The sequence below is a fragment of the Pollachius pollachius genome (genome assembly GCF_949987615.1).
Source record: "Pollachius pollachius genome assembly, chromosome: 7".
NCBI lineage: Eukaryota > Metazoa > Chordata > Actinopteri > Gadiformes > Gadidae > Pollachius > Pollachius pollachius.
Genome location: NC_136940.1, coordinates 20,929,727 through 21,071,890, shown reverse-complemented (window position 1 = coordinate 21,071,890; position 142,164 = coordinate 20,929,727). Strand labels below are relative to the sequence as shown.

The window sequence follows — 142,164 nt, the reverse complement described above, 5'->3', positions numbered from 1 at the left end:
GCATTTTATCCAATCAAACCGAGTTCGATTGCATTACGCCCACGCTAATTATGTGAGTGACGTTTGGAGTGAAGTGTTTAGATAATACATTTTCCGACAAGGGCCCATAAACACATGGCTTGAGAACAATGTAAAGCCCAAGGGGGTAATAAACGCAAAGCAGATGAGTCATCACAAGTAGACTGGGGATACAAAATAACAACTTTGAATACACTTGAATGAGCCAAGTCTCAAAAGTCGAATGCATAACTTAATATAACAAAACATAACACACCAAAATAAGTCTGCAGAATAGTAGACCGGGTCAATAGCACGACCACAACACGGTATGTTAATGTTTTGGAATGATGATGCCCCATTGGTTTGACCCCTACCATTACACACTGACTCATAATGGGCTGTTAATACGAAGTAAACCGATATGAGAGGATCCCGCCCCAAAAGCGTGTGGGAGCTGGACTGCTCAGAGTGGGGACGACCAGTCATCGAGAGTAAAGCACACTGACAACTTATGACTGAACACACTCCACTCAACTCCCCGAGGTTATTCGACTACTTGGACGTTGATATTGACATTGGTCGAAACTTTTTGAGGACAAAAGGAAAAAGGTTGGGGATCGCGATTGTTCAGCGGATACGTTTGGTGTTCAAAACGCGTAAAGGCAGAAAGATATTGGGGTAAACATTGCTTCATATTGGCGGGATGTAAGTTTCACCAAAGTAACGCAGGTAAGAACAACTGTAACAGTCATGTGAAATGCGTTGTGTGTGTGTGTGTGTGTGTGTGTGTGTGTGTGTGTGTGTGTGTGTGTGTGTGTGTGTGTGTGTGTGTCGTCGATCTCTCGCTGCTTCAGGATGCGATGAAGAACTTTTTCCATAATGTGCTTGGCCCAATGCCTATAGGCTCCTTCAGCTGCACAACATCCCAAAAACACAATTCTCAGAAAAGTATACCTCTGGCAGGAGTTTGTTCATTTGAAACGATGAAGAGTAAGATAAAAATAGACGAGATATCATATCGTAGGCTAATATAACGAGCAGCCTATTTTTATATAAGTAAAATTATGTCTTATGTGGACGATCATAAACCCATTATATATTTTTTTAAACAAAGTTTATTTACAATATATATTTTTATTTAACATCGGAAATCTCAAAAAAACAACGGAAACCATAACAGTAGCTTATAAGATGATGTCCCATCAAGAAATAGCAGAAATTAATGTTTAACTTGACTATGTTTTGGAAATCTAACGAATAGCCTATGATAGGTGGTGCTCACCTTCTCAACTTCGCGGTGTTGTCATCAGGCGGTCATTCAGAAGGCTGTGAGATGCTCCTATCATCACTACCCCGACCCCCCAGGCGACCCTAGCGGGTTCACGGCTCAGTGACGCCCTCTGCTGGCTGACTGCGGAAGCTCAGCCGAAGGGATGGGGAACACCCTGGAGGACGGCATGAACGCCGTCATCGTCCGCCACTACAACCACTCGGGCAAGTGGGACCGGCCGCGCGCCGGCGGCGCCTGCAAGATGGCCGTGCTGCTGCTCATCTGCGTGCTGATCGTGCTGGAGAACGTGACGGTGCTGCTGGCGCTGTGGCGGAACAAGCGCTTCCACAGCCGCATGTACTTCCTCATCGGCAACCTGGCGCTGTCCGACCTGCTGGCCGGCGTGGCCTACGTGGTCAACATCTTCACCTCGGGCCGCAACACCTTCTTCCTGAGCCCCGCCCAGTGGTTGGCGAGGGAGGGCAGCATGTTCGTGGCGCTGAGCGCGTCCACCTTCAGCCTGCTGGCCATCGGCATCGAGAGGCACATGACCATGGTGCGCCTGCGGCCGTGCGAGGCAGCGGGGCGGGGCCGGCTGCTCGGCCTGCTGGGGGCCTGCTGGGCCGTGTCGGTGCTGCTCAGCGCCCTTCCCAGCCTGGGCTGGAACTGCCTGGACCACCTGGCGGCGTGCTCCACCGTGCTGCCGCTGTACGCCAAGAGCTACGTGGCCTTCTGCATCACCGTGTTCAGCGCCCTGCTGGTGGCCATCGTCATCCTGTACATCCGCATCTACCGGCTGGTGACGTCCAGCGGCCGGCGGGTCGGCAGCCGGCCGTCGGAGCGCTCGCTGGCGCTGCTGCGCACGGTGGTGATCGTGCTGGGCGTGTTCGTGGTGTGCTGGGCGCCGCTGTTCCTGCTGCTGCTGCTGGACGTGGGCTGCAGCCCCGAGCGCTGCCCGCTGCTCTACCAGGTGGACTGGTTCATCGCCCTGGCCGTGCTCAACTCGGCGCTCAACCCGCTCATCTACACGCTGTCCAGCCGCGAGATGAGGTCCGCCTTCTTCCGGCTGCTCTGCTGCTGCCAGGGGGCCCTGGAGGGCGGCGGCGGCGGCGGCGGCGGCGGCGGCGGCGGCATGGCCCCGGGCGGGGGCCACGCCCAGCTGTCGCCCGGCACCGTCATCCCCACCGCCGAGCACAGTAAGTCCAGTTTGGGCGGGGTGGGGGTGGGCGGGGGCGGCGGGCTCTGCAAGTCCACTCCGAGTAGAGGACTCAAGGGCCCCGCGGCTCCCCCGAGCGGCGAGGGGAAGCGCGCGGGGGACGGCCCCGCCCCCCACTCGGGGCCCGGGGTCCTGCTGTCGGCCGTCCTGGTCAAGGCGGGGGCCCTGCCCTCCCTCAGCAAGTTCTGAGCGGAGAAGGGGCGGACGGAGGAGAGGGGTTTGGGACGGAAGCAATCGATGGAGGAGCGGAAAGGCTGATCGCTGATGATGATGAGGATGATGATGATGATGATGTTGATGTTGGGGAGGGAACAGTTGGATGAGAGCCAACAGGGGGATTATATAAAGCCACTAGGATCTGCAAATCGATCAAAACGTATTGAGGTTTTTGTTGTTTTTGTTGTTATGAGACTTGAACGCGATGAACTGCCCTCTGACCTTTGAAGCCTGAGCATATCCATGTATGATAAGAGCGGACCTATGCGTGTCTTTCTGCCAAGAAGTGGTGTAGCAATGGCCTACTTCATGTACAGTATGTGAAAACATGAAGGAAAACCTTAAATAATTGAATATAGCTTCATTTGAAAGTGTATAAATGTGTTACTGTGTGTCTGTCAAAATGGTTGATGTAAAGAAGCACATTTGTAAGCAATGTTTAATGCATTTGCTCTGCATCACCTGCATCTTATCAAATTACCCTGTAAACTATTTATTTTCCATGAAAAACCTTAGACCCTTCGGTAACTGGAAGGAAACTATATATATTTTTGCGTTGTGTGCATTAAACCAACATGGTACATGGATATTAATATTGACTTTGGCTTCATTGGATTTGGACTGTGAGAAACACACATCTCACCGTACAAGCACACTGCAAAACACACACTAGCAGCCCCTCACACTAACCACTAGTGAGTAGAAGCGAGTCGTGAGTGGATTTTGAGTTATTTCACCAGCGGTAGACTGTAAATGACATTAGCTGTGGATGATGAAGTTTCTAATAAAGTTACATGCCAGGCAAAATAAAAACATGTATTCTGTTTTTATGAGATTCTTCCCACGTGTGTCATCACTTTACCTCCTCTCATATTGAGTCAATGACGTGTTTCTGTCATAAAACTCTGTGCAGCAGTGTTGTTCATACATGGTATACGGTGCCTTACATATCATAAATAATATCTTAAACTTTAACCTTTCTCTTTGTCACCAGTTTTTTAACGACGACTACACAATGTAGAAATGGCAAACAGTGTTTACACATTCATATGTTTAAACAATAAAGGGGGAATGACATCATATCCTGTGTCAATTTTATGCCTAAATATGCCACTAATTATACTTGTAGATCCTATTGGTACACTTCTTACACAAACCATCATAAACTCCTTGTGCCTGTTAACTGTGTCTTCACCCTTATATATTACACACAATAATACAACATATTCTTATTCACAAAACGGCTTCTCTCACACTAGCATTTTCTAGTTGAAGCTCATAAGCTGTGATATTATGTAGCAATCCATTCTTTATAGTCATGTGAAACTAAGAAATACACCATAAACATATGACATGCCTACCCATTGCATGCACAAACAAAAAATACATAAATGGCTTGCTGACCTCACTCCTCTGTTTACACAAACCCAGATTTGTGTAAACGATTTCAATGAAAATAATGACTTTATTAATGCCAAAGTATCATAACGAGAGCCTGAACCACTTCCTGTGATTGTCGACAGAAACTGGCGACAGTGGGGAAATGAAGGAAGTAATTTTCCTCCATTGTCCTGCGTGACAAAAAGTACCACAATCACACTGATGATACAATCGTTCTCATATCCAAGAGAGGAGAGAATTATCTTACGATTTCATCAGTATTGAACGAAGATCAAATATGAATAAAAAATATTAGTCTGAGATTTTCTTGGCCAATGCAGAGACTTCGCCACAGTCTGTCTGCTTTGTAGCGCGTGGTGCCAGACTACGAATATCCCACCTTGGGGAGCTCATGAATATTAACCAGATAGCAAAGGGCAGGTGAGGTGATTTCCTCATTCCAAAAGCAACCTCCACCAGCATCCTCTGTTGGCCCAACTTCAAGAAAAAGCCGACGCCGCTTTTCCGATGGAGACATCGTGAGTGAGCAGACAGACCTATCTCCGGCTGGGTTTCAATTGGGTTCCAATCCCCAATGCAACACAGCGGCAGAAGGATAAGATAGAGGCTAACTGACATTTCCGAGCTCACCTCGGCTTGAAGAACGTGTGTGTTCTCAACGCGTGGGCCTTTGGTGATATGGGACTGCCAGAGTCGGAAACCCTGTGCAACATTTCCAGCTCAAAAGGTCACTGAAGTCTTCCTGCCGGAAACGCTCTCATCCGTGAACCAGCGGAGTGTGTTTTCCAGGCCTCGTGCCATGAGGGATGCTGTGAAAGGACTGAAGTCATCTGAAAGGACATAACTAATTCCCATAAAGTAAAACCAACTGACCTTTTCCACAACTCTGACTCAAAATGTCTGTCACCCAGATCTTCCAAGATGATGTGGGTAACAACATAACCCTTCTCATGTTTGCGTCATGAAATATCCACAAAAGTTTCTAAACAAAAACAGGAAAATGAATGAGGCTATTGAATTTTGAATACAGCTATTCTGAGGGGTATTCCACAAAGCCGCTTTTTTCACATAACCGGGTTAGTTAACCCAGGGTTTGCGGTAACCCTCTGTTTTCCGTTCCAAAATGAACACGGTATGTTAGTTACTATAGAAACATATGCTCTGAATCAAACCTGGTCAGAGCAGGTTTTGCGCAGGTTAAGTTTGGAACATAACCCGGTTTTGGGTATTCAAACCCGCGTTCACCGCAGATTTCATGTGTTCACAATGGCATGCCCTTTTGATGAGAGGCCTGTTGATATCGGAGTGCAAATTATTCGTTCAATCCACAGGGAGCGATTAATAAGACCACGGCTCGACATCTTGGCATAAGTGTGTCTTGCACTGAAGCGGTTCGTGCGCGACTTCATCCGCTTCCCTGGACACAAACTCACGAGGGTCATAAAAATGGAGTTCCACCAACTTGCAGGTCAGCATTATCTATTTTAAGTGTTCCCAAATGGCACAGAAATTATCCTTGTTGACTTTTAATCTGAGTGTTATATTTCAGGATTTCCAAATGTAATTGGGTGCATTGATGGCACACAAGTGCCCATAACGGCCCCACCTATAAATGAGGCTGATTATGTGAACAGGAAAGGCTATCACAGTATAAATGCTAAGATAGGTATACGCAGCCTATATTGTTCATTTCAAATATCTCCATGGTTTGTTAATCGCTGTCGATCTTGATTTTTTTTTTACCATCACTAGATGATATGGGATGCTTCCCACATGATCACGAATGTAGAGGCAAAATGGCCCGGTCCACGATGCCCCGTGTTGATTGAGCTAAATCATAACTGGTGCGGTGGAACCGACAGCTCTGGGTTAGTCGGCACAGGGTCAATCAACCTAGACTTCTGCGTTAACTCTGTGTTTGTTAATCCTCCTGTGAAAACCCTGCGTTTGTTAATAGTTTGTGGAATACCCCTCAGAGTTATTTGAAGCATACAACAAGATCACCACATTCATCAAAATCACCAGTTTGGATAACAATATGAGTTGCTCTATTTTTATCTGTGATTGTCATCCATGTCCCATTGGCTCATTCCGTTGAGGGCACTTCTTACCAACCGTCGCACACAGCCTGTGTGTGTATTAACTGGGTCAAACACCTTCATAAATCATGTTAACTAAACAGGCGTCGCCAGCTACTTTGAGGACTTAGACACGGTGGATTTGAGTCGTTTGTTGCCGACGAAACCAATTTGCATATGACTAATGTGAACACAACGGAGGACAAGGGAATTGCACCACCCCCTTGTCACTGCAATCCTGATCCTGGCCTTTCTGGTGAGCGAGCATCTGTGTGTGTTTTGTGTGTGTGGTTTGTGTGTGTGTGTGGTTTGTGTGTGTGTGTGTGTGTGTGTGTGTGTGTGTGTGTGTGTGTGTGTGGGCCTATAGGGGGAAGTAGGGAAACACACACCCCAGAGCCGAGCCTCCTATTCCTGGGTAGAGATAGAGGTCATGTGTGTGTGATTGTGTGTGTGTGTGTGTGTGTGTGTGTGTGTGTGTGTGTGTGTGTGTGTGTGTGTGTGTGTGTGTGTGTGTGTGTGTGGGGGGGGGGGGGGGGGGGGGGGGGGGGCTTCCGGGCTTCAGACCCCGATCTATTCTTTGTAAAGGTGAGGAGCAGCGTTTCCAGTCATGGTGGATCAGGCATGAATCAGCTCACGTGTTTGTATGTGTATATGCACGTGCCTTGATGGTGGCCTGTGTGAGGGCGGGGGGGTGGGGGGGCGACGACGACGACGACACAACAGCTCCATCTGCTGTGGAGCGGCTCTGTGAACCTGCAGCTCGCTGTGCCGGTGTGAGGCGCCGCTGTCATTCCTCAGGACCGTTTGAAGCCAGCTCAGAGGTGGAGAGGAGCCAGCCGGTGTGCCGCTGAGAGGCCTCCTTTTGAAGGCTGCCGCTTCCGCTGCTGTGGCGCACGCACACACACACACACACACACACGTGCACGCACACACACGCACGCACACGCACGCACACACAAACACAGCCCCGCACACAATACATTGGTAGATCATCCTCCTGTCTCAAGCAAGGTCCCCTCCCTCCATCTAACACACACACACACACACACACACACACACACACACACACACACACACGCACAATACCCATCTGTTGTGTGAGCATCTTCCTCCCCTACCACCAATCCTGCCGGCTCCTCAATGCACGACAGAGTCATTACACGGAGAACAATACAGACGGGAGACCCAGGGGGCTCTGGTGACAAGCAGCCCAGGATCAAGGGGCTTTCTTTGGGGAGCAGCTGCGGAGGGGCAGGCCTAGCTGGGGCTAGGGTCAGAGGTCACCTGGTAGCAGGATATTAAAGGGGAGCTGCCTCCGGATCGGGGTTTCAGAGCAGTGGTCCCCTGTGGGGATGGAGCAAAGATTGTCCTGGCGCCCACTGTACAAGAGACGAGTGAAAATAAGCGCCTTGACCCAAATCTTTCACACCAAATCCCTGCCCCCCCCCAAGGCAAATAGGGGTGCCATTCTACCACTGCAGATAGGTGGCAGGAGTGGATAAGCAGTTATCCCTCTGCCAATACTCCCCCTCTGTAGCCCCCTTTCCAACACACACACACACACTTGACATGGGCCCCACGCCTCCAGAAGACTCTCCCCCTCCCCCCATCAACACCTCAAACTACTCTAGCACTTACATGTAAGTCCCCCCTCCTCTGCCCCCCTCCCCACACCCGATTCGTCTCTCTTATGACACCCCCACCCTACCCCAAACACCACCACCACCCCTGCAGCTGCTTCCTATACAAGCCATCTCTGATTGCAACCTCTCCTCCTGTCACACACACACACACACACACATGCACACACACACACACACGCACACACACGCGCTTGGCCCGGGCTCCATAACCACCACGCCTGACACCACTGCAGGGATTAGCGTGTCTAGGATGGGGGGGCTGTGTGGATGTGGGAGGGCGGCGTGGGTCTGGGTCGAGGCATGCGTGTCCTCCACTTGTGGAAGGGATCAGGGCCCACAGCTGGCCCTTTCCCTGCTTGGGCGTGCATGCGGCCTGGACTGGTTTGTTTGTCGTTGTGGGACGAGGATGCCAGGAAAGGGTGGCGACACCCTTACCAAGGGCGTCAAGTGTTAATCTACTTAGACATGGGACACAGTCAAAACAAAAAAACTGGAGAAATAAACCAAACAATAGACACACGTCATATGCTGATTTGAAATATCGCAACTAGGAAAATAGTGGTATTATGTGTCGTTGGCAGACATAGCGCTATCGTTATGACAACCTTAAATGTCATGAACTTTAAAGAAAATGCCAGTAGTAATTATTGCTAGAAACCGTGGAGCAGATGTCCCATTTCCCTCTTCTTCTACTAATCCATAAGGATATCAATTATTGTCTACCTTTTCCACTGTGGGCCCAGTAATATGTAAAAATATGCTTTTTATTTCAACGAGCTGCATGCATGCGTGTGTGTGTGTGTGTGTGTGTGTGTGTGTGTGTGTGTGTGTGTGTGTGTGTGTGTGTGTGTGTGCCTGTGCATTTGTTCACAAGATGAATGTGTGGTAATTTGCATATCAGGGGAATCAGTGGTGCACTCAAGCCTGTGTGTGTGTGTGTGTGTGTGTGTGCGTGTGTCTGACAGGTGTGTGTGTGCCTGACATTTTGCCTGGCTCCGCAGTGATCACAGGTGTTCCCTCCTTCAAGCTTGTCTGATAGATTATCAGCCGCTGTCGGCCCGTAACCACGGACACACACCACAGCCTTCACATTACACACAACCTGATCCCGATCAGACAGCTGCACACACACACACACACACACACACACACACGGGGGGGGGGGGGGCAAACACACACACACACACACACAAACACACACACACACACGGGGCAAACACACACACACACGTGTTCGAACACACACACACACACACGTCAAACACACACTAAAACGCACCCCACTCTGGCATGCTGCCGTTGCAGCATTTGTTTCGGCCAACACTCTATACCCTCATGAATCTTATATCCTATCCATTTCAGTTTCATACACTGACGTGCCACGCTCTATGAAGGCAAAGAAGAAACACTCAGAGCCCAGAGGAGCAGCCGTCGCAGGTGGGAGCCAGACAAAGCCAGCCTGGGACTGTGTGCCTCCTTGTTTTTATTTGATTGTGCGTTTCTATGCTGCCACCGGCATTATTCATGTCCACCCCAGGGAACCTTGTTTGGGGAATAGGGAGTACGGCTTCGCTCTCACTTTCATTCTTTCTCTTTCTTTTACTTACAGAGCTCCCCGCTATCCCTCACACATGCTGGCTGGCGCCGACAGACGCACACACATGTGCAAGCGCACGCACGAGAGCGCACGCACGCACGCATGCACGCGCGCACACGCACACACACACACACACACACACACACACACACACACGTGCTGGCGCACAGATGCACACACGTGCAAGCTCACACACACACACACACACACACACACACACAAACATGCACACACACACACACACACACCAGATTTTTGGTTTCTTTTTCAAGGGGAGACGGGGACGGGGGGGTAGGTGAAAATTGCACCTCCAGCTCACCGTCCTCTCACCAGTCTATTTCTTTCTACCCTCTCGCCGTTGTCTCTAAATGTTTCCTCCTCGTCTCTTCTCCGCAGTGCAGAGTGGGAGAGAGAAAGTGAGCACGAGAGACAGAGAGAGAGCTAGTGCGAGACAAACACGAGAGAGTCAGAGAGCCAGAGAGAGAGAGAGAGCACGAAAGACAGAGAGAGAGCGAGTGTGAGAAAGAGCACAAGAGAGAGCGAGAGTGCCCAAGAGAGAGAGAGAGAACGAGGGTGTGCTAGAGAGAGAGAGCACGATAGAGAGAGCACGAGAGAGCATGAGGGAGCACGAGAAAGAGAACGAGCTTGAGAGAGAGAGAGAGAGAGAGAGGGAGCGCAAGAGAAATAGTCAGAGAGCGAAAGTGTGAGCGTGAGAGCGAGAGACCACATGAGAGAGAGCAAGAGAGAGAGAGAGCAGGAGATACCCAGCTCCTCTCTCTCTCTCTCAGTCACATGGGTAATCAGCCACCGATATATAATTTGGCAGCGTAATGAAAGCAATCCCAGTGCCTTTCAATGTAGCGCACCCCAAATAATGAGGCCGTTCCAAACCCTCTCAGCTTACCCCGATCCCCCCCCCCCCACCCCCCGTGTCTCACTCTTTTTCTCTCCCTCCCACAACCCTGCTGTTAAGGGCTGGAGGAAAGCCGGCATTTGAGAGACAAAGTGAAAGGGAGAGGTGTGTGTGATTCTGTGGGCCTACGCATTGGAGTACATGAATTAGGCGTTTTTTTTTTATTTATTCCAAACCTTTGTTCTCCGTTCAGCCCATCAGGGCGGTCCGGCATTTAGTATTTATCATAGTAAACGAGAACAGATGCATCAGAAATCCCCAGAGCCATAACGGCACAAAGACATAGAAATTGGGAATAGATAAAAGCACTTTATTGTTTTATCCAAAGATGAACTGCTCTAAACAAAACAAGGACCCAGCAATCCGCTTTTTCTTTTCTTTTAGTACCGAAGAACGAGCAAACAACACAGTTTAGACACACAACTCAGGCATATTAATATATCGGATAAATTAACCGGAACATTACCTTATATATTTTGGCATAACTTAAGTCGGCGGCTTGAAAACATAATTTGTGAAAGGGGACGAGCTGTGAGACACCCCCCCCTCCCCCACCATCCATGGAAAGGACGCAGCATCATCCAATTCATAGAACACCCCTCGGTTCAACAAAACCCCCAATGTCAAGGAGTGGGACTAGCGTGTAATCAATTGGGCGCTCCAAAGTTCGGGATCTAAAGACACTTTCAAAAGAAATCGTAAAACACTGGCCAACATTCAGAGGGTTTCTAAGAGTTCCTCGGTGGAGGATAAATCGGTGTTTCCAGATCAGCACCTCTTCACTGGGGTCCCCCGGTCTCATGGAGTACTTCCCGGGGCCCCCGGGGGTCAGTGAGGGTAAGGTGGCCTCAGTGGCACGCGGCCTCTTCCCAGACCAGCGAGCGAAACCGGGGTGAAAGGCGACTAGTAAACGGGTCGGGTCGGAGGAGGTACGGTCAATGCGGTCAACGCATGTACGAGCACTGGAGTGGGAGGACCTCAGCGAGGGCACCCAATCAGGGGACGGCTGAAGCAGGTCCTCAACGTTGAGCAGCACGTCAACATCTAAACAAATTTTTACCATCTGTGGGCACGTTCCAAAGAGCTGTGCCAAGGGAGGGAGTTTTTGGTTGAATAATTAACAATGGCGAATTTTGGCCGCTTTCTTTTTGAAAAAACACGTATTCAGCCAATAGTTTTATGTCCCATTTGGAAATCAGCCTTCAATATTTGAAATGGATAACTGAGTTCCACAGGCTCCATAAATGTGCTCCACAACAAGCGATGGGAACACTATGGGGGCTCTGCAAATCTCGATGCTGTTGAATACATTTATTTGTGGCTCCCTTCGAGGCCCAACATCAGATGCTCTTCAAAAGGGAATCAAAACATTTCACGATCCACAACCTTTACAAAACTCTTTTCCTCGTTTATTTCTGTTGGGTACATTGGATGCGAACGGATAAAGCAGCGAGCCTATAGGAAGAAGTCCCTCTACTTTCCGCATCATTAGAAAGTTGAGCGAAGACAGCGAAATGGACCTTAACGTTCCGGTATTGTATTGCATGGGAATTGATTTCCCTGGACACTGGAGACACTTGGCACTGGTACAACCGCAGTGTGGGAGTTGGGAGTGAGGCTGGAAGGAGGGCACTGGCAAGACCCCGTCCATGCGTTAAGAGGACACAACGAAAGTGGGCCGGTCTGAAAGAGAGCCAGGCTGATGAGGGTTCCCCCCCCCCCCCCCTCCACGACTGGCCCCATATCCAAGACATTCAAATTGTCAATCGAGTTCAGGTCAGATTCGTCCAATCGCGAACCGAGTGACCCCCCCAGAGGTGCAGGATGAGTTCTGGTGATGAGTGCCGGGCAATCAAAGCGTCTGCACTAGCACGGGGAACAGCAGGGACAGGTGTTCCGCTCCCCTGATGGGCAGTTTGTGCGTGGTGTAGTAGTGGATGACCTCGGGGATGCTGTCGAAGGGCGGGCTGTTCTGGCCCAACACGTACTTGCCGTCCTTGTACTGGGAGAGCTTCATGTGCATGAAGCCTTGGCAGCTCCTGCGGGACCGAAAACAAAAAGGAGAAGAAGAGAGGTGGGTGAGGATTACGACCGGGAAGGAAGAGGAGTTATGGGATGAGCGAGGAGACACGGAGAAGAAGAAGAAAGGATGGGGAAGAGAAGAGGGAGGGCAGGGAGGCTGAATAAAAAAAGAAAGCGAGGCGCTCAAAACAATCATGATTCATGGCGCACTTCTTCCCCGCGTGTGATTATACAGTGCGATAGACAGCGCTGGATTTACGGACTACTTCCCTTGCACTTTTATGGCACGTTATCATGCAGGATTTAACGCTGTGTCACAATTTATAGCACAAAGAAGGGTGTTTAAAACACACTGCAGGGAACGACGCTGGATGAATCAGATAATGGAAAATGAGAAGAGACAAAGGCAGTTATACTGGTAGAGAGCGGGAGGTGAAGCATGGGAGCGTGCCGGAGCGAGAGAGAGAGCAAGAGCGCGAGAGACACACACACACACACACACACACACACACACACACAGGGGGGCGGTTACAGAGAGTGGAAGAGAGAGAGGGGATTGAGAGCGAAGAGCAAGAGGGTGTGAGAGAAAGAGAGAGAGAGAGAGAGAGAGAGAGAGAGATAGAGAGCCCAGAGAGAGCAAAAGAGAGAAAGACAGAGAGAGAGAGAGACCAGGGAGAGAGAGCCCAGAGAGAGAGCCCAGAGAGAGAGAGACCAGAGAGAGAGAGCCCAGAGAGAGAGAGAGAGAAAGACAGAGAGAGAGAGAGCCCAGAGAGAGAGCGCCCAGAGAGAGATGGACCGAGAGAGGAACAGTGGTAGAAAGAATGTCTCAGCCATTAAAAAGCTGAAGTTATTCAGTCTAATTATAGAAGCAGGGGGTAGGACTCCTAGAGAGAGAGAGATGGGCGCCTATCCCCTCGTCTAGTCATTAGTCTGGTAAACCAAATAAAACAATGAGCGAGACAGCAGCCCTCCAGGGCAGCAGAGACGCCCCGACACCCGGGTACTTTGTCTTCCTGTTTTCCGCGCACCCACTGCGCGCCGCAGACACGCGACCCCGGCCGCGTTCCCGTTCAGAGCTCCCTTGATGCGCTCAGAGAACCCCCCCCCCCCCCCGCTCCCACTTGTTTCAGGAGAATGTTTTGATCACTCGAGTCTCCCCCAACGCGTATAAATATTCGAGTCGGTTAGACGCGTGTGTCTGATGTGTGGATTCTTTACCCCGCCGCCAAATCACTTATTCCGTCGCATTCATTCATTTGTGTTTATAAAGAAAACAATAAGCCGCCATGACTCCATGGCACGCTCTACAAGAGCCCCTTCGGGGGAATTGTCCTGTTTTAAAAAACATAACTACTGCAAGCACATGTATTAACTACTCATGAGACGATGAACACAATGTAGCGTCTCCCATCGCAGCATTTGGAAATATCAGCCAAAACGAAATCAATTGCCGACTTGAAAAAACACACAGGAGTCATTTACCGTAATCTACTCTGGCCATGATGATGCCGTGGCCCAGTGACCGGCCTCCATCAACCCGCTCGCTCTCTCGGGAAATAATGGCCATTAGCCGCTTAGCACGATGGCTAATGATATCTAAGAAGGAACAGGCTCAGGGAAACATGACCAGTGATTACATTAGCATTATATTAGTCGTTATCATTGGGACGGGATAGTGTGGTGGAACTGGCTCGAATTTATGAGGTCCCAGCCAAAAAGGTTCAGGGTTTGAACCCCGATTTCCACAACCCCGGGAAGAACCCCTGAACCATCCCTGCTCCCTGATGAAAACATCATGTATGTCAACAAATGCCTGTAATTCACTTAGTATAAAGCAACAGCTAAACTATTAAATAGTGGTAATACTAGATAGTTGTTAATGTGAAAGGAGCTTCAAATCCAAAAACGCTGTATGAATGTACGATGGCCTTGATAACGTCATTTTTCAGGCACTCACAATAAATTAGATTTAACACAGTCAGATAATCACCTATCTTTTGAAACAATTTGTCTGAACACCTCATACCTGATCTGACAACATGTGTATTCAAACTGTATCGGGCGATGTGTGTATAAAATTGTCTGGTAGACAGAGAGTAGACGAAGGGAGAAGGGGGGTTGTAAATGCCCCATCACTATTAATGTGACTGACTCGGACAATGCTTACTGAGTCGAAGTATATGTATACGGTGTGTTTGGACGCTTTATACTACAGCTTTAACATCACATTCACACCTGCCTTAGAGGGAGACGCCATGCTGGCTGGCTCGTAGCACGAGGATGAGAATCAGCTTGTTAACGAGAGTTCACACACCTCTCCCTCCTCGCTCACACACACACACACACACGCACACACACACGCACACACACGCATTGGCTGGGCAAACCAGGGCCACTCGCTGTGACCTTGCGGCCAGAATAGAACGAGTGCACGTTTGTGTCCATGCGTGCTTCACACTGTCACCCTATCCATGTCGATGAGTAATGCATGAGCTTGTTTGTATGTCAGCACATCATGGTGACATTCACTGGCTTCTCTCTCTCTCTCTCTCTCTCACCTTCTCTCTCCTCCTCCGTCTCTTTCTCTCTACCCCTTTCTCTCTTCGCCGCCCCCCACTCTCTCTCCATGTCCCTCTCTCTCGCCATGTTTTTTCCTCTCCTCCTCTTTCTCTCCATCTTTCTCTCCCTCTCTCTCCCCCCCCCATACATTGGCTCCCTTCCCCATCGTCTGTTCCCCCCCACCACAGACCAGAAGGTCATTCATATTCATTAGTGATTAGGGGGAGGCTGATGGGTGCTCTGAAGTGTGCTCTACCTGCCTGATTGCCACTTAGAGATGGCCCACCGGGGCCCGGGAAAAAGGCCACGGTGGAGGAGGGGCCGACGGTAAGGTGAGTATGGGGGGAGGCTACGGATCACGCTGGTAATTACTAGCGAGGAGCAGATCTGATGAGGACAGCAGTATTGGTCGATTGGTCGGAATTGAGTTGAACCGAGGAGGGAGAGAGTTGGAACCTCGACGATATTAAATGCGGTAGAAGTTCAGGAATAGGGAGAGCGGGAGGAAGCCAGAGAGAGAGAGAGAGTGATTTTATTTTTTGCAGAATAAGAGCACAGAAAGACAGATGAATAAGTGCGGTGAATGAGATGCTAGCTCAGTAGTACACCCACACATGCACACAAACACACACACACACACACACACACACACACACACACACGGAGCACAACATCTGTATTCAATCAGACTGGCAAGAGGAAGAGATTCAGGTGATGCCCAACCACCTGACCCCAATACATGGCAGTAATGGAGATAGGGCTCTGTGTGCGTGCGTGCGTGCGTGCGTGCGTGCGTGCGTGCGTGCGTGCGTGCGTGCGTGCGTGCGTGCGTGCGTGCGTGTGTGTGTGCATGCCCTACCGTAGTGAGAGAGAATACTCTGCGCGGCTGGTCTGGCTGTTCCTCACCAGGTAGCTGCACTCCTTACACAGAGTCAGCAGAGACTCTGCCTCGGACCGGGTCAGAGCTCCGTGGTACCATCTGAACGGGACACACACACACACGGTCACTAAACAGTCCTGTCAGAGCCTGATGGAGACAAAACACACACACACGGTCACTAAACAGTCCTGTCAGAGCCTGATGGAGACAAAACACACACACACGGTCACTAAACAGTCCATTCAGAGCCTGATGGAGACAAAACACACACACAAACGCACACACGGTCGACAATGGCAGTTTACTAAAGGTTTCGGCCCTTGACCCACTTTTCAGATCTGATTGAAATTCTCACCGCCCCGACTTCTGAAGTTCGTGTGCGTCTGCCTGCCACACACACCGTTTCAATCCCATCAACATCTGCCGATGACGTATTCATCACCCAGTGCACGAATGCGCATTGCGACACACTCATTTGTGTGCTGGTGGATGCTAATCGCTACTCTGTTTGGCATTCGCAGAACCTTTCAAACATTTACAATTATTACATTGAATTTCTATATTTTAGTGTCAATGACAATGTATGCCCCCAGTCTATGAATCACTCACACCTGTTCCTCGTTTGGTCCCTGATCACCTTTGTCGTTACACTGCCCCCCCCCCATGTTTAAATGTCCAATTTTCAATACACCTTTTACATTTTTTTCATATAGTCCACTTATTTTGCCTCCGTCTATTTAAATATACGTCCTTCTGTTGCTATGCAGTCCATTGGGGCATCAATGACATTATTACATTTTCTCAGAGTGACACCACAAATGAGGATGAGGACATAACAAAGCTTACATCCCATTTCATTTATTTAGCAGACGCTTTTGTCCAAAGCGACTTAAAATAAGTGCATTCAACAATAAAGCTATAACCTAAAAAGTGTGAGAGTCATTTGAATATATAAAAAATCTTAAAATAAGCAAAGCATCTGCTTTTTAGGGCTACAATATAGAAACAAGGGATTTAGAAGGATTCCAGCAAATTGAAACATTTTGATAGGATTATACTTTATATACAATATCAATCATATTTGTATTTGCATGGCACGGAGGGGATTTGGTAGCATATCTATAATGAGTAGCTGTACTTATTGAGTATGATTGCACAGCACTTTAATCAAGGTCTCGAAGAAAAGACGCACATTTCCAACAAATGTCTCCGGTCCCGTTAGCTAAACACTGACATTTAACAGCGTTAGTGATGGGCTTTCCTTTCCTCGGGCAAATCAGCCCATGATTATATAAGCAATAATAACAGAGAACCCCTTCTCTAAAACTGCATCCCGTTTAAAGGGAACTAACCATTGAACTATAAACTACATGAAAGCCTGATAATTACATGTGTTTCAATGTTATCCATAGTGCTAAAAAGCCAACACACAGGGCTTTACAACACAAGGTCTCGTTTACCATCAGAAACCCCATTACACTGTAGTTTATAGGCAGGGTAGCCGGGGTTAGTGGAGTCTATGCTTTAGGATGAGGACACATTGTTTTGTTGAGCTCTGAAGTCGAGTGCTTCAATCAGACACAAACAGCCCCTCAGGGACAATTGAAGATTAATGAGGCAGAATAAGGAACTACTACGAAACCGCGCACGTGTTTGTGTGTGTGTTTACGCGTTTATCTGTGTTTGTTGTGCGTGAGCATGTGTGCGTACTGCTGCACCTTGTTCTTAGAGGTCGGGGAATTGGGCACATTTGCATTTCATTAGCGAAATTGCTCTTAATGTGTGCGGATGCGCCACATTAATTACAACATTTCAAATTACACGCGCCGTCTTAATTAGTTCTCAACCTGACCATTGGTGATTCCACAAGCACTGCCGAGCGCACGTTTAGCTGCAGGCGAGAGCAGAGCTCCTCCAGTCAACAGCCTCCATCGTGTCAGCGGTATCGTTAGCGTTTCCCCCTGCCGCCCGCCACCACAACCCGGGCCTACAACACATACACCTGTTTTTCCAGTGGCAGGCCGGGGTCCACTCGCTCCCCCACCATGGTGTGGCTCTCCTGGGGCATGCGGAACTTGAGCCCCCCGCCTGCCAGCGGGCTGTGCCTGGGCCCCGGGGGCCGCAACCGATCCGTCGGCGGTGGGGAGCGGTCCCACTCGGCACCGTCGAACTGAACTGTAAAAGGGGGGGAGAGAGAGAGAGAGAGAGAGAGAGAGAGAGAGAGAGAGAGGTTGAAGAGAGAGAGAGAGAGAGAGAGAGAGAGAGAGAGAGAGAGAGAGGTTGAAGAGAGAGAGAGAGAGAGAGAGAGAGAGAGAGAGAGAGAGAGAGAGAGAGAGAGAGAGAGAGAGAGAGCGAGGGTGGGATTGAAAGACAAACAGAGAAAGAGTGAGTCATGTTATTTGTGTAGAGCATCATCACAGCAACAGAAAGGGATTAATGGTCAGTAGATCCAGAAATGAGATCCTCCCCACGTCACAGCGGCCCCCTGCAGCGCTGCAGTGAGACCGGACAGAAGTCGGCGCAGAGCGGCCGCGGCCCGGGCCCTGGCGGCCAACCAACAAACAATCTGCATCATCGTCATAATCAGCGTTGTTGTGAACGCCCGGGGCACACGCATCCATCGACGTTACGTGGGAAGAGAGGCGAGCCGACAGATTCCGTGCAGCCAACCATTTCCTGTGTGTGTGCTCGGAGGCACGAGCGTCGCCATTGGTCGATAAGACCGCCAAGCAGACCGTAAGCAGTTGGGGGTTGGGGAGGGGGGGGGGGGGGGCTTGTTGTAGGCTTGTTGTTTTCATTTCAACTGACATCGCTCCTCAATGTTGAACCTTGACTGGAAGACGTACAAACCCAAGAGGGGATTCAACCCCGCAAACCACTCCTGATGCACACATCTGCCGTGGAGGAAAAGGAGGAGTTTGTGTGTGTGTGTGTGTGTGTGTGTGTGTGTGTGTGTGTGTGTGTGTGTGTGTGTGTTTCTACCATTGTGAAAAAAGACAAAAGGGGTGTCAGGCATCAACGAGCCGCGACCATGGAGGGGGGGGGGCGGGGGCGTAACTGGGGGTCCGCCCGGATCAGCCAGGGTCAGAGGCAGGTCACTGGACGTAAAGGTGTGGGACAATGAAGGGGAGGAGGACAGGGGGTGAAACATGGGGCTGGTGACTCAGGGTGTGTGGGGTCACCTCGCTCTCTGATGGAGAAGTGGTCATACTATGGACGGCCCCCCTCCCCCTGCCGTCTCTAACGCAGGAGCAGGGAAGACATAATGAGAGAGAGAGAGAGAGAGAGAGAGAGAGAGAGACAGAGAGAGAGAGAGAGACAGAGCGACAGAGAGAGAGAGAGACAGAGAGACAGAGAGAGAGAGAGACAGAGAGACAGAGCGACAGAGAGAGAGAGAGACAGAGACACAGAGAGACAGGCAGACAGACAGACAGACAGACAGACAGACAGACAGACAGACAGACAGACAGACAGACAGACAGACAGACAGACAGACAGCTATTTGAGAATATTTCTCAAACTGGATTTAATTATTCATTCAGATGTTCAAGCTCAATAGTTTGACCTCTTTTTGTCGCTACATTAAGGAAAGATGAGAGCGCAATTGTTTTCTAAGGTTTCCAATAGGACGAATAAACAGAAACATTGCGGCAGCGACCTCGTCTGTGTTTGCGTATGTGCGTCTCCGTGTGTGAGTGTTTGTGAATGTGTGGGTCTTTGTGTGTGTGTGTGTGTGTGTCTCTGTGTGTGTGTGTTTGCGTATGTGTGCGTCTCTGTGTGCGTGTTTTTCACTTGTGTGCATCTCCATGCGTGTTTGTGTCTCTGTGTGTGTGTGTGTGTCTTTGTGTGTGTGTGTGTCCGTGTGTGTGTCTCCGTGTCTGTGTGTTTGCGTATGTGTGTCTTCCGGTGTGTGCGTGTTTGTTCATCTCCGTCTGTGTGTGTGTGTGTGTGTTTGAGTGTGAGGCTGAGCTTGAGTGCAGCGCAGGAAACGCCGACAAAGAGTTCTCTTGAAAGGCCCTCATGAAATACATCTCCCGTCATAAAACACATTTCTAAAAGGCACCGCACGGCCCGTCTCCCCGCCGATAATAACGCCATAAACACACGGCCGACGCGGAGAGGTCCCGGCCACCGCCCAATAGCGCGAGAGGAGGAGAGGTGGAGACGGCGAGCAGCAGTCAGAAGCAGCAGAGGTTAGAAGCTACATTATTGATGCTCCTTTTTGAACTCATCCACAAAAAGAGTCGCAGTCGGAGTCGGGGGTGGAGGGGTGAGGGGGGGGGACGCGACGAATGTCTGCCCAGTGCCGCGGCCCACGGGGCTGCATGGCACGCCGTGACCAGTGAGGGCCGGGGATGTAGCGTCTCATTCCCGCACCACCACCCTCCCGCATCGCCCCCTGGAGGAGGGGATGGAGGCAGTGCGGTGCGGATGTAGCGTCCCGACTACCTTGGACAGGAGAGAGAGGTGGAGAGGGCTGGGGGCGGGTGGAGGGTAGAGCCGGGCTCGGGTGTAGCAGAACCTTCTCAGGGCAGGCGGTGAGTGAGAGTGGTGGTGGGGTCGGTCGAGGCGACGGCGGTGACAGTGTGTGACAAGAGGAACCCAGAAATAGCCCATTATCTGCCAGGACACGCTACCTCACTCCACCCTGTCGTTATCATGGCCTCGCTGGATCACTTGTGCACACGCATGTGCACACGCACACACACACACACTTGCATATGCATTATGCAAGTTGCCTCTGTTTTACACCTCCCAACCACCACCACCCCTCCACGTGCGCACACACACACACACACACACTGAACACACACACACACACACACACACACACACACACACACACTGAACACACACACACACACACACACACACACACAAAGAGGAGATTACAAAACAAATACAGCGCAGGGATTGGGACTGACGGGGGGGTGACGTCTTCATGAGCTGACAAATCCAAAGACCCCCGAGGTCGGGGGACATCAAAGGCCCCCCTGAATGGGCATTTTAAGAGAGACCCAGGCTGAACATACATGCCTCCCTCCCTCCCCGGTTAATTATTGAGCAGGCAGACACACTTCGCCACTTTCTCCGGCTCCCTGTGAATTATTGATACACGGCTCGTCACAATGGGCCCATCTGGAGCGGGCCGCACCTCCGCCAGAGCCAGGATTAAAATGTGGCTTGGCACCCCCGCTTTGGAGACACGCAAAGGCAAGCTCACGCAGAGGGAGACACACTCGCACACACAAACAGACGCACACACATGCGCACACACACACACAAACACACACACGCGCACACAAACACACACACACACACACACACACACACGTTTGTGTAATTGGGGGTGTGTGCAGTGGCCTTGAACACCATTGTGGCTCACCTACCTGGCAGCCCGCCTGGCAGCGCAAACACGCCAAACTCCCAGGCCAAGCCCAGACGGACTCACCACAACAAGGGGACAGTTGCGAATGTAAACCTCCCCCCTTTAAAATAAAGAGAGGCGGAATGCAAACAGATCTTCAGATCACCGCTCTCAGAATCGAGAAAAAAAACTGCTATTTACGTTTCTTCGGGGCAGTGGGAACATTTCTCAAAAGAACACCCAAGCCCTGGTTTAGTTCTCGTGTTTTGGTGTCTGCTCTATTGGGCGGGGATTCCACATATTGTATTCAGGATCCAAGGTCGTCTCTCTGAGCCTACTGCACTGTATGGGGGGTCCTGTCTAGCTCAACGGTGAGAGCGTGGCCTTAGGGCCAGCAGCGTTAGGGGTTCCACACCCATTGAGGCCAACGATGCATGAGTTAGCAAGTGCTAGTCTGTAATAGTCATTTTGTTGGATGGTTTAGGTGAATGCATCCACCAGGCCACTTGTAAGCAGGGTTTGGTGTGTATGCTTTAAACCATCATGTGTATAGATGTGTCTGTCTCTGTATTTAGCAGAGGTTTGATTCTTTAAAAATGGTTCTGTCAGGTGCATGAAAACTACATAAAATTATCAAGCTTCTCTTCCCGCCATACACACACACACACACACACACACACACACACACACACACACACACAGACAGACAGACAGACAGACAGACAGACACACACACACGTTTGCGCTACTGAGTGAGCCAAAATAATCAATTTCATCAACAAATCTGTTGAGGAATTTCTTTTCCACAAAAGATAAGAGCAGGTGTTGGCAAGAACACAACGATGGGAAAACGTCCCAGAGAATTTTGTTTTCACCGTTTCGATGACTACTCAATGTGTGCTTGGATCCCAGACTGTATGCAAAACCATGGGGTTTTTGAGAAGCTTTAGGAGACAGCACCGTTCTGAACACGCTTGTCTGGTGCAATTTGCTTGACCGTTTTTTGTTGCTAAACTAAAAAGATGACGTGTGTGTGTGTGTGCGTGTATGCACATTCGTTTTGTATTTGTGTCCGGGGTTCCACCTCCTGGGTGCGCTGCCGTGACCTATATCTGTGGCTGGTGGATAATTAACCCTGAACAAGCATCCCTGGACAGGCTTAACACAGGACCCACAGGGACTGAAGCACTCAACTATTAGGGCTCTTACACACATCTGTGCTCCTCGTTTGGAAAAAAGAATGAAACTGACTCTCTCTCACACAGACACACACACACACACACACACACACGCACACACGCACACACGCGGGCCCACACCCACGCCCATATGTCCCTCGACCACAAAGGAACATCTGCCTTCTATTTGTGCGTAATGGACACCTGTGGATGCTCAGCGTTTGGGGGCTGGGGCCCTTCTGCTTTTGCCGTCAGCAGAACGCGATGTGGCACTCGCTCGGAACGTCTGAGGGGCGCCACGTCGATGACGAAGCGGATTCACCTTCTTCCCGGTTTGAAAATGTCAACTCGCTGCAAAACAGATGAAAAATAATAAAAATAACATCTAGTTTCCATCTGCATGGCTCACTCTGGAAAAACATGTGAGAGAAATTGGGTCACATGTAACCGTGCTTAATCCTATGCATTGGGGTTTTCAACACCTGTTCACAATTACCGATAATTACCAGACTGAAAGGGTGTGAGCGACAATGCTGCTTTTCTCTGCCTATTGATTCCACATCAACTGGACTGACAGATAGCTAACCGTGGTTCCAATGGAGTCCGTTGGACAGCCTTGTCTGAAAGAAGACGAGGAAGAGGAGGAGGAGGAGCCTATATCCGACATTAAGATGGCTTCATTAGAGCCATTCACGAAGGCATCTGCCTCTGTAAGAGCCCTGGCAGTCAGGTCTGCTCTCTGCAACACAAAGACCTTATGCTGAGCAAAACGGGCTCTCCGAGGGTGGACAATTAGCACCTTATGCCACCGTCAGCACGGGAGAAAAGCCCCAATATAGAAATCCCCTATTCATCTATAGAATCGAATGCCACTGTGAATTCACCCTGTGGAACTATGATTTTCTTTTTGGGCTGAAACAAGAGATTTCACAATGTTGCATCCGGATCTATTTTCATTTCCTCTTGCGCATGCACACATTTTGGTATTCTGTTTTTGTCTTTCAACCTGTCACACCGATCACTGTCTGTCTTTCTTTTGGGACGCTATGTGTTCATTTACTATTCAATAACCCAATTCCCTTGTGGTGTGCCTGCCACTCTCTATCTCTCTCTCTCTCTCTCTTGAGAGGGGAGAGAGATCGAGATAGGGAGAGAAAGAGAGAGAGTGGCTCTCTCTTTCTCTCCCTATCTCGATCTCTCTCTCTCCCACCTCGCCCTCTCCGTCTCCCGCCACCCGTCCCTTACTGTAAGTGGGGCATTAGCTCCCTTTCCATTCCCGCTCTCACTGCCTCCTGTGCCTGCCCTCACACCCGCCCCCCCTCCCTCCCTCACCCCTCCACCCACCATTTCTATCCCCCCTCCCCCTGCATCTCTCCTCCCCCCTTTACAATGTGTGTGTGTGTGTGTGTGTGTGTGTGTTTGTGTGTGTGTGTGTGAGTGTGAGTGGGAGAGGGAATCACAGAGGACAAGACTTTTCATTAACGCCCGTAACGCTTCAACGCTGAAGGAGCAAGAGGAGCGGGCAATCGGGGAAGAGAGAGAGGAAGGAAATACAAAGGAGCGAGCGAGAGAGAGGGGAAGGCGATCAACAGAGATAGGTGGATCTGAGAGAGAGAGAGAGAGAGACGGGGGGGGGGGGGGAACAGTCCTTCTCTAGTGTCAGTCAATTGATGGAGAGGCCAGGATGAAGGCCCTGGGGTCTGCCTCAAGTGCTGACTCCAAACAGGGATCTCCTCTTTTTGGTCCTTACACTACCCACACGTCCGTTACCATGCCAACACATGTCTTGGCTTAAAACACACACACACTCCCCCACAAACACCCACACTGATGGAGAAGTAACCATCCGTACACACGCAAACATACGTGTTGTTTGCTGATAACAGAGGCACATACATGGGTCGTCCCTGTAGGGCACAGCTTAACACTTAACTATTCACTTAATATACAAACATTACTTACAAGGAGCAAACCATTAATGAACCTCATTTAAATTACCCTCACAGCATTTCAGTCTGCAAGTGAATGTCACTGGGGTGGTGGGGGGCGGGGGTATTTTGCTCAAGGGCAACTAGGTAAGCCAAGGTGAGCTTTTGTTTTCCTCCTCTCAAACCTCCTTCTTCTTCTGTTGTTGTGTTGATTGTCTTCCAAATTCCCCCGATGACGCCGGAAGAAACGCTTAGTCTCTCTCAGGCAAGCCATTATTAAAAACCTCCAAGATCCCCCCTCCGACCACCACCACGCCCCCCACACTCATCATCTGTTCATTAGACAGGGCCATCAGCTCACTAATGAGACGTTGGCTTTAATTAGCTCACTGATTGGTGTAGAACGGCTGGCGGGCCGATCTCTCTCGGCCGAACTGTCCACTTACTTCAAGGAATCACTGGCTGCTGTCATTAAGGCTGTCACCCTGAAATACATACTCTACTGTAATCTAAAATACTCTACTGTACTCTGAAATACGTAATCTACTGTACCCTGTATTACGTATTCTACCCTACCCTGAAATACTCTACTGTACCCTGAAATACATACTCTACTATACCCTGTAATACGTACTTTACCATAGCCTGTAATACGTACTCTACCGTAGCCTGAAATACTCTACTGTACCCTGAAATACGTACTTTACCATACCCTGTAATATGTACTCTACTGTAGCCTGAAATACTCTACTGTACCCTGAAATACATACTCTATTTTACCTTGCTATATGTACCCTACTGTACTCTGCAATACGTACTTTACTGTAGTCTGTAATACGTACTCTACTGTACTCTGTAATACATACTCTAGAGTACCTTGTAACATGTACCCTACTGTAGAAACAACACGTCCTTTACTGTACCCGGAACATCGAAGGCTCCTGATGATGTCAAAGAAAGAAGGCATCACTGGAGCCGTGAGAATCCCTGGCGGCTCAACAGGCTAACACCCAACCCTCAGGCCGCCCCCCCGGTCCACGTGACTGACAGGGGGCAGCCGCTGGGCCCGCGGGATTAGCATTCAGGTGGGGATAAGACCATGAAAATTTGAAGTCAGGATTTGCCATGGACCATTAGACGCTCAATGCCACACACACGGTGTATATATATCAACACCCCAGATGTGCTGTTTCAAACCAGCACCCTCGCACCCCATTGATGCCAAGCTGCACGCAAGTATCTCACTCCCCCCCACCACCACACACGAGGGGACAAGAGGATGACAACCCAGGCTTGAAGCACTGGTGGTGGGGAGAGGTGTGAGCGTGTGTGCGTGTGCGTGTGTGCGCGCATACAGCAGCGCGTGACTCTGTATGTGTTTGGGCGATGATGAGGCGAGGAATGAATGCTTGCTGGCGGATCACTTAATGCCCCTCCCCCCTCATGCCCCGCCCCCTACCACCCCCTGTGGCGGGATCTCTGAGCAAGCGTGTCACATCAGCAGGGAGGAAAGGCCGCGGGGGGGGGGGCTCTGTTTCTGTTGCTCTGTGTGTGTGTGTGTGTGTGTGTGTGTGTGTGTGTGTGTGTGTGTGTGTGTGTGTGTGTATATGTTTGTTTGTGCGTCTGTGTGTGCACGAGTTTGAGTGTGTGCGTGCAAGTGTGAGTGTAGGTGAATGTGTGCGAGTGTAAGTGTGTGTGTGTGTGTGTGTGAGTGTCCGTGCTTGTGTTGCCGGGTGACGGATTGCCCCCTCACGACAATGGCCCTGGCTTCCCTCCGGTACTCCTGTACCCTCCTCCTCCTCCTCCTCCTCCTCCTCCTCCTCCTCCTCCTCCTCACATCTCTGCAGCACGGGAAGCATTCATTCTCAGGGCCCGCCTCCAACCACACTCTGCACAACCACAAACATCCACTGAGCGGCCGTCAGATCGACCGTAACCTTGGACGCCCCCCTCTGCCTACCCCCGCTCTCTCTGTCCGACCATCTCCTATCCTTCTCAATCAATGCTCCCTCTCTGTCTCTCTGTCTTTCTCTCTCTCTGTCTGTCACTCTCTGTCTGTCACTCTCTGTCTTTCTCTTTCTTTCTCTCTCTCTCTCTCGCTTTCTTTTTCTCATTGATTTTTCACTTTTTAGTCCTCAGAATAAATGGGATTCAACCTTGTTGTCCTTGTACTGGTAGGTTACAACAAACATGCAGTCAGCATACGGCCAGATGCAAAGCAGTGTAAAGTATATTCCTCCCATTCATTTGAATACATCTCTCTCTCTCCGTTCCTCTCTGTGTGCTGTGACTGTCTCTCGCTCTAAGGCCGGGAAGGGCAACAGTGAGTCGGTTGAGAGGTTCAGGGGAGGGGTATGGATTAAAACTGGAGAATGGAAAACCGTGTGTGTGTGTGTGTGTTTACACTCGGGTGCGTTTGGTCTGCTGAAGCAGGCAGCCATTGCTGCTCAGAGCGCAGGAATACAACGAAAAGTCACGCACACAACAGCGTTTCCCTCCTCCAGTGGCATCGCTCACCCTCTGAACATCTGCATGAACAACTGGTGAAAAACAAAGAAAGAAAAAATGCAGGGGGGGAGGAGTTGGTCAGCGGGGGAGAGAGATAAATCAGCACGAAGGATTTTCAGCCGATGAAAGAGGGAATGGGGTTTCCGATTTATCCAATGCTCCAGTCCTTTTTGGGAATCAGCGAGATGTTTTCCAATAGGTCCTGATGTCCCCTTCATGCTTCCATGGTTAATGGGATTGCAGTGCGGACATGGTGCGCATGTAGATTATTTACGCCCTCCGCTTAAATGTGTGTGTGCGTTTGTGTGTGTGTGTATGTGAGTGTTTATGTATGTATGAGAGTGTTTATGTGTGTGTGTACTGTGTAGTGTGGATAAGGTGCACATACATGTGTGTGAGCCTCACCACGCACACAGGGACACACAGATACATGCGCACAGGCACATACACACAGATGGATTCGCACAAGTATGACACAAGCGAAGGCACAAACACACACACACGCACACGGTTGTGAATGCGAGGTAATGCCGTTGTGTACTCTGGCAATTGTGCTGACCATGAGTCTCCTATTAGTACTGAATCAGTCACGCACATGTAAGCATGTAATTAACGGAGGGGAGGGGGGAAGCCCAGTGGAGTGGGAGGAGGGAGGGACGGGGGGGGGTTGGAGTGTGTGTGAGACAGGGTGATTTATTGTGCTTTCACCTTGACCTCCATGACTCGAGTCTGCAGCTCAATTAAGCCAGCTTGCCCCCTTGCCATACTTCTCACTGATCCACTCCTCCCTCGCCCCATCATTCCGTCTCTCTCTCTCTCTCTCCTCCTCACGGACACTCTCTTTCCTTCAGATCTTCCGTCTTCAGCCCGTCCGCCCGTCAGTCAGTCTTTCTGTCTGTGTCTGTGTTTCATTGCCCCCCTTACCCTCTTTCACGGCAACTGAATCACCATGACATTTAATTCGACATGATGTTGCCGCATATGATCTGAATTCTAGGAATTAATTAAATCCTGTGCCTCTCTCTCCTTCGTTCTCCCTTATTCTCATCCAGCGTCTCTCCTGTCCTACAAAAACTGTGCGCTGAACATGAACACATTCAAATAGGGGTTTCAGGTCGGTAGGATTTTGATGAGCAGCCCATTAATTCGGTCTATATTCTCTCTCTCTCTCTCACTCTTTTTTTTCCCACTCGCCCTGGACTTTTGACCATCCTCTATGATAAGCACACTGCGAACATGAACACAAACACTGAAAGAAGGATCCGTGTCAGCATGATTTTGATGAGCACCTCACAGACGGCAAAGGTTTGCCGCCTGCCATTGTGTCAGTATTGGTGCTCACAAAGGGAAATCAATGGCCATCAGAGGTGTGATCGTGTGTGTGTGATCGCGTGTGTGTGTGTATGCGTGCATGTATGCATGTGTGTGTGTGTTTGTGTGTATGTGTGTGCGCGCCACCAAGAGCCAACCGAGACAAAAGCGCAGCAGCAGGAACGAAAGAAAGATAGAGAGGTGTTGATTGAGCGACGCTGACATTCAAGGGCGCAGCAGCCACGGCTGAAGTAAAGGTGATGCTCCGCGGAGGAGATGGACAGATTTCACTGAAGGTCACTTTGTAAATCTTCAAAGGCCTGACATTTTTTAAAAAGCTGCATTCGTTAATACTCAGGGTGAATGCTTAAATGATAACCAGGAACGCCTCGCCAATGTCCTTTAGCAAAAAAGGGCAATAACACTTCTGGACCTAGGGGACTGCAGTTGGTGGAAATAAAAACGCGGGATCAAACCGGGATCTCGACGTGTAGTCAAATCAAACACTAGAGCCAGGATATTTGCAGGGGCAAGTGTGAGGGACTACCAGCCGCAAGGTTCCGGGGTTCGATTCCGTATGTCTGCAGTCTACCTGTAGTGCGAGGGGCTCAAACCAACCCGCTCCCTCGAGGCATGCATCGGCTTCCCCTGCGAGGTGCCTGGGGGCAAAGCTTCCTTCGAGGGCCTAATGACTGAAACAGTGGCGGTGAAATAACAGTTGCGCCGTTTCCTTGAGTGACAGAACAGGGGGGGGGCGGGGCTTCACTTCTCATTCCTCCGTACCTGCCAGTGCTTTGGAGATGTTGTCCTTCTTCCACTCCCAGGGCTGGTCGTACTCGTCGGCGGGCCTCTCGTCGTCCTGGGGCAGCCTGCTGCCCTCGCGGACCTCCTCGGGGGACTCCCCGTAGCGCTGGCCCAGGCTGGGGCCCCGGCCCCGCTCATCGGGGTGCTCCAAGGAGCCCAGGCGCCGGCCCCGCTCGTCCTCGTACGGGGTGTCGTAGAGCTGCACTCCCCCTCGGACCCTTCCTCCTCCTCCTCCTCCTCCTCCTCCCGTCCCACGCTGCAGCTCTGAGGAGACACGCGCGCACACACACACACACACACACACACACACACACAGACACACACACTGTTAATTGCTTCGTTTGCCGTCGACGGCGTGTTGAGCAGAACTCTGCACGCAAAGCGAGGTCGGAGGCATTAATATTTGAACAGCGTGATGGAGCACCCCTTGATGAGAGACCCAAAATGATGTGTACCGTCAAAATAACAACAAATAATCAGGAAGACGCGTGTTGCGCGCCGGGCATGAGCAGACCGCGCTGACGGAGAGCAATGATGTTTGCGCAGCTTGCCGCCAGAGCACGCGCCCGTACGGAGGGGCACAACCGGGCCGGGAGAAGCGCGGTGGAAGCACTCCCCCCCCCCCCCCCCCCTCTCCCCCCCACCCCAAGCCCTGCGGCCGCCCCGCCGGCATCCCAGCGCATCCATATTACCTTGTTCCCCAATCTCATCACCTTCCCGCCATGCCCCAGTTTCTATTTCCACCCTGTTTCCCCAACACCGGAGACAAACAGTCTGCTGGAGTTAATTGCGGCTTCCAGACACAAAGGCTGCGTCGGATAATTGACAAACCGGCTAACGATCGCGTCCCTGACACTACAGCTGCTGACTTCTGCTGCAGCAGCAATCGGATCAGCAGCTTCGATTGGGAAACCACAATATAAATATATATATGCCTGTATTTTCCGAAGGTGATGAGGAGAGGTCCCTTTAGAACAAAGAAAGATACAGAAGAAAACATGGGATCCAGGTTTGTGTGTTTGGTTACCACCACCATGGTCCTAGCTATGGTGCCCTCCTGGCTAGGCGACCGGCCCCCCGCTAGACGGGGGCTAGGTGACTGGTTGAAAGGCAGAGTCAAAGTTTAACCTTCATCCGGCGCACACATCTGTCTCCATGGCGACAGAGTGGAAGCCCTGGGGAAAGACCCTTGCGGTGATGTGAGGGAGGAGGGAAACATAAAGAAAGAGAGAGAGAGAGAGAGAGAGAGAGAGAGAGAGAGAGAGACAGCTGGGGGGGAATAAGTAGAAAATAGGGGAGGGGACGATGGAGAGATCGGAAAGAAAGAAAGAAAGAAAAATGGTAATGGAAGCGTGCTGGGGAGGGAGGAGGAGCAGAGGAGGGAGATTGGAAAACAAACAGAGAGCGGGAGGGAGGGAGAGAGGGAGGGAGGGACGGGGAGCGATGCCCCGGGAGAGCTGGAGGGAGGGGACATGGCGGGGGGGCGCGGCTGTGTGGCTGTCTGTGTTTGATGTTAAGCCGTTCAGACAGAGGCACGCCGCGGCTGAACGATGCTCTACCTGCGCCCTCGGAGTGTCAGAGGCAGCCCGCGCAGGGGAAGGCAGGGAGAGGGAGATTGAAACACAGCCAGGCTTACTGATTACACACTGGAGATAGACAGACAATGAGATGGTGATGTGATAGGAAAGTGGTTGATTAGAAACAGGGGGAGACCAGGGGGGATGGGGGGGGGGGGGGAGAGAGGCTGTTTAGGCATGCAGAAGAAATGGAAGAACAACATGATCTGCAGTCCGTCCACGGGAATCCCACATGAACCCGGGGACTGCGGAGGACGCGGATCGGAGGAAGAAGCAAGGTGTCTAGCTCACAAGAGGTTTTTGTTGATATTTCTTTGGAGAGGTGTCAAAGTACGCAACAAAAAATAAAACACACAATAAAATGCATTCATACAAACCGAGCCACAATTGTCTTTTCAGACGAATGGGCGACTCCCCGTAATGAGAGACGAAGGAAGGATGAACAGACAGACAAACGGAGGAAGACACACAGACGGCGGCCCTTGTGTACAAATGGGCTGTGACCACACAGCCCATTTGCTGAGCAAATGAGAAAAAACATTCGCCAGTCTCTGCAGCCTACCTCCCCGTCAATATCCGACTGAACACAAAAAGACCATCACATAAAAACAGCGGCTCTTGGGCAAGGGGGGTTTTTTTTAATCGTAGATCTAGCGGAGGAGATGGGAAAAGAAAGATGACCCACTTCACCTCTGACTAAGAACTCTGCTTGACCGGAGGGACGTCTCAGCAAGCAGTAGCCAGCGAGAGAGAGGAGACCGGACATGTACACTTAGCCGATAGACGAACTAGAGAGGGCAGCGTGGCTACCCCTCAGGGCAGTGGAAGATACACGTGATGGAGATGGTGGCTGGAAGGTGCTGGAGGATAGGGGGGGGGGGGGGAGATGGTGCAGGGTGAGGGGTGATGGTGGTGGAGGGTGGAGCGTTCTTTCTCACTAAATGACTGAAACAGTTAGGGAATTTTAGGGAGAGAGGGAGAGGAGTGTGTGTGTCTGGGAGAGAGGGAGAGAGAGAGACAGCGAGAGAGGGCGACTGCGAGAGAGAAAGGGCGATTGAGGGAGCGAGAGAAAGAGAGAGGGAGACGTTAGGATAACAAAGACAAATGGAAAACGATAGATGGCTACCAGAGCGTGGAGAAACACTGGAGGAGGACATGGGAGGGGAGTCGGATAGAGATGTCTTCAAACGTCTGGAATGGGGAAACTCAAGAGCACGCCAAGAGCTAACCAAATAAATACAGCACGCAGATTGCGCTGTTGTGTAGGCCCCCTTCTCAGCCAATACTACAAAGAAGTTTGTTTAAAAAAACCCGTTTACAGGGTAAACTGGTTTTTGTGTGAATTGTGTGAACCCTGCCGACGATAACAGCACCAGCCAGTGTATACAAAGGCTTTTTAAAAGACTTAAAAAACGTTACAATAAAGAAAATACACCCCCTAGGCTCACTCTTCTTAAACATCATTATTCACCTTCTCTACCCTTCGCACCCTAAGTACCTACACCAGCCAAAAATATACTTCATGAATAATTTACTCATAAAATATATTCAACACCGCTTCCCCTTCAGCTGATTAGAAGTTCACATTTTTTGCACGGGCGGGCTTAACATTTGAACCAATAATATCACAGAAAGCTTGTGTAGCCGGCTAGTGTACGCATTGTCCATTTGAACCATCCAATTTGAACCATGAAAGGAAAGGAAGAGTTCAATATGATGTTTAAGCACATGGAAACATAAATGGACTGCGCTTTTATCCAAGGCGCTTTACAATATTGCCTTACATTCACACACCGACAGCGGTGTCACCCATGAAAATCGTCAGCCAGTGTGTTCGGAGCGGTTGAGATAAGGTGCCTTGCTCAGGGACACCTCGACAATCCACACAGGAGGAGCCGGGGATTGAACCAGCAATCTTCCGGTTACCAGCCAAACCGCTCTACTCCCTGAGCTACTGCTGCCCCCGAAACATCTCATCACCTGCTGCGTAAAACCCGCTGTACGATCCACCTAAAAACACCATGGCGTAGCATGCCTCCGAACCACAGGGATATTATGGGATGGCCGGGGGAGGAACCGACCTGTGAGGACGCGCTGGGCCTCGTACGGCTCCATGTAGCCGTTGTTCTCACAGGGCGTCAAGGGCCCCAGGTCCGGCTCCGTCCTCAGGTCCGACCGGGCGTCAAACGGGTCCGAGTAGTCCGTCTCGCGGGCCAGCGGAGCGGACGGCACCACCTGGGTGACGAGAAGATGGGTCATTTGGTAAATGGACTGACTTTTACCAAAAGCGCTTTACAATATTGCCTAATATTCCCCCATTTACGCACACATTCAGACGCCGACGGCGCAGTCAGCCATGCAAGGCGACAGCCAGCTCGTCGGGAGCAGTGAGGCTAGGTGCCTTGCTCAGGAACACCTCGACACTGTAGCTAGGAGGAGCCGGGGATCGAACGTGCGGTTACCAGCCAAACCGCTCTACCTCCTGTGCAACCCCCGTAATTTAATATATACATGATACCCAGAGATACAGGGGGAAGGCAGACTAATACTCCATCCCGCCATTACCTTAGGAGACATGTCTTGTATCGTCTTGTGTCTTGACCTTTATCAGAATAAAAGCTATAACTTCAGTAGCAGAACTTAATAATGACCAAATGCCACTTGCATCAGAATTATGTTTGAACAGCCGAGGACTGTGCATGATGCAATGCATTGTTTTCTATATACAATATCTGCCCAAAAACTAGTTGACAATCCCCTGTGACAACCGCCTCAGGCGACCCTACCTACTGTCACGTGATCGTGATGCGTTGCCCGGGAAAATGTTGCTATTTTTACGGCATAACCCCCACTTTCTGCTGTACATCGTCCCGCACAAAGACAATAGGCTAACCAAATACCGCAATAGTGCTAACCCAAGCCTTACTTGGGAGGCTATATTCTGCTACACAGGCTAATTCTCCCTCTCAGGACGTCATATTTCACCCTCTGGAAGCTGGGAGGAAGTGGCCCAGTAAGGAGATGACGAGGTCCCAGGCGGGACTGCAGACAGAAGATAAAGTGTGTGTGTGTGGGGCTAGGGGAGGGGGGATGTTGCTGGTTATTGGAGAGTATTTGTTCCTCCATTCGTGCACAGGTGGAATCTCAGTGGTCAACTGGCTCAGTGACAACCACGCACAGACAGCAATATGGACGGACGCGCCAACACACACACATCCATGCAAACACACATACACATCCATGCAAACACACACACATCCATGCAAACACACACACACACACACACACACACACACACACACACACACACACACACACACACACACACACACACACACACACACACACACACCCGCCTGCAGGCCACACACTCCCATCCTTATCTTATTCTCCACCTCTCTCTTTTTATTCTCCGCTTATCATTCCATTTTCCTAACCTCTTTGTCCCTTCTCTTTATTCCCCCTCCCTACTGCCTGCCCTCCCCTTTTCAGTTTTTCACGCACTCTTTATCTAACTTTGTTCATCGCTCAGGCCTAGCCACACGTTGCCCTGCGATCCCAGGGAAGACAAGCGCACACACACGCCGCACAACATTACATCGTAATCCCCCAGTCGATTGTGTAACTGGTTATCGATGCGCCGGAATCTGCAATGTTAATTACAGTGCGGATGTTCTTCCCACGGACCCTGGGAAATTAATGAAGGCTACATAAAAATGGAGTAAAAACCAAAGAGCTATTGACCTGCCGTAAGACCTTCACTCCTCCACCACACAGACACACTTCAGATCTGCTGTTCTGAATGAAAGAGAAAAGAACCACCACTCAATGGAAAAAGGCTCAAAAGGAGAAATATAACACCCGACTCACGATATATTTGCAAGTTGAATGAGTGTATGGAGTATTAAAGCACTATTTTATTATAGTTGGCTCTCTCTCTCACTGTCGTTCGCTCTAGTTCTCACCCTCTCTCTCACTCTCTTTCTGTCTACCTGTCATTTTCTCTCTGACTCATCACCTGTTTCCTGCCACAGCATCGACTGCATGTTATAGATATAAATACGCTCTGACGTCCCACTGGCGCCGAAGGAACGGGGTCATCAATTATTCTGGCTTTGCGGGCCCCTGAGGTCTACCAATACGTTACACAGGTGGCATCTTGTGCTGAAACAGGGGTCTCTCTCTCTCTCTCTCTCCTTTCATAATTTATGAGAAGACATGGGACCATGTCACCCCCCCCCCCCGCTGACTCAATGATCCGTCGACGCCATCAATAAAACTCATATTTAGCCATTAGGGATAATGTAGGACAAGGGTTACATCAGCAGGAGGGCTTTCGGATGCACAGCAAATTATGGAAATGAAGAAGTGTGTGACACACACGCACGCACCCGCGCGTGCGCACACACACACACACGCACGCACACACACACACACACACACACACACACACACACACACACACACACACACACACACACACACACACACACACACACACACACACACACACACACACACACACACACACACACACACACTTACGGGGAAATGACTTGCCAACAGAGATGTGGATCAATAAAGCTGAGTGATGCAGAGAGGTGATCTCTTAGTGAGAGAGGGAACCACTGAAGTGATCTCTCTCTACACCTTTGAGAGGATTGCCCCGTTATGTTGGAACCCCACAGAGAGAGAGAGAGAGAGAAAAAGAGAGGACCGGACTCTTACGGGCTCCTGCTGGTCCTCTAAGGAGATGGCACTGAGGAGGATCTTGGTGCGCCCCAGGTCCTGGGAGTCCACCTTGATCAGTCTGTGTTTGGGCGACTTCATGTCCAGGTTCGGGCACTTCATGGGCGACCCGTACACAGGGGTGGACGGCGCGTCGGGGGGTCCCGGGTCGCACCTGGACCGGTTCTCTGCGTCCTCGTAGGGGTCTTCGAAGTCCATGTTCTTCTGGAGCCGGTAGGCTCTGAGGATCTCGCTCTCTGTGTAGTCCGGCGTAGGAGGCTGGGGAGGGACCCTCCTGCTCCCAAAGCTCAGGTAGTCCTTCAGCCACTTGGCCATGGCCGGCCTGGGGCTTCTTAGACGGCACACTGGGAGGTTATGTGGGGCAAGGCTCAGGGGGGGTCTGAGGAGAAGAGAGAGCCGACGGTGTTAGAATGACTTCTAATTCGTCTGAGAGGTTCAGATTGGATTTATTCCCTGTGAATTAACGTGTGCGCTTTCTGAAGACGAATTTCCCCCCTGCTAAACAAGGAATCACATACTGTCATGCTTGTAGAGACGCTCTACAAAGAGCCGTAATAACGAACAGCATTTGCAGCTGGCGTTCACATGTATTGTTTTAACAAAGAAGTAATAACAGCGTCTACCGTCTGGACTATGCCCCTGGAGCTGCAATTACATTTCACACCCACATAATAAACCAAGGAAATCACTCACTGATTAAGTGTTAATCAATTGATAAAGAAAAAACACATTGAAGCCTAGCCACTTTAGATATAGTCGCGTGTCTGTTTTTTTAGACTTGGCTCATGGCGCATAATAAATAAAACACCTTTAAATGTGAAACAGGACAAAAGTAGGCCTATAACAATTTGCCAAAATGATACACGTCTTTCCATTTTAAGTTATAATTTGAGATTTGGAAAGCTCACTCACAGCATTGCAATTTAAAAACGACAACAACTGATGATGTTGCGGGACCAACACACTATTTACCACTCACCTTCTTCACCGCTGCTCCTACCACTTTCGATGCGAGCTTTTCATGTTGCGCTCCTTCATGTTGACAGCAAAACCCATGCAAACAAAGTCAAAAGAAAAACCCTCAAGCCGTACCGCTTAAATTACATTTAAGTGGTAATTCCAAAAATAAAACGCGGCAAGGGCTTATTTGGCGACGCGTTGAGGAGATGACCACTGGAAACCAACGGAGTTTGGCTGTCTGAGAATCGAGCGAAGGCAAACGGACGAGTGCGAGGCGACGCGGATCCTAGTGGAACCCAACCACGCGTTGAGGGGGAGGGGCTTAACTCTCAGACGCCATATCGTACCCTGGTAGGCTGCACTATAGGCTGCATTTCAGCTACCATTCATTAATTGAACACACATCTAGATCATGAGCCACACATCCATAGAGCTGCATAACATTCTTTGAATAAAATAAATTGCCTTCATGTTATGATTCCTAAATACGATGTGAAGGAGCGAATGGACCTAACTAGTTAGCTCAGCTCATATTCCACCAACCCAAACCCACCTGTTAATTATTTACCCATACACCATGCTTAATCTAGAAGATCTCTATGTCCTATGACACATTGGATTAATCTTTTATCATATTCCACAGAAGCGTCCCATTTCGGCGCGGATGATTTATCTTGTATTTGGGGGTCTGATTCCAGAGGGTCCCTGGCTGTAGATACCCAAAATATCATCACCCGTTGGACATTGCAGTTTGGGATGATGGGTCACAAGAAATATTGGAGCAGGCACAAACACAAAACCATGAAGGCGCTAACCACCACACATGGACCCAATGACAACAAGCACTGAAGCCCAACCATACTGACTAAAAGATTTTAAAAAAAAATTGGGCAGAAGGTGTCTCATCCGCTCTTTCAGAGATCACCCATTATCAAGGGCTGAGGGGCCTATATTGGATTGCGCGCTACAGTGGTTGAGGCTGTTAAAGGACCGTAAATGCCCCCTTTTCTCCACGACAGCCATGAGCTCACCCTCTCCCGGGGGCGGGAGATTGGATGAGGTCATCACGATAGAATTCCTCTCTCTCTCTCTCCGCGGCTCCAGATCTCTACGACCGCAGACGTCATCAGCAGCTCTCCCACAGCGGCTCCACAGACGGTCAGGCCTGCCTGCCCTGGATTTTCCGAAACATGAGATTTATTAGATTACATGGATTGATGTTGATGCAAATATAAACACCGTGGATGTTGTGGATTGAACAATAGGGAAGTCTACCTGGAAATGAATGTTTTTCAAAATGAATTTGCATTTTTTTCCCCCCAAACATTATAGTTGGAGAAAAAAGGCTTTTCATCCCTTAAGGCATATATTTAATATGCTTGGTTCCCACCTCACATATTTTACACTTATCTTTCGCATGCACACACACGCACGCGCAGACACACACTCACACACGCACACACGCACACACACACACACACACACACACACACACACACACACACAGACACACACACACACACACACACACACACACACACACACACACACACACGCCGACAGGTCCCTCAACGGTTTAACAGCACCCCTTGTTTGTAGCCAGACCAAGGCTATCTTTCATCTCCGTCTTACCATTATGTCTAACAGTTTCTAAAATAATAAATTGCAAGGGAAAGAAATACTGGATATAATGAGGAAGTTCGCAGAAAGAAGAAGAAAACCCAAATTAAACTAGTCAGTAAGGCAGGTAGAGGGGTAGACAGGCTACATCATTACTGTCACATTGGAAGTGGGAAGAAAGATTCTGTGTGAAGCCTAATTTCTTCAAAGGCAGCTGAAAACACGACTGTGGGATAATTTAGGGGATTCATAAGAATATCTAATTATATTAAACAAGCTAAATATAGATCTTGTTTTTGTGACTTTTGTAGTTACAATGTTTGGTTTTCCCTTTTAACCTACATACATTTTCGGATTTTTATGTACCACAAAAAAGTTAGGTTATTCAGCTCAAATAACATATAGCCTTTAAATTCGTTAATGACCTTTGATGTTCAAAAGTATATTGGAAAATGTCACATATTTCAATCGCCTATCTACCGTGTCATTACCGCCCCCTTTTGGTGGGACGCAAGTACTGCGTCCATTTGATAAAAAACACGGACATCCTATTTTGTGTCTTCAGGATAGGATGATAATACAGTAATTTACCGGTAGTTGCGGTAGACGTCATTTTCCATAAATGAAGAACAATCTATTTTAGTAACATTGACATTTGTAGTCTTCCAGGTTCTAACGTGTCGATTGGTGGTACCTACTTTAAAATGTGTGGTGATTGGTTTAAACATCCTAAAAACAATCCCATTCCCACTACCTCCTGTATTGCTGAGTCGAGCGAGAAAGGATGCTAATGGTCCATACAGGCTACGGGTGTTGATATCAACTTTATCATACGATATTATTATTTGAAGAGTTGACAAGAGTCAATATAGTCAAAATCTACGTTCGATTAATTGTCAGTGTCATTCATATTCACCAGTCCAACTCAGATCCGGCGTTTTGTGCAGTGCTTATTGGTTGCTCTACCCGGGGGGCGGGTGTATTTCGACCCCTTCATGGACAACTGTGAAGTGCCAATCTATGATCAGCTCATGGGACAGAAGAACCACTTACCAGGGACACATCTTTGAAAGGTAGGCCTACTTAATCCTATTGTATAATACATAGTGCATACATTGTGCTGTGCTGGCAACACATTCATGAGCCTACCTCTGTGAAATTGGGAATAGGCAAGTATGCTTTTGATATTGACTGCAGTAAAAGGAGTAGAGACACCACGTTGGATCCATGAGAGAGAATCTCCCTACATGTTAACCACAATATGGCTTGTAATTACACTGTACCTTGTGTTCATGGCAAATAAAGTGTATATTTTAAACAGCCACAAATACACATAGCCTACTGTTAACGGTACAGCTGAAGTTCTGCAATTAGTACTCATTGTGTATATATATATAATTCAAAAATATATTTGTTCCATCTCCTCCTTTCCAGTCTTCCTCCATCGAGAAACCACAATGAAGAGTCTGAAGGCAAAGTTTAAAAAGAATGAGGTAATAAAACATTTCAGCAAGAAAACACGAAGGCATTAGTCAGAATGCTACGCTTTTACATAATATGCTCATTCATGGGTCGACAGGTGCGCATGTGTGTGTCTGTGTGTGTGAGAGAGTGTGTTTGTGTGTAGGTGAATAATTAAAGGCTACCTGAGAGCTACCTGGTTTTTCTAGAACCAGTCCGCAGCTAGCCCTGCAATCCGGCTGTTGCTCTGACACACAATCCCATTGCCCATCTCTCTCTCTCTCTTCCCCCCCCCCCCCCACACACACACACACGCACACACCCCTTTGCCTTTCAAGAGCAGAAACTAAACAACAGTGGGTTTTTTGTATTTATGATATTTTATATCAAAAACATAGTTTTTACAAAGTCTTAACAAACCAAACTATCTTTTGGACAAAATATACGACCACCATACCTTTAACCAACTAGCTTGCCTTAGCAGCCTGGTCTCAATGCCTGGAGTCTGGTTCTCCAGCGAGCAGACAGTGTTCCTGCACAGTTCAAACTGTAATCCTCACTGCGTTGGTCTGAACGAGTGATGGCCACAAACCCTGGGGGGTAGGAACAAACTAGCTCTCCTAATGTGAGCCATTAACCTGATAGCCACCCACGATGATGTGCAACTGTATATGTATACAGACTAAACACTAGCCAGACAGTCAGATGCAGACAGATGTGGTTACATGTACACTACACACGTGGCCACTATAGCTGTAGCTTTGTTTCTTTCTTTAGGTTTATCATTCCCTTGTTATGATGTCCGTCCCATGCGAGTATGACTCCCTCCCCACCCAGTACAGCATCAACACTGCACAGTGTCCCCTCCTCCTAGTCCCTGTCCAGTAGTGCAGAACAGAGAATGGTCAGCCAGTTTCTCCTCTTTCTGCTGATTCCACCACATCCTGGCAGGCCTTCAGTTCCGCGGCAGCGGTGCGCGATAGCATGGTGCTCTGACTGACACAGAACTCACACATCCTAACGCAGAGCAGAGAATTACAGCTGCGAAGGAGAAGAATCCTTTGTTAGGAGCACAAGCATGGCGACGGAGGGAGTGTGTGTCTGTGGTTTGTGTGTGCGTGTGTGTGTGTGTATGTGAGCTAGGCGGAGGGACAGACGGTGTCCTTGCTAGCCGGAGGACATACCGTGACAGCACTGCAGAGGGAGGGATTGTGAAGAACAGATAGCAGCATGCTGGTTTGTTTACAATGGCGTCTGTTTAACAGGGGTATATTCTTCCAAACAGAGTATAAGTTTAACATGTAGGCCAGTTTATGTACGCGTGAGTCCAGGTTTTTGGGGTCTCTTGTGTTGTGGAGTGGACAATGTTCCAGGATACATGTTAGTTTGGATCGCCCTCAACTTCTGTGGATGTGTGGTGGAAGCTTACAGTAACAGTACACTTAGCGATAACCGCATGGCTTTGTTTATGTGTGACCTTGTAACCAGGAAGTGGTGGTCTTATAGTGTCTGTGTACAGCATAAAGCTAAGTGAGGCGATAATTGTGCACATGCAGTATCTATGCTGTGTTTATATGTAACTCTGTGGCTGTTTATGCGAGTGTGTCTGTGTGTTTAGTGTAGCAGGGGGGACACACAGATAGTGTGTGTGAGGCCCTGATAGTAAGTCATGGAGCCTCAGGAGCCGTTGTTTAGCGTGATGAAGCGCTTCTGTCCATGTCTCAGTCTCCTGCCACTCACAGTAGGTATCGCCTCTCTTAATGTGTACACTTCTCCTGCTTTTCCCTTCTCTCTCTCTTGCACTTCCACACTAATGTCTCTCGTTCAGTCTCTTGTTCACTTCCCCTTTCTGTCTCTCGGTCTCTTTTACACTCTGCCTATGTATAGAAAAGGCAAACCGTGCAGGTTTTAAGTGTATTTGTGAATGTTTGTGAAACATTCCTTTGGTGTAAAATATATAAGTGTGAGTGGAATGTATGTGTACTAGTAGGAGTGTTGTTGTCGATTAGTTAAGCTGTAATGAGTGAAGTCTTTCACTCATTACAGAGCTTTATGCTCTTTTTAATACATACTTTGTTACTTTTTCTTGGATTTCATTGATGCTGCCTTGGCATGCAGTGTCTCCTGAAGAAAACCAGAGTCTGTTTCCCTCTGGTGTGAGAGGGCAAGGTCATGACCCTTCTATTCTCCTGTGTGGTGTCTGCCATCTCTGCCCCCCCCCCCCCCCCCCCCCCCCCCCCCCGCAGAGCCAGGACTGGAGCCGGAGTGACGAGAGACTGCTGCAGGCCGTGGAGCAGAAGGAAGCAGACAAGGTCTCTGCTCTCATCGTGAAGAAGAACCTCTGCCCCACCAAGCTGGACGCAGAGGGCAAATCAGCGTGAGTTCATAACTGCTCTTTCATCGTATTTCATCCGTTTATTTTATTTTTACATGATGGAATGATCTAGTCTGGTCACCAGGGACAATATGCACTCGAAGTCTCTTTACAAAATTGTGGACAAAAATGTTTGGTACATCACTCTGTTGCTCCACAACCTTGTGTTAAATAACAGCATATTTCTTTAGTCGTCGTGATATTACCCTCATAATCATGATCATAAAAAAACATATTTATGAATAATTCAAATATAATGCTCTACCCAATTTGGCTGGTTTATGGATGTTATAAACCCTCTTCTTGACCAATGCCTGGCCAGCTTCCACCTGTGTGCGTCTAAGGGTCGTCTGGACTGTCTGGAGGTGATCATCTCTCACGGAGCAGACTTGAAAACAACAGACGGAGCAGGTGGGCCTCATAGCTTAATGCACCTCTTCAATCATTCTGATGTCAAAGTGTTTTATGTGTCAAATGCACCGTATAATGCAGGTTCTTTCTGAACAATAAAATTATTTGGACTTGGCAACGTAGATAAATATTAAGGTGAGTGCTGCATGCAGCGCTCAACTATTGTTCTTCATAAGTTTTATTCTATTTTTTTTTCCTCTTTATTATTCTCTACAAACTTTGGGACCTATCTCCTTCCTCAATTTTTCACCTAGAGACTCCATTCAATTTTTAAAATGTTCAGAATAGCTTGGAATCGCGTGCTTTTTTCAGATTTTTGAAATATTTTATACTTTTTAAGATATTCTCCTTTTAAAATACTATCTTTTTTTAACATGGGAGTCAATGGGAGGACGGCGGAGCTGGTTCTTCAACTGTTTCAGACGTAACTACATCAATTTTCAACCGTTTATCTTCGTAGTATTTAACAAATCAACACACTTGTATCTTCAATAATATCTTTACGGAATTTCGATATCATTAAAACTTTCTTCAGGATCACAGTTTTAGTTTCATACCGGCTTCGTTTTCAGCTGTTTTCATTGAAGACGTCTGCCCATTCTGACACTCCTACTGGATAGATGAGCAACGTTTACTTCAGTCCACTGGGTAGGCTGGTAGACTGATCTATCCAGCACAGATCTAGGCGGACACACCCACTAGGGATGTCATATGGGGCATATTTTCTGGGTTGTTGTTGCCACGCCAGGGTGTTGTTCTCCGGGTCTGCAGCTGGGCTCCACTCGATTTTCGAAACGGCTTGTAAAGCTAATCACACTCACACCTGGTGGCATAATATGTCCCCTTTAAGACATCGTAACTCAATCATTTTTCAACCGTTTACCTTCGTTCTAACCATTTAATAAATCTAGATTTTCGATATCATTTAAACTTTCTTCAGAATCAGTTTTAGTTTCATACCGGCTTCGTTTTCAGTTGGTGTCATTGATTTACGTTGACGCTGGAGCGTGAGGACGTTCAGCAGTGTTGCCAGACGGGCAGTTTTTCCCGCCAGATTGGGCTACTTTTGGAGGACTTTCAGACAGTGTTGCCAGATTGGGCTGTTTTCCCCGCTCTATTGGGCTACTTTTAATCACGCACCTGCTCGCTATTCTTTTAAAGAAACTCACACAATTTAACGTTTCTTTATGTCTTAATCTATGTGGCTTTATTAAAAAATAGTTTCAACCTCACTTTGCACTACAGCACTCACCGCATTTTTGGCAGGAAATGCATTTTAAGTTTCAATTAATATATTTATTTTACGGAGTCATCAATAAGTGCAAACAAATAGCAAAGAAAATGGCAGTAATAACTGAAATACACATAACAGTGAAAGTTAACACTAGCAGCAGTGGTTGAGACTGTAAGGATGGGCACTATAGACACATGAACAAAAGTATGAACTCTTGTAAATATAAAGTGCAAGAGTGCCGATGAATATGACAATTTCAATGTGGTGATAAACATTGAGCGTCTGTGGGAAGTGAATAGTGCATACATTGTGTGGTCTGCCTCAGATGTGTGGTTTCCTGCTTGTTTCATTGGCTGTCCTCTGTTCCCAGGCTTCAGTGCTCTCCATTTAGCAGCCAAAAATGGTCAGCCTGAGTGTTTGAAGAGACTTTTACAGGTAAGACACAGGGAGGTTCAGTGGTCAGAGACTTATTCATTACTTTACAAACTACATTATATGTCTACTTTGTGGCTGTGGCCTGCTATTCCATCAATGCTGTGCATGCTGGTGTCGTAATCCAAAAATCATTACTTTCTCCCATAAGGAGAATAGTTAATCTTAAAAACTACATGAAGTAGAGTACAATCAACACAAAAACCAAAAATATAAAATAGTTAAGCCAAACTGAAAACAAAACTGGTATTTTCCCTGACAGGAGAGATTATCTGTGGACTATACGGATAGCATCGGTCGAACAGCTTTGCATCATGCTGGTAAATTGTATTTATATTGATTTCCCTAATTCAACGCTTATAAGAAAAGGTGATTCCTTTTTCTTTTTGATTTTATTCATGTTTGGAAGTGAGGCTATACAAGGTGGGCTGAATATATCTGCCATTTCCTTTGTCCCTTTGCAGCCGTCAGTGGCTGCTGGTCCTGTGCTGAGACCTTATGGGACTTCAAAGCCAATCTGGACTCCCAGGATGAGGTATGCTTGCTCACAACATGGTTATTGTGTGTCGTTTTAAATGGCTTCATGGAAAAACTGCATTGCCCTTTGTTGGGTTCGATATTACTCGAAAGCTTGCTTGACTGAGGTCAGCGTCACCTGTGAGTCCAGTGGCTCAGGAGAGAGAACAGGTTGACTGGCGCTGGTTCGATTCCCAGCTTCCCAGTGTCAAAGTGTGCCTGAGCAAGACACCTACGTAACCCTAACTACTGCTGACGTGGATGTTCCCTTGAATGGTTGACAACGCCATCGATGTTTGAATGTTGTACGAATGGGTGAATGTTAGGCAATATTGTAAAGCGCTTCGAGTGGCCACTGGTTAGGAAAGCGCTAGTTACATTAACATTAAGGCATTTAGCCGATGCTCTTATCCAATGAGACTTACAATAAGGCCATTTGTCAGAAGAAACCTTTTAAACACAGTATGTATACAATACAGTATGTCAACAAAGCATTTGCGCTGTTGTCTCCCTAGTGGTATAAGTGGTGTAATGCTCCATGGTTTATGATCCTGCCTGGGTTATGTTTCATCATCCTCCTATCAGGAAGGAGCCACTCCTCTGATCTTAGCAGCCCAGATGAGCAGAGTGGAGCTGTGTGCCTTTCTGATGGAGCGGGGAGCCAACTCAAACATCCAGGATAACCAGGGAAGGTAGTCGCCATTTTCCTTTTTATGCTTGTTTACTTTGTGTGTTATAGCCACACACGCATACACATCACTTTAAAATCTCTGGACTATGCCATGACCCAGCTGCTCGCCAGAATATTAGTTTTGCGAATAGGGTTTTTGAATTATTGATACATGTAATTAAAACCGACTTTGTTGTAAAGCAAATTTGTTTGCTGCCATATATAAAATCAAAATGAACTTGCCTAAAGACATGCCTTAAAAGTCACAAAGATTTAAAGGACACAAGAAATTCCCCCAGCAATCCTTCTGACCAGAGCCCTGCTGAAGAGGTTTCCCGGCCAGAACTCTGAGCTTGTCTTCAAGTCTGAGGACTTCCACTGTGTGGGAATCCATCCTCTTTGTGGATCCCAGAAGCCCTGCCGCTAAAATAACTTGAGAGTCGTTTTTCAAGTAAATGTAGATCTTTTTAATTAGTGTAAATAAATAATCCGCTCACTAAATCCACCCCTTTTTCAACCATTTGTGAACTCCACACCCTTGCGGTACACAACTCTCACTCAGAGGAACTGATTGTCTTGATGTTGGGCACCCTGTGTCTTGTCTCTGAACGTTTCTGTCCCAGGTCGGCCCTGATGCTGGCCTGTGAGAGCGACAGCGTGGAGACGGTGGCGGCTCTGCTGAGGGGCGGGGCCAACACACAGCTCATCGACGCCCTGGGACACGACGCCGCCCACTATGGCGTAACCACGGGCAACCAGCGCATCACACACCTACTGCAGAACGGAGCTCCTCCAGGTACATATATTTTTGGCTTACCTTTCACAAATATTAACAAAATATAAAATTCTCCCCCCCTCTCAATGGAAATTAACTGGTGCCTTTGAGGCAGTAGGAACCTATTTTAATCAGGCAGATCTAGGTGACGGCCTAAGGCTGTTGCAATCAGCACTTTGAACATCTTTGAAGGTCTTTTCATTCCCTGTGCAAACTTCCTTTTTGCCCTTACTGCATAATCTATTCCACGTAGTTACATAATTAATATTCATAAGTCCAACGATGACTGTGTTAATGAGAGGAGCATATTCAGGTGCACGCAATCGACACTCTTAATCTCAGATCCCCCCTGTGGTTCAGACCCCTTTGTGTCTGCCAGTCAGGCCCAGAATTGGGTCTGGTGTCTGACGTTCTGCTGTTCTGGAGTCTGTGTCTGTGGCCTCAGTGCCTCCCCCCACCTGCCCAGGAAGTGACTGTAATCTCAGGAAGTAGATCAAGGCAACAGCTGTGGAAGGGCTGTTGTTTAACAGAACCCCCCCCCCCCCCCCCCCCCCCCGGTCCCAAAAAAATGCCTTCTTTATCTTCAAACAGTCTTTACTGATTCATGCGACCCAGATGTGGGACCAGAAAGAGAGAGAGAGAGAGAGAGAGAGGGAGAGGGAGAGTTAAATTGGCAAAACCACAGCTAGTTTACTGCATGAGGCACAAAGGTGTGGGGGGGGGGGGGGGGGGGGGATGAAGGAGTCATATGGAAAGGAGAAGAGCTAGACCAGGTCTGTGCATGTGTGTGTGCGTATGTGCGCGTATGTGTGTGCGAGTGCATGCATGCATGTGTATGTGTGCACGTGCGTGCGTGTGTGTGTGCGCGTGTCTACTTACACTCCGTGTCCTATATAGGTTTAAGTTCTGTGCTTTTTCCTCCATGCTTGCCCAGTGACTGAGGGAGCTGGTGACGAGGTAACGCATCACCATAGCGACCACCATCACAACATGGCATCACCCATACACCGCCACAACCCCGTCACGTTGCACCGACACGCTAGCACCGTGAGGGCCAAGTTGCTACCGTTGCGTTTGCTTTGCTTTGACACTCGGCAGTTGCTCTTTCTTCGCCTTGCCATGGCCTCTTTCCCCTTTTTTGTTCGTGTTCATTTGAGCCTGACTTCTCCTCGCTTGCCCCCCCCCCCCCCATCACCAGCCCCCTGCCCTGCCTGTCGTGACAGGTGGCACCACCACCCGCAAGCGGAAAGCTCCCGCACCACCGCGATCACCTCTCCAGGTACAATCCCCCACATGAGAGAATCAGAACTCGTAGGCATGGCTTACTCACTACTGCAATGGGGGGAGACAAAAGACATGTCTCATGTGTTCTGCATTTTGGTTTTCCTCTCATTCGTTTCATTGCGATGACCCTGGATCATGTTGTGATGAGTTATGAGGGTACGTTGCTGGCCAAATTGTGTATGCATGTGCTGTTGTATTGAGACAATTGTGTTTCCCTTTCATGGACCTCCCCGAAATCCAGGGCTTGTCCCTCCCTCCAGAGTCTCAGGGTCCTCCCTCCCCCGCTCTGACCCCCGACCCCCAGCCTCGAAGCCCTTCTCCCGCCCCCCCGTCCCCAGGTACAGAGCGACCTGCTCAGGCCAACCTTGTAAGTCTCTGCCCTTGGTTTTAGCGACCATATTTGATTTGATTTGGCTTTTTTGCTTGTTTGTGTATCGATCTGTGACTTTCCGATCACCACATAGTCGGCCCTGTGGCGTGCATACACACGTGTTTGTGTGTGTGTGTGTGTGTGTGTGTGAGAGTGAGTGAGTGTGCGTGTTCACCCGACCGTGTGCGTCTCGTACCAGACAGAGGACGAGGAAGTGTTTGAGGAGATCCGGCGGCTGCGTCTGGAGAGAGGCCGGCTGCTTCAGAAGATCAAGGGCCTGGAACAGCAGCAGCAGAGCGCCATCTCTGCTGTGGAGGAGGTACTGCACCCCAAAGGCTGTCTCAGCAAACCCCCCCAACGTGACGTGGGTTGCCATTGCCATGATTAGACTGCCCGCAGACTGCAGCATTTAATAGAGTGAGGCCGTTTGGTGTGCGTGTGTGTGTGTGTGTGCGTGTGTGTGTGTGTGCGCGTGTGTATGTTCGTGTGTGCGTGCCTGTGTAGTTGTCCCAGCTGAAGGAGCAGCTGGTGCAGGCGGAGGCAGAGAGAGACATGCTCCGGGGGGAGCTGGAGGAGGCGAGGAGGGCCCACAGCTTTGGACCCAGCGACTCTGAGGACCTGGATGAAATGCTGGACTTCCCAGGTAGAGAGGTCCCACGCGGCTGTGGGAGATGTAACAGGAGGGAAGCAACTGATGTTGGTTTTGCTGTCTGCAAGTTGTGGGTTCTATGTCATCAAAGAATGTTTGAGCTTACAGAACTATTTTCAAAATGACTGAAATTATTTAAATTACATGGTTAAGAATGTGACTGGATTCTTTGATTTATATGCATATGCTAAAATACATATGTATACTATTGAACCAGAACTACACCTTTAATACAACTCCATGTATCACCATGGTGACAATCTCAATTGTTGCTTCACTCTATTGGGTATCCCGTCTGCAGAGAAGCTGCTCTCCAGGCGCTCCAGAGCGTCCCCTGCCCCAGACGAGGCCTGCTCCCTGGGCGTTGGGGCCGACTCGGCCGGCTCCTCTCCGGTCCCCAGGGAGCGAGGCTCCGTGGCCCAGCTGCACCGGCAGATCGCCGAGCTCACCTCGCAGAACTCTGAGCTCCTTCTGAAAGTCCAGGTGAGGTCACACACGCTGACCACCAACGTGTTCCTGCCATACATACACACGCACACACAAACACACACATACACACACACACATACACACGTCCCCCCACAATTTAAGTCCTTAACTCATTCTATGCCTTTTTGAGGAGGATTCATTCGTAGAGAGAGGTGTCCATAGATAGCAGAAGCTAAACAGATGAGGACGGAGGCTAACCAGCATTATGCTAAACCATTGCTTATGACCACATATATTTATGACCACATGTATTGATATTCTATTGACACCATATAGTCTATAGATTACAGACAAGTTTCAACCTGTTATCACTCAAGTCAAGTAACAATATATATCTTACATTTTTTGTCCTTCCCTAATTGAGATGTGTTAGACAAGTTTCGTGCCATTGTGTTGTGCAATTCTGCTTCTCCTCAACTCAGCCGAAATAAAGCCTATTTTGCCATGTTTCTTTTAGATGCTTGAGATGTTTGAGAAAGATGATACAGACATGCAAAGCTCCAGCCCAGACTTTGTGCCTTTGGTCCAGTATGAGACCCTGAGGAAAGAGCTGGAGTCCCTGCAGGATCGCTTATCTGAGGCCCAGGCTTCTCAAGAGGCCTCCAGCAATTCAGAAGAGTCGTAAGGCACTCTCTTACTATTTGGAAAGGCTACAATCAAAAAAATGTCTATTAAATTAGAGTTGACATTAATAAGAGGGAATACAGCGAATAGATAGATATTTTGGACCTATCTGACCAATTATAATTACCAGCATCATCTATTAGAGGTAACCTGTGCCAGTATGACAAATAGACACATCCATTAATCGATAGTGATGAAAAGCCCTCTTGCGTTGTTGTTTGTCAGGCAGGATAAGGAGGCCCAGAAGGGAGGTGCGGAGGGGGAGGGCGCCCAAGCCCTGAGGGAGAAGATGGAGGAGCTGGAGCAGCAGCTGACCTCCTCCAGGGCGGAGGTGGAGGAGCTCAAGGAGCAGATGGAGCTGGGGGTCTTCTCTGTGGAGGGGCCCACGAGCTCCACCACCGAGCAGGAGGAGGAGGAGTTGGGGGCCGGCCAGGAGGAGACGCAGCAGCTGAGAGCGAGGGTGAGGGAGCTGGAGGAGGCGCTGGCCAACAGCGGGCAGGGGGAGGGGGGCGGGGCGAGCCAGGACAGTGACACCATCCAACAGCTGAGGGCCAAAGTCGAGGAGCTCCAGGCCGCTCTGGCGGAGAGGGAGTCCTCGGGCGACAGAGGAGACGGGGAAGGGGACGAGACGGAGGCGCGGCAGCTCAGGGACACGGTGAGCCGTCTGGAGGCGGAGCTGGCGGAGAGCAGGGCGTCCGGGCGGGAGGAGAGGGCCGGCGGCGGGGACGGGGAGCTGGTGCGGCGGCTGCAGGGGCGCCTGGGCGAGCTGGAGGGCCAGCTGAGGCGCAGCGTGCCGCGCTCGGAGCTGGAGGAGGTGCAGGTGAACCTGGGCGTGCAGTGCGAGCAACTGGCCCGGGAGAGGGCCGAGGTGGCCATGAGGCTCAACACGGCGCTGCTGGAGCTGGAGAGGCTCCGGCCGTCCCCCCACCACGGGGAGGAGGAGGAGGAGGAAGAGGACGACGAGGAGCGCTCCGAGGGCTCGGAGCCGTCCATCACCTCCGGTGGGTGTCTGCTCCTTTGTCGTTGTTGGTGTTTGAAATGCAATCTGTTGCGGCCGTATGGTTTCCGTCATTGCCGTGGTAGCAAGTTTAGTACCGGTGTGGTTAAAGTGTTGTTAAAGCACTTCTGCTTCTGAAAATGCCCTTTAAGGACTACTGTTAATGTAATTGTATCGTCTATTGCCATAATCACAATATACTCATTTCTGGGGTTACGGAACTCTTTGCTTTTAGTCGGAGGAAAGCATAAAAGTGAACAAAATACTTCACAGTGACTTCCTGTCCAAGAGAGCGACTTCCTGTCAACACGATTGTGAACAGGTGAACAACATGAGTTCTGCTGTGAACCGCACTGTGACCCTGTCTGTGTGCTCCAAACCCCCCCCCCCCTATCAGAGCCGGGCCGGCGGACCCTGGCGTCGGTGCGGGAGGAGCTGGAGGTGGCGCGGCAGGAGGCTGCCCAGGCGCTGGACTGCCTGTGTGCCGAGCGCGAGGGCCGGGCCCAGGAGGCGCTGCAGGGCTCCCCGGACGCCGCGCTGGCCCTCTCCAAACACAAGGAGGCGCTGGCTGCCGTGTCGGAGCAGCTGGCCCAGAGCCTGCGGGAGCTGCAGGGGGCGAAGGGCCAGAGGGAGCGGGACGGGGAGCGCATCGCCCAGCTGGAGGGCCAGCTGCAGGGCCTGCAGGACGCCGTCCCCAAGGAGAAGCACGAGAGCGCCCAGGTCAGCCGCCCCCTCCCCCCCCTGCGCGGCTGTGGAGCTAACGCTCTAACGCGTTAAAGGTGACGTATTGTACCACCAGGTGTGCGTGTGATTGGCCATTACAAGCCGTTTGGATAATCGGCCTCCTCTGACATCGCAAGAGGGCGTGTCCGCCTAGATGTGTGCTGGATAGATCAGTCAACCGGCCGTACCCAGTGGACTGTGGCAAACGTTGCTCATCTAGCCGTCATACATCTAGGTGGACACGCCCAGATTTTCAAAACTGCTTGTAATGGCTTTTTACAATCACACCTGGTGGTATAATATCTGTCACCTTTAAGGGGATCAGTAGCACAGGTTCAGATGGTTAATGTTATTAGGCATGTGATTGAGGACATCGCTGTTATTGAGTTGAAAAAAAGCGGTGTGCTCGTTAACATGTGTAATGTCAGATGGTTGGGATGTCAACCAATCGTATTACTGCTGGTACAGGGGATATTCTAGTTGTCTCAAAGCCCAGAGGTTCTTGTTGGAAGCATCCAAAATTCTAACTGTTTCCACCCGTACACTGTAATCGCTTTGGATAAAAGTCTAAATAGTTATTGTAATGACATTACTGACGTTAGTTATTGTAATAACTATTAGTAATGACATTATTCCTTATTATTTATAATCATATTTCAGATATTTTTTATATTTAATCGACTTTGGATTCATATCTAAAGTCGGATGGCCGACGGGCTCAAAACTGGGTCAACAAGAAGTTTCACTTTCTTTCTTTTCGTATTTGTTTCAACCATCATGTCGCTGGAGGTGGGAACCTGTAAGCGAGTAATTTGTCTAACACAAACCCGGCCAGGAGCAGTAAACTGTAAAAAAAAAAAGAGTCTCAAATCAACACCTATCACCCACAGTGGACTGGCCAGTGTAGAAACAGACTAATTCAAATCCCCTTCTGAAAGCTTCATCCATTCATTAAACTAGCATTAGCAATTAGCATTAGCAAACTAGCTGTGATACAAGAGCTCAGACACCTTTCAGCTCTGCGGCGTCTCCTCCCAGAAGCTCTGCTGTAAACACAGCAGGACCGCTGGATCCCGGTTGCGAATCTTTTTTTCGTAGGAAGGTAGGGTTTTTTTCGTCTCTGATTGGTTAGAAGGGCTCTCCTCCGATTGGTTAGGTTTAGGGTTAGGGTAAGGGTTAACCGTTAACCCTAACCCTAAACCTAACCCTAACCCTAAACTCCCCCAAACAGCTGGGACTAATCAAAACACGATCTAAAGGAGAGCCCTTCTAACCAATCAGAAGCGAAAAAGGCGGTACTGAAAACAAAAAAACCTGAAAGAAAGATTCACACCCCGGTTAACTCAGTGACTCTCCGACCACCAGGCGGAGCTCCAGCGCACCCTGCTGGCCAGTGAGCAGGCTGCGTCGGCGGCGCGGGAGGCTCTGAGTGAGAAGGACATGGAGCTGAGGGAGCTGAAGGGCCAGAAGGCGGCCGAGCAGGGCCTGATCTCCAAGGAGGAGCACGAGGCCCAGCGCCTCGCCCTGCAGGCCGACATCAACTCCCTGACCGCCCGCTTCAACGAGCTCACGCGCAAGCACGAGAAGACCTGCACCGAGGTCCGTCACCCGCTGGGCTAGGGGGGGCGTGGTGTGTGTGTGTGTGTGTGTGTGTGTGTGTGTGTGTGTGTGTGTGTGTGTGTGCGCGCGTGTGTGTGTGTGTGTGTGTGTGTGTGTGTGTGTGTGTTATCTGGCTCATGTTTGTGTGGGTGTGGGTGTGTTTATGCTGTTTTGATGGAGTTTTGGTGTGCTTGCAAGTGTATGTTCATGCCTTTGTGTGTTTTTTGTTGGCCTGGGTATGTTTGTGTGTGTGTGTGTTTGTTCGTACCAGTGTGCGCGTCTGTTTGTGTGCGTGCGTGTGCCTGCCCGCATACATATGCATGTGTTCGTTTTAGGAAAGCTATTATACTTTCCATTTTCCAGTGGCATCATCCATTACCCCTCAAAGAGTCTTTCTGCACCAAGCTCCCATTTCTCCTCCTGCATTATTCATACCTGGATTACTTTCTCTATTCTATACCTTCCTGCCATTCAAAACAACCAATCTGTTTCCGACAACTGAAGCATGACAGTATTGATGTGCATTCACAATAACGTAGTGACAACATGGCCGCCAGTCCTACCCCCCACCCCTCTAAATCAAACAATAGGGTTACTGGAGAACCTCAACATTGGCCTTTGTTGATTGCACTTTAACCAGGCTTTTGTTTACATTGAAAGGCGATTCCTTCTAGGTCCAATGTGACCCCACCACCGTATTTTGAGATGCCATAGCGTTCCGTTTACTATTTCGCCGTTTCACTTGTGTTTTCTAGTCACTACGGAGCGGGTAGGGGTTATGTCATCTTGCTAATGTAATCCTTACAGCTTTGCTCTGGACAATGGGGAACCAATGTGGAACCTTTCCGGAGGAAGTCATGCTACACCCTTACCACTACGCTGTCCTGTCGCCTATCCTAGCCTTCATTAAGGTCCTTGGATTAATTAGGTGGTTGGATTAAGATGCAAGCTATCGATTAATTTAGGCGTTCACCATTAAGAAATCTACATAGATATCACCGTCTGAGCAACCAGCTGTGTTCAGGTGTCACTTACCAGTGTGTGGGCGGGTTGTTGTATTGCTGGTCCAGGTGTTCAGGTGTCAGCTACCAGTGGAGGGGTTACTGTGTCGCTGGTCCAGGAGTCAGTTACCAGTAGGGGTTGTTGTGTTGCTGGTCCAGGTGTCAGTTACCAGCGTGGGGGTTGTTCTGTTGCTGGTCCAGGTGTCAGTTACCAGCGTGGGGGTTGTTCTGTTGCTGGTCCAGGTGTCAGTTACCAGTGTGGGGGTTGTTCTGTTGCTGGTCCAGGTGTCAGTTACCAGCGTGGGGGTTGTTCTGTTGCTGGTCCAGGTGTCAGTTACCAGCGTGGGGGTTGTTCTGTTGCTGGTCCAGGTGTTCCAGGTCCAGAGGGACGCGCTGTTCAACAAGAGCGAGCGGCAGGTGGCCGAGGCCCAGCTTGCCACTGTGCAGAAACAGATGAGCGACCTGCAGGCCCAGTCCAGCCACGTCCAGGAGCTCCACAAAAACATCCAGGAGTCCCAGGGCCAGGTCAAGGAGAAGGACCGCAAGGTGGGTGGAGTTTTGGAAGGGTGGAGGTCAGAAAGGGAGGAATGGAGGGAGCAAACAATGGAATTCAATTTGATAAACGGGAACTTTTGCTCCTCGCGCAGATCACCGACTTGTCCAAGGAGGTGTTTCGCCTGAAGGAGGCGCTGGGAGCTCTGTCTCCTCCTCTAGGCATCTCCTCCTCCTCCTCCTCCTCCTCTCCCTCTAACCTCTCGCCCGCTCATCATAACAATCCCGGGCAACAGGTGGCGCTGCAGAACAGAGTGGCCATACTTACACAACAGCTCCAGGTAACAGATGAAGAACGCGTATGCAAATAGTTTGAGATTATCGGTAAACATCAAATATTTTATCCAATTGGATGAATGGAGCATGTGATGTGAAGTAGATTCAGAAGAAACTGGACCAGGAACATTTTACTGATGCATGAATACGACTTGTCTGCAGGATTGGGAGAGAAGACACAAGCAGGTGGTTGCAGTATACCGATGCCATTTACTGTCAGCTGTGCAGGTGAGTCACATGAAAAAACACACACACACACACCCCATGAAGACAAGCGATTGTATGCATGTTTTTTTTTTTTTTGAGTGCATTCACCCACACAAACACACAGACGCACACACAGAAACACACACACACACACACCAATGTGTGTGTGCTCCACAGGGGCGCATGGACGAGGACGTGCAGAGCTTACTCCTCCAGATCCTGAAGATGACACACAAGGAGCAGGGTCACTGACCCTGAACCTCCATCACCACCACCACCACCACCACCACCACCACCACCCCACACTGGAGCTTTCAATATGGGGTCCCATCTATAATCCCCCAGGAGACAACCACTAGACGACTAGATACATAGAGAAACACCCAACCAAACCCCTGTGTCCTGTATCTGCATGCCTTGGTTAAAGTAACGCACAATGCAATGATCTGAAAAACAAACCAGGACAGAGGAAATACAAGATAAGGTGAAGCAATACAATTACAAAGTGCCTTTGGGGCGAATGTATGTTGTTCCTGGTGAAAGAACTATGACATTTGATTGATTATTCGTAGATAAATAGCGAAGGTATTCATTGTGTGATAGGATAACTTTTTGTACAATGTTGTTATAATAAAAAAAACAATCAGAATAAATTCTGTCTCTCTTTTTACACTGTTGTACTAATGCTAAATGCTGAGCCAAAATATTTTCTGTCAATCGTTCTTCCAGTTTAAAGTGGTGTATATGTGTGGGAGGAAAACTAGTCTGCTGCTGAGCTGGACTGAGCTGCATTAAGAGCTTTGGACTACAGATGACGCCAAAATAAACGATGCATTTCACTTTATTGACAAAACATCACAGTTGATAATGGAAATAATCAGTGACGGAAAGCTTCCGGGGAAAACAAAATAGGTGCAAAAGAAAGGAAAATGTGTAACTTACACAATATCTCGGCTCCTTGTTTTTCTACTTAGTGGTTTTTAGGCCTGATCTGTAGTTCTGGGAACTGTAGGGCTGAAGAGTTTTAGAGAATTTATTCAAGACAGATGAATCAAAATGCAAACCCATTCAGCCTAATCTCCAGTAGAACTCAGAACTAATACAAACAGATCATTGAAACATTTTGTGAAGTCTGGACACATTCACATTTCAGACCAGAATATCAGGGTATTATGTCTTACAAAATAATTAAAATAATAGTTTTACATAGATATTTTACGAAAGCATATACAGTCTAGGACACTTGTACAATAAAACTACTATATATTAAATGTTATTCGTACTCAAAAAACCAGAGCAGCTTATATCACGTATAGGAGCTTAGTCATCCTGAACACATTCACATTGGCATGGCAACAAAAACTAGTGAAACGAAGGAAGAGTACCAAAACTAAAATATGTACACAGCTCGTTGTCACCTCCTAGTGGTAGAAGCAGGCAGCACCTGCCCGTCTCTGTAGTCATTAAGGCACTAAACATCAAAAGACTGAAGACACGTAGACATGTGCTGTGTATGAAAGCATAGCAGTGTGTTACTGTAGCATAGAGGTTCTCTCACTTGACCAAGAAACACAATCTCAGTGATCTTTCATTACAATACACAGGCGTTTCAGATTAGCCCAGATTGTACAAACAGCACAAAGTGATATCAGGGCACGTGTTGACGCAGACAGCATTCAAGGTTTAAACATCAGGTGGACAGCCTACCACAAAGGGAGATATCGGACTGGATATCCCTCCCTTTCAGCCCACATTGACTTTCCATTACCTACCACACGTACAGTATAGTAGAGTTTCCGTTGAGTAGAGTAGTGACTGGATTAGCATCTGGGTAACAATTGTCTGTATCTAGGAACTCTTGCATGAGCTGGCGATCAAAGCATGACAGAATGGGCCAACTGTTGACTCTTGACATGTACCGTATTACCAGGTGAAATTGCCCAAAATGAATTCCCACAACGTTAAAGGTTTTAAACTACCCAAATAAAATTCCAGCAATTCACAATACAAATAATAAATGTTTTGCAAAAAATGTATTCAGTTAAAATGTGTTCTCTGTTAAAAGACTGCATAATAATTGTATCCTGAGATTATGAGGGAGAAATGATAAATGGGCCATGCTGTCAGTTCATGGCTAATGTTAAAGGTGGAAAGTCTTGCATCCTCTTCATTGTATCCCTATCAATTGTGCCTTCGGAGACAGGTACGAAACAATATATATATTTCCATGAACCATACTCTTCTTTGATGTAGCTGCTGGTCAACCGCGTAGCATGACCAGACATTGGTTATGTTATAAAGTGGAATCCATCATTTTAAATTTCTTTGAGAGTTTTTCAGTGGTAATGTTAACGGCTTATGGCTCCAAGCTCCGACCCCAGACTCTTCTGCGTCACCCCCCTGACTGCAAAGAGTGTGACCCATGCTCTCTTTGCAAAGAGCTTGTCGTCGCTGAAACAGCATCGGACATCGGACATCAGTTGGCAAGCGGTCGCATGCCTGTGATTGGTCCGACTTGTGGTGTTCTCCCAAACAGAGGTAGGCTAGCTTAAAGACAGCATGCTGGAGGCTGTGGGCAACTCAAATTGTCAACAGTTGTTAACGCTACTAAGTCTGGAGGGAGAGTAGAATGTGAGAGCCATGACCCTCTCTGTTATCTTGGGACGTCCGTGGGGGAAAAGGATGGGGTTGGGTCCCCTCTCTCCTTACCGTGTTCAGCGTCTGACTTCTGAGAAGGCTGGCTTCTGAGAAGGTTGACCTCTGGATCCTGCAAGAAGAATCATTTGAAAGCTCAATTAATAATGTGACACTTATACTTCATAATCATCGTTTATGCGTCAATAACAAATGCAACATTTTCATTCCATTAAACAGTTTGACGAATCCAACAAATTGAAGCAGGAAGTGTCCCCAGACAGAGTGTCAGAGTGACAGTTTATAGACTGACTCAAACCATGGGGATCTTACTGACTCACTTAACCTGTAACACGGCCACATGCCAGGTGCCTACCGCTCAACGCAGGGCTCTCCCAACCGGCCCCCGGGGGCCCAGGGTGGGCAGGGTCACTGTTTCCTGCGGACCACCTGCTGGAGGTGAAGCTCGCTCTCCGCAGCCACAATGGGAAGCTCATACTTCAAATGGTACGAGATCAGGTGGCTGATGCTCTCGAATAACATGTCTTTGGTCCGGACCTGCATGCAGGGGGAGCATAGGGAAGGCATCAGGCGATCGGAGATGGGACCTTGCTTTTTTTGTTGTTGTTGTTGTTGTTGTTGTTGTGGTGGTTGTTGGACTGGAAATGACTGAAAGATTTCGATTTGGAACCACAGTCTCGATTGCTGTTCCTTCGTTGTATACCACTCTCACAGAGTGTTATTATGTGTTGAATCAATTATTGAAATGATATCTTTCATAATAATTATCACTCATTATCATTTCTAAAGAAACGTATAGTAATCACCCGTCAATGCAAGTTTAGTTAAGTAGGACTGATCACACACAAAGGTCGAGTGCTTTACATAGGTGGGGAACGCATAATAATACTAATGTTAATAAGTGATTCAATCATTCATTTGTCCATAGTTCAATTCCAGGTAAGAATAGTTTAACCAATAACTGACCCTGTTTATATAATTACTATAAATATATATATATATATATATATATATATATATATATATTATATATATTGTAATAATTATTATCGTATCATATTAGGGATTGGCCCTCATATGAAGCCACCCTGAGCGATTGGTGGACAGCCCACGTCCTCCCAGGCCGAGCAGCACTCACCACGCCCTCGGGGTCCACCAGAAGCAGGTGCTTGGGCAGCCCGCAGTGCATGCCCGTCAGGACGTACTGGCCCGGGTTGGTGGTGCTCTCCCGGACCAGGAAGTCCCCGTCCCGCATCAGGACCTTCTCGGCGTCCCGCCGGCTCGTGCGCCCGTGGTACCAGGACTCCCTGCGGAGCTGTTCCTCAGTGGGGGCCACGGGGGCCCGGCGGCGCGGCGGGCTGGGCCACTGGTCCTCCAGGACCACCACGCCTACTCCTCCTCCTCCTCCCGCTCCACCTCCTCCTCCGACGGACCCGGCAGCACCTCCTCCCCCGCTGGCCTCGTGGAGCTTCAGGGCGTCTTCGAAGGGTCCTGTCGCCCACCGTCCGCAACAGAGAGAGGGGTGACCGTCAGTGGACTGGACCTCCTGCACAACGGGTCGCTGAGAACCGGCGCCCACCGCAGTCGAATCCCCGTTAGCTTCTCATTTCAGCTAAGCTAGTTTCAGTTCCTTGCTAATGAGGAGGGCGAACGTGTTAGGAATGTAGAGATTCTACATTCCTAATTCTTCCTGTTTGGATGGGATTCCGCACATGTTAATTAACATTTAGGGCATTTAGCAAACGCTTTTATCCAAAGCGACTTGCATATATTTTTCAGAAAAAAGAGAAACAATAGACTGCTGTCGGTGCCAAGCACTAGATTCCTTGTATCGAATGATGATTTATGAAGTTCATATTTTGTAGTAATACTTAATATCATAACAGAATTTTTTCAATTCTCATCCAATGTGTACAGATTTATTTTCATAATAAGTTTTGCTAATTGCTAATACACAAGCTGTGTTTGTGTCTCAAGGCCTCCTCTAAAACGATTCGCACATGAATAGGACTTACGCATGTCAAATATGTCTTTCTGGGGACTGTCTGGGCCCTTGTGTCCGTTGGGCCCCTGGGTGAGAGCGTCCATGCAGTCCAGAGTCTGAGTGTTAACGTACAGGTGCTCCTCATAGTCCCTGCAGCTGGACGACTGGCCGTCGGCGCACAGGTAACCGTCTAATGTGGTACGAGAAAGCACAGAACACATTTGTATTCGAGTCCAGCCTTTTATGGTACACTGTATATTGGTGTGTGCATGTTAGTTATCGTTGGGGTGGTTTAGTCCCACACTGTGTTACTGCATGACCAAAGGGACAGAGAATGGAGTATGGAGTATTCCATACAGAGTATGGAAAGTAGGATTTAGCTTTGCTTTTCTGGCTCCCTCTGAAGTGGCTTAACTCATTTTTTTGCAGAGAATGGTGGACTATTTAAACAGTGACGGTGGTTTCACAACAAATACATTAAGGATTCGGACTTACTCCCGGAATTAAGATGATAAATGAAGGATTTATTGCAATATGTTCTTAGTGGCTGCGATACATCCATATGACCACCAGGGGGCTTACCTGAGCAATTGCTGGCTTCAGTGTCCCAATGCAGCTCGTAGCACAGCTGTCCTGCAGCGAAGGACCCGGGGTCTCTCCTCCCGGATGAGCACAGCTACAAACCAATAAACAAACAACACAGACCATGATGCATATATTTAAATCCTGTGCAAAGTGTTCCCCACCTAACGTTTCTGAAGCACTACTCATTTGAACCAAAGGCACTCGTGTTATGTTTTGTGTGTTGCAGTAAGCATTGGGAGGTCTCTCCTTATCCATCCAGAAACACAGAGGTCTGGTCTGCTGCTGTAATCATGTCTTTATCTCTCTATTACAGCTGGGTCCCATTATTCAGGATCATTCCGGACGAGCCTGGGCCTTTCAGAGTCAGAGTGTACGGTAATATGCCTCTCGATACCCATGTAAACATTACAGGGGGAGGAAGCATGTAATGTCATTAGTTGCCTTAGATGTTTTAACATTCACATCCCGTTGCTGGGTGGGTCTGTCTGACCGGTAATGCTGAATTAGACTAAATGTACACATATTCAGCCTCATTTGTTAGCCTCTAACATTAAGTATTACTGGAAAACCTCAGCAACAAGCAGATAGCATCAGCTGTAGCTAAGCATGGGATACATATTGCCAAATATGAAGTCCTTCTAAAGTCTTGATTCACAAATAAAAAGAAGACCTTTGTCATTTTACCGAGAGTGTTACTTTAAATATATGCAGTATATCATTTGTGGAGTTTATTTAATAATCAATTATTTTTCACAAACTTAAACCTAGTCTTTAATTCCGCTTTATTTTTTGCTACCATTATATGTCTGTTCATAAGGCACCTACTGGACACCAACCACCCAAATTTGATGAGGATCATAACCCCCCTTACACACACACACAGACACACACACACACACACAGACACACACACACACACGCTCACACAGTCACTATGTAAAACGCTTGGGTACCTTGAAAAATGATGACGCTATATAAATGCAATGAATTATCCTAATTATTATCAGTGCACCAGCCTCCCTGTACGATCCCGCTTCTGTGCTCCTTCTTAGGGTATACCTCCCCTCTGAGGTCTCAATGTCAGGGTAATCCTGTGGTGGGACCGTGAGCAAGGCTTGCTGCCCAAATGACATTGGGCTTGACCTGAGCCTACCTGATTGGCTGCCTTGCTCTGGGGCTGGGTGTGGATGTGACCAATGAGTGAGGTGCTGGGCCGGAGCCGGGAGTCGACCACGCCCCCCAGCGGAGGCTCCTTCCCGGGGATGCTGTTGTAGTAGTCGTGCTCAGAGGACTCGTCCTCCTCTCCCCAGGAGGGCTCCTCCAGCCGGTGGGTCCTGGTGCGGGGGGCACGGAGACAAACCCAAGGTCAATGTTGAACCACTGGTGGATATATTTTATAGGAAAAAAGTGATCGTCGGGTAAACCCTGCACTGTCTGCGTCACTATGCTACTGTCATCACGTTTAAAACTGCACTGTGAAACCTTTCGATGTAAACGTGCTCCATTAACAAAAGTTTGAAATAGAAAGTTCCTCAAGAATAACGCGCACTATCCATGAGGGAATTATTTTACACCTTAACATCCTTCATTCTGGACCACTTTTGCCCACCCCCGAAACCCCCCCTTGTGTGCAAATCACACTGCTATTTGATATATATAGGTAAGTAATATATTATATATATATATATATATATATATATATATATATATATATATATACTGTATATATATATTTAAGTCCTATAAAAGATTAAATAGCAGTCATGTTGCAAACAAAAGGGTGGTCTGAGGTCTGGGATGCTGTCCCCAAACATGTAATACATACACTGTGGTCTGTACATACATCAACACACTCTGAGGTTATCGTTGGGGCCGGGGCAGTTGAAACCCGACGCAGGCAGAATAAACAAGGGGTGGAGCCACAAGCTGCAGGATAAAAACTCTTCTAATATTTATAGCAATCGGATTGAAAGATGGATTTTGTGACAGTCGGAGATGAGGGTTCAGGTTTCCCCCACATGGGCGGCAGAGAAATCAGAGAGGTTTGTATCAGGTTTGTATCGGTGAAGGAAAATGCAACTCTGCAATTTTATTCAACTCAGCAAAAATGTTCCTCTTCCCATGGTCTGTGAATCTACAGACAAATCCTATGAAGTATGATGGGATATCATGATCGATGAATTCCTCTGTAACAGTGACTTTATATTGTATCTTAAGAAGACCAGGAGCATCCGAATCTGGAAGCAACATTCAATAAAAAGTGCCTGTGCCTCAAAATATAGAAGAGATAGAAGGATAAAGTGCTTAACATGGATCTACTACATGGTTATGGAGGAACTGTGTGGATGAAACCCATCATGTCCACAGAAGACATGGCTGTGAATGGGGGGGCGTCCTTACCTCTCCATCGAGGGGGCCATGGTTTTCGGGGGGCTGTGCAGGTACTGTTTGAACTGAAGCTCGAAGGCCTGTCCGATGGTACTGATAACACTCTGGGCTAAACCATCGGAGCACTCCAGGATGTGACACGCTGGGAGAGAGAGAGAGGGGGGAGAGACATTGGGGTCAGCGGGTTTGAATACCAAAGTTGGAAGTCTTATTAGTTGGCTGTGATGTTCAGATGAACAGTCACGTGGCTTTTACTGACATTATTTATTATCTTTTATATTTAAGGTTTGGAGACTTTTCCTTAAATCCATTTTGATGAACGATCGTAAACGTTTTTGACTTGATTTTCTATAAACAAGAAAATACTAGGAATGCTCAAAGAAATAGGGGAAACATACATTTGACTCACACATTCACACAGCAAAGTTGAAATCAAATTGCCTGAGAATGCATCAAAATCATTTACGAAAGAAATCTGGAAACCTGATATCAACAGAACAAGAAACCAGTGACAGTGAGTCACCACAGCCCGCGCCGGGGTAACATGTGATACTGTGTCACCACGACCCTATGTTGGTGTCAAACTAACTAAACAAACTAAAAACAACTGGCTGTGGGCGGCTGTTGAGCAACAAGAGAATGTTTCAGATACCTCGCTGATTGACTGGATCTTTGGCCACGTATGCAACGTAGTCCGGTGTGTCCTGCAATGCAAAAAAAGGAAACGGAAATGATTCATGAGCGGGGCCATTCAGAGCACTGTAATCACGTTAGAGCTCTCATTGATTCCTGGATCATGAGGTCCGGTCGCAGGTCACCGTGGTTCAGACCAGCGCCATCTGCCAGAGAGGCTTGGTAATAATGGAGACAACAAGACAAGAAGGGAGAGACACCGAACTCACCGTGTCTCCGCCAGAGGCAAAGGAGATGGACTGCATCGGATGGTGTGCTATCACCTGGAAACCAACAATGATAGAAACAAGAAAGGCCATTCAGTTAAAAAAAGGATTCCCTCCAAGGGAGTTTTGAGGAAAGTGTTTCAGCACACAACAAGAATGGAATATAATCACGGTACAGTTAATAATGATAACTGTTCTGGGTGCAATGATAAATGCACCCGGGACAGGGAACCCTTATTAGGGAATGTTATTCACTCTTCATGACCTTAAACAGTGGTGTCTGACCTGTCGTGTGGTGGGGATGAGCAGACTGAGGCCTTCTATGGAGATGTTGACAGCAATACTCATGCCTGCGAAGCGCAGGTTACTCTTCCCCATGATTGACAGGAGAGCTTTGTTCAGCGACTGAATAACAAATGTACAAATCGAGATAAGAGATCCGCTTTATCAACAAAATACACAATAGAAATTTGCAAAACGTTGCGAGAATTCATATAAATGATCAAGCAGAATTCCAGCACACAACAACAATTGTATTTTATTATATTTATAAAATCATCCCATATTGTCAGCAAATCTTCTAAGGCCATTAGATTCAATCATTGGTTCTACGGTGTTGATTTAACACCGAATCCTGTTGCCATTCTGTTCCCATATGCCGTTTGATCTGCACATGCCCAGAAGAGCTACCCTTTAGGACTGACCTTCTTCCTCCACGCTCCCTTACCGCCAGGCACAGCGTCGCACAGCCTGTTGATGGCTTCCCTGGTGGGGGGAGAAAGGTCAAAGGTTAGATAAACACCACAGAAACCCAACCTGCTGATCAGGAATAAGTGTACCTCCATGTGGGCGTCCATGGACGGGCAGCAGAGCTGACCAATGGCATTGGAGGGAGTTAAAGTTAGAAGTGTGTCAATGTTTACAAATGACGACATGTATCATGCCATCATCGATCCTCCGGTTTAGAAAATGTGTAACGAATATTTAAATACTGCTCCTTCACTGCATCAGGGCAGACTTGTTTTCAAATAGCGATTTGAAGAGCGATTCCAAAGGCTCAGGGCCATCGCATGTAGGATAAACATGTTGCATAAACATGTTGCATAAGCTAGCAAGGAACAGTGGGTCTCTGTTCCATCCCTGCATGCGAGGGTCATAGATCCCAGATCCACCCGAGTTGAAAGGAATGTTTTTGGAGAAGTCAACACTCAAAGAGACCGCACTCAGCTTTTGGTACAGCCAACGAGTCAATGAGTTGATTTTGAAAAACTAAAGACCTATTTCCTCAACAACACGATTCTCCTAGAATGCATCCGTCTTGTTTTGTTACTTATGTTAACCTTCTGTGCTTTTATTGGCATTTGTTGGTGCTCTGAGCACTATTTAACCCCACAGTTATAGCACTGGAGTCCAGCTGTTGGTTATTTTTGTTCAATCTGTGGGATTCGGACTCTTGGGAATAGCCACATAAAAACACCCATTGGGTCCTGAGCACTGCATTTCTGGCAGAGATCAGCAGTAAACTGTGGAGCCCTCAGGACTCAATTTTTGTCGTCCTTCCATTGTAAGGGGTGGGGTTGAGGGGGGGGCATGGAGGACACAAGAGACTTGTCAAATTCGTAAACCATGCCTGCCCTTATCAAGTGGCTCGTGAATTTTTAAGAAGCAGTCCCAGGCCCCGTCTCAATTAAAGGTCGTCACTGGGATTTAGTTTGGTTTAACACCACAGTGGATGACTCAGTGGGAGCAGACGATGCGTTGTTGCTGCTGTTGTCGTCGTTGTTGTTTAACTTTGCTAACCTGTATCCCATCCTCTGCCCCGGACTAGAATCCAAATGCTAGCCTACATCACTTCTCTTTGCCTTAATGAGCAGAGCACTCCAGAGCGACTGATGACATTATTATTACGAATGATATATAGGTTAGGCTCCCTGCTGAAGGAGGCCTACCAATAGACATACTATGGGGCTCAAGCCCAGAATCTTTCAGCTAGGAGTAAAACAGCTCCACTGCTAGTTGAGGTTGATTCTTACAATCATATGCCAATAGAAGACACACTCGGAAACAAATCACTTGTTGCCGTTGTCCAGATCTATTTCAGCAAATTTGGCTCTAAAATGTACTTCGACCAAAGTAATTTTCCCTGAGATATTTTACGAACATATCATGAACACAGAGGAACAGTTTTCCTCAGAGTTGCTGGCGTGGTGCCCTCAGCGTCAGAAGGGCTTGTGTCGTGTGATCTCCGGTTCAACGGGCCGAGTCTCGCTGCGCAGAACTCAATTTGGAGGGGAGAGAAATGAACCCCAAAATTTCCAGATTTACGAACTTATGGAGAGCAATGACCATCTCAAACCCACACCTAACCGATTCAGCTCACAGAATATCAGCCGAAAAGCACAAGCAAAATCCTTCTGATAAACCAAGCACGTCAAACCTATGTCACAAACATGTAAAAAGCTGCTTCTCGATGTTCTGGTACAAATACTACGAATTCCTAGTAAACTACAGGAATACTGACAGATACTCTATATATATATACTAATAATAAGACGTCCATCTCTCTCTCTCTCTCGTGTTGTCTTGTTGTTTTGAAGAGCTGTGTCTGTGAGTCACACCAGACATATCCGCCAACGTGCGTTCCAAAGGACCACACCGAGGCCCTCTGCTGTCATTAGCCCGACATCATCAATAATAGATCTCCATCTCTCCCCCCCCCCCCTTTTGCATCCCCCCCACCCCACCCCTTCATCCACTTAAGTCTTTGGGGGCACATGGGCTCAGATTACCACCAATCGATGAGAAGGGGAGAGAGCGAAGAGAGATAGAGAGAGAGAGAGAGAGAGAGAGAGAGAGAGAGAGAGAGAGGAGATGTTGACAGAGATAGATGAGCATGGACAGCATTCCCAAAAGGCCCGGGGATGGCAGGGTATCCGCCCTTTCATAACAATAACATCACGTGGAGTGTAGAAAAATACACTCAGAATACAGGAAGGCAGAAGTCATTTATGATTATGCACAATCATACATACACTCGAACACATTAGTGTATTGCTGAGAGTAAATCTGATTTAGGAAAGTTGGTGACATTTGAAGGCACAAATCCATTTAACATACAATCAAAGAAATATAGAAATATCCCTTGTGATGCATTCATTAACCTTTCCCAAAGATGTCAAAGACTTTCAGACAGAAAGTTAAAATCCCATTGGAGAGGGCAAGGGGGCTTGGCTCACCTCGGACCTGGCCCACACAATTGTCTGAAAGGCTAAAACCCCTTCTCCTAAATTAAGTATTCTCTGGTGGGGATGTGGGATAACAAAATCTATTTGGCTTGCAGATTGGCAGCTGAAACGGTGCTTCATCTCATCTCATATCGGATCAGATGCTGCTGATTCAGCACTATAGTCTCATAGAGAGAGGGCTGTAGCCATGCAGCTTACCTCGTCACCTGAGTCCGGGTGTTGAAGTCCAGCGAGCGCATCGATTTCAGCACCTCGATGCAGCCCATGTACTGCTCAGAGGAGCAGACATGAAACACACAAAAGAATGCTCCATCAGTATGGTTGGAACAGGGTTACATCCCACGCAGATCTCTTATTGTCATCACATTTTATTTTCATTTGTAAAATGATTGGCTTCGTCTCGTCAAATTCATGTTTTATATATTTTGTAATCATGCTTCTTCTTTGTCTTCTTTTTTGTGTTTGGTTCAGCCTTGTATTGTTGCAGTGCATTCTACCTTGATCATTTACTTGGTCTCAGTGCCAGGAATTGTGTTATTTTGTAATTCTACACCACAGGCACACACATCCACAGGCTGGCTTAAAGATTTTGTGGATAAGCCAGCAGACAATGAAGATTTATGGCAGTCCCACAGTCAATTACCAAGGTAGCAATATGCTCAGCATACCATATGCTCAGTGTAGTGCTTGGAACTCAGATTTCAAGTATCTTAGACGATATGGGCGTGTCACTGGCTGCCTGGAGTCTGGCTTAAAAAAGAAAAAGTAGTCTACATTACCTCTCCTAATCCTTTTCTGAATTTCTGATCTATAAGTTATCAACCAATGGCCTTGTCTCCCAAAAGACCCAGTGATGGGTCATTAAAGTTATATGTGAGCACATTATATACACATTATATATTATGGCTTGAAATGTGTGCAGTTTTGGTTGTACTCCAGTGAAAGGGGGGGGGGGGTCTGAATGGCTTGTGTTCTAGTGGCGAACAGGTCGGGTGCTAATGGTGCCTTGACTTGATTATCCGTGCTAAGAGCTAAGAACAAACTGTGACTTCCCAGGTCCCTGAGGATTGGGGTTTTAGTGTGTGTGTGTGTGTGTGTGTGTGTGTGTGTGTGTGTGTGTGTGTGTGTGTGTGTGTGTGTGGAGGGGGGAGGCAAACCATTTTCCACCTTTTTCAACTAATTGGATAGAAGGTAGCAGCTGACTGGGAGAAAAAACCTAAACCATAACCTTAATCCAACCGTATTTACTCTACAAATCATAACAACAACGTTTTATACATACTACTATACAAAAAAAACAGCTATTTATTAATATCAGTTTAGTACTACTGTTCCTATTTCAGTGTTACTACATCCACAGTCCTATTGATGATGTTTGATGTTCAATAAGGAGCCTTCTGTGGGTTTACCTTGAACAATTCAGTGCTATATCAAAAGCGAACTTGATACCCATCTTATACACATGTCGTTTCAAAGATCACTACGGACTTGTGGAGCAGAGTATAGAACGCCTGCAAAGTTGCTAAATAAAAACACACGCACACATTGTGTGTGTGTGTGTGTATATTTGTATGTGTGTTTGAGTGTGGGCGACCGATTGGTCTGAGATCTTAATGAGACTTTTAACCAGATTATGGGACAGGGGGAAGTCTTCAATCAGGGAGTTTCTCTCGATCTATCTCCTTCTCTGTCAATTCTCTCTCTCTCTCTCCCTCTCTCTCTCTCTCTCTTTTTTTAGTGACCCTCCAAGAAAACACATTCCCCATGAACCTTCCCCCAGGAAATTCAAGGACTCATTCCCATTAGCTTGTGTAGCCCTGCACTTATTACTGCCGGAAAAGGAAACCTCTTGTCCTGCAAAGTTTGTTATCTAATATCTGAACAGTCAGAGAGCCTCTCTGTATGTCTCTCCTAAGACGTAAGGCCGGTGCTAGAGTCAGGTGGGACTGGGGGCCCGGCAGTGCACTCCCCCTAGCTTTCTAAGTGGGTGGACGGATTTAATAATGAATGGGTGGATGTGCTAATTCGACAGGAAGTACTGCAGCATCCAGAACTTTGAACTGAATTGTTAGCCATGTGCATGTAGTGTTGCAGCGTAGGTGGTGGTGACACACTTGGGTTTATGGAATCTCCTACCCACGGGTGGCTGGTTAGGGGGGGTGTTTGGGGGAGGTGTGTGTGTGTGTGTGTGTGTGTGGAGGAGAAATGCGATTCCGCAACGGTTGGCAGATGCGGCGCAGACATTAATGGGTGGTGGAGCTGCATGGCTATAAAAGAGAGAGATAGAGAGAGCGTGAGAGATAGAGAAAGCTACAGGGCAGACATGAGCTGTCCCACGACTCCCACCTCACATCCCAGTAGAGGGGTGTGTGTGTGGGAGAGAGAGCCAGAGAGTGAGAGAGAGGGCGAGAGTGAGATTGAGAGCGAGAGAGAGAGACTTAAGGGGAAAATAAAGGGGGAGAGAGAGACAGAGAGAGAAAGTAAGAGAGAGAGAGAGAGAAAAAGCAAGAGTGAGAGAGAAAAAGAGTGCTGAAAAAAAAGGGCACGGCACAGCAGAAACCCAATCACTTGACATGCATGCATTCATCAAGTGCTCCTCCCTTTGCGGTTGTATCGCTGTGTTACACTTCAGGCCTAGTGTTAACATTATTATCATTTCTCTAACTGTAGCTTCTTGCAGGTGTTTACAATGCAGTAGATATTCAGTTTTATATCATCCACCCTTTAGTTATTAGGGTTAGGGTTGGTATCATGCTGTTATATCTATATTTAAATAGAATTACATTGATACGTCAAATCAAATGTTCACAGCTTCAGCTTCACCACAACGTTCACCAACACAAGACCTCTTGGGGGTGAACTCTACTCTAGGAGCAGCCAATGCTATTCTAAGCTAGCACCCCTCATGAGGCTAAGAGGGTTTTCCCTCAGTGCGGACGTACTAACGTACTAACCCAGCCCCTCTCACGTCCCGGTGAGCCAACCCCTATCTTCCACATCACATGATGCAAATCACTGTGATTAAATGTAATTGAATATTGGAATGAATGGTGCCTGTGTAATACCATTAAGGGAGTATGCTGGACCCTACAGCCGGTTAATCAGGAGCCATGTCGCTGGGACGGGGGGGGCTCGGGAGGACACATTGGGGGGCGGGCGCTAAGGGGAGATCATGGACAGTGACGTCGAGACATCTGCTTGGGATGCTAACCCTTTGTGAGCAAATATCGCTAAACCATTGGCCAAAAAACAATAAAGATAGCGTACTGGTCACAGAAAAACCCTAATACAGTTAGGGTTTTATACATACAAATAATTGTACGCATAATTAAATGCATCTTTCTGGCAAGAGAGTAGGGGTATGTTTTCCTTTTCTTTTACTGCCTGAAGGCAAGCAGGACATCAAACTTTCATACAAATGAAAAAGATCACAAAATATAGTGTCAAGAATTACAATTTAAAAAGCACAAAGATTAAATCTGCTAAAGGACAGTCAATCAAATGATAAGAGCTAGTATCCTATTCATTTGAATCCAGAATGTGAACAAGCTAGCAAGCAGCCCCACATAAATGCACACCGACACTCACACAAAATCCCAACCAATATGTTTGATAGATATAAGATTGATACGTCTTTTAAAACTCATTTGATTTTGAAGATTTTGACTTTCTTCAAAATAGAAAGAACTAATATCAAAAACAACAACAACAGCAATCAAAGCCTAGACATTCAGAACACAGAGACTGTTATTGTTTGCAACTTTGGTTTCCTATATAACCCTTGGTCAACAATATAGTACAAATTACCATTGTGGCCCTAGGTATAAGCATGCATTCTATTTATCCAGCCTACACACTATGCTGACACAGCCTTCCAGACAGGCTGCTCCTTGCTTTCCATCCAGATTACATTATGTATTCCTCAGGCCTGCCACATGGGCTGCATAACAAACCCGCCTGACACACCACTTGTCCTTTTGTTTTCCACCTTGATAGAGAATCGAAGGGAGTGATCAATAGTGTGTACTCCAGCCGTACCCTTGAGGTGTGCAGCCACACTAGCTCCACAATGGTGTGCTGTGTGGAGCGGTTCAGGGGACGAGTATAAAGACAAAAGGCTGACTTGGTAGACTTGTGGTTGTGACTTGAAAACTAGTCAAGTAAGTCAATACTTTTTCAAATCATAAGAGTAGAGTAGAAAGAAAAAAGGCTGACTTGGTAGACTTGTAGTTGTGACTTGAAATCTAGTCAAGTAAGTCAATACGTTTTCAAATCATAAGAGTAGAGTAGAAAGACAAATGGCTGACCTGGTAGACTTGTTGTTGTGACTTGAAAACTAGTCAAGTAAGTCAAAACGTTTTCAAATCATAAGCAATCATTTCTTCTGGCTATATGGCTACACACATACATTACACGCATTAACATAAAGCATCCAAATGAGGGGACACAGTACAATGGAAAGTAGGCTCATAAGCATGTGTGTTTGACTCACTCTGACGATATAGGAGGCCCCGGGTCCGGTTATCTTCTTGTCGGGGTGCAGCCAGCCCTGAGACGGCTTATGGAGGAAGCCTGCTTTCTGGCTAAAATCCTCTCCCTCCAGCCACATGCCCTCCACCCGGGTCCTGCGACTCATGCCCGCCCTGGAGTTGCCTCCCCCGGGGCTCCCAGTGGTCTCGGCTGTGGGGCCGAAGCCGTGGCCCCCCAAGATAGCCGAGCTGCCGGCGGATCTCTGGCCCCTGAAGGCCTGCAGGGAGCAGGGGGTGACACACACCGGGTCGCAGGAGTTCAGCACCGCGGCCAGGCTGGCCACGGGGCCTCTGGCCGGGGCCACGCCGCCGGGGCCGTGTGAAGAAGAGGAGGAGGGGCCCTGCTGGGAAGCCTTCGCTGAGTCCTTGCTGGAGCCCGAGCTGGAGTTGGAGGGGCTGCGGCTCAGCAGGGAGTTGGAGAACTTCCACTGGGGCATCCTGGGGATGAGCATGCAGAAGGTGGTGGCGGATTCCTGCTCCCCGTCCGGGCAGGGGGAGTCGGCCAGGGCCGCAGCCCCGGCCGAGGAGGAGGAGGACCTGGGGTCCAGAGGGGGGAGGGGGGGCAGAGGCAGGCTGGGGGTGGAGGAAGGGACCACCGGCGTGGCCACCACTTTGCCGCTCATGGCCAAGCTCTGCATCAGGTCGTCGGCGGAGGTCACAGAGTCGTTGCGGAAGCGGTCATACTTTGGCTTCAGCAGCATGCCCGGAGAAGCCGCCTGGATCAGGGGCCGGGGGCCAGGCGGGTGGGGCAGCTAACTGATGAAGGGATGAAGGGCAGAGTTGCAATAGAAGAAGAAGTAGAAGAAAAAGAAGAAGAAGAAGAAGAAGAAGAAATCTGCAGGGGAGGAAAAACAACAACTCCAGGGGAGAATCCTGCAGCTGCCTCAATGTTGACCACTAGCCCGGTCTCTCACCCACACACACACATGCGCGCACGCACACACATGCTTCCCACACTCGTGCTGCTGCTCCTCTCTCCGCATCTAAGACGAGTCTCCTAGCGTGGGGCGCATTGGGCTGACTCGCTCGTGTGCTCCACCACACACACACACACACACACACTCTATCTCTCTCTCTCTCTCTCTCTCCCTCTCCGGCTCCCTCATTGGATGATGTCATTGTGTTATTGCTCGCCCAGTAGCCCTGCCCTGCCCAGCTCCGAGGCAGCTCTCACACAACATTAGCACACATCTGCCACTGAGCCACGTTCAACACACACACACCCACACACGCACACACACACACGCACACACACACACACACATCAATGAAATGCACATGATCACAGAGCAGCCCTGTCCCTATCGTTTACATGTGATCAGATGAGCACCGATTAAAAAAGAACGTTGATGATAATTCAAAACCATAAAAATACACAAAATATATATTTATTCGATATAGGGGTTACCCTTTCCTTTTAACCCTTTGAGTTCTTAAATTATAGAAAATAAGTAAAACGTCCAATTCTGACACACATTAACACACACAACTATTTCATTATTTATGTGATTTTGTCAACTATGTCTTCATTATTTTTTACTATTATTTACTCACTGTATTTGTCTTGACAAAATCTTTATTTGCACGTGTGTGTGTGTGTGTGTGTGTGTGTGTGTGTGTGTGTGTGTGTGTGTGTGTGTGTGTGTGTGTGTGTGTGTGTGTGAGAAGAAATCATAACATATTTTCATGAAAAGAAAAACAAACTCGTAAATTGATCAAAAGAGTTATCTGCTGTCTGAGAACAAAAACACTAAAACATTTACCATTATCCCATCTGCCCCCCCGCCACACACACACACAGCATCTACCCACTCAGGTCATCAGAACTCCCTCCCCAGAGAGCGATCCGCCATCTTCTAGAAAGCACAAGCCATTTAGCCTCTCACTTTCACCCCCCCCCCCACATCCACCATCATTCTGTCTTATCTCACACTGGTCTCTCCCTCCCTCTCTTTTCTCTATCTCCCTCTCACCCACCCCTCACTGTCCTTCTGCACCCCAACATTGAGTGGAATAAACGTGGAATTTGTAGTACAAACACATATGCCCACATATAAACACACACACACACACACACACACACACACACACACACACACACACACACACACACACACACACACACACACACACACACACACACACACAAACACCCTCTCTCTCTTATCTGAGAAGAAAATCCAAAGAGCAGCAACACTGGAAAACATCTTTGTATTCATCTGATAATCTGCCTTAACGCAAGGTCAAATCAAGTGCACGGAAAACAGAGCACGTATTTATAGAAGTCTCCACTGCAGTGAGTTGGGTTTCTCGGAAAAAGCTAGAGAACAGACTTGTGAGGGATTTGGATTGAATAACCACCATATCTAAATAAAGAAACTTTTTGGATTATTTTTAAGAAAACTTTGAAAACGTATTTTGCAGGACATTTCGGAGCTGAAAACCTTTATATATGTAACTATACCTTGTTAAACTATACGGCAAAATATAAACTATCTTTGTTTTGCATAATACAGCAAACCAGCACAGCTTTATAAACATTCAGTGACATTTATACTATTTTCTTGCTGCCTACTGCCCAGATATGACTCTGTTAGAAATATCTGAGTTTTTTCTTTTAAAAGAAAGAAAATCATAGAAACAATGCCAAGCAAAACTAACTGAGAGTAGCAGTTTTTGTGCAGATGTTTTAATAGTGTTATAACCACAAAAACATTTGCACAATGTTTGCATGGTTTCACAGCGTTAAAAAAGATAATAATGTTCATAAACGTACAGTAAACTCACCGATAGAAGATATAAGGTGTCTCCCTAATGATGCACTGTATCATAATTTGATAAACCAGTATCGTCCATGATAAGTCATTGGCGGGATTTGAAGATATTCCTTTGCCAACGGCCAGCAGTCTGTTTCACTGTAAAATGTACTCAGCCAGGACACATACTCCCAGTGCCTCCCCAAAATATCCGACTGACAGTTGTCTGAGTTAGCCTACTAAGCACATGCCCGTTATGTCCAGTGCCCGTGGACTTAACATCTATACTACCTGTATGGCTACCTCATTTGAATGCATGTGATATACATAGCCTTTTAATAAGAAAGGTAGGCCTACATTTGACTTCAGATCAATGCTAATGGGATAATATAGCCAATCAATATTGATTTACTATAACGTTATACATATAATAATGTTGATGGTACTTCTTCGTAATTTAAGTATCAATTGTGCAAGTAACAAATGCAATGCATGTGTTCTTCTACTATCTATTTCTGATATGGAAAAACCGGTGTCAACGTCAAAGTAATTATGTTGCAGCCCTGTGCATAAATGGTTGATATATTTACAGGCTCCCTCGATTGCTTGGCATACAAGAGCAGCACAAGTCAGGCTGTGAATGCACCTCCACTCATTAGCAGCCATTAAACTGGCGAAAACTGATTACATCTCAGAACAACACATACTATTTCTGGCCAGAGAACATCAAAAGAACGCCAAGTTTGTTTACTTACGTTGTAATGATAAGTCACCTGGATGGATTCATGGACAACTTAATGTTAGTTCAATACTGTAAAATATTTTGTTTGTTTGCAAAAATATTGGAAAATACGTTGCGTTTACTTTGAGGCATATGTAGGCGTGCATGTTTTATTTCATTAGTAGCTGTATAAATAAACAATATGGGCTATTGTATTGTATGCAATGCTTAGTTGTGAAGTGGCACCGGTTTTTATTTTGCATTACAATTATTGCGGTTTATGCGTACGACTAGGAAGCGCTCATTTGTCCCCTCGCGGCTCCCGTCCCCACAGTGCGGAAGGCGGGGACGTTTCAGTTTAAATTTACACAGACCAAAACCAGCGGCAGAGGCGGATGAAGAGTTGCTATCGTAAACATCAATACAGTATCACTGCTAAGACTTGAATACCAACGCTTTCGTCAATATGTCGAAAAAGCAGATTTTCTACTCCGACAAATACACCGACGAGGAGTTTGAGTACAGGTGGGTTACTTCATATTTGTTCATAGTTGTTTTTCACTGCTCCTTACTGTTACCACGCTGACGTCAGCGTGTGGTTAGCGATCTTAAAACAAGTCCAACGCTGGCTATGCACCATTATTAAGTGTTTAAGTTAGCCTTATGCCCTATTAACATGGCGCTATAACAAAAACATACTGTCGAGTGTTGTGTGCTAGTGTTATTACTGTGCGATCGTCAATGTAAAAAGCGCCTACGTTTGTTTTGTTTTGCCACGAAGGGGAGGGTTCAATTGAATGTTTAACGTTTACCAACAAAAATCAATCCTGCCAAACCGTCGAATAGCAATAGCAGGGTTTTAAAAGGTCAAACGGTGAAATGTTTCAACGATGTGTTTCATACGGATTTCGTCTCGTTGGCAGGCATGTGATGCTTCCCAAGCAACTGTCCAAACTGGTGCCCACGTCACACCTGATGACGGAGGACGAATGGAGGGGCCTGGGCGTCCAACAGAGTCAAGGGTGGATCCACTACATGATCCACAAACCAGGTGAACAACACGTTTGGTATTACATAGTTATTACTAGGCCTGCACGATATGAGGAAAATCTGCGATGTGCGATACCATTGTTCAATATTGCGATGAGATATGACTTGCGATAAATAAACAAATATTGAAGTGTGCATATTAGCTATACAGTTCCTGTCTTTCTGCTATAATAGGTACACTGCTAACATAGACCCCAAACATTGAATAGCCTATGCCCACTGAATAAAGAAATGAAATAAATTATTTTATTTAACTTTTAATGAACAAAGTGCACAACATGAACACCCAACAAAGTTTAATTTCCCCTGCTCTATTTAAAATATTTTCTTCTAAACTGAACAAAAACATTGAACTCTTGAAATAAAAAAATATCTGGGGGAAAACAACTTAAATAATTAAATAAATACAAATTAAACATGGGCATGGCAATTTAAAATAACTAATGTCTCCCATTACAATCATCAAGGCCCTCGACTCCGCCCAACAAGGTGCAAGGATCTATAGTATGCGGGGGAAAATTGAAATAACTAAATCAAGATGGATTTGCAATGGACTGTTGCAAGGTTTTAGATTTGCTGCTACTCAACGTTTTTGGTTTTGTGGTTTGGCTAGCTTTGAATTGTTCGTGTAGTTCTTTATGGTTGTGTTGCAGGTGGTGATGGAGGTTTGTTGTGTTTCCTCTGGAAGTTGCCACAGCTGTTCGGCATGTTTTACACAGTACCTGTGTTTGTAACACGTCGTCGCTACGGAATCAAAAATAACTCCAAATTGCAGAAGTGCAGTTCTTTTTCACCACAAGGTCTTCGTCAACCACATTTTCCTCGCTATTCTCTCCTTTCTCCGCCATCGTGTTACATAGCCTCGCAGTCGCCACAAAATTAACACCAATTAATTTGAGGGTGGCTCCGGAACACATAGGACCCGGGGGAACATAGGACCCGGGGACGCTGCCGGCGCCGACGGCTAGCTGTTGCTTCATCTGATTGGCCAAATGGTGTGAATGCATGGCGCATGTATCCAGGGCTCCATCTGATAGGTCAAATGTTCGCATGCTGGGTGTGAATACATGGCGCGTGTAAATAAAATGATTTTTATTCATCGCGTTTCAGGCATCTTTTCCGATGTGTTAACCGCGCATGTTCATATCGCGATGACGATGAAAATACGATTTATCGGTCAGCCCTAGTTATTACCCAGTCATAGATGTGGACTTCATGTGGGTTCAGCCATTGTTTTTTTTTTTCCATTGCCTTCCTCAATGAGGGGTGCTATACTGACACATCGTTGCTTTGTTTGTTCTTTCCAGAGCCACACATTCTACTGTTCAGACGGGCTCTTCCACTGGAATGAGGGAGGGCTATCTCCCGTGTCTATATGTAATTATCGTTTCTCCAGGCCTTTCCTCTCTCAAGAGTGCATCTCCAAATGTTGTTTCTTTTATTTAAAAACTTGTTTTTGGATGTGAAAAAGGGGCCAGCAGGACTGAGAGCTGAAAGTTGGAGCTCAGCTGTTACGGCCAACAAGGGACAAGTTGTGCTGGGTTTGATGAGCTCAATGCTTACCGTGTGAAGGTAGAAGTTCCCCTGGATCAGTCACATTGATCTGCTTTGATGGTTTATGTTTCTTAAATGTAAGAATTTCATGTTCTGAAAGTACTTCTATGGTTCAATCTTTTATTTGTCCTTTATGCTGATGGCCTTTATGAGGATGTGTTCTTTCCGCAACTATCTCATTCTGTTCAAGAAAAAACTTGTTTTGTAGTGACCTCAATAAAAAAGTGAATTCACATACACATTTGTTAATTCATTTTTTGATGCATTTGCCGTTTACTATCATGTCTATGTTCACATCTATTCTTCCCCCTTACATGATGCAGAAGTTGGGGCTTCAGTTCAGTTCAGTCCGCCAATTGAACTACTAAAGGGGTCACAAACTCTGAGTGTCTTGTGCCCAGTGAGTAGGCCGGGGCCCGGGGTTTGTTGATGGTCACCTTCTCAGGGTTGTGTGTCCCTGGGCCCGGCTTCTTAGTCGCGTCCCTGGGTAGGCCGTGGCGCCCCAGCATGGAGAAGGCTGGCTGTCTGCGCAGATACACACTGGGGTCTGTGCAGTTGTATTTGCATGGCCCAGGGGTATTGGATAGATCTTCGGATGGGCTCCCGGTCTTGTAGAAACCAGACATGGTGTAGCTCGCGCTGGCTGCCTTGTTGGGAACCTGGGGCCCCAATAGTGATGGCAGGGAGTACTTATTTGGTGCAGGTACAGCATCCAAGGCCCGGTACTGTGTTCGGGAGCCCATGGTGTAGGAGGGGGGCTTGCGTTTGGTGTTATAGGTAGGGATCTCGGGGCTGTAGGCTCCGGGTCCAGGTGTCTGGAAGATCGTCCCTGATGAATAACACAAAGGATTAACGGGGAGAGTAAACCATATGGTGGACTTACTGTCTAACTGGCACGGGACGTGCTGTCAGTAGCACATGCTTGTTACCAAGGCGCAAGAGCTTGACGCAATCCTCTCAGGAACAATGATGAAAGGGGCAGTTAGACGTCAATGGAAAAGAGGGAATCGTATATACAGGATTTGCGGCATTGGTTTCAAATGACGCAGACAACATTTTCACGATTTAGTTTTCCTCCCTGCACATACTGTATACACTTACTTTGTGCTTTCACTCTACCCAAGATTGAGTATGCAGGGTTTCCATCTCTTCCAAAGCGAGTGATGTTAGCATCAACGTAGTATCTAGGCCCAGGGCTGGAGTCTACACAGTACACTGCATGAGGGAAGAAGAAAATAAACGACACACTCCGAATAGGCTTTGGGGTAATACATTTTTCACATAGGTGATACTGAGGGGTTACCCCTCCCTACTGGCTATACTTTGACATTACACTAAGATTACTGTCAAAGCCATGGCGGCTCAATCTATGTATTAAAAAGGGTACTTGGAATGGGAGGCACTCTATTTAAGGCAGTCAAAGTCATTATGGGAAAGTCTTTGAGATCCATTACTTTAATTATACTAAAAGAGATTGGTGTTCTCATGATGATGTACGTTGTACCCACAACAGATAGATGTGTGTGTGTGTGTGTGTGTGTGTCATTAAGAACCATAGGACTCACTGTTGTTGCTCATGCGTCCGTGGAAGGAGCAAGCAGGGCTGGTGGGTTTTGTGAAGTCGTGGCCAATGAAGCCGATGGTAGAGGGCAGTGAGTAACGTCCAGGTCCTGGTCCTAAAGAGACGGGAGGTCTCAGTCACAAACATTTACTCTCTTTCCGATCACTTTTACTATAATTGAGACGCTTATCTAATGTCAAAACTGTTTGACCACTATTTTTGATGATGCATGTAGGAGCAAATTCGGTTTTTCGATAAGATGTAATTGAAAGATATAAATACAATTTATAATTATTAGGTTAAGCTAAAATGTCATTAACCGTGCACATCTAAGTGGTATCTCAATTAGTGGGCAGGAAACCTTCAGAATAAATAACTAAATGACAGTGTTCTTTCCACTCTAACTGGCTGTGCTCTTTCACGTGTCTGAACCAGCGGGGTTTTGTGAGTGGGGATGGTAAGATTCAAAGATTCTTGTCAACAAAGAGAGAGTAACGGGCAGGCCAGCATATTTTTTCAATTAGTTAATCTGTTATAAAATGGGATGCTGATGGATCACCATCAATCAGCATTAACTAAAAACATGTCCAGGTTATTTTGAGCCTTTATGTATTAAGTGTACAAACACATTCCTCTTGCTACATGCCATTCTAAGTTACGTCATTACCCCACATTCCAAACAAAATCGAGAATGTTTATTTTGAACAAATGTCCTTCCACTCCCAATTTATAGTAGACAGCCCATCAGCCCAAAGCTAAATGGCCTCATCTCAGACGCTGTGTCAGATAAGTATGTGCTGTTCCCCACTTTCTGCAGGGAAGGCAGCACTAGGCCGTACACACCACCCAGACCAACCAGTAGAATGGCATTACATACTAACTGTTGACATGTCGAAACAGAGCATGTGGGGACCAGGAGGCATGGCTGACCTAAGATAAGAGCCTGTGGCTACCTCTGCAAGTCTATGGACAATACTACATGACTCATACATTAGTATGAGTCATGAGAAGATCATAGTGGTTTACAGGCTATAATGGTCTCATTTCAACGGTTTAAGAGTTGCAGTATGTTTTAAGTATGGTTTGTCACTCACCTCTTTCTCTGCCCGCGATGGCTGGTCTTTTTTTCTCCACTTCACCCATGACAACGACGTTACATGGACAACACAAGAATCCTTGAAGGATTTATAAAGATAATGAGCAAAGTTTCACTCTGATGTATTTACCAAAACAAAAGATGTATCCAATCACACACAATGCATATATATATGAAAATAACCAGAAGAGAATTTCAGCAGTATTAGCCTCTTTTGATCCATGTCTAGTTTTGGAATAGAGGTAGATTCACAGGTCCATTTTGAGAAGATCTCCCATAGTCAAACCTTGACTAAGCATAGCAAACCTATACTCAAAAATATATAATACAATAGGCTATATCTAAAAATAGAAAAATGAATAAGCTGTCTCCTCCAAAATGTTAGAGACCTGAGCAACAACTCAGACAAAAAGTACAGATGAGTGTTATATTGGTGTTATTCTCAAATATTCTCTCATCCAACCTCTCCAACCGCAGTAGGCCTATTCCTTTCCTTCCTGTTGGAGCAGCAGGTGTTTGAAGGACGTATAGCGATGCACCGAGCTGGCCCCCACACACGCACACACACACACACACACTGTCACCACACAGAATCACCCATGTAACGCTAGCTTCCCTCCACACAGCAATCCATGAAACCAAGATATCCCTTAGCCTCTTCTCTCTTCACTCTCTCTCACTGTGTGCTCATGACGGCATGGAGCTGGATACAACAGTTACCACAGAGACCGTCCTGGTTGGTCTACCTCATGTCTCAGCCAGCGACCCCCCGCGCTGCCGGCTCATTGTGACCGTGTTGGATCGCAGAACGCCTCCTCTATTCAAATTGGAGGGGTGAGTTACTGTCCCTGATTCAACAGAGTTCAAAGGGGTGCTAGAATTTATATTGAGATTTGTTGGCATATAGTTGTATTGCGATATTTATATTTTATTCAGACTAAGAGCACCACTTGTTGCAGGTTAAGGGTTAGCATTATGGGTGATGTTAGTAATAAGGTAAGGGTTAGTAACAGTTTTAGGGATATAAGGTTGATGAATAATTTGGCAGTGTAAATATTACACTGCACCACGACCGTGCTGTGCTAAAGAGTCCGTTGAGTGAGACGTCTTTAGCAGTGGAAGGAAACAAAACATTAAACATTAACTCGAACTGGGCTGCCATGGATGGAAACTGGAAGATCTTAACATAAGAAATATACTCAAAATCCCCCCCCCCCCCCCCACACACACACACACACACACAATAGAGGTAGTTATACAACTAATCAGTTGACTGCTGATTATCAGGCAAAGCAAAGCTGAAGATATTCTGTACTATCAGTTTTCTTTTTGTTTAACTTTCCAGGAGATTGAATTATCTGCTTCTATTCAATTCAATTGTATTTGTATAGCCCTTAATCACCCTTAGTCTCAACGGGCTTAACAGGCAAAAATATTTATGACAGCCCCCTGACCCTAGGACACAAGAGAGCAAGTATAAAACTCCCTCAATCAGCAAGGAAAAGATCTTGAGGAGGAACGCAGTGTGGGGGATCCCTCCTTCCAGGGATGGTCAGGAGTAAAATGGGGGCCATAATTGACATTAGATTCCGACCAACCAAGATGAAAGTGTTGATTTTATACAAACTTTATTCTGTTTTGTTTGAAAACAATATGTTATAGTAATAAAGAGATAACATTGATCAAATTTGGCACATTTACATTAATTAAATATTTCTTTCTTGATTATAAACTGATAATTTCACAAATTTGACAAACAAATAGCTTATGAACTGTACAATCAAACCTCTGTTTGCCCTAAAATAAGTCGACAGGTAACCAAATGTTAACAGTTTGGGTGTTTGTAGCTTGCACAATAATTTGAGTAAAAAAAAGCTTATATTACCATGAAAATAAATAGCATATTTCTATGCTGCTATTATGGGACGTTGATCAACTATCTCAATAAAATTGTGTTAAAGCTTGATTAAAAAGAAAAACTGTATATATATACACAGTATGGTTAAAGTGTATAGTAAAAATATAGATTGCAATGACAAATAAATGGCATATAAAAAAAACAGAACTGAAGCTACAAATAAATACCACAGATAGAAAACATAACTTTTTTTTGTTGCATAACCTTGGGTGTAATTACAAACATAAATACTTGATTTGTTTTTATTTATCCATTACAGTGAGTAAAAGTTTCTACAATGTCTATTGGTGAGAAGGAGACAAATGTGAATGTGACAAGGAAAAAATAAAATAGGTCTGGAGCATGGACTGTAGCAGTCCAATAGAGTCTCTCGAACTGAACCCCACACACACACACACGCACACGCACGCAGTAGCTCATACATCCATTGACAGCGATGGGCAGCCACTGAAAGAAACAGTTACATGTGAATCACACACACACACACACACACACACACACACACACACAGAAAAAAAAACAAATGTACACTCCAGAATGTTTTATTTGATACTTTTTTTTTTCACTATCAAGCTGCTGAGCTTGATAGGTTTTTGTTGTAATAGTTGTCTCTTCTCTACTCACTCGAAGATATTCACAAGAAATATACAATTTGGAGACAAGGTGACCCAGGAGTTTAGGAGGGTTTCTGTGAAGGAAAGAGAACAAGATCGATCCACATCATTGAGAAATTAGGATCAAGTTTAATTCTAAATTGTGTTTAACTCTGGTCTGTTTTCTAAGAGGGATTTTAAACAGGGTGCAGATCTCCTTATATACATACATAAAACATGGTTAAATTAGAATTGACAGATTGGTATGAATTTGTATCCTGCCGATTCTACTACCTGAAAAAATACATAATACAAAAAATACATGAGAAGTCAATACTAAATTGATCATATAATAAACGGATCGTACCATCGTTCAGGGGTGCTTTTTGTGTCCAGCGTGGTTAGCTGGGTATCTGCTGGAATGACTACCCTGTGTTCTGGAACCTTCCCCCCTGCGTCGAGCTCAAAATGGTCGTGTCCGTCCGAGTCGGCCAGGAATGGTTGAGAGTCTGGGTCATACTCGTAGGAGTAGTAAGATACCTCTGCCATAGATCCCTGCTCCTCCTCGCCTGTAGGTAGAGGAGGGAACAATAACAGTGCTGATGAATCATGAATGAGGTAAAAAAATACCTGTACAATTTTTTTTACATTAATATGAATTATTTTTATTTTTTATTTTACTGTGTTCTTTATTATACAGTATTCATTAAAGTCACATGCATATATTATATTATTCACAATATCATTATTGCCACAGATTAGGTTATGATGTGTACTATAATGGTACCATTTCTTTATACATATATTCTTTTCAGTATTTATTAATCTGTTCCTTCAAATATTATTGCATAATCATTTAAAACATTTTTATTCAGTACACCTGAACGACACTACTAGAATCGTGTCATTGAAGGACCACTAGGGGTCACTCCATCCTCAAAGTTATGCCCGTGAGCTAAAAATCTATCTTTCCAGAAGACATTCCAGGACCCTTTGCAAAACCCCTCGAGCATTTCAAGAAGTAACCCCACATTGTCAACACATACTTAAAGATTCATCTCCTGCGTCAACGTTTGGTCATACAAAAATAGAATCATTTATGCGTGGCAGCATAACTATATTGGGTTAACACATTCGGTCCAACACTGTCAGGATAGCGCGTCTGTTAACGTGTGTTGTTCTCCACTACGGGTTCAGTGGTAGGAGAGAACATGTCTGTACAGGGAATCTAATTCCAAGGCCCCCGTCTCAGCTCTGCTAATCTATTGAACGCTGTCAGCTCCTTGGCACACACACCCTCTCGGCTTTTACGCTGCAGAGTGCACTTTCCCGGGCGTATAATCAACATTATAATGGTTTACAATGACAGCATTTTACAGTATTTATTCCGTGTAATTAGCCTCTGGTTATTTCATGAGAAGGGAGGCGCGCCAAACGCGAGTGGTTAAGTGTGTGTGTGTGTGTGTGTGTGTGTGTGTGTGTGTATGTATGTGTGTGTGTGTGTGTGTGTCGTGCACGCAAACGTAAACTGTAAGCATTTCTAAGCATTCCTGTGGTGAACGTGAAGCCTCAGTTCTTGTACGGAGGAGACCTTGGCTACCGAGAGATTGCTGTGTGTTGTAGCTAGTAGCTACTGGAAATCTGTTGGAGACGAGTCAGCACAGGCTTGGCCACGCGCACACGTGCGCCCACACACACACACAATTATATAGCATGTATGCGTTACACCTCATCTACGATGCTCTCCCACAGGTCTGCGCAAGTTAATGTTTTCAATGTCGTTAATCTTCGATAATGATCTAATTTGAATGTTTTGGGGCAAGCAGAAATGTGGGCAGTGCACTCTTTCCCTCTTCATCTTAGGCACAAGAAGAGCGTGCGGGGACCCAATAGGAGTCCCTATTCTAGTACATCCAGTGTGGGGCCACTCTCTGGGGATGGGGTCAGTTCTGGCCCCCAGAACGAAGGTCAGTGAGACTGGTGACCCCCTGGGCTGGGGTTCGGCAGCACGCTGTAGGCAGAGCCCTCGGGGTCCTAGTGTGGATGAAGTACCTCCACGGTGCGCGTTGTCGCTCGTGGAGGCGCTGTGCACGGACTCACCTGTGTGTACCGGCTCAGGACCCTGCACCGGCAGCTCGCCCGCCTCTGCTTGGGGATCCTCCACCACGGCCTCCACTGGGACCACACACCCACACACACACACACACACACACACACACACACACGGATGTCACTTAGATTTTTGCTTCGCATTTTGTTTCCAATCCTTGAGAGAAACTTCTGACACGTCGCAGTATGTTTCGTCCCCCTCTAACAGAGCAACTCGCTCTTTCTCTGGGATAAGGGAGCACTATGTCCAAACTCATCAGCTTATTTTCCACCTCATTCCGGGCTGTAAATAACTCCTATAACTAGACACAAACAAACACATGGATGCGCCGGTCTAAACAAAGATTGTTCTTCTAGTCAACCAAAAAAGCATGAACCACTTGGCAGAAACTCAGCACGCGAAACCCCCACCCCCACCTCTTGAAAAAAAAAAAAAAAAAAAAAAGTTTTGTCTGAGCCTTTCCTCAATCAGTTCCACAACATGAAGGCTCCTTTGTTGTTGGCCTGTGCGTTGGAAAGGAATGTGACAAAGTTTTTCAAAGGGCTGAACAGAAGCACTCTGTAATTTGGAAGTGCCCTGTAATGTAGCAGAGTAGGGGCGAGAGTGAGGGGCGGGGGGATGGAGGGGGGGGTCTCTTCTTCTCCCACCAAACTCCCATCTACTAATCAGCACAGCAGCAGCTGGACAGCTGTTCTCACAAGCTAGATCAGTCACGCTTTGGTGCAGACGGATGCCAAAAAAAAAAGCCCAATAAACAGCGACGCACTGTATCACGCATATCATTCGCTACCATGACCCGAGTGGTTTCGGCGACAGCTACGATGCCAGGACGGGGTCCGGGTGGGAAGCCCCCCCGGGGTGGATGTGTCGGGGACGTGGCCGCAGAGAGCTCTTACTCTGAGGACACTGCGACAGCGGCACCTGCTCCATGCGTGTGCCGTTGCGGCAGGCCGCCACCTCCATCTGACACTGGTTTGGGTAACGCCGTCCGTCCGCGCCGCACACCGGCTCCCCGTCGTAGCCGCAGTCCCGGTAGCAGGTGCAGTGCTCGAAGCGCTCCTCCTCCGGGCAGCCAAACATGTTGTTGCACTGGTTCCCCGGCACAAAGCCTGAAGGAGGGGGGTGAGCGGGGCTGTTACCGGGGGTGTCATGTGTTTGGAAAAGAAAACAGTCCTTCCGCCAGTCCTGTTATTGTGTGAAGTGCTCTGTGAGAAGAACTGCTTTTTGAGGCGATGGTACCTGCCTCTGTATGAGCGAGGTTCGATGTTAGAGCGCTCACAAGGTGTTTTGCTCACCTATCGGAGCATTTCATCCCTGATTGGGTTTAGGGGAATCCATCTCGCCCTGCGGATCCCAGCTGCGGGAAACGCTAAACTGCTCAGTGGCGGAGAAACTTGGATTTTGTTTAGGTTCAAAGCCTTGCTCTCTTCCGCTCTTTTTTCCTGCTCTCCCTCACTGCCTTTGATTGACTGGTTAGTTTTCCCGACGTGCAGGCTGGAGCAAAGACCTTTGACCCACGCTCACACAGTTTACCCGCGGGCGATGGGTGTGTGCGGCGTGTCTGTGCAGCTGCCGGGGAAGTCTCACCTATCCACTGGTTGGTCGAACTCTCCACCTCATTACAAGTGGGCCCGTCGCACAGCTCCCGGGCCAGCGGACTGCTCTCGCTGACGTTGTAGAACCTCGTCGCCTCGAATGCTGGCGACATCACATGCACGCACACACACACACACACATATAATCACACGCACAAACAAACACACACACAAAGAGGCAAACACATGCACACACACACATACACACACACACAAACGCCCACACAGCACACAAACACACACACACACACAAACACACACACAGATCCAAAAAAGATATTAAAATCATAAATCATAATGATTCTGAAAGGGGGGCCTTCATACTCTGTTAATATTACAGAGCAGTACTTCAAATATTCATGGGAGGCCCACCTGGTTCATAGTAGTCATAGACTTTGACCGGAACAGGCGCTGTCTTGCCTACTATGTATTCCCGCACAGCCTGGAAGCTTACACAGGTCATACACTGGCTGGGAATCTGAGGGAAGGTGACCAACATAGGGGAGAAAACCACAAACACACACAACTAGAAACAGCTATAAAGACGTAGATACACATACATATAGTACATGCATTGTGCAATGCAACATCGTATAAAATACTATCTATACAATACATTCAAACAAACGCGTCAAATATGCACACCCGAGCAACAACCACTCTTCCTGCACTACAGGGTGAACACAGACAGCAGGACTGACCTCGTCAAAGTAGAATAGCACCTTCCTGCCATCCAACTCGTATCGCTTCAGGCCCACTCTCTTGTCCATCAGCAGCTGTTTGGGGGGGAAAACAGGTCAAAAAACAAACCCATAGAAGCATCCATTGTCTGGTCAGGCACAGACAATCACATCCGCTCTGACATGTTTTCATGCTGCAGAGGAAACCACAAGATTGAATGTTTGTGTTGGATTGGGTTTTCTCACAGTCCAAACACGTGGTGCGGGTTCCCAAATGTTATTTTGTGGTTTCCGTTCGATTCCGCTCTAAGTAGATCCATGCACTGCCTCTTGTTGTTGTCTGAATTTAGGGTCTATTGAGCACTATGTTGTCATGAGCTCATCGATGACTACAATCCCAGATGTTCTCTCAACTTTCTCCCTCCGTCTCATAATTTGGAGAGAGGGGCGTGAAAACACATACTTTGGGTGAAAGCATTCAGTGAGGATGCATATTTTCTACAGAGTCACTCAGATTTCAGGGAGAGGGGTTTGTGTGTTGTGGCGGTGGTGTGTTTGTGGTGCTTTCCGAGTCCAGTGTGGAGATGTTTAGGCCATTTTCCGGACCTGAATGGACTCTATGTTGTATGAATGGTCAACGGGGAGGCCCTTTACTGGATATAGACGTGAATGTGTGAGTCGTGTGTGTGTGTGTGTGTGTGTGTGTGTGTGTGTATGTGTGTTTGTAAATGTGTGTGTGTATGATTGTAAGTATGAGGGCATGTGTGTGCTTGTGAGTGTGTTTTCTTTTATGAGTGTGTGTGTGTGTGTGTGTGTGTCTGTGTGTGTGTGTGTACACAGGGAGGCAGTGATGTTCATTTCCCCCACTGGGAGAATTCTCATTCTGTCAAATGTGGCAGCCTTCGCACAGCAGGGGTTTATGAGGTGCTCAGCCTGGGCTGGCGCCACCAAGACACACACACACACACACACACACACACACACACACACTACAGTTCATAAGGCATTTTTTGAATGATGAGCAACTATAAAGTGTGCCATGGAGTCCTGAGCCCACAGCAGAACAGCCCCCCCCCCCAACAAACACACACACAGAAACACACAAACAATCATCACACACACAATAATAATACACACACACACACCCAGCTCATTACATGGGGTGATAAGATGTTACGGCCACGAGGGCCCACGTCTGAGTCAGTGGTCCACTCGTTAAACACGAGCGGGGTCGGGGGGGAACAACAGCCCCACATGAATGCGGACGCCAGGCCTGCTACCATAAATGGAGGAATGCGAGTGGCCGTCTGAGGGACTGTAGTAAAACAGCCAGGGAGCTAGCAGGCATGTTAGCCACCGCGACCCGGGTGTAATACACACGCATACACAAACAAACACAAGGCTGTAATCCCATTAGCCCATTGGTATGTGTTTATATGTGATTAGCAATGTCAAAATGTTTGTTTGCCATCTCCCTATACAGGCAGGCCAAGAGAGAGTGAGAGCGAGCGAGGGCAAGAGGGGGTTCTTTATGGGGGTTCTTGCCTGCAGGCTCAGCTCTCAATAACTGTGCAGTAATGAGGGGCGAGCTCCTGATGTGTGCTTGATCCCCTAGTGCTGCTTTAAAAGGTCCGGCCCCCCGTGTCACCCAGCACACCACCTCCACGGGCAGCTACATCCATCCGTTAGCTTATTAATTCATCCATTCATTCCAAACCTCCAGCCTCCCCCAGGCCGGCAACATGGCCTATTGTAGCCTTCCTCTACTTGACCTACACCTATTCTCTGGAAGCAGCATCACTGCCATGACGTTTTCAATTTGAAAAGCAATTTGAATTTTGCAGAAGGAAATGTGAACGCCATTGAATTCACAACATTGAAATGTTAATAAAAGAGCACAAACAAAGAAATTCAGATGACCCTGTTTTCAAAGTATACAATGTCATGGTATGATTTCCATTGTGTTTACATTTCGATATGCAAAATTCCAAACATTATGGCATAGATTGGCTTGCCCACTTCTCTCTCCCTCGCCTTAGCTAATTGGGGGATTTATCTTAGTATGTTTTGAGGATGGGGTGGAGGGGAGGGGTAACTGTGAGGGGAGAGGTGCACAGCTGTGTGGGGCTCACATGTTCATTTTGTACTTTTTTTTTGGTTACGCTCCCTGCTATCTTGAATGTTTATCTAGAGAGTGAAATTTAGATCCTAAGAAGTCGACATTGTCAACTGTTGTAGTGTGTGTGTAGAGTTACTTCTTGAAATGCTCGAGGGGTTTTGCAAAGGGTCCTGGAACTGTGTAGAATGTAGATATAAATATATGAGGCGCGTCGGAACCATAGCATAACTCCACGGTGTGTGTGTGTGTTTGTGTGTGTAAGTGGGATTGCAGGATTGTGTACCCTCTCAAGGCTTTCGATATCAGCTCGGAAACCGGACAGCATGGGAACCTCTAAGACAGCCATGTTGGAGGAACCTGAATGGAGCCACCTAGAGAGAGAGAGAGAGAGAGAGAGAGAGAGAGAGAGAGAGAGAGAGAGAGAGAGAGAGAGAGAGAGAGAGAGAGAGAGAGAGAGAGAGAGAGAGAGAGAGAGAGAGAGAGAGAGAGAGAGAGAGAGAGAATCATATGTCTGCATGTTTTTGCAACTCATGTTAACCAGTTAGTGATCCTCTTTTTGGATCTAATCCTTCATTTAAAGTGATACACTTCGGGGAATGTTGAACTGACACAGCGACCAAGGGTTAGGATTAGATAGTCTAGAGGCACTCACCAGACCCCAAATAACTCCTTGATACCGGTACCCCCGAGCCCCATGAAACTGTTTTAAAGGTGGCATAGTATACCACCAGGTGTGAGTGTTATTAGCCATTACAAGCCGTTGTGAAAATCTGCCTCTTCTGACATCACAAGTGGACGTGTCCACCTGGATGTGTGCTGGATAGATCAGTCTACCGGCCGTACCCAGTGGACTGTGGCAAACGTTGCTCATCTATCCGTCACACATCTAGGTGGACACGCACACTTGCGGCAGATTTTCAAAACGGTTTGTAGCGGCTGTTCACAGTCCCACCTGGCGGTATAATATGTCTCCTTTAAATCCCTCCCTTTAAATCTCTCCTTTAAACCGCAACGAGACGCTACCTGGCGCAGGCCTCCAAGGAGATCCGGTAGTCCATGCTGTCCTGGTGGGCGGCGGGGTCTTCGTCGTCCAGGGCCGCCCGCCTCCTGCGGTTCAGCTCCGAGCGGTTGTCGTCGCGGCTCCGGGCGCGGGGGGCCGGGTGTCGCGGGGCAGAGGGCTGCGCGTGTCGCTCCTGGAGCGGCTCCTTCAGGACCACCTTGAGCTGGAACGCCGGTTTGGCCACAGGGTCCGGCACGTTGTAGGACACGTCGATCTGGGGGGGGGGGGTCAGTATGAGAACAAAGCTTTGGACTGGGTTAAGCGTAGTCTACAGTGTCTTTCATCTATGTAATGACAATAAAATCACTGTAATGTAATGGTCGATTAATGCTTAATATAGATTATTAAACGGCTTTGACAATTCCTGATTCAGATTGGTCAGCAGCCTGTTATTTGAATTACTATGAATATCAGACTTTTACTATGGATGCTATTTCAAAGCATAGAATGTAGCTCTATGCTTTTTATTTTATTTTATATTCTGTTTCACATAATAGATTTCTTGAGTAAGTAGCCTCATAATAAACAGATGATTTGAGGTCCTGACTAGTCTTTCAGTTTAAATGCTGCAGGTGAAACATGTGCACGCACACAGGAAAGTCATCGCCCACAGCAACAACTGTGTGGATAGGTAGAGACATACACATGTGCATGCATGTGTACACACACTCACACATGTGTGCAAACACGCATGCATAGGAACACACACTCACACCCTCCCTCTCTCTTTATAGTTTGCCGTGTCTTGTATTTCATTAAAGCCCAGGTGCTGGTGCCCCTAGGGGAAGAGCTCAAAAGAAGATGGGGGGGGGGAAGACAGGCAAACAGACGTTGATACAAAGAAAGAGAAGTTTGCGAATTTTCTGTAGAATAAAGTGGAGGAATAAAGCCGAAAGAAATGGACATTATAGCAGTTGAGAGAGAGTTGTGCGCAGAGGGGAAGACGAGACGAGAGCACAGTTATATAAGGCGGTATGGAAGTGGACCGGAGAGTGTGACCACCATAGCACGTCTAGGACAGTGGGGTAGGACATTAGAAGTTTGTGTTTGTTGGGGCAAGCTGTAAAGGCAATGAACGGTGGAAAATAAACCACTAAGCCCTACCAGATCCTGATTTCCACTGAGCTGGGCAGGACATTTTTTACTGAATTTGAATGAGAACCACTGTCGTCCCTGTCGGCAAATTCTTTCAATGCAACTGGTAATGCATGCATGACATTATACTTATCCCCCTTTGGTAACTGCGGGTGTGTGTGTGTGTGTGTGTGTGTGTGTGTGTGTGAGAGTGAATGTGTGTGTGTGTGTGTGTGTGTGTGAGGGAGAGAGAGAGAATGTGTGTGTGAGAGAGAGAACGTGTGTGTGTGTGTGTGTGTGTGTGTGTGTGTGTGTGTGTGAGAGAGAGAGAGAGAGAGATGCTTGCAAATACCTGCATGAGACAGCAGCCTTCTCCTTTAGCGCTGACAAAGAGACCTGTAGGGATACTGGGGATCTGTGGAGAGACAGAGGGAGAGAGACAGAGAGAGGAAAGATAGAGAGATCGATAAAGAGAGAGTGGGAGTAAGTGCAGAGAAGAGAAAAAAATATACAGATCAAGAAAATAGGAGAGGAGAAAAGAGAGGAAAGTTGGAGAGCGAAAAGAGGAGAAAAAATATTAAAATATCAGATAAAACCAAACAAACAGAATGAAAGAAAAAGAGAGGAGCGGTCCAGGATAGAGAGAGGAGAGAAAAAGAGAGAGCAATGAGGCAGCGAGAGGTGAATGAGTCATATGTCAACCAAATGAAAGCCGGCTACACTGCCATACTGCCACCTGTGGTTCTCTGGCCACTAACCAGCGGGCCATAATTGGCTCCAATTAACATGACACCACTAATCACAGCAGAGGAGCCCGACTGCCACTGGAGGGAGCGCCGAATACTCGCTCATCTGGACTGATCTGGGGCCACACTGGTCATTTATGGGAAGTCTTTAATGAAAGAGGGGCAGTACAGTGAGGTTATTAAGCACCTAGTTTTACTTGGCGTGGTTGGGCCGTGTGAAGCGGTCCTGGCCACGGCACAAACAAATAAAAACAGAGAGGTGAAGAGAGGTTTTAACGCTGCAGCACACTGAAACGCTTTTTAATTTGGCGCCTCTGTGAGCTGGAGTCAAGTGGGCGAAAAAGGCGCGGTGTTTACACAGCGGTGCATAGATTACTATTCAATGGTTCAAGGCTGGCGTCTTAGCGGTAATCCCAAACAGTGGTGACCATGTGTGCAGCAGATTCCCCTTAATCCTCCAGGATTTGTTGCTGTACTCGGGGATGGGTCAATATTAGCAGTACCTTGGCACTCTGGAGGATCTTCTTGTTCTCACGGTGCAGCTCGAACGTCTCCTGGAAGTCCAGGTTGGTGGAGGCCAGGGAGATGGTGAGGTTGACCCCACCCACGTAGGACAGGATCGCGTACTCGGACAGCGCCTGCAGAGCCACACACGTGTCCTGGCGTGCGCAGAGATTGTGGATAAGACGAGAAGTGTCAACGAAGGGAGCCAGAAGATAACGACGAGGCAAATGGTTTCTTTGTCAACACTTAGTCACCGAACCGTTTCATTGCCATGATGTCAAGGTGTGCGATGAGTTTGATCGTTGTTTTTGGCTTTTAGGGCAAACCGATGTGTGAATGTTGGCTTCATCACATCATGGGTAAACCCTGTCATATAAATGGCAAGAGAGGACTTTTTCAAATGCCGTTCATTGTTATTTTGTCCTTTTAGCGGACTTAGTGTGGACTTTAGATACATGATGTAATCAAGGAGCAGGTAGGAGTCAGGTGTATAGCGCAATGTCTCCTAGTGGTAATCACTCTGACGTGGGGGATCCAACCCAGAGCCCACTAGACTGCCCCAATGGGTGGAGTGAGGTGAAGGAGGAGGGTCACCTGTGTGGAGGAGAAGCCCCCCAGGGCGTTCCTCTGCTGGGAGAGCCATTTGACCACCGGCAGGGCCGACGCCACGTCACCCAGGAGGGTGTACGTCAACAAGCCGTAGGCGGTCATCTCCACCTCCGCTGACACCACTATGGAGGGATGGAGAACTAGAAATGAACCTAAACTGATGCTACGACCTACGAGGTTAACATGTTGAAATATTGACGTCGTTTTGAAACTTGAAGTTTGGTTGTGTTAACGTTCTCTTATGCTCTCTCTCCCTTCTTCAACCGCGATAAGATGCCCTCAACATCTCTGGTGGTCGGCACCAGCTGGTTGTTCTTGTTCTGTATAACTGAAAGGTAAGATCCGAAGGTGTCACACCTGACTGGGATAGGCCGTCACTGAAGCCCATGAAGGTGTCCTCGTCGGTCACCGTGGTTCCCGTGAGACTCCAGTGGGTGAAGCCGTCTGTGGTGGGTAGTGGAAGAGATCGATGGAGGAACACAGAGGAAGAGGAATAAATCAGTGCAGAGATTACTTTCAGGAAAAAGAACATACCCAAAGTAAATAGAGTATTTCTCCACAACTGCAAGAGCTGTGATATGTCATCGTGTTACCGAAATAAAGAGAATACCTGTGAGATTGTTGCAAGTGAAATAAACAATGTGGATACTACTTGGTTAGAGTGAATAAAGCATAGGTGGAGGATTTCATTTCCGCCTGAAATGAAGGTCATGTTTTAGATTGGATATCACCTAGTGCATTATCAGTTGGTAGCCCTATATTACTGAAAGGACATAGCACAAGTACCTGGGTCCATATTTGATAACAATAAAGTGAGCAAAGAGATCAAAGATAGAGAGGTTTAAGTAGAGGTAGGTTTAGGCAAAATCTCCAAATAAATCAATAAATCCAGTGTGAACCAATGTCAATTTGACAATATAAACTTGATGAATAACAAACAGGTTGATGTCTTGAGAACCAAATATATAATTTGACACTTCACCCCTCTATGGTCAGGGTGAATATAATTGAATGGCACCAAGCCAAACAATTGCACCATACGGCCACAGGATGGCAACGAAGAACGTATGTTCGGATTGAAGGCAATTTACCTATTTCCTCTAAAACCGCTAAAATTAGCTAATAGACATTGATTGCAGTCACAGAGCGATACAATTTGGATTGTTGGAATCAGTCACAGTATCAGTCACTCTTCCATCATTACATTTATAAAATACATAACTTTTTGTTGCACATGCTTCTTGTTTGGTGTTGGAATTGTCTTTCATTTAGCTAACAATGGCAACTATAGACCAAAAGTTGAGAATCTTAACTTTCTAGGGGTGTTCCACATGACTGCCTTCTCACGCGTTTAAATGCCTTGAAACGTATTTTGCAATCGGTGGGTAGAGGCTTCACCCGGATACGGGTCATTTCGGGACGAAGAGGTTAACCTAACCCGCGTGTACACTAAAAATACCCAGCCCAGTTCCCATCGGCCTTGAAGCCTCTGAGGCCTGAGTGGTCAGGGGGATGTGTTTAGTTTGAGGCTTCCCGACGTCCGATGTGGGTTCCCTTTTTCAGGGACAGCGGAGAGGAAGGCGACTGTGGCCCTTACCGTGCGTGATGGCCATGTGGTTGAGGCGGCGCAGTGCCAGTGGGGCGTACGGACTGCGGAGCAGAGCCAGGGCGTAGGCAGAGAGGGCTGTGGTGTACGGGTCGTCCGCAGAGTAGGTGTTGGTCTCAAGGAACTCCTTGGCCTTGGCCACGGCAACCTTTTCTTCCTGGACCAGAGGACACACACACACAAGAAAGACACACAGGCATGCACACACACACACACACACACACACACACACACACACAGTAGCTTATACATGACACAATACACAAAAAATATTTCAATACATAAATCCTCACTTCCATCATCATCTCTTGTGGCTCTTGAGTGGTCTAATTGAAAGCTTTTGCACAGGTGTGCTTTTGCAATAAACCTTTGGGTCAGCTTTAATCTCTCGGCTTCATGTGGTATTATTCCATTACATCTAAAACGACAAGGCTCAGACAGAGGCTAACCATAGCTATGGCTACATCCGTCTTGCATTGAGGTGAAATTGAGGTTGCTTTGATTTATAGTATCCATCCATCATTAGGGGGATTTATCCCTCATGAGTCAACAAGGGAAATCCCCATGAAAGACTGCAACTACAGCCAGCTTTTACTGGAGTGAAATGACAGTGGGATCTCATGCAGAACACAGAAGCGCAGCTGACAAAACACAACAGAAATTAGTGTAAGCAGCAGCGTTGTGCACCCTCACAAACAACTGCAGTCGTTCTGCAAATTGTCTTGTTGTGCTGACTTTTGGAGGGTGTTGTTCTTTATAAGACTTAACAGGCACCATGCCAATAATCATAAGAGAGCATTAAATGAAGCACAGGTGTGTGACGGACATTAACCAGGACAACTTCATGGGAACAAGCTGTTCCTGGTGTGGTCAATCTAAACTCTGATGTTTACCCTCAGGATGCATTGACGTCGTCCGAGATGTCGCACACTTGTTTTTCGAGACAAAATGATAGGGTGTTGGATGTCTACTTTAATCAGAAACTATTTGGTCAAAACAATGCTCCGAAAAACCAAAACAAGTTTACTATTGTGACGGACTTGACTGTGGCGGTTTGTTTTGGTGAACTGCTGACCTCAGTGGTTATCCCCGTTTCCAGGAGCGCCGCGACCACATAAGCTGTGAGGGATATCTTCCCATGGATTCCGCCCTGTGGAAATATGCAATGCGGATGGTTTTAGTAGACATAGTGATGCGTGTTTTGATACACATAGATGGGATGGTAGGTACATCGACTGGTCCATTCTACCCATGAACAATATGGTCAAACACAAGGTCCACAACTATGGGACTTACTAGCTTATACATAGCCTGTTGAATTGGTTGCACCTTGACTACTTGTCTAACATCCCCCGTCTCCCCCAATGCAACCACATAGGTCTCCACATATATCCATGCGGTGTATTCATGCACAGGCATACCTGCAGGTCTTTGTTGAGGATGCGTCCCATAGCAGGGAAGGAGCCCTCGTTTCTTTGATGTTTAATAAGCCAGGACTTTGCAGCGCGCAGCTCCTCAGGGTCAATAAAGATGAAGCCCCGAGACTGGGCAAAGGACTTCAACACAAACGCCGTCAACCTGAAGCAGGGAAGACGTGGATAGAGGGAGATAGGAGAGAGAGAGAGAGAGAGAGAGAGAGAGAGAGAGAGAGAGAGAGAGATGTAAAGGACAGGGAGATGAAAAAGTGTTTTCCCAAGATCCGCTCAAACATGTGCCAACAGATCCTTAAAATACATCATCCTTAAACCACAAAAGTTCACAGCACATTAACTTTAATGTAACAGTATGAACCATTTCCCAACAGCTTAGACAGTGGAAGAGGTTAGGCTGAGGTAAACTGAGTGAGCGTGACGGTGAACCTGAAGACAGATGGCTAAGTAGATAGACAAGGACCACTGAGGTATGGACGGATAAACCGTATGGGAGGAATAACAGCTAGTTCAGTTCAGCGTTGAAAGACCGGGCGGCAATGTTCCTCGAGCTGCATCAGGTATGTTATTGCTTGTGAAACCAGGAATATTCTCCAAAGAATTCAGCATCTTAAACGCGCCCACCGATCCCCAGGGATGCCTGCTGTGAAACCCCATGCCTCTCAAGAGTGTGACTGAAGGTTTAAGAGGGGATGATCTCAGTGGGGCCATGGTGGAGTAAATGCAGAAGGACCATGAAGCCAAGGGCATCCCTTTGGGGGGGATCATGGCCCGAGCTAATAAACACACACTCCTCCATAAAGAACAGACCTCCCGGTGGTGGCGGGAGGTTGTTCTCCACCGACTTCGGCCAAGTGCTCCTTAATAATAGCAACGTATTCCATTACAAAATTCCCAGGTCCACCTTAGCCAGAAGATGAGGCAAGCTGCTCACGATACAGAGAAAAAAAAGGAAAACGAAAAAAAACTCACAAGCAACAGGAACACAAAGACATTTGCAAACGTTAATTTCACGCGCAGCCCTGGAGGGGAAAGAACATACCAAGTGAGAGTAGCAGGGGAGTGGAGAGCTGGCGACAGGGGTCCTACTCCCATGGTGGAAGCTATTAAATCTCGCCCTAGCTGCACATGGAGGTTGTGGCTCCCCAGTGAACACTGAGGAATGGACTCCATGCATAACGGGGATTTCAGGTTTTCTTTACTCGGACGTTAAACAACGTTATGTAATCGGGGCTTGAGGCGCCTTGCTGCTCAGGGAGGGCCTCAGAGCCTCTGAGACGCTGGGATAATTTAGCGGGCAAGTGGAGAAGCTGAGGTTACCATAGTTGCACCTATCAGTCACACCCAGGGCCACTGTCACATTGGGAAACGTCTTTGCACTCTGCTCTTTGACTGTCCACTCCTAAACGCATCCCAAACTTCTCTCCAATCGCTTCTCATGAATCGTTTTGAGCGCCATCTTGGAATAAGTACACTGGAGTGATTTTCCCTAAAAGGCAATGCACACAAGCTCGATACAAATGTTTAGATTGCTGTTTCTCACAAATTGGAAAACCATAAAATACATTTGGTGGTTGAAGATTAACTTGGCTCTCTGTCGGCTAATCTTATAAATGCTTTCTACATAGTGTACAATAGCTTGACGAGACCCTGGGGAATTCGGTAAAAGACGGTTTGGTCTTTTATGACATTGTTTGTTGAACATGCAGATTGAATGTTATTTGAAATTGAGCAAATATTGCTTTCTTTCGCAAATAGTCAGCCAGCCAAAGATAACACATGCAGGTCCTGTGTCAAATACCTTAAAAAACTGAAATTGGCACATGAAATGAACCTGCCAAGAATATTGCTTGTTTTTTCTCTCTGGTATTCAAAACCCATTCCTCTATTACTGATAGCACAGTTAGATCAATCTTCAGCAGACACAAATACCCTGCCAGCCAAAACTTGTACCACTGAGGAAAGACCCTGATGGAAGAATGAAAACACTCAAACAGTGCCATGTTGACACTTTCTCCCTTTTCTCTCACAAATTGCAGGATGCAACCACTTTTTGCATCCATACTTCTAAACAAGTGCAAGTTGGTGCACTTCTGAACTTCTTCTCTCTCTGTCCTTTGGACCAACAACATTGGTGTGCTAAAGCCACCTCACAGAAAGTCGTCGACTGTTTACCACAACATCTCTTACCTATGTCATTATATTTTTCATTGCTCCCTGACAATTTCCGTTCTGAAGTATTTTAACAAGCTGGAATACATTAACACTGCATTAAGAGTGCTTTAAAGAGCAGCAATAAAGGCCCTGCTCCACTGCTGAACCCTGGATCAGAAACAACAGCGCGGTTGTCTTTGGCGTATGAACACGTGGCTGATGGATTCATAAAGTGTTTGATGGAGGTTTATGGAAGGTTCAACCATCTGTGCTGTGCCCACCAACCTGTACACGTGTGGCCCGGGGCTTTAGGACAAACTCAACACCAATCCTTGCAACATCCGCATTTCCTCCCAGAGACATCTGTGGGCAATTTCAATGTTCCCCAAGAGTCCAAACGTTTTCACAATACCGGAGGACCATGCTTTTACCTTCCAGGCAGAGGGGCACAGAGTAATTTGTATGGGGGAGTTGAGAAAGTCTCCACTGGCGGAGAGGTGGGAGCTGGTCCAGGAGGCCAGTGCAGTAGGGGGCTATTATGGCATTTTGGTAGAATTTACCCCCCTTTAACGGCAAATACATTATCAAAGCCTACCTACCTTTGGGATCCAATTTGTTTGGCCATAAATGCCCATGGTTAATGCACCCAGCTGTTTCATACTTTCAGCTCTATTAAATATTATAATACCGATCTAGCTCATAAATCAACTACCGGTATGCGCTTTGCCCCAGGGCCTCAATCGGCCAGCATTAAACCACTTCAAAGCTGATATTTTTTGGTAACTTTATGAGACACCTCTGGCTTTTTGCCTGCCTCGAGGAGATGTAAACAAGGCCTAAACACTTGCAGAGGATAAATTCAAGCAGATTTTAACTCTCATAACAGGAATGCATTCATTTAACAACAACATGCAGTAAAGCTGATAAGAACCCTTAGCTGCATACCTACCTTCAGTTTGAGGCTTAAGGAATGTGGAGAAATCTCTCAGATCAGATTAGAGCTCATCTCTATTGGACCTTCATGTTATTGCGCAGATGTGTTAATGGTCAGGCAAACACAATTATATCAACACAAATACAGAGAATGCAAACCACAAAGATGAAACATGTCTGAATAACGGTTGACTTACCACATACTTCCGGAAGAATCCCTCTCTCCAAAAGCACTGTAGGACCCATCCTGGCGCTTGTAGGTCAGCTGCCTCTGATAGCCTGGGAAATGTATCCAAACAGACAGATGAAGCCAATGAAAAGGCAAAAACAAACAAGTTTTGGATAAGATGCAGTACACATTCTAACATTTTCAGATTTGTATCGTTGACCGTCTCTTAATTCAACCAGGGTTTTGTTGTTGTATCCTGGTAGTGACTGGCCCACATAATGATTGACCCAAGCATTCATAGTTTCCAAACCTGCATCGGAATGCCGATTGAACATACAAAATTGATGACTTCCAGATTTTGAATTAATGAAATTGATGGCTTCCAGCTTTAGAATGTATCGACTCTTTGGTGCAGAGTATGAATGGCAGTTCTCATAGCGGCTTTTATTTACAGTACAACATTCCTGAGGATCCTTTCACAGCCTGTCCTTGCAAGAGATAATTCATCGAAGTTGGTGCAAGAAAAGTTCAAGTAAAAAAAAAGAAAAGTTCAACAGGTTATGGTGAGGGGTAATATTAGAGGTATTTTTTCCTATTCCGGGGCTGATTTTCAAGATAAAAATGTAATTTAGTTATTGCTAATGCAATTCTGTAAGTCAGAGCAAATACATTCAGATAATCCCATTGTCAGTATTAAATATGATCATTTTGATTTGTATTATAGGAGGTCTTTAAAGAGTTGAAAGCCATCCAAATGTCTAGAGATGGTTGAAATACTTTGGCACTAACATCACAAGACACATCCAGAGCCTTTATCCGGCAAAAAATATTTTCCTCCATTTGAGACAGACAAAATAGATCTGAAGAAATGGAAAACACTTAACTTGTCCTTGGCAAGAAAAGTGAATTGTATTACAATGAATGGGCTCCCCAAATGACTCGGTTTCAGTGCATTCCACCTTATCCTTCTAAATCTTTCTTTAAATCCATTGTTCAATCTTTCACTTCATTAATATGGAACGATGAGTTCCCCTGGAGTACATAGAGAATTACTCAAAGCCTAAATTACAGGGGGGCTTATCGCTCCCGTATTTCTGGAACTTTGCTCTACAAAGAGGGTATGACAGTGGTTCTTGTGTAAAACAAACTATAATACATTCAAAGTTCTTCATCAAGCTAATTTAAAACTCACTTCTTCCTATGGTCCAATTCTTCAAATGCTTTGATGAATAGATAAGGCTAAGCAGTCTTAACAAGTGACTTGAAAGGTTTCCCTGGGCCAATCAGATTTATAGGATCTTGTTAACCTCCACACCTTGCAGCATTTACAAGAAAGGCAGGAAAATGTTGGGTCCCCCATTAGCTTACTCTCGATATAGCATTTGGAGGTTGACCAAGCTGACCAAAGACCAGCTGCTCCTTTTGGTACATGGTGTTAGTTCTCAGGTATGCTGGCTGACCCCTTCAGGAGAGCTTTTCCACCTTCCAACTCCCAACTGGTTCATTTGGTTTCTGTCCCTTCCATAGAAGATTGGTAGAGCTAGTCCCTGCCACAGAATTTTGGTCTGTGTTGCATACAATTGACATAAATCTTGCAAGGATTTGAAAAGATTAAGAAAATTCCTCGCAATATTCTTGAGTTCAGACAACATTTTGGTGGGCTGATCGAAAAAATACCCAGACAGGGTTTACTGCAATGTGTGTCCACGTCTTAACAGCAAGCTCTTTCTTCCGAAAAAGGTTTTGAGGGAATTCTCACGCTTTTCCATTGCATATTTTGTACTCCCGCCTCAGATATCCCCCCTAGAATCCAAAGGACTGCATGTGAACCTGCAGGACTAAGGGGCATTCATTTGCACTGAAATACACGGTGCTAGTGCTCTGCTTACCCTGCAGCAGATAGTCAGTGGCCTCCGTCTCCACGTCTGTACTGAGCTGCTGGGTCTTCTGCAGGTACTTCAGGACAAAGACGTTCGGGGCGAAGTGGATCATGTTTTGCTCCCCACAGCCGAAGGGCAGACGCAGGAGCTTGTCCAGGTTGTTCAGGGTGGGCCCCATCACGTCCCCTACCACATGAAGACACACACGCACACGCTCGTAGGAAACCATTGTGTCACCTGACCATAAACTCCAAGCCTTTCAAAGATCTTAGTGGAAGAGCATTCTCGAAAGGCAGTTGGAGAAACCTACCGATCATGGATGCGGAGGCCTTCTCAGATCCAGGGACCACGTTTTGCGGGACCCCCAGGGTGAAGGCTTCGTTGTGGTTCTCATCCGAGTCTTCCTTCCTCCAGATTTTAAACTCTCCGACCGAACCCCAGCCCGTGGAGAATCCAATATGACGTATCTGCAGGAATAACGCAAAAAAAATGCTTGAAGCTCAACTCAGAATAGTACAATTTCATCGCTATGATGTGATGGTTAAACTCCAACCTGGTTTGGAAGGGGGCCTCCCCATTGGAGGATCAGCGATTCATTCGACGGCTGTAGACCATATCCCACCTAAAGAAAAAGGGGAGGGATAAAGGGAGGTGATTGCAGTTCTTTGGCTCTGTGGTTGGGCCATCGTTTCGGTGTGGCCGTCACGCTTTGGATGATAAATAATCACAGTCGTTACGGGAAAGTCAACAAGAAAAGCCAGGAAGTAACGACTGTGAATAACAAGTCACTAGTGCTGCTTTTGGAATGCTACATACTGGGCACAAGCAATGTTCATCTGCCAAGGCACGGCAGAGGCCAGTGTGATTCACCCGACAACCACACACAAACAACAACAAACACCAAACGCACACGGGCCCATTTAGAGCACATTTCCTCCTGGTGCGTTCCGTGGGTTTCGTTTCGTAATCGCATTAAACCAAAGACCATGTGCAGCGCGGCCCCACCGGGTATCCCCCCAACTCCATACCCCCAGAGCAGCAATAAGAGCCCCCTAAAATAAATGAATCCTACTGGGTTGTAACCCTCGCGGTGCTCGACAGCGGGGTTTTTAATTGCTCTCTTTGGTGATTCGGTGCCGAGCGAAGGCCCAGGACTGCGTTTTCGAGGGTCAGGACCACGGGTGTGCCAGCCCCTGAGTACCATGTAAGCACGGGGCCACGGATCAGCGAGTGTCCTCACTGACATCAGCCCCCGTTAAGTGTGACCTCACAGGCAGCCCATGCCAGTAAAACTGGCGCCAGTCCTCCTAACACACAGACCCTGTGGCCTTTTCCGCAGACTCCCGTACTCCGCTCTCTTAAACTGCACACAACAGCTAAACAGCTCAACTAAACAGTGGCATGTCCCCGATCTGCATTTTTACATCTCAGTTCTTCTCCTAGTTTCCCTCCTTGCGCAATGTGTCACGTGGCTCGCTATGAACTGATCAGGCTCAACCCTTAACGAACGAGAGTCAATTTACAGATTTGTCTCGGGTTTGAATACATTTCCAATCAAGGGTAACGTTAAATGTGAAAATTAAACGGATAATGCATATTATCTTTGTGTAAAAAAACATATGCTGTTCCGACTGCTGAAAAATGCCGATGTATATTTCTATATACATTTTGTCATCATATCCTCATCTACGATCACCAAAGATCGAACTGAGACAGCTGGGTCCTGGGCGGAGCCTTACCTGGATCATCCCCAACTTCCAGCTGATCCAGAAGCTGCGGAACTCATCCCAGGACAGGATGCCTGGCGTGGCAGCACTGACCAACGGTTCCCCCATTTTACCCACGGAGACCCAGGAACGGCTGTTCTGCCTGCCGCCCAGCACAATCTCCAGCATCTCGGTGCTGTCGTGGGGGCTTCCAGAGAGGGCAAAGTGGGCATCGTTGTGGGTCTTCACCGCCACCTGGAACTGGGTCATGCGAGCTGGCTTCTTCACATACTGGTACTCGTACTTGTTGGGAGTGGAGATGTGGATCCTCTCTACAACACAGGTATAATAAACACACTGTCAATCCTGAGTCGTTTTTGACTTTGATAATGTAATCAAGTCAAGTAAAGCTTAGTTCTGTAGCCTTTAACCCCTAACACAGTTATAGTATTGAAGGGATTCATGGGCCAACTCCTTAATCAGGAGAGGTTACAGCTGTACTCACCATTAGGGCAAAAGAAGACGCTGTACGTGTATTCCCTGGGGAGGCCTTCTGGCTACAAGCAGAGTGATGCAGAATTGAAGAATGATAGATTGAATTGAACTGATTTAAAATGGATTCGGTGAGTAGAAAGGCATCCACATGCCAAGCAACATCCCAGCACCTACCTCCACCAGAACACTCCTGCGAACGTAGTCCAGGCCAGTGGGGGTTCTCCGGTCGTCCACATCGTTGCTCACCTTGTTGGTCTGCAGCCCGTCAGAACAGCAGCTTGGCTCACTGTAGGCGATCGCACGTGCTGTAGAAGAAGCATTGGAGAGCTTTATCAAACGCTTCTTTATGGTTTTATATATTCATGTAGGGAGGTAGGAATGTATGCATGTATAGATAGCATGTTTCTATGCATGGATTCATTATTCATTATTGCCAGTGGTTACTTTTGGTCTAATTGTGTGTTTTGCAAAGCCATGAACCCGTGTGTTGAAACTCTTCCCGTACATCAACAGTCCCTTGATTGGAGCAAAGCGTGTCTGCGTAACCAGGGACAGTACGGAGCGAGCACGTGTTGGCAGTGCTTGCTGTCCCCGCATGGAACAAGCAATGCATCTATCACAACAGACATTGCACAACAAAAACATGCCTCCGCGAGTTCTCTGCTCTTTTGAGGGTGGGGGTGGGCCGGGGGGGTGCATGCATCGCAGCGGCCCAGTGTCCGCAGCGACTCTTTGTGTGTGTGAAGTGAGCGAGAGAAAGACTCGGGGTCAAGGGACAGGCGAAAGGGGGCCGTGGGGGGCCATGTTGACCACCAGTGACCCGCGAAACTCATCAACATGCCACTGCAGTGTCACAGCAAGGCCCCTGGCTTCTCCCCCACCGCATTGTTCCCGCATTGCTCTCTGGAAGGTGGGAGGACTGTTTGTTTGTAGCTCTTGGTGGGGGACCAGATCACACGCACGGGATCAGGGGCTCATAAATCTTCTGGGCCAGAGGCCTGCCCTCCGAGGCAGCCCTAGAGAGAGAAAGAGCTGCCCTGGAGAGCAGCCCCGCAAGAAAGGCGCTATTGTTTGACCTGGAATGCCACTACACAATTCAAATTGCCCAGCACGGTCTGATCTGTACTCGCTGATGTAAAACATCATAATCCGGATAAGGCTTAATGATCAGACTACTGGACACAGAATATAAGCATCCTTTAAAGTCTGGACTCTTTCATGCATAAAGACTTGAATTGGTTGCCTACATAAAAAAAACATTCAAGATTGAACCCCACTAGTATCATTGGGAAGTAGTGTCTGTGTATTGCATCGGGTCTTCGGGTCACCTGTGATGTTCATAGCTCCCAGCTCGGTGAAGGAAAGAACGATCGACGTGGGCGTGGCCTCCCCAGGAGCAACACACTTCTTCCTGGTGAGGTGGTGTTTTCCTGGGTGGCCCACGAACTTGATGCCCTTGGGGACGGAGACTTTAACATGGACCTGTGGAGAGATGGAGAGAGGGAGAGAATGGGAGAGAGGGAGAGAGAGAAAATATATGTGTCAATGAGAGGGAGAGGAATGTAGTAAGACGTTAGAGAGGACACGAGAAGGGGAAAGGAGACGAGAGGGAGAACAGGAGAGTAGAGAAGAAAACAGAACAGGACATGAGGGGAATGGAAAGAAGAGGAGAGGAGTGGAAAGAGGAGAGAGCAGGAGCGGAGATGACAGGAGAGAGAAGAGTAAACAAGGGGAAAAATATCAGGATGGGAGAGGAGAGGAGAAGGGGACGAGAAATAGTGAAGAGAGGAGGAGAGGACAGAAGAAGACAGGAAAGGAAAGAGAGAAGAGAGGAGGAGAGAAGGAGAGGACAGAAGATAGGAGAGGAAAATAGAGAAGTGGAATGTTAAACGGATTAAAGTCAGGAGCAGCAGGTGTCTGACAGGACATACCGCCGGCATACCCCTCACATAGCGTATCTTCCTCCCAGCGAGGCTCTTAAAAGCATTCACGGGAGGATTTCTAAATTGCATTCTGGATTTTCCATGCTGACTGACTCATGCTTCTTATGCTCCCCTGAAGGATTAAGCTCCACCGCTCCAACTTTCACCAAAGCGCTTCAGCAATGCGGACGGATCCTTTCACTGGTTTTCATCTACATGCCACTAGTCGTAAATAACTCTGCAAAGGAAATATAAGAATCACATGTTGCCGGCGCCGACATCAAAGCGGAGCTCTGCCATGGTTTGCATTACCAGGCGAATGCGACATTAGGCCGACGCACGCACGCACGCACGCACGCACGCGCACACACACACACTGTTTAATGGGCTCATCTGCAGACAACATGATGTCATCTCCGTGAGGCCGCGGGACGGACCCGTTTGAAGCACAGGATGGAACATGAGGGGCTTCCAAAAAACATAGCAGTGGGCCGACCGCACGGTTTTCTTAGGAGCATTACACTACCTTTGTCCCGGCGGGGCTGGGATACGAGCCCCGCCGTCATGCCAATAACTCCCCGCGTTTCATTCACTCCATTCATCGAAACCGTGTTCTGTTCCACTTATCCGGTTTGATTTACGGCTTGTTTTTCTTATTCAACGAAACACATCAATGGGGAGGAAATAAAGGATATATTTCATCTGTATTGAGCAACACAAAGCGATTGTACGGCTCGGGTTTTGCACGCTGCCGCGAGCGGTTACCTAAGCAAACTGCGGCTGGACTGTGACGTGAGGGGTGTTTTTATACGAGACCGCCGGGCTTTGTGTCAGGTTTACAAAACACACACACATGTAAACATTTACTTTGAAACCGGATGACGGGGTTTCGTTTGAAGCTGTGCCGCGGTGATGTCACCCTGTCATTATCACATTCACACCGTGCTTTGGTTCGGGACGGTAAAGTTCACACTGTGCGGATGCAAACATTGCACTCGATAGGAATTTCGGTTCCGAAAACATGTGTCTTCCAAACACGAAGGTTTGTTGTGTAAGAATCGGCCGTACTCTGTGTGACGGGCGGGTGAGTCTGATGTCCTGTTCATACCTCGCCGCAGGTGGGCAGGTAGTTGTAGACGGTGAGGGGGACTTTGGTCTGCTCTCCTCTGATCACGCTGTAGGGCAAGGTGAAGTCGACGAAAAAGGGCTTGAAGGTGCGCAGCTCCGCCCTCTTGGCCAGGCCCATCCCCGTGTCTTTGGACAGGCCAATGGCCTCGGTCACCCAGGTCGTGATGGAATCCGGAACGTCCAATCGCAGCTCGGCTTCCCCAGTCTCCGCACTGTAAGGGATGCATGGAGTTAAGGTGATTCAAGGGGCCGTCGTAGGCTGAAATTGAGGTGTAGAATAAGATCATGAGAAGAATGATCTGATTATATCATCCTTTTCAGATACTTCTATATTCTATATTCTATGAGCCTGTTTGGATACCATCTGGCTTTGGTTAAGTTTCTTAAATTGTAAGTGTGTTTTTGTCATGCTTTTGACCTTGTTCCCTTGAAGTCTAAACTCGGATGGAAATAGATGAAGGCAGCAGGGTGATGGTTTTGGACCATCACCCTTGAACAGGACTTTTATGTTTGAGGCACCTGGGTCAACACAATAACACCTGCGCCCCATCACTATCCTACACACGGCATAACAGATAGCCGGGCCAACCGTCAGGTGTGGACTGGAGAGGGGCTTGCTGAGGTCATTACTGGCAACCCATTCTGAATGTTGGTCTTGGCAAACACCAACAGGACAAAATGAATGTTCTGACAAAATTCCCTTTCCTCTTGATTAGCAGCCATGAACCATAATACCCTCAATGTGACTAATAAAAGCCTTGAACTGCCGACAGGAATTAAGCAGGAACTCGCGGCTCGCAGTCCAACGGCATAAAGCATATGGGGATCTATGTACATTTACATTGGCTGGAAATGAATGAAAGGGACTGTTGAGAAACTTGTGGCGTGTTCCCAGATAACTTCATCAGTTTAAATGAGCCGCATTCACAGGGCTGGACGCTGCCAGCACACCAGAAGGTCCGAACTCCTCACACACAGGCTAACTTAACACCTCCATCGTATGCTTCTCCTCCTCCTCCCAGACCTCCTTTTATCACCTCCTCCCCTCTCCTCCTGCGTCCACATGTCTAACATCTCCTTCACCCCTTTCTCTCTTCCTGTTCCCACCACCTGTCACCTCTCTCCTTCCTCATGTACAACCATTTCTTCCTTCTTTTACTTTTTAGCTAATTTTTCCTCATCTTCCTGTGTGTGTGTGTGTGTGTGTGTGTGTGTTTGCACACATTAAGATAGTTAAATACCTGACATTAAGGCAGTGCCACACCCACGTCTCCGGGAAGAATGTCCTCCTGCGCTTCTCTGCTCTGCAACCAAGAACACACACATTTACACACACACACACACACACACACACACACACACACACACACACCAAGCTGACATCAACAACAGTCCTCCAGCCCTCGGCGGTAGTGCCACTTTCAGTATAACCATCCATAATTAAAAAAGGTATAATGTTGACCAAAACATCCTCTTTAGTCACAGCATGTGTTTAATGTTAATCTCTTGGATGAGCGCTGTTCATGCCTTTAAGGAATGTGTATTCCAGAATGCAACACGGAAACACTTGATTCATCTGCATTGTCGGTCCATCTGCTTTCCTCGTTCCCGGCTCACCGGCCTTCATTTACCCCGGTGCGTTGAAGAAAAACCAGCAGCATTTCAAGGATTTTTCCCCAACATTTCTCAGATTCCCCTGGAAAATATTTCCACGTCGTAAAGAAATCATAGTTTTTCCACGGTTTTGTCATGTGAATACTTGTTGTTTAATGCCTACTCCGGTCACAAAACACACTTGCATTAGGGTGATAATACGTTAACGGTTCGGCACCAAGACATTACAACATGAAAGTTGGAAATTCTAGGTGTCCAACAGCTACCGTTCAGCGGCATTCCAAAACCCCCTTGAGCGGAGACGGTGCATCCTTCCATTCCTCCCCCTTTGGCTCCGAGGCGCACTTAAACGGTGGAACCGGTACACAAACAGGAGCCTCCTTGAGAGGGGATGACAGGCAGGAGGAGGACGTGTCTCTAACCTGGGCACGGCGCGGGAGTGCAGGGCAGTCATTAAGGTGGAGGAGTGGGGCTGGAAGGCTGGCACCGCCTCGTCTGTATACATGCCTCCGCTCTGCCGGTGGTTCAGGCTCACCACGTCCGTCATCACCACCAGCCCTGTGTCCTGTGGTGAGCGCGCGCACACACACACACACACACACACACACACACACACACACACACACACACACACGTTTGAGATAAAAGCTTCAAATTATCTAATCTATTTCGGGGGCAGCATTGGAGAACTTGGATCCAGACAGGCCACAGACGTTTCGCAGGCACCCCGTCTCACCGTGAAGGCAAAGCGTGCGTCTTTGGTGATGTCCCAGTGCCACGGGAAGACAGAGGAGCGCCTGCGTCGCCGTGACGACAGGCCCGGCCACCAGAAGTGGCCGTCGTCTTTGGGGATGCCAAACGCGTCGGACACGTCAAAGTCTGCCAGCTCTTTGAACACCTGTGTGGCGGGGCAAAAAAGATCAGACCATGTGCATGCAATCAAATGTTAAATCAGCACACACACACACACACACACACACACACACACACCATTTGAACATAATCCTATCCAGACACAGCGGTGCTCTGTTTACGCAACCAAAGTGCCCGCAATTCAAACACGCCTAAACAATCTGTTTTCATAGCAACTTGGGGTAGCAGGCATCACATACGTCTCTATGTGTTTATAGAGTATCTATGGTCTGGTACTGGCTTTGGGGACCCACCTTGTCTGGGCTGAGCTGGAAGTCGGGCTTCAGGAGGTAAAGGCTCTTATCCACGGTGGCCACGCACACACAGGATCCCTTGTCCGCCTTGAGCCGGAGGCTCACCGGCTCACCAGGCATCGACTCGTTGGCGGATAGGGACACAGACACCTGCAGATCCCGCAGATAAACCACACCGAACCCCTTAGATCATGCAGATACAGAGCGGATCAACCAGAGTCGATGGAGGAAATCAATGCACCTTAAGCAGCGAGCTAACGATCAGCTAAAAGCAACATACTGTAAAATCCATATTCTTTGTTTCAATACATGAGCCTATTTAAGCAATTATTTACAAAAAATGTAGCGATATTAATAGGAAATAAGGAAAGTAGATGTTTAGTACATTTTAACAATCACTTGTGTCACAGGACCAAAAATAAAAACAAGAAGAGCAAAACAATGGTTGATGGTTGGGTCAGGACCAGGGGAAACCGGGGGCAGCAAGCGGAGGACCCCAGAGGGGGTGACAGGGCCCCGGGGAGGGAGGTCTGGAGTCAACCATTAACTTTACGCCCCGAAAAGCGTTTTTGTCGAGCAATTCAAAGCCATAAATTGGACCAGTTAATGAGCTCTGCTGCCATGCTACCATGCTCCGTAACCCGCCAACCTCCCCTGTCACAACCCTGGTCTTTAATCCACACACACACACACACTGACACACACACACACACACACACACACACACACACACACACACACACACACACACACACAAACACCCACACACAAACACACACGCTGCAGTAAATACTGCTTGGGAGATTTAACTGGGCATGATGCAGGCAGGAACTGTGGATCTGTCCCAAGCCAACACAGCTGCTTGTTTACACACCCCGGGACCACTTCCCTGGACCGGGATGATGGGGGGCCCAGCACGGACGTTTGGGATCACCTCCCAAAATGTATGAACACACACACACACACACACACACACACACACACACACACACACACACACACACACACACACACACACACACACACACACACACACACACACACACACACACACACACACACACACACACACACACACACACACACACACACACAAGATGGACGAAGGCAGGAGTGTACTGCTGATTTATTTAACAATCAATGGATCCAATCTTACCAACCCTGCTCCTTCATCCCTCTATGAATTCAAAGATGCAGAGCTTCAGAGATTTGACTACCATCTCACGAACCTTGAATCAAAAAGGTTACTTTTTCTATTTGATTTGGAGAAAAAAAAAGATCATGGCCGTTTGACCACGATGGCCTCTCTCGTTCCTTCTTCCCCAACCCGGGGACGGCGCAGGTGAGCGATTCCACTCGCCTGGTTCTCGAAGTGGGGCTGGATGGGGATCTGCAGGCTGTCGGTGACGCCCTCCCCGTTCTCCCTGACGTAGTACACCAGCAGGCGGCTGAGAGGGGCCATGCCGGGGCTGACGGGGAAGCGCAGGTAGGAGACGCACGTGTCCAACTCGGCCTGGGACCCGGAGGGTTCTGCCGTAGACAGAGCGTGGGGGAGAGAGAGAGGAGGAGAAGGAGAGCATCCAGGTTAGTCTCAAAGGCCAGTGGTGCCTCTGAATACACTGTTTACTGTTGTTCAGTAACGCTTGTATCCAAAGCGGCTCATGCTGAAAAGATACAGATAATTGAGAAGCAGGTTCGTCGGACGTAAAACCAAACTCCGGTCGTCTCTATTGCATTGGAACTTAGGCTGTGGAGCTGTTTGCACGGTTATGGTTTTTTCTGCTGATGTTTTGCCATAGGTGGTACCATACATGATGTCTGATGATTCAGAGCAGAGCATCCTTTGCTCTGCTTTGCTCTGACTACGAAGCAAAATCCTCTGCATCGAAGAGGACCGTTGGACAGCCAAGAGGCCGGGGCCCAGGGAAGCTCGCCAGCCGATGACTCAATCCAGCCTCCAAATAGGTTTAGTTTTAAACTGCACCGCGCCCTATTTACTATTAATAACATCCTAAAACCTCAAGACATCCTGTCCATCATCCCGACTACATTGAGTCCTGCCCCGAGTGACCTGGTTTACAAACTGCATCACTATGTTGAGAGCACTGAAGTCTTCTCACTGTCCCAGGGGAGAGGCGTCAGGGGGGGTGGCTGTGAACTGACCGGAGGTGGCTGGGGGGAGGAGCGTGGTGTGGATGTTTTTGTCGAAGGTGACGGCGGCCCTCCTGGCCCGGTGTGAGCCGGTGAGGTTGGCTCGCTGGAGCCCCGACAGCACGATGTTTCCCCGGGACGCCACCTCGTAGTGGAGCGTCACGTTGCACGGACACGTGGACTTCAGGGCCATCTCCGCCTCCTGGCCCACCTAGGGTGCAGGGCGCACGTGCAGAGACACGTGCGCACACACACACACACACACACACACACACACACACACACACACACACACACACAAACCAACACACATACACACAAGAATACACACACACAAAAACAGACAAACACACACAAAAACAGAAACAGACATACACATGTAAATAAACCACCATTAAACCCCCGCACACAAGCACACACACACACACACACACACACACACACACACACACACACTAACACACAAAAAATACACACTTTTACAAGAGATAATCATGACCTTTTATTAGTAGTTAGTCATTATTATTTATATAACTCTGATTTAAATGTGTCTGATGTGTAACCAAAGGAAACAGGGGTTGTGCCAGGTCTATATTTAAACCCAGAGAGAATGTGAATCAATAAACAGTGTGCCTCATCTTCGGAAAACAAGCACAGAAGAACTCAATGTCTCAGCAGCTCCTGCCCAAAGGCTGAGGAAGCACAGAACCTCTCCCAGATGTGACCAGGTCTGTCAGTGGTTCCACGTGAAGCCAGGTGAAACGCCTGCTGCGCCGTTTACTCCTGGAAGGGAAGCAGGTTTACCTGCAGTGGGGCACTGGGGCTCTGGATCTGGAGGTGACACTTGCTGGGAGAGTACCAGCTGCTGATGGACAGGTAGCTGGGCAGGTACTGGTCTCCGGCCGGTCTGCCATCCATGGATATCACCTTTGTCTGCACCAAGAAAACAATGGAAAATTAGGCCAAATGCTATTTGGATCTCTCTTTATTATGCAGGATAAATACAAAATATGTAGGGGGGGGGGGGGGGTCTAGGTAAAAAATCTGAAGGAAGATATCCTTAAGTTTTCAATGGTTTGAAGCAACAACACCTTTCTTAGCTGAGCCTTAATAATGTATCAGAAGCATCTATAATGCACAGCAGAAATACAGGTTTGTTGTTTAAAAATCAGGCAGACAATAGACAAATATACATTACAGTTGATTCATAAATAGAGACGTCATAGAAAGTCAAAACAGACTGCATATAATGTACATGATAACAAATTCATCCCTTCCTTCCCCATTCTCATTCCCTCTTATACAATTGGACCCCATACCCATACTCCATTCCATACTTAAATATTTGTAACATATTTAGTGTAAGGACAAACTTTTAAGACATCGTTCTTCTTCCACCTGTTCTGGTGCATGACCCAGAGATGGACACTCACCTCCAGCCAGACATACTGAGCAGATGTGGGGATGGAAGGGATCTCGAAGGTGGCCTTGCCGTTCCTGGAGGTCAGTTCGCTGGCGTAGACGTTGTCCTTTGGGGTCAGCTCCGCCTTCACGCGCACCTTGACCCCATCGGCAGGGCTCCCGTCTGGATAGGTGACCTCTATCTGTGGGAGCCAGGGAGTGAGGAGAGACAAAACTAAGGTAAAAATAGAATTTGATTACACCATGCAGCTGCATTAAAGTTCACAGTATTTCATTGTTCAGCGGATACCACATTGGATTGGACGACAAGAGTTCTATGACACACCAGTACAGCAAATACTTTCATCCCAAGTTTCAGCAGAGAACGATGACTTAACCAAGAACTATACAGGTAGTCCATCGACTTAACCACTGTGACTAGACCATCCTGCCCAAACTTAAAACCCCAAAAAAATCCCGAATTTTTTTTTAACCAATATGGCCGGCAGGGTTCCACCGTTCCCCCAGAGAGCGTGTGGCGGCGCTGCCCTCACCGTTCCCTTGTAGGGCAGGCCGGGTTTGAACTGCTTGCGCGTGTCCTTGGAATACTTGATGTCGATGAGCTGCTGGTGGACCGGCGTGGAGTCGTCGAACGTGGTCTGCCGGCTGCCGTCGGCGCCGGTCACCGTGGCCCACACGCTCACCGCGCCCCGGAAGTGGTCCGCCACGTCCAGCGGCATCATGTCCTTCACGCACAGACTGAAGGTGGCCGAGCCCTTGATCTGATCGCAGGGAACGTAGCCATGGGGTGGGTGGGAAGAGTTGACTATAGATGTTATAGGTGTTGCACGAGAACGGGGTTAGGTGTTGAGTTCTTTATTAGTGGTTCAATTCAATTCAATTCAATTTTATTTGTATAGCCCTTAATCACCATTACAGTCTCAAAGGGATTAGTGGCCTATTCTTTTCGACGGCTAACTAAGGTGGATGTCTCAGGTGGGTTAGTGAGATGCTGTAGTCGTTTCTTGTAAGCAAATACACTACATGCACTCGACGAGTCAGCTTGATGAGTGTCCGATGACTTTCGAATAACCCTTCATGCCTCTGTAATGATTCATTAAATGATTCTCAACGGCACTTTATTGCAATTTGTGTGTGTCCTATAATTTAGAATCCCAACACCACACAAAGCGGTCCACTTCCGTACACACACACACACACCCCACAATACACAAGGATGGGAGCGAAAGTTGATATACTCACATCCATGGACTTGACCACGGGCTGGCCCATCTCATGGCGGTAATAGCCCACTCCATTCACCGTCATGTTTACTGTCAGTTTACCAGTGACTGGTTTCCCAAAGGTATACCTAGAACAACATTCCATTGTAAAACAGCATGCTGACTAATGCTGTGAAATGACATGCTGTTGTTGATTCATTCATCTATCCGAATGGCCTCTGCAGTATGGACTGAGATGCATGCATTACGACATGGTTCAGATTGAATTCTTAACTAAATAGTAAGAATGAAATCCTGTTGCATATTGACACACAAGCGAGACACTCACCTGGCTCGGACCGTGGCCTGCTGACAGGTGTTGAGGTCATGAATGTAACTTGGTGGGTCGATCGCCAGCTCAAACTTAGGCATCACTGGATTGGATGGGTTGTTGGGACAGGAGGGCAATACAGAAGGTGTCACAATCATTCCATTTTCTCATGTTGATGATTGAAAGAGGTATCAGATGAATGACAACTGGCATAGAAAAATGGACCAAACAAAACAAATCAAAGCAACAATATACTTTTTAAGCATTCATGCCAAAACTGTTAAAGTGAAATACACCATGTTGGAGTTTTTGGCTAGGTTTTTATGTCGGAGTAAAAGCCACTAAAACATTCTGGCAGCCCCTTTGAATTGTTATCTTTGAGCAGGTGCTCACCATACTTCTGTACTTCAAAAGACTTGTTGTAGGTGTGGCCCTGCATCTCCACAAAGACCAGCCACTCTCCGAACACCGGCTGGTCTGACAGAGGGAAGCTCATGTTCACGACCCCTGTGAAGAGGGACAGAAGTACACACACAAGAGGGAGTTACGTCAAGGCATCAGGGCATTGGTTAAGTCATTGCACAGAAGGATGTTCTCATCCGACCTTATATGAAACAATCATTCTCTTTTTTAGGTATGTTTAAATTTATGTTTTGGAAGTGTTCCACTTCTATCAAATTATTCCATGCATCAAGCATCAGAATGTGCCATTTATGTGGGAAAACCAGTGTAGAAAATGTGACTCACCACAGCATACTGATTTGAGGCTTTTCCACTGTACCATTCTAGATCCTCTTGGATCCTGCAAGATCAGATTAGCATATCAGGGGATTTCAGTTGACATTTCCCTTTTCTTGTTTAAAGGTTAAATCAGAGTTTTCCCAGCAGTAATGTTGCAGAACAGGATTTGAGAAGTGGGCTGCTTGTAAAAGTACAGCCGCCTGGGGAAACGTAGCTGATCTTGACCCCAAGACCTTGCTTCTGACAGTGTTTCAATAGCTTTTTTTAAACTTTTCCTCTACTAATGACACAGCGTTACCTGATGCCTATCATTAGCCATAAGTTACGTGTCTGTTTCCTTCATTTGACCTAGCTTGTTTCATTGAAAGCCACCCCCCCCGCCCGTCCCCCGTCCCCAAAGGTTGTGAAAAACATCCTGAGGAGAGAAGGTGATAAGGGAAAGAGAAAGTGGGCAAATAGACATTTTAAAAAGTTAAGAGAAGAGTATAGTTTAGAAAACAATGTAGAAAAGAAGAGCATACAAAATAAGAGATTAGAAGAGAGGAACAGAGTCCAGGACAGAAGACAATGGAAGAGAAGAAATACGAGAAGAGGAGTGCAGAATAAAAAGAAGGAGAGCCGAAGAAGAGAAGGACAAGAGATGGCTTCATGTTGTCTATCCCGTCCCCTGAGGAGCGGCGTGTCACAGTGAAGGTGCACAGCCCACTGCAGGGCACTGCTCTGTAATCTTCCAGCAGGGCTGGAGCCCAGACAGGCTCCTGTACCCCTCCTAGGCCGGGGGTGGCCCCGCACTGCCCTGCACCCACCACAACATACGCCTCCATCTGAAAAAAAATAACCAGACAGAGGAGGATGAGAACAACGTTCCTCTTTGCCTCTTGTTTGACTTCGTCACCTTCTCTACAGCCCAACAATCATCCGTCTGTGAACGTTTGCGCTGCGCTATCAATAAACGTTCTGTCTGCATGGTCGCTGTATGGTATAATTCGAAGGGCCGTTGCTAGCATTCCATTAGAAATGATTCTGGGACCGCCTCTGTAAACAGGTTACTGTACAGGGCTATGTGTTCCTGCTGGTCAAGATTCCCTCCCTCTTTAATCTCGGCAGCAAAAACAAGCATTGATCAGGAGTTGCTATGGAGTGTATATTCATATTGTCTGGCTGTGCTTTATAAGTAACACCTATCCTGATACATTTTACTTTGGGAATGGTGGAATTTAAAAAATTGTTAGCATTGATTGTTTGGCTTTCGTTTGTCAACAATATATAGGATTTGCAATGTATATATTATTTTATTTTTGTCACTCAATATTTGCAAAATGCTGTGTAGTTACCTTGTTGTTGACCGGCCTCAGGTCAGGGCTGACTGTGTACACATTTATGAACACTGGAAAGCAGAGGGAAAGGGTAACCACAAATCAGTATATTTAATGATGAAGACAACACCTAGTGACCCAAAACCTGGAATAAACACATGATGAACATAACAGGGAATCCAGGGGTTGTATTTATCTACATTTCATGGCACACTGATTAAATATCTCTGCAAAAACAAGTCAGATTTCTAAAGAGATTCTATCCAATATACTGTGTTAACCATCAATCTAGGAGTCATGGGGGGGGTTGGAGACCTTTGTGTTTGGGTTTGTAGAAAGGCTTGTCGGTCTGGATGAACACGGCGGTGCCCTTGTTCTCCAGTGTGACCGTGGTGTAGTTGTGGAAGATGTAGCCGCCCTCCTTCAGGTAACGGTTTCCCCAGACCTTGAGGTGGGCCTGGCCTCTCAGCCCGGGGGGAACCTGGGAGACAAACACGGAGATGGGTCAACCGAAGAGCTGCAGGGCTGGGAAGATCTGTGCACCAATGTGGAAACACAAAGAGGCCTGCCGTGACAGCAACACAACCACCAAGGTACTTTGAGGGATTACTTTTGAATTTTATGGGCTGAATAATTGTACAATTTGAACAAGTTTATATTTCAAACGTATTATACAAGGGTGACCTGGTCCACCTAGACATAAGGCTGCCTGATGATTACAAACACCTGTTTTAATGGCTGGTTCAAAGGACAACTAATTTGCCATGAGGCAAACATTGACTTATTTGCCCCTCCGATTCTACATCAACATGTTTTGAACGGACAGAGAGTTACACACCAATGGACCAAACCAAGCACTGGACTAGCAAAGAATACCAACCGATAAGACACAAGGGAGAAGGAGGGTGGAGGAGGAGAGGAGGCAAGAATTCGGGTTGTGCCTCACTATATTGATCTATTCCAGTCTGTTGGGGCGTTGCACCATACATGCTCTTCCACAGCTGTTGCATATTACATTGAAGCTGTTACCTTATTCCCAATGAATGTGCAGAGACAGCTGTTGCATCGCGAAAAAAAAAATAAAAAAAGGTTAGTGTTAACTTGCATCCTGCCCCAGGAATGCTCTAAAAAGGAGAGGGAGGGGGCTCGCTCACTACTGTGCAGCTGTCACCACTAAAGACCGCTGCGCGTTTCGACGTCTCTGGAAAACCCAGCATGACTCAAGAGTAATACCTATCCAATGAAAGGTAATCCATACCTTCAGTTGGATGGTGCCTTTATCTGAAACAAAACACAGAGAAGAGTCAACAGTGGACAGTCGCATGTATCCAGCATTTTGTACGTACAACCAGCCTTAGCCAATCAATGTAGCTGTAATGTAGAGAGTCTTGTCCAATGCCATAAAGCTAATGGGGTGGCACAGGTGTGCGTTTGTGTATGTGTTTTTTTGCTTGCAAACACAGAAACAAACCATCGGTACTTGTACCATGTGCATGCCTGGCTTAAATGACATCAATTGAACATCAAAACAATATCGGCTGCCTTGCGTCACTACTGTGTACGGAAAACAAACACAGAACCCACCAAACACAGTTCCATGGCTGTGGGCCACCGTCTCGCCTTTGACGGACAGCTGCACCTGCACACGTGTCTCCGCCCGGGCGTTGAACAGGGTCACGCTCACGCTCTCCTCCCCACCCGCTCTGAAGACAGAGGGGGCCGCCACCAGGTACCCCCTGGGGGGAGGAGAGGGAGAGAGAGGGAGGGAGAGAGAGGGAGAGGGAGAGGGAGAGAGAGAGAGAGAGAGAGAGAGAGAGAGAGAGAGAGAGAGAGAGAGAGAGAGAGGGGCATTACAGGGTGAAAGCAGGAGAGGAGAATGTGGAAATCAAGGAGACAGAAAGAGCAAAGGTATAATGTTGATTGAGGAGAGAAAAAATGGGAGGGGGTGAATGAGAAAGGAGTAGTTTGACAGAAGTGGGTGGAGGGGTGGGGATCAAAGAGAGGACAAGGGAAGTAGTTGATTAATATACAGATCTCACGACTGCCTTAACTTTCAGCATCCTAAATGGCAGCTCACCAATGGACACACACACACACACACACACACACACGCAGCATGCTTTAGTTTTCACTGCAGGGTTGCCCTTCTACCTGCTGGCCAGTGGGTTTTTCTGTTCTAATGTTCTCGTTGGGTGGTCTATCACCTCTCAAAGCCCCATTGAGACTTTTAAAAAGAAGCCACAACAAGAAACGACCCCCATGAATTCTCAGGGTCACTCTGAGCTCTAATTGAGAAAATGTGTCACACACCAAGTGCTGGGAGCAAATGCCAGCCTTTGATGCATGAAAACATCCTGGAAAACTCTGGCTACTCATAAGGCAAGCATCAATAGTATAGCTGTAATAGCTTATATAGAGTAATAGCTGCATTTTTTTTGTCTGGTGCTGAAATGGCTCAATGAACGAAGTATAACAGTCCAGATTAGAGTTATATTCACATTTGGTTAAGTACGTCTATATGGCACCACGCTGTCCCATACGCAGCCTGGGAGAAAGGACCCCTTTCATTGGCAATGCACTTTTGAATAGGTTGAAGGAGATGCAGTTTGTCCACAAATCAAATAATCTGTATGTGATAAATTTGGTAACCCAATTCACGGCCAGTCTTCTGATCTTTCATTGAAGAGGAGATTTTTTGCTTTCTAACCACTCGCTTGGTTATTACAACCCTAAATGGCTCCAGGAATGTTGAAGAGAGCAGAAGTCAGTTTGAGTGTACAGAAGGTTATACCATATTATCTTCAGTCTAGTCATAATACCACTTAACAATTACATTCATAACATGACAATTAGGTCGGTTGGGTGTTTGTGTCCACTCAGTCTTTCAAGGATGTCATCCAAGCAAGGGGTAAGGGGAAAAACAAATGTCGACACGCTTCACAAAAGCATAAGATCACATCAGTAGATTCTCCAGGAAAACATGTTTTCATGTGGGGTCAGGTGGTTAGCATTACTGTACTTCATGAGGGGGAATTCATGAGAAAATCCCCTGGACTTTGAGCAGTGGAAGATAAAAAAAAAGAGCAAATTGACTGTGCGTTTGATCTACACCCGGTTGAAGCATCTCTTTGATGAGTCCGAGATCAGGTGCTTGCGGTGACCTGGCTTATGAATCACACGGATTCGTCTCGCAGTTTCTTAGATCCGAGTGCAGTTCGCTGACTTTTAGAAGCGAGTTCTTATTTCGAAATTGCATTACTTTTAAAAGCTCTAAGGTTGGTTTTACAACTTCAGACAACTGCTACAAAGTGCGCCTCTCCCACTGAACAATAAAGGGAACCTTATAGAAGCATATTACGACTTCAAAGCCTAGATTTCAGATGGGTAGAACCACAATAAGCTCATCCATTGGTATGGTAGGCCTATAGTTGTCACATATATACATATATTATGTGACTTTCCTGAATTGTACAGGCTGAAAACAACCATAATCAGCAATGTTGATAATCATAATAATCATCTTTGTAATCTTAACGTTTAATTCAACTCAAATATAGCAGGCTACATGAAAAAGGTGCACACTTACTGTCTTTCCTGGCCATAACTTGTGTTCACGTTGCATATCAACAATATCCATGATAAACGCAAAGCTGTCCACGATACTCTTATCATGTTGGACCGAGATGTGCAGCTTTCTTGCAGCCTTCTGAAGAAGGTAGCTAAACCAACTCGATTTAAAAGTTAGGTCAAGCTCCGCCGCTCTGCCTACAGCGGTCTATCCATTGCGGCTGCTTAGTGCGGTAGCGGTTCTGGATGTAACGTCCGAGCGCTACAACTAGCTAAGTTGTATTCATCCCACTTTCGAAGTACGTCCCAAACGTTTCCGAGTTTTTTTTTTTTCTTCCGTTAGAGTAAAACACACACGGGCTTTCTTCGTTCACGTGCGTTCATCCATTCCGGGTGGCGTTCTCTCATATTTCACCATTAAAAAAAATACACGTTGCCTCCCACTTTCACTGTTGGCAATATTATGTAACGAATCCCACTTCTCCTTCACACTCGAGCTGTGGTTTGTCATCTCTTTGAAGCTCCGCTGGTTTGTGTCCAACAGCGAGTCAGAACCCGAGCGCCGCTATCACGCGCACTCGACATTCATTCACAATCTCCTCCTCTCGCTCGAGCCGTCGCCGCGGCACATCCGAAGCAACGAGGACTAGTCTGGAGGATCCGTTTGAATGTACTAATGACTAATTTCTGGAAATCGACATGTGAGATTAAGAATGATTCGTCTTTTTAATATACATCGACTTATTGAGTCGCAATCCTTAGCAAAATGAAAGGCTTAAATGATGAATGAATTTATATTTTCAGTTGAGCGCGCCTGTTTGCTCTATAGCCGATGGCGCCCTCGTGTGGAAAATCAGATGTACATCCACGATTCAAAATATCATTTTTGTATAAAAGGTCATATTTATTGTAATAGAACTGAGGTAACTTATTTATAATAATATAAAATTAAATTGCTTTTCAGCAACATTTAAAAAAACAATCCATTTAAAACATTCACAAAGAATCTAAAACAATGCAATAATACTGGACAAATAGGCCTACGAAATGCAACACATTTATCAATAAAAGAAATGACTGGCCTTTTTGACTCTTGGCTGGTTGAAGCCCCGCTAGAGCACTTGAGATTTAAGGACACAGTCTACTCCTGTTAACTTTAACCTGAAGATAAGTGCAGCAATTCCCTGAAGGGGCTCACAATGTAAACGTCCCTACGCAACCTCCTTATTCACAGAGCCCTCGTGGATGATCCTCCCCAGCCTGGCGAGATCGCTCCGCTTCCCATCCACCATGTCGTGGTGGGCTGTGCAGCGCAGTCCCCCCGGCTCGGGCTCGCTGAAGCAGGTCTTTGAGAAGACCACCTGGTCATCCTGGTGGACCTCGAGCTGGTGGGCCCGGCACAGCTGCCCGGCGTGGGCCACGTCCAGTGCCAGCAGCTTGGCCAGCCGGGCCAGCGGGAAGCGGCAGTTGCGACTGCTGAGGCCGTGGCTGTAGAGCAGCAGCAGGTCCCGGCGGACCGCCGCCATGTGCCGGTGGAGGGCGCAGCTCTGCAGGAAGCTCAGCCTCTGGGCCAATCGGAGGAGGCGCACGGGGTTCCTCTCCGAGAAGGCCCGGTTGATGGACAGGGCCAGGGCGATGGCGGGGGAGGATCGGAGCCGCTTGGGCAGCTCCAAGGTGTGCTGGAGGACTCGCGAGGACCCTGGGGGAGGAACACAGGGAGATTGGCCTGGGAGGCTGGAAGCTGTTCCCCCATTACATTAGTGTTCCCCATTGCATCAGCAAAACAATGGCTTGATTGTGAAGACACAATAATTCAGATCCTTCCTTTTTTTTTTAAAATGGGAAGACCACCTAGCAGCCTCTGGGCCGTTTTCACTTAACGGAACCGAACTAGCACCAACCAACACCCACCTAGGTTGTAGAGCAGGCTGAGGGCCTGGAACTCCTCCCGGTTGCCGTGGGGCCCGGGCTCGGTGTCATAGCACCGCAGCAGCCAGCTGAGGCTCTCCTGCAGGTGCGTGTCGTTGATGCGAGGGTCGTACAGCCGCAGGGGCTCCCCACACAGCCGGAAGGAGGCGTAGACCAGTAGGCGCACCGTGCGCTCCAGGACGGCCCGGCTGTCCGGCCCAGCCGTGCGCTGGATGATCATGTCCTGCCTCACACTCCGCAGCCGGTCGAAGACAAAGTCGTACACCTGGGAACAGCCAGCCAGTAACAGGTGCTGTGTTAAGAACCATGGCGGCTTTACAGGGTCAATTGTAATGTTAAGCATGTTAGAAACAGTGTTCAGCTGGGGGGGGAACACATTCTTTCTTCCCATTGAGTATTTATATATTTAGCTAACACTAATCCAAGGAGACTTAGAGTGAGTGACTACAGATACAATGAGTGAATACAGATACATAATGAGCAGGTAGGGGGTTACTAATCCTGCTTAAGGATCTCACAATGAGGATTGGACACAGAACCTTTCAGCTGGGAGACAAACAGTATAACCACTCGACTATCCTGCAAGCTTTCTTAGCATTGTCTTGATCCGTTGGAGCATTTCACAATACCCACCTCATCCCATGTGTTGAATACCGACATGAAATATGTCCACTTGCCTCATTCCAAGATGTCTGACCAGGCATGGTGGCGATGTCATCTACTAGATAGCACACGGTCTTAAGCAGAACAGCCGGCGGACGGAGATCACTGGGCCGGGTTGAGTCCTTCCCGGCCGCAGGTCTGGAGTATTCTTTCACAGTACGCTTTGGGTCAGCCCTGGGACGCCGGCACTTTTCTCCGGTCCTTTTTTCTGTTCCTGCCAGGGTCTCGAAGCGGTGCAGTCGGTTCTGCGACTCCCGCTCTTGCAGCTCCCGGTTAGGGCACATGGACTGGCATGTTCCCCTGGGGGAACCTGGGCTTTCTGGGTCTGCCTTTTTCCCGGATTCTTCTTCTTCTTTTCGCACTCTCCACTCTGGTTGCTGTTCCCTGCTGCACCATCTTTCCTGGGTCGGTCTCCCCCCACCTCTCCCTGCTGCCGAGGTCCTCTTTTGAGCATAAGAACTGCGGTTGAAAGAGTAGTAGACATAAGTCAAAATGAAACATGGGAATGGATTTTATTTGAATTCCGTCATTTCTATCACACATTTTCTTGTTTGATATCCGTACAGGGTTTATTTTTATATATATTCAGATAAACACATATTCAGCTATAATCCTGTAAGTTCTTACCAGCTGGCAATGATTGCACACTGATTTGAGCAAAGCTAAAATTTGTATTCTTTCTTCATGTGGACGCCTAGCTTAACCGGCGAAATAATTGACTCGATAGCGAAGCTGTAGTTATCTTATAAGATTTGATTTTACCTTATTGTCAACTTAGAATGGATAGAATACTCACATAGGTCGAGGAACATTCCTGTTACTCATTGTCTCCTTGTATCTCCAATCGCAACTTTCCATGATAAGCCCATTTGAAGACATTTGAAGACAACGTTTTACAGAAATAACACGAATTGTTACATCGTCTATATGCTGGGTAAAGAATAAGCTTTCATGAAGTGAACATCGGTGATCCCATATTGCTCAAGAAAAGGACCTCGGCTTTCTTAACTTCTTTAACAGTCGTTTGTTGTTCAGCATACTTGTCGTCACATCCGGACTTTTTATTTCCGGTTTATTAGAGATATATATATATATATATATAGACGTGATATGCTGCGATGTTTATGTTCACATATCCGATTTACATTTAAATAAATGTTAAGATGTTGAGTTCAACGTACTACAATTAAACTAATTCAAAACATTTGATAAGAAAAGCGCAGTCTGCCATTGCGGATCAATATTTTCGAAATGTAACGGATGTTCATTTAGTTGCGTAATGAACCCAAAGACAGAGACAAAAATACAATGACGTTTATTTATTAAATATTTATTTGGCAATAATGTACATATTTTTTTTCATATGAATGAAAACATTAACAGCAAAACGGGCACAAAAACATAAAGATTCAATGTTATTGACTTCTAATGTGAAAGAAGCTAAATTGCATATGCATTTTGTTCTAGGTCATGTGGTACTTAGGTTAGGGTTCGGGGCAGTAGAGCTCCCGCGTCCTGGTTGGGCCAAGCTGGTGCTCCTCAAAGGCCTGCTGGGTTTTAATGTTATAGCGGCTGACCTGGGAGGACAGCTCCTGCAGCTCTGAGAAGGTCCTGGAAGGGCAGGAAGGGAAATAGATTAGTAGTAGAAAAGCAAACCCATCTTCAAACCTGACAACTTAAGGATTCGTTATGGTTCCACCTTGATGCAACGCAATGACCACACAATGGCTTCGACGCATTTGTGAACCTGTTTTGGATCTGGGTCGGGTTTATGTTAGCAGAACAACCACAGCCCTTGCTGCTATGTCGCCTCAACACGCAAGGTTACACTTTTTGGGAGCCGCACGTCAGGCCCTTGCGGTGGATGCTAGGAGGGTCCGCAAGGAAGTAATGGGTCTGCAAACCCCCTTGCGTCGTGTCAACGTGGAACCATAACTATAACTAGTTTCCATAATCTAAATCAATGAAGCACTGAATAAATTCAACATGTAGTTAACTTGTGCAGAAAATCAGCAACTTCAGCAAGGGCCATGAATTACATCCAATATAAAGCAGGAACAACACGCAGATCCGTTGAAAAAAAAAACATCCTGCCCTCCACACATTTTGTCTGTGTCTTTGACTAATGCGGACATTTCCGACTTATCTGCGGACTCCATGTCGGCTCCCTTACACAAAGATCTGCTGGGTGATGTCCTTGGAAGCCGCTTTTATGTCTCTGAGGCACTCCACAGCAGAGCTGCTGTCCTGCAGATCTGTGGCTGTGCAATCCACCAGCACCTTCTCACTCTTCTCCAGGCACGCCTCGCTTTTATCTGCATGAATACAAAGGAGTCATAAATCATTGGTATTTAGTATGAAAAATACACGACACAAAGAATACAACTTTGATAAACACAATTTGGATTTAGAAATCAATAGCACCGCTTTCTGAGTTTTCTATGGATGATTTAAGTAAACCATTTGGTTTCTTAGGGTTGTTGATGGAGGAGCACCATCTAGTGTTGCAATTAAGGAGTGCTACTTACTTATATTAGCTTCACGGTTTCAGGTTTTGCATTCTAGTAGAGACACATAATACCACAAAAATTCCGCTAGCGATTCTGCTGCTCATGAGCAATTGATTTCTTAATATTTAATTGATTGTAATATTTTACACAATTTAAATATCTCTCTTTTTTAAAGTCTTCCAGAGTCAACTGATTGGCCGGGACTGTTGGCCATCCTGAGGACACTGTTTTAAAAATGGAGCCATTCCAGATGTGTTGATGTGACGAAGTGTACAAAAGCAAAACAAACAGCAGGTGAGCAGCCCAGCTAACTGACGGGGGGGGGTACTCACCCAAGAAGACCCTCCCATCTCCTTCAATGTAGCAATTCTTCACAGGCAGCTCGTGCCTGGTGGTTTCAATGGCCCTGGCGAAGGTTCGGTAGTCCTCTTTAAACTTCTGAGCTTCTTCTACCAACGGAGTCAATGCAGCAATCTGACAGAATATACCAGACAATAATTTACAATGGCATTAAAAAACATAGACACACCTGTACACGGACAAAGCGATGCATTACTTGTATTTTAGATTTGGCTGTATAATGCAGGCCTGATACCAACCATAAAAAAAGATTTATAAATGATAAGTCTTTCGAAAAAAAACACCAACGCTCCACTTCAAAACTCTCACAATATTGCAGTCAGACATTTTGTTCATTCCTGCTTGGTGAAAAATAAAAACACTTTCATATCACCCAAATGAGAAAATGTACTGACTTGCAAATCCAGTATCTCGTTTGTCTGCTTATTCCTCTCCTGGAGAAGGTACTTGCGTTTCTTCTCTTGGACTTCATTGTACAGTCTCTCCTCCTCCTCCATCACATGCAGCAGCCGAGCCTCAGCCTCTTCCTTCAGCTTCGCTGTATTGTGGTCCATCTGGATGACACAATGCACAGGAGCGGAAATATATTGCAAAAAGGTTTGAAACCATCTAATGTTGAAAAGAGTGCCAACGAAAAAGACAAAAAATAATAAGAATCTATTATAGGTTTAAAGCACCTTCAGGAACAATTACCATAGGAATAACAGTAACAAAAGGCTAGGTAGCCCTGGCACTCACAGTTCATCGATTTGTGAGAGAAAAACCTACGTTTAGGTTTTTGTGGCCGTGAGGTAGGCCAATATAAATGTTTGTTGTACCTTGGCTTTGAGATAGACCAATAGGAATGTTTTTTCTCAGCTGTGAGGTCGGCCAATAGGAATGTTTGTTGTACCTTGGCTGTGATGTAGGCCAACAAGAAGGTCTGCATCTCGATGTCCGTCTTGTTCTTTTCAGTCGTTCTCTCCTGTTTGACTGCATTTTGCATCACAAGGGTGTCTGTTCCAATAAAAATAAACACATGAGGAGCTACAAGGGAGACGTACGTTTAAAAATTCATCAAAACATGTATTCATTTGAAAAAGTTTACCATTAATAACGGAAACATCGAAATCTGGGAAAACTCTGGGTCCATCTGCGAAGGTGGATTGCAGGGCACTTTTTTCCAATAGGGAAGGTTCGAGAAGAGTGGACATGAAAGCTGAAAACAAATATCGCGACAGAATGTTATCAAATCTCCTAAGGTATACAACATGGTCTTTTCACTGGGAAAGATTCTTCGATTTCCAACCAGGTCGGCATTTATTGAATTTGTTCAAGAGGACATGCTTTTTACTGCTTAAAAGATCCAAACAGAAGAATCAGGAAAGCAACTATGAGAAACATACAATGAATATAATTTATCAAACTGATACAGATATGCGTCATCAGTCATACAATAATACAGTATGATATTAGTTCTTGGGCTTAAGGATGCACTCACGAGTTGGAGTGGCCATCGGTGCAGCCAAACGTCTAGGAGGAGTGGCCACCCTCGGTTTTGCAAAACCTGGTTTAGGGGAGGAGGGACGTGGCAGCATGGCGACTGGCTCATTGTTCCTTGAGTTACTTGAGTTACTTGAGTTACTCTGTTGACAAGCACAGCAAGGGGACAGTCAGGTTAGGTATATATAAAAACAGAATACTAGCCCTTGGTCTTAATTCCTTTTGCAACTCTGAATATGAATACTTAAATTGGGCCAAACAGCAAATTTTTGATTGTATGCTTTTATTGTTTAACATTATTCAGAAGGTTTTATCCAAAACTTGCTATACGATTTTGAGAAATCAATGAATTTAAATATACGTGCTTGGGTAAACATTTGGACACATGGCATAAAAAACATATACACAGATCATATACATGAGAAGAGAAATTAGGAACACAGTGCAGTACCTTTGAAAGAGAAGGCTTATCAATAGGCTGCATATAACGAGACTTGACAGTTGTCCCACTGGCTGGAAGGACAAAACATACACTGTCAGATTCCTCAAAACACATTTACAAAATAATAAGGTTATGGAGCCATAATAGTTTTGTTGAACCCAGAATCTTTAACTGTTAGCGGTATTCTGTTTACTTACATTTTACGCTTTTCGTCCCTGTTCCACTGTTGTTGGCCTTGACATTTTCACCTTTGGCGCTGAACAAAGTGTAGGGAATTTCGTTAATTAAATAGTACACTTTGGCTTTTAACCGTAGTTACACTTTATTTTCAACTACAACAAGAAATACTGAACACTCCCACTTGTGATCTCACTAAGGCAGAGGGAAGGGCAGATTTTGAAAGGGCATGTAATGAATGATCAGACTCACACCTGGTGATAAAATAGGGGCCCTTTAATACAATAACTAGTAATGGGTGGCGCTGCGGTGCGCGTAAAGTTATAGCGAGGCTAGATGGGTGTGGGTGTGAGCGCTCTCATTGGAAACACGACCAACTTAAGTTCCAATGAAACCCAGTGCTTTGATCATACCACAAATAAATAGTTTAATGAAAAAGTTTTAATGAAATTGCTCCGCAGAACTAACGCTATTCAAGAGAATGCGAAGCAATGCAATATTCTGGATGATGGATCTCCACAGGAAAGAAAATCGTATTAATTTATTACCCAATTAACAGCCTATTCATAATAACAGTAGTAGGAGGAGGAGGAGGAGGATGTAGAGCTTTTCGATACAGGAGGAACGCGAAGAGTTTGTTCGTGAGGAAAGATGTCGAGATACTGGTGGTACAATTTTGAAAAAGATACCCAAACATGTTACCATTTATTTAAAGTGAGTGAATCTGTTCAAATGGTTGAACACAGGTGGATGGTACGTAACAAAGTGCATTACTGCGACAAAACGAATAATAAAGGAGCGCCACCAAATGAAAAAGTTACTGGCACCAGTGTGAGCCGTAGACATGTTGATCTGGTCTTGAACCGTTACCTTGTTCGAGAATGTTCGATAAAAATCATGAGCATACAGGCGACTTTTGGGGTAAATAGGTTTAATCATTTTAACCCTATCATCCCATCTACTGACCTTTTAGTATCAGTAGATGCCTTGCCAAAACTATTTGGTGCCATTGTTTTTCTTCTGGACGCCATCGTTACTTTAACTAAACCGCCCGTACGCTGTATATATGGTCCGGCGGCAAAACACAGCACGCTAACTTTGGTTCCTCATGAAATTCACTCACTTTAACGTCTTCTTCTTTGGTTTTTATAAGCGGTAAATGATCTCTGTCTGTCCAGGAAAGGCTTAGATTAAATCCATAAATGACTATTATAATGCATACTTTAGACTAAATTGTAAATTTAACGCGGTTATTTAACCCTAACCCTAAATTGTAAAACACCGCTGCGTTAATGTTTGTGGTTATCAATATAAAACATTAAATAAAACTTTATACTTTATACTATACATCTGTATGATATTAGGCTTCTATTTGTTTAATACAGAGAAAGGACGTTTCATATCCCCTTATGGAGCAATGCTGAATGCAACTCATATAAATTACCACTAGAGGGATAGAAGACGTGGTGTTCCCCAAAATGATTCCCTATATCGTTTATTGCTAAACAGTGACAACATAAACCTTGAATGTAGATTAATTAAGACTAAGCAGGAAATACTTTCAAGATTAAATTATAGGAAGTCTTCAGGCTCCAGCCCCCACCGTACCTTAAGTGTGTGTGTGTGTGTGTGTGTGTGTGTGTGTGTGTGTGTGTGTGTGGGTGTGTGTGTGTGTGTGTGTGTGTGTGGCTAGGTGAATGCTCTTACCAGTGCTTTACTGGTCATTTGTGTGCGTTAGTCTTCAGGAACATAATGGGTGCTGATCCCACCTGTCTGAGCTGGGCTTGAAGCACAGTGGAGACAATAGGGCCATCCAGGGTGTGGGACACAGGAGTAAATACTGACCAGTGACATCCAGCCTCAGCCACCAGCCACCAGCCTCAACTACCAGCCACCAGCCTCAGCCTCCAGCCTCAGCCACCAGCCTCAACCACCAGCCTCCAGCAACCATTCAACAGCCTCAGCCTCCAGCCTCAGCCACCAGCCACAAGCCTCAACCACCAGCCTCCAGCCTCAGCCACAAGCCTCAACCACCAGCCACCAGCCTCAACCACCAGCCACCAGCAACCATCCTCAGCCTCCAGCCTCAGCCACCAGCCTCAGCCACCAGCCTCCAGCCTCAGCCACCAGCCTCAGCCACCAGCCACAAGCCTCAACCACCAGCCTCCAGCCTCAGCCACAAGCCTCAACCACCAGCCACCAGCCTCAACCACCAGCCACCAGCAACCATCCTCAGCCTCCAGCCTCATCCACCAGCCTCAGCCACCAGCCACCAGCCTCAGCCACCAGCCTCAGCCACCAGCCCCAGCCACCAGCCTCAGCCACCAGCCACCAGCCACCAGCAACCATCCACCAGCCTCAGCCTCCAGCCTCAGCCTCCAGGCTCAGCCACCAGCAACCATCCACCAGCCTCAGCCTCCAGCCTTAGCCACCAGCCACAAGCCTCAACCACCAGCCACCAGCAACCATCCTCAGCCTCCAGCCTCAGCCACCAGCCTCCAGCCTCAGCCACCAGCCTCAGCCTCCAGCCACCAGCCTCAGCCACCAGCCACCAGCCTCAGCCACCAGCCCCAACCACCAGCCTCAGCCACCAGCCACCAGCAACTTCCACTTTCCATGAGTTGATAAAAGACTGACAGAAAGATGAAGAGAGAGAGAGAGAGAGAGAGAGAGAGAGACCAGCAGATGGACAGACAGAAAGACGGAGAGAGAGAGAGAGAGAGAGAGGGGCAAGTGGATGGATAGACAGAAAGACAGATTGACAGAGAGAAAAACCGAAAGATGGATGGACAGACAGACGAGACGGAGGGACAGAGACGGACAGATATACAGATGAACTGGGAGCAAGAGACAGACTGACAGACTGACAGACAGACAGACAGACAGACAGACAGACAGGCAGACAGGCAGACAGGCAGACAGACAGACAGACAGACAGACAGACAGACAGACAAGCAGACAGATAGATATATTAGAGGTGGAGCTCACATAAAATATAAAATGTGTTGTGTGGCTACTGGCTTCATATGTGACTATTGTTTCTGACAGTGGCAAACTGTAACAAACTGTTACAGAACAGTATCAGTATCTGTCACAGTAATCAGTGACAGAGAGAAAAACCGAAATGGATGGACAGACAGACGAGACGGAGGGACAGAGACAGACAGATATACAGATGAACTGGGAGCAAGAGACAGACTGACAGACTGACAGACAGACAGACAGACAGACAGACAGACAGACAGACAGACAGACAGACAGACAAGCAAATAGATAGATATATTAGAGGTGGAGCTCACATAAAATATAAAATGTGTTGTGTGGCTACTGGCTTCATATGTGACTATTGTTTCTGACAGTGGCAAACTGTAACAAACTGTTACAGAACAGTATCAGTAACAGTAAATATTAACTCAAAACATGAATGACATTTATATGGATCTCTGACAAGGATTCTAGGTTGTAACTAAAACAAAGTTTGGAAAGAAAGATTCAACGTAATTAACAGCTAATTGGAATGGAATATACACATGAATGATGAAGACCGGCTTTGAAGCTTTTTGCTGACCTTTTCCACCTATTATCTTTCACAATTAAGGTTGAATATAAAGGCTTGGCTCAAACCAAATCTTCTATGTAAATGAAAGTGTGTGTTTGTGTGTGCGTGTGTGTGTGTGTGTGTGTGTGTTATGTATGTAGGCGCCTGTGTAAAGGCTGGACTTTACTACTGCTTACCCGTTCTTTCTCTCTGTTATAAAGCTGCTACGTGTTTTCTCTTCTCTGGCTGTCTCATGCTGTCACTCATCGCCAAGCAATGCCAGGACCAATGAGGGGCCTTCGGGTGAATAACTAGCAGAATGTGGATCACAGGCACTGTGAGGGCACACACAAGAGAGGGACTAATTTAGATTAAATCAATAAAATCAGTATCAACCCTAACCCTTACCCTAATGAATACTACAAGGTCCGATCAAAAACAAACCTGTGTAAATGTTTGTGTCTGTTAATGGTTTAGGTAAATCAATAAATACTATATATTATACTATCTAATTAATTAAAATTGGACAGGGATAAACAATCAAACTTCAACATGCATGACACACAAAGTTTGCTTCTAAGAGTGGGGATCCACCTCATTCTCTAATAACTTATATGGAGCCGCTGGAGAAATGAGTATCAGACCCCTCTGAGCAGAGGAGAATGTGTGAAAAGTGCACGTTGAAAGACTGTGCACTGTGGGGAGACATGTAGCGGAGTGACTGAAAGAGGGTCTTTGTGTTGCTGTGCAGTGGGTCTCTCCTCTCTCTTTCTCCTCCCGAAACTCTGACGTATTACGATGGCTGCTCCTGTGACCACACTGATACTCTATGAAGTGTTACGCAGAATCAGCTTTCTAGACGAGATAACTTTCCATTTCACACACACTGTGTGCATGTTTTACACGTACATGTGTACAAACATGTAAACAGATGTAACCACATCAAACAGACACAAGCAGACGCACACACACACACACACACACACACACACACACACACACACACACACACACACACACGCAGAAACAGACACCATTTTTTTTTACCGTATTACTCAACAGTCGTGTCTGGTCCACATAGCTCCCCAGGAATGCCTCAAATACACAACCAACCAACATTATTCATTCCGTTTGAGGATCAACACTCAATAACATTTTCTGATTGGTCACTGCTTTCCACAATTATTATTATTGGATTATTACGATAGCTTAAGTCTGAGACAATTGACAACTGAGTCAATTTAAATCAAGGTTGAAAATGTTAATGTCAGTTTCTGCTTTTTAAGTTATTATTTTATTAAAAAGTGTTTTGTGCATTATAAACCCTATTTTCCTGTCTGGATTATTTTAATCCAGTTGTTAAATTTCATTTCTGTACTCCTTTAAATCATGTTTTATTTGATTGTGTGTCATGTTTTTATGTGAGGCACATTGAGTCTGGCTTGTGTCGGAAATGTGAAATGTGCATAATAAATACATTTAACTTGACTTGCACTGACTGAAATACATACAACAAATTAGACATGTATGAAATTATTATTCATGTTGTTTCTTTCATTAGTATAAGAGCTGATCAATTATTAGCAAATATGTTTGTTTAGTCTATTGTTGAAATAGGATTATCATGGGTCTTTATTGGCTCCTGCTTTGAGTCAGTAACAGCAGTCTGTCTGTCTAAAGCAGCATCAGGGTGTCTGGCAATCAAGGGCTGACCATCCAAGTTCCCAGAGAGAGATGACCATCTCATTCCTTTTGTTTGCTTGTGTCTTGGTGGCTCCATCTTTGAGCAGCCACGTCAAGCCCCACCCAGTCAGACAGGAGCTCCCTGAATTAAGTTATTAGGCCTTTCTTTGTTGATGGGTATTAGCACACCGTTAACGTAACTTCACACCCTTTGTGCTGCACTGGGCATTCTTGACGTCTTGAATAGATACGACGAAGGGAAGTTGAATAGTTGTTGCAACACAGAGGGAAAGGACTTTTATTTGAGCACACTTAACTAAAGTTGAGATGTGTGTGTTTTTCTGGCATTCTCCTGCTCTACTCAATATATTGTACTCTTATTTGAATGTCTGTTTAAAAGTTCCCCACATTATTGTTGATGTTTATTTAAATTGCTCAACATTTACTTAGGTCCCCTCTTCCTTCCTTGGAGGGCCCTGGGTCTTGTTTCCTTAAAACATTCACTCATCCATCACCTGCTAATGATTTAATCAGCCTGCTTATCTTAGAAGGAAGTGACCTCAGACAGGTCATTCCTACTGCATGCTTCACCCAGGGGCAGGGGTGGGGGGGGGATTTTAGCCTGACCAAACGTCGGTAGGTGTTATGATGATGTCAGTGTGAAACAAGGATGGGTTTGATAATTATATAACGATGAGTCTGATATTTATATAACTGTACAATAAACATGTATCCCTTTAGCAGATGTTTGCATATCAACACAACACACATGTGAGGTTGAACCATCGAAGCAGACAGACAATATTGGAGTGTTTAATAAACATAGACAAGTGCACGGTAGGTGCAGGGATTAGGAAGTCCTATGATATATCACACATACAAATAAAATGTATTTGTATCCTTGTAGCTCAATGTTCCTCAAAAACATGTATGATGTTGGTTACTTGTGTAATCTAATTAGCTCTAATCATTTTATAAGCATTGCTTATTATCTCATATACAAGGCAATTCTGATTACATCTTATTCATATTGTTATATATGCATTTGTAATTGTGACAATCAATGTCTAAAACACAATTTTCAGATTGTTCACAAATTCCTCCATAAATCTTTGATAGGCCATAAACGTATTGCAGAACCCATTTGCGTCTGTGTCCGTTAGCGTGTTTGTGTTTTTGCGAAGCTGAGAGCCACCGGCAACAGGCTAGGGCCGGGTGTGTGAGAACCCTGTGCTCTGCTTTAGCGGGGCAGCGTAGCGTGCAGTCCAGAAGCTAGCAGGGGGAGCCAGGCCATGGAGCCCGCTAATCCCTGGGTTTTCAGGAGCCCTGGCGCGTACTTGATGAGTCGGGGCAAGGAAGGGGCCTGCATGGCTCTCTCGCTCTCCCTTCGCTCCCCAACACTCATTCTGTTTCTCTCAATCACTATCTATCCATCTATCTCCCCCCCACACCTCCCCCCTACCCCCTTCTTTTATTATCTCTCTCTTTTTCACATGGTTCTCTCCCTCTCCTAGCATCCCCTGGAGCAACTTTGCAAATGACTGGATTCCAAGTGTTTACTCAGCAATGCTCTGTGCAACCATCTCTCTCTTTCTCTACCCCAACTCATCGCTCTTTGTCTCTCTCTCTCTCTCTGTTTCTCCCTCTTCTGTTTCTGTGACTCGTCAAATGAGGAGAGGGGAATCAGACATGAAGTGTGTTTTCAAACAGATGCGGCCAAACCACGGCTCCATGCCCACCAAAAGATGAGTCTTGCTCTGGGACTTGACACTTCCCCGAAATGATGCGTGATGATGCACTTTGTGTGCCTTGTCTGTCATGTAGAGCGAGAACCATCACTCACACGCAAACAACTTTACCACATTTAGTAATGTGTTGCTAGTAGCAATGAGGAAAGATACATTTTCATAGACACAATTTCATTTTGCAACTCATTGTGCTTTTCAGAACCATCATTTCAGGATAAAATATTAATACTGAACCGATGGCAAAATAATAGAGCGACAATTTGATGAAACATTTAAAGAGCTGAATGTTTAACACTAAAACAGTAGTGAGGAAAGGATGCCTTGTCACGTTTCTTGAGAAACAAACCAAAAGGATATCAAAGCCACAGCAAGTCCCACATGAAATAAAAATATAAGATGTTGGTTATTATGAGTGTAAGCAGGATTTAAATGATAAAGGACCATAACCTTTTGTTTTACAAAAAAACAGAACAGACAACAGAACACATATACAAGCTGGACAAACATGGAATCGGATGATGGTTAGCATTAGATCAAGAGTAGCCAAGGATTCCTTTGCCAAGATCAGAAAAACACAACAACAGCCTGACTTGGGGGTTTGCCAAGGACAATAATATGATATGTTGGTCAAGGCATATAAGGATTGAGGATGGTCTGGGAGGGGGGCAGGGAGGTTACTTGTAACTACATGCTGTCTGATTGCAACAAGCTATGATAGTTTAGTCTATCTATCAATACCTTGATGCAATTTGACTTACTGTTGTTTTCACATTGGGCATAAAAACATGGAGTTTGTGTACTGTGGGAAAAATATTTTCAGAAGGCTGGTCCGGCATTGTATTGAACCTACTAGTGCTAAAGCACATTTGTAAAGCACTTTTCAGACCTGTGGCCACTTGAAGCACATAACAATTATTGCCTCACATTCACCCATTCATACACACGTTCATACACCAACGGCGGTGTAAACCATGCAAGGCAACAGCCAACTTGTCGGAAGCCGTTGGGCTAAGGTGTCTTTGACAACTCGACACTCAGCAAGGACGAGCAGAGAATCAAACCAGCAACCTTCCTGTTGCCAGACAACCTGCTCTACACTGAGCCGCTGCCGCCCCATATGTGTATTCAATTCATGTGTGTGAGCCAGTAGTCAAATATGTTGGGAACAGTGTGTGCGTGTGTGCGTGTGTGTTTGTGTGTGTGCCTGTGCATGCACATGTGTATGTGTGTATGTGAGAGAGAGAGAGAGAGAGAGAGAGAGAGAGAGAGAGAGAGAGAGAGAGAGAGAGAGAGAGAGAGAGAGAGGGTGCTGAGCCATAGAGAGAGAGAGAGAGAGAGAGAGGGGGAGAGAGAGGGTGCTGAGCCACAGAGAAAGAGAGAGAGAGAGAGAGGGGAAGGGGGGGAGAGAGTTAGAGGAGCATGGAGGTAAAGGGAGATTTGGCCCGGGGATTAGCGAGAGGCTGCAGGCCCCAGGGCAGTGCGACATGTTTCCTGGCCAGAGCCCCTTTTTGTCCTGGCTGACCTGGCAGCTCTGGGGGCAGACCCTCATGGACACACCCCTGCTCCCACGCCTGTCTGAAGCTGTTAGCCACCGGCCGTGAGCGGCTAGCTGGGCTTAGTGTTGTCTGGACTGTGGCTGCAGTGACTGGGTGACTGAGTGAGTGAGTGGATGAATGAGTGACTGAGTGACTGAGTGTGTGTGTGTGTGTGTGTGTGTGTGTGTGTGTGTGTGTGTGTGTGTGTGTGTGTGTGTGTGTGTGTGTGTGTGTGTGTGTGTGTGTGTGTGTGGTGAAGGGGAGAAAAAGGATTTTGGTTCATGCCTTGATTTCTCCCATTCATTTCATTACTACATTTCCAATCAGATATGGCTTAGTTTGTTAAAACTCTAATACAAGTCTCTGCTGGTGATGTTAGTTCAAAATAACAATCCCACTGATTGAACGAAGCACCGTAGCTCTGCATCACATAATTCATAACAGCCGCAGGGTGCACAGACACATTGTTAGTGCGCGTTGTGCAACACATGACATTGTTTAATATGTAGCCTTGTAATAATCGTCACCCCTTTTTACTGTCAAAATAATCATGGAGGAGGAGTGGCGTGTGTGTGTGTGTGTGTGTGTGTGTGTGTGTGTGTGTGTGTGTGTGTGCGTGGGTGTTTGAACTGCTTGTCTACATAGCAGTTGTAGAGTGAGTGGTGTTTTGACTTCAAAATCCGTTAGAAAACAATTCTGCTCTCTGGCCGCTCTGCTGTTTGATTATCAATCGCCAAAAATGAACATGAAGTGATGATATTGACTTTTCTACCCCCAAAGGCTTTCTTAGCTCAATTGCTTGTTTTTAATGGCTGGTTATTATTTTTTGATTGCTGAAAGACTGTTGGGTTTGGAGCAGAAGCACCAAAGAGTGTTGTTTCTGCCCAGGACCAAGAGAGAGAGAGAGAGAGGGAGAGAGAGAGAGAGAGAGAGAGAGAGAGAGAGAGAGAGAGAGAGAGAGAGAGAGAGAGAGAGAGAGAGAGAGAGAGAGAGAGAGGGTAAAATCTGGTAAAAGAAATGTGTGTGTGTTGACCTGCTTGTGTGTATTCTTGTTTAGAGAGGAAGATGAGAGAAAGAAAAATGGCAAAATGGGGCGAAGTGTCACACTAAATAATGCGCATGTCTGTAAAACATCAGGCGTGTATACATTTGAGGAAAACATATTACCAACTTGAATGCACTGAGTAACATCCAAATCTGTTGGCTCGGACACTTCAACAATAAAGTCTTAAAAAAAGTTTTTTTTACTTCCAGGACCATACTGTTGTCTCTATAGCTGCACGATTTAGAAAAAGTCGCATGGCCGCAAGAGGGTAACAGATTCCCTCCCGGTCATTTGTCCGCGCGTGGCGTCATCATCACCCCCCCCCCACCCCCCCCCCCTCCCTCCCCCTCCCACTCGCCCTTATAAAAATGTCAACGGCTCCCTCTCACCTGGATTTAGACTGGCCACTCTCGACGCGGGGCATCCAGCTGACTTCACCTTTATGTGGCCAGAGGACTAAACTCACTGGCGTCTTCAGCTACATGAGACCGTAGGTCACGGGAGCATCGTCTAAGATAAATAAACAGTTTTAGAAGGAAGGTGAACACACAATTATTTTATGAATCTGGCAAATTATTCGTACTATTCGGGCATGTGCAACATGACGGCCGAGACGACACAGCACTCGCCGGTGGAGGCGTCCAGCCCTGTTGTCCTGTCCCCGAACGTCAGCATGGACTCCCCGCTGCCTCCGCCGTCTGTGATGACACAGGCCCGGTCCAAAGACAACGTCCTCATCAAGTCTGAGCCCCGGGGGACCAGTCCCAACACGGAAGACGGGACCGATTTGGGTCACAGCGAGGACCACCTGTCGACGACGGGCAGTCGCCGCCGGAAAAGGCCCGTTCAGAGGGGGAAGCCGCCCTACAGCTACATCGCTCTCATCGCTATGGCCATAGCCAACTCGTCGGAGAGGAAACTCACCCTGGGGGGCATCTATAAGTTCATCATGGAGCGCTTTCCCTTCTACAGAGAGAACTCCAAGAAGTGGCAGAACTCCATCCGCCACAACCTCACCCTCAACGACTGCTTCGTCAAGATACCGCGGGAGCCAGGCCGGCCCGGGAAGGGCAACTACTGGACCCTAGATCCCGCCGCGGAGGACATGTTCGACAACGGCAGCTTCCTGAGGAGGAGGAAGAGGTTCAAGCGAACCGACGTGAGCACATACCCGGGATACATGCAGAGCACCAGCGCCTTCACGCCGACCCCCATGGGGAGGCCCTCGTACCCTAATACCCTGTACCCGGGTATCGGTTCCGGCTACGGCACCCAGCTCGCCACCTCTCCGCACCCAGCGATGCTGCATCACTACCAGAGCTCGGGGGTCGGGCAGGGACAGCCGCGCATGTTCAGCATCGACAACATCATCAACCAGCAGACGCTCCAGGGCGGGCCCGGGGGAGGCGGGGAGCTCAACGCCCAGAATCTAGGGTTCGGCGGGCCGGATCTGAGCGGTATGTCCTGCTCTGTCACCGGGGTGTCCGATCAGTCGTCCTGCTTCCAGACCCAGAATATGAACCACGCCACGAACATGCTCGGTAGGAACACCGGGAACATCTCCTCCAACCTGACCTCTGGGTACCCCTATTCATCATCTTCTTCGTCGCCTCCTCCTCCGCCGCCTCATCCTCACTTACCCGCCATGAGCCAGGCGGGGTTCTCCCCCGGGAGCTCCCAGGTGTACTGCCCGGGGAACAGGCTCTCTCTGCCTGCGCTGCGCTCGGGCTCCTGCACCGAACACACGGAACAGCTGCTGGGGCTCTCCAACTCGTACAACAACTCGTACATCCGACAGAGTAATTTTGCATCGGGGTTAGAGCGGTATATGTGAAGGAAACATGGGAGAGAGAGAGAGAGAGAGAGAGAGAGAGAGAGAGAGAGAGAGAGAGAGAGAGAGAGAGAGAGAGAGAGAAACGGAAAGCACAACAAAATCCTCACCACTAACATTTAAAAAACACATTCCATTTTTAAGGTGTAAAGCCATCTGATTCGTGTGACTGCGTCGTTGTCCTAACTTATGTGTGTGTGTGTGTGTGTGTGTGTTTGTGTCCACAATTTTTTTCTAAAAGAGCACTAGTTGTGTGTTGGATATTATTGTTGTTAGTTTGACTTTAATGGTCATGTGATGTCATTCTTTTTTTCATAATCTATTTAGTTTAGTCACGTGGGCCTATTGTTTATTTTATATTTATAGCTGTGCTACTGATGTTCACATGTTGACTGATGAAATAAAGTTTGATGGTTTTTATTTCTGATATTAACTGTGGTTTCATTTGAGGATTTCACTCACAATATCAGATGGATTTCCATGAATAGGCGGTTGTGTCTCCCACCTGAAAGGTTCATGCGGCATCAGGAAATGTCAATTTTGGGCAAAGTATTTCGTTTTAAGGTTACAGTGAGGGATGACTTTCGTTCGGACAATGTTTCAAATGCTTAGCAGCATGCCTGCAGTCCATATTCAAAACGGACAGTCAATTCAAATGTATTGATGCAAAGTGTCGGTGTTTCCGGCCTTCTAAGCTCTGCTTTGTCTGCGGTCGTGGGAGCCGCTTGATTATAAGTAGCCTATTCGATAATAATGAAACATAAAAGGCCTCTTCTAATTATTTAGTGATGATATTTACCCTATTAGTTAAATATATTTAAATGAAGATCCATACGGTATAGACGTCCAGTTTTTTTGTATACGAATAATGTTTGATATAAGCCCTTACAGAATCAAACTTCAAAAAATGTAATATTTTTAATTCGCTGCACGACACCATAATAACGGACTCTGTGCCCTCTCTGAAACATCTATAGCTGTTCCTTTTCCAGGGGTCAAGAAGATTGGTTAAAATACAAGCGTTGAATGGCCTAAATAATAGGCCTACAACTTCAAAATATAATACCATCACATGGTCCTCATTCAGATAATGGTCTATCAACTCCGTGTCGCTCTTTATCCAAGAGTCGGCCCTTCACATTCCAACGGGGGGGGGGGGGGGGGGGGGGGGGGGGGGGGGGGCATCACTCAAGCAAAGACGTAACCTTTCCTAATTGAAACCAAAAATATACCGGTTCCTAATTTAAACAAAAAATAGAATGGCCTTTATGTGTCAGATGTTATCTGCTGAACCACTCACTATAGTGGTTCCGTGCCAGACACATGCCAATATTGCCACTTGCCACTCGTTGATGTGTCTATACCTCACATGAACCCCTAGAATCAAGTAGGCCTAAGTTTCGCATTTATTTTATTGAAGCAGCAATTAATCAGGGGAAATTAATCATCATAATCAAATAGTGGACAGGCAAGAGCGGAAAGTTAAACGGAAAGTAGACAAGCCGTTCTATAATAATTTTAAGACTCCAAATATTGTACCAAGTAATGTAATTGAGATAGCCATTTTCACCAGAACCTCCTAACCTCCCCATTGGTTAAATAATGCAACGATACATCCATTAGCCTATGGGCTACTGTGTGATCACTCTGACAATTCCGTGAAAGGTCAACTTTGCTATGGCGCGACCGTTGTCATTATCCAGCCATGGGCGGGCCCGCAGATGATTGATAGTTGAAATATGAGGCTATAGGGTTGCATTCACTTTGATGGGCAGTAGAGGGCGCTTTGACCTCACAAAATACATCTGCAAAAATGGTTTGGTAAAAAAAAAAAAAGTCACAGGTATTATACATTAAATTGTGTTCATCCACACGAAGTTAATGACATTTCATTTGTTTATAATAAAGCAATTACAGCATGCATGTTTTTACAAAAGAAAAATCAGATTATTCACAACATCACAATTAGCCCTTCTAATTCGACAATAGGTTGTTTCAACAATACCCTTATCATAAATAATAGGCTAACATTATTTTTATGATATGGTGTGTGGTGGACACAGCTGTGAATGATATGCCATTAAATTAATAGGCTAGGCCTACATGTCACCGGGCGGCTATTTAAGAAGTAGGCTATGGGTATAGCCTTGAAACAAACCCATAAGAGATAATACCATGTGCGTGAAATACCTTCTAATATCATATTTGCCTAGATTCAATATTTAATATTTGCATTTATTGATCACAAGCTTTTACTATTTACCTTTTAATGAAATTGACTAATTGTTATTTCCGTTAATCAAAGGCTTGGGCACGGTCCTCCTTTGTGGTTGGTCTGACTCGCATCATGTGTGACTCACCACATTCACCACAACCCTTTTAAAAATAAACTCAGCACAGTAAGAAACGTTATGGCCCCACGATATACCTTGAAGAGGCAGCATGCGTAGTTCACCCTGAAGTGCCTTGCTTTTGAACTGATGCTTGAGTCTGTGATCGTTTGGCCTACATCCGTGTCGTAGATGAATGAGGTGATGATACGTGCGAATTAACGCCATGTTTCTTCAACCTAATGACAGGAATGTCTTGACGGCTGTGTGGTCTGAAGGGCCCAAAGACATCACATCGCCGTGTCGTCTCTACCATCTCGCATAACGAAGATAGATCGGAGCAGGTTTCAACTGCAAGGGCCTTGTGTTTATCCATATGCGAATTATGTAGAAAATGCAGATGGATAATGTTATGACTTCTTGACAAGCAAAACATGAAACTCGTGAGAAATGATCAGGGACAACCTTTAAAATCCTTTTTTATATATTTTGTATTCATATGAATATAGGCTGCATGGTACGTTGTTTTGTTATGCTTTTGTTACATGCTCGTTTCATCGAGGAAAGTCATGGAGATTTAGGAAATGATAATAAAAAATGGAAGTGAAAATGCAGTCGCTGAAAATGTTTTACCTAAACATGTGAACAATGCTACGTAAATATATAATGAATATTGTCTGTAGCTCATGTAGGTAATCAAGCAGTTTGAAATTCACATTTTTATTTTACGCCTATTTTCTATCATTCGTTTATTATTATTGGTATAGTTGACCAATATGTTGTTGCATTGTTTATATTGTGATCATGTCGGGCTGGCAGACTTTTCTGAATATTTATCCATCAATTAATATCAAATAAATATGGGACATTGACTCCATCAACATTATACCAGCATGCCCTTAATCATCCCATCATTATTATGGGTTACACACTAAAGTGGCCTGAAATCGAAATAATGATTATGATGGGGGCTCACGCTCGCCATCCTAACTGACCAAAGGTTCCGCAATCTCTTTCAGTTCCTGGTCAACAGTGACACGATGTCACGTGGTCGCTGCCGTCAGATAAAAAGCTTTTGAGGGCTATGAAGGAGGAGAGTGTGAGACTTCCACTGGATACTTACCCATTCCTGCGCGTGAAAATACAGCCTTTTGGATATATTCTCGCGTGACCTCGCGTAACAGAGGTACAAACCAGAACGAAAGTCCTCGTTTAATGGGAAAAAAACTGTTTTCAATCCAAGAAGTTTTTTCTTCGCATGAAATCCAAAGTTTTGCCTTGAGTGAGTGCACGCGATCCCACTCCGTGAATGGTCGTCGGACACGCAGAACACACAGGTCAATGACTTTTTAATCTTTCTCACACCATTTATTCTGAAATGTGTTGGTACAGCTGTCGAAGAAACGTGGTGTAGTGTTAGGGATTGGATATTGCAGACTACAGACTTCAGTATCTAAATCAGGCGATAGGAGCTGACAGAAGGGA

General features: G+C 46.8%; 11 protein-coding genes across 14 annotated transcripts in view; 5 read left to right on the top strand and 6 right to left on the bottom strand.

The window, feature by feature from the left end:
* Nucleotides 1-500: 500 nt before the first annotated feature.
* Nucleotides 501-3,683, top strand: s1pr3a (sphingosine-1-phosphate receptor 3a). Of its 2 annotated transcripts, none has more exons than XM_079739200.1 (2): nucleotides 501-729; nucleotides 1,311-3,683. In XM_079739200.1, the coding sequence occupies exon 2, from the start codon at nucleotides 1,434-1,436 to the stop codon at nucleotides 2,673-2,675; it is 1,242 nt and encodes a 413-aa protein (XP_079595326.1). In that variant the 5' UTR covers nucleotides 501-729; nucleotides 1,311-1,433; the 3' UTR covers nucleotides 2,676-3,683. The 2 variants fall into 2 exon arrangements, with proteins under 2 accessions (XP_079595326.1, XP_079595325.1); XM_079739199.1 differs by having other exon boundaries at nucleotides 1,272-3,683.
* An 8,503-nt stretch (nucleotides 3,684-12,186) lies between these two features.
* On the bottom strand, nucleotides 12,187-36,270 carry shdb (Src homology 2 domain containing transforming protein D, b; the record flags this gene model as incomplete). The annotated part of the gene is made up of 7 exons (XM_079739099.1): nucleotides 36,198-36,270; nucleotides 35,198-35,597; nucleotides 32,551-32,704; nucleotides 28,872-29,156; nucleotides 17,796-17,970; nucleotides 15,775-15,894; nucleotides 12,187-12,373 (listed from the first exon to the last, which is right to left on the bottom strand). Exons 2-7 carry the CDS (start codon nucleotides 35,531-35,533, stop codon nucleotides 12,187-12,189), a joined length of 1,257 nt encoding a protein of 418 aa, XP_079595225.1. The 5' UTR covers nucleotides 35,534-35,597; nucleotides 36,198-36,270.
* A 4,658-nt stretch (nucleotides 36,271-40,928) lies between these two features.
* ankrd24 (ankyrin repeat domain 24) lies at nucleotides 40,929-54,719 on the top strand (the record flags this gene model as incomplete). Its single annotated transcript, XM_079740052.1, has 20 exons — nucleotides 40,929-41,000; nucleotides 41,506-41,636; nucleotides 41,956-42,044; nucleotides 43,649-43,713; nucleotides 43,973-44,030; nucleotides 44,175-44,245; nucleotides 44,812-44,918; nucleotides 45,520-45,692; nucleotides 47,294-47,322; nucleotides 47,525-47,644; nucleotides 47,830-47,968; nucleotides 48,276-48,457; nucleotides 48,921-49,084; nucleotides 49,313-50,088; nucleotides 50,482-50,804; nucleotides 52,173-52,406; nucleotides 53,777-53,953; nucleotides 54,055-54,240; nucleotides 54,398-54,463; nucleotides 54,620-54,719. The coding sequence occupies 20 exons, from the start codon at nucleotides 40,929-40,931 to the stop codon at nucleotides 54,692-54,694; spliced, it is 3,237 nt and encodes a 1,078-aa protein (XP_079596178.1). The 3' UTR covers nucleotides 54,695-54,719.
* A 2,786-nt stretch (nucleotides 54,720-57,505) lies between these two features.
* Nucleotides 57,506-71,434, bottom strand: shc2 (SHC (Src homology 2 domain containing) transforming protein 2; the record flags this gene model as incomplete). Its single annotated transcript, XM_079740378.1, has 12 exons — nucleotides 70,691-71,434; nucleotides 66,397-66,467; nucleotides 63,658-63,718; nucleotides 63,239-63,358; nucleotides 62,957-63,010; nucleotides 62,707-62,758; nucleotides 62,067-62,196; nucleotides 60,820-61,000; nucleotides 59,664-59,757; nucleotides 59,113-59,271; nucleotides 58,236-58,588; nucleotides 57,506-57,634 (listed from the first exon to the last, which is right to left on the bottom strand). Exons 1-12 carry the CDS (start codon nucleotides 71,426-71,428, stop codon nucleotides 57,506-57,508), a joined length of 2,142 nt encoding a protein of 713 aa, XP_079596504.1. The 5' UTR covers nucleotides 71,429-71,434.
* Nucleotides 71,435-74,583: 3,149 nt separating this feature from the next.
* cks2 (CDC28 protein kinase regulatory subunit 2) lies at nucleotides 74,584-77,037 on the top strand. Its single transcript, XM_079740008.1, has 3 exons — nucleotides 74,584-74,729; nucleotides 75,128-75,255; nucleotides 76,562-77,037. The coding sequence occupies exons 1-3, from the start codon at nucleotides 74,671-74,673 to the stop codon at nucleotides 76,603-76,605; spliced, it is 231 nt and encodes a 76-aa protein (XP_079596134.1). The 5' UTR covers nucleotides 74,584-74,670; the 3' UTR covers nucleotides 76,606-77,037.
* A 115-nt stretch (nucleotides 77,038-77,152) lies between these two features.
* cimap1d (CIMAP1 family member D) lies at nucleotides 77,153-79,512 on the bottom strand (the record flags this gene model as incomplete). 2 transcript variants are annotated; one of them, XM_079739470.1, is made up of 4 exons in its annotated part: nucleotides 77,153-77,637; nucleotides 77,904-78,023; nucleotides 78,374-78,484; nucleotides 79,464-79,512. In XM_079739470.1, 4 exons carry the CDS (start codon nucleotides 79,510-79,512, stop codon nucleotides 77,153-77,155), a joined length of 765 nt encoding a protein of 254 aa, XP_079595596.1. The 2 variants fall into 2 exon arrangements, with proteins under 2 accessions (XP_079595596.1, XP_079595597.1); XM_079739471.1 differs by having other exon boundaries at nucleotides 77,910-78,023.
* Nucleotides 79,513-81,076: 1,564 nt separating this feature from the next.
* Nucleotides 81,077-119,875, bottom strand: cpamd8 (C3 and PZP like alpha-2-macroglobulin domain containing 8). The gene is made up of 44 exons (XM_079740389.1): nucleotides 119,426-119,875; nucleotides 117,424-117,575; nucleotides 117,098-117,120; nucleotides 116,155-116,320; nucleotides 115,858-115,910; nucleotides 115,330-115,347; nucleotides 114,530-114,584; nucleotides 114,176-114,289; nucleotides 113,801-113,885; nucleotides 113,492-113,600; nucleotides 112,783-113,010; nucleotides 112,261-112,431; nucleotides 111,632-111,760; nucleotides 110,840-111,038; nucleotides 110,037-110,206; nucleotides 108,677-108,826; nucleotides 108,247-108,408; nucleotides 107,933-108,075; nucleotides 107,138-107,200; nucleotides 105,877-106,108; nucleotides 104,175-104,328; nucleotides 103,021-103,151; nucleotides 102,857-102,908; nucleotides 102,385-102,683; nucleotides 101,199-101,267; nucleotides 100,956-101,112; nucleotides 100,655-100,831; nucleotides 98,794-98,875; nucleotides 95,501-95,657; nucleotides 95,155-95,229; nucleotides 94,071-94,236; nucleotides 92,831-92,917; nucleotides 92,459-92,595; nucleotides 91,864-92,019; nucleotides 90,967-91,029; nucleotides 89,504-89,754; nucleotides 88,764-88,851; nucleotides 86,383-86,457; nucleotides 86,054-86,159; nucleotides 85,674-85,784; nucleotides 84,983-85,195; nucleotides 84,077-84,151; nucleotides 82,344-82,545; nucleotides 81,077-82,071 (listed from the first exon to the last, which is right to left on the bottom strand). Coding segments are annotated over exons 1-44 (5,592 nt in total). The 5' UTR covers nucleotides 119,512-119,875; the 3' UTR covers nucleotides 81,077-82,070.
* A 444-nt stretch (nucleotides 119,876-120,319) lies between these two features.
* On the bottom strand, nucleotides 120,320-123,011 carry sac3d1 (SAC3 domain containing 1). The gene is made up of 4 exons (XM_079740477.1): nucleotides 122,795-123,011; nucleotides 122,013-122,457; nucleotides 121,318-121,600; nucleotides 120,320-121,105 (listed from the first exon to the last, which is right to left on the bottom strand). Exons 1-4 carry the CDS (start codon nucleotides 122,875-122,877, stop codon nucleotides 120,618-120,620), a joined length of 1,299 nt encoding a protein of 432 aa, XP_079596603.1. The 5' UTR covers nucleotides 122,878-123,011; the 3' UTR covers nucleotides 120,320-120,617.
* Nucleotides 123,012-123,342: 331 nt separating this feature from the next.
* On the bottom strand, nucleotides 123,343-128,032 carry haus8 (HAUS augmin like complex subunit 8). Of its 2 annotated transcripts, none has more exons than XM_079740150.1 (10): nucleotides 127,936-128,032; nucleotides 126,990-127,048; nucleotides 126,802-126,863; nucleotides 126,349-126,493; nucleotides 125,956-126,066; nucleotides 125,761-125,864; nucleotides 125,264-125,422; nucleotides 124,841-124,982; nucleotides 124,172-124,313; nucleotides 123,343-123,609 (listed from the first exon to the last, which is right to left on the bottom strand). In XM_079740150.1, exons 1-10 carry the CDS (start codon nucleotides 127,998-128,000, stop codon nucleotides 123,483-123,485), a joined length of 1,116 nt encoding a protein of 371 aa, XP_079596276.1. In that variant the 5' UTR covers nucleotides 128,001-128,032; the 3' UTR covers nucleotides 123,343-123,482. The 2 variants fall into 2 exon arrangements, with proteins under 2 accessions (XP_079596276.1, XP_079596277.1); XM_079740151.1 differs by lacking the exon at nucleotides 127,936-128,032 and adding an exon at nucleotides 127,840-127,877.
* Nucleotides 128,033-137,077: 9,045 nt separating this feature from the next.
* Nucleotides 137,078-138,352, top strand: foxe3 (forkhead box E3; the record flags this gene model as incomplete). The annotated part of the gene is made up of 1 exon (XM_079739469.1): nucleotides 137,078-138,352. One exon carries the CDS (start codon nucleotides 137,078-137,080, stop codon nucleotides 138,350-138,352), a length of 1,275 nt encoding a protein of 424 aa, XP_079595595.1.
* A 3,438-nt stretch (nucleotides 138,353-141,790) lies between these two features.
* The window catches only part of foxd2 (forkhead box D2), a 2,296-nt gene continuing 1,922 nt past the window's right edge, over nucleotides 141,791-142,164 (top strand). The window contains exon 1 of the mRNA XM_079739098.1: nucleotides 141,791-142,164. This exon is cut by the window's right edge and continues 1,922 nt beyond it. The gene's annotated coding sequence lies outside the window, so the exon portion shown is untranslated.

What these genes read in the sequence shown, in the direction of transcription:
- s1pr3a (XM_079739200.1), top strand. Translation starts at nt 1,434, where the DNA reads ATGGGGAACACCCTGGAGGACGGCATGAACGCCGTCATCGTCCGCCAC.
- cks2 (XM_079740008.1), top strand. Translation starts at nt 74,671, where the DNA reads ATGTCGAAAAAGCAGATTTTCTACTCCGACAAATACACCGACGAGGAG. An exon ending in GACGAGGAGTTTGAGTACAG is followed by an intron (nt 74,730 to 75,127) that starts GTGGGTTACTTC and finishes TCTCGTTGGCAG; the next exon opens with GCATGTGATGCTTCCCAAGC. An exon ending in CTACATGATCCACAAACCAG is followed by an intron (nt 75,256 to 76,561) that starts GTGAACAACACG and finishes TGTTCTTTCCAG; the next exon opens with AGCCACACATTCTACTGTTC.
- cpamd8 (XM_079740389.1), bottom strand. Translation starts at nt 119,511, where the DNA reads ATGATAAGAGTATCGTGGACAGCTTTGCGTTTATCATGGATATTGTTG. An exon ending in CTACAAACCCAAACACAAAG is followed by an intron (nt 115,911 to 116,154) that starts GTCTCCAACCCC and finishes TCTGCTTTCCAG; the next exon opens with TGTTCATAAATGTGTACACA. An exon ending in AGCCCCACTTCGAGAACCAG is followed by an intron (nt 108,827 to 110,036) that starts GCGAGTGGAATC and finishes CGGGATCTGCAG; the next exon opens with GTGTCTGTGTCCCTATCCGC.
- sac3d1 (XM_079740477.1), bottom strand. Translation starts at nt 122,877, where the DNA reads ATGTCTTCAAATGGGCTTATCATGGAAAGTTGCGATTGGAGATACAAG. An exon ending in AGGAATGTTCCTCGACCTAT is followed by an intron (nt 122,458 to 122,794) that starts GTGAGTATTCTA and finishes TTTCAACCGCAG; the next exon opens with TTCTTATGCTCAAAAGAGGA. An exon ending in CAGCCTGCTCTACAACCTAG is followed by an intron (nt 121,106 to 121,317) that starts GTGGGTGTTGGT and finishes TTCCTCCCCCAG; the next exon opens with GGTCCTCGCGAGTCCTCCAG.
- haus8 (XM_079740150.1), bottom strand. Translation starts at nt 128,000, where the DNA reads ATGGCGTCCAGAAGAAAAACAATGGCACCAAATAGTTTTGGCAAGGCA. An exon ending in AGGGACGAAAAGCGTAAAAT is followed by an intron (nt 126,864 to 126,989) that starts GTAAGTAAACAG and finishes TTGTCCTTCCAG; the next exon opens with CCAGTGGGACAACTGTCAAG. An exon ending in TGGCCTACATCACAGCCAAG is followed by an intron (nt 125,423 to 125,760) that starts GTACAACAAACA and finishes TGTGTCATCCAG; the next exon opens with ATGGACCACAATACAGCGAA.